The sequence below is a fragment of the Neltuma alba genome, unplaced genomic scaffold (assembly GCF_004799145.2).
Source record: "Neltuma alba isolate B1F8T4 unplaced genomic scaffold, ASM479914v2 tig00010270_pilon, whole genome shotgun sequence".
Classification (NCBI taxonomy): Eukaryota; Viridiplantae; Streptophyta; class Magnoliopsida; order Fabales; family Fabaceae; genus Neltuma; species Neltuma alba.
The window spans coordinates 210,968-353,206 of NW_021635195.1; the positions used below are offsets into that span (position 1 = coordinate 210,968).

A 142,239-nucleotide genomic window follows, 5' to 3' on the forward strand; every position below is an offset into this window, starting at 1 on the left:
TGAATGGTAGGTTTTTTTAGACCCTAACTCTTCAAGAGTTAGCCTTTTAGAATCAGGTTGACCCTTATTGACCACTCTAGGGGTGTGGGGTTTTTGAGACACCCTAAAATTTTTGAAGTGCGTATTTGGAATCCAGCTAGCAATTGGCAAAGGATCAAACGTGATTTTGAGTTTTTGACATCATTCGACCATGATTCCAAACATGAGTGTGGGGTCATAACTTCCTCATGCATGCTACATGAGAATAAGAAGCCTCAAAATGTGACGTACAATGCCATTGAAGTGAAGACTCATGAGAAAAGTCCGAGATCTGATTTGCTTTTTTTAAAAAAAAAAATCTAGGCAGGAAATGTCACGACTAAAAAAGTACTTATAGAAATATTACAAGTCATTTACTAACAAGGTTGTCATATCGGTAGCAAAATTTGAACTTACAATTTTGTGAGTTAACTCCTTACCACCTATATCAATATTTGTTTGTTCCATGATCTGATTTTTTTTTTTTAACTAAAGCATAAGTATTCTCTTATTGGAGGCAATCATGATCTGATTTGCTTATAAAGCAGCTTTCATTTTCGTTATTGGGCTCAAGACTTCAACCGTTTGGGCCTAAACTAATATTGGGCCTTCTGACACCCATGGTTTCTCACTCAGGTTACCTCCTTTTTCTTTTTCCCTCCGGAAATTATTATGAGGATAATTAACATATTACTTTCAAATAATTAAACTGAGGTGCAGAATAAAGGATTCCAGGATTGAATGATTAATTTGTCCAAACTTTAAGCGTAAATTACATTTTTTTTTAGTTTGAAAAAATTAAAGAGGATCCTTTTTCTTGATAATATTATTAAAATTTCACCTCATTAAATTACTTCCAAACAATTAAATTAACTCTTTTTACAATGCGTGTTCCTCCAGACGATAAAATTAATTTTTATTTGCGTGATCGTATCTTAAATAACTAATAATTTCAATGCATTTAATACCCGCTTTGTTTAAACTTGATTTAGTCTAGGTTTTAAGCATTGATTGAGAAATTACTACCTCCGGTCCTTAACATAAGACATTGTTTGACTTTTATTTTGGTTCTAAATATAAGACCCTAATCCACTTTATCTCTCATATTTATGCATTTTTTCCCTAAAGTAATCCTTCTAATAATAGTAGTTCTAGCCAATATATTTGATTAGTAAGGATATTTTAGAAAAGACAACATCTATTTGTTACAAATAACTAACTTAACTTCTTTCCTTAATCTTCTCAAATTAATCAACTAACTCTTATAATTAGTACAGGGGGTAAAATTAATTAATGTAAAATATAACTCCACATGGATTAAAATATTCTCACGCAACGAATAGTTTAGAGAAAGAATGTGAGATAATTGTAGGAGGATGAATAAGAGCATAATTGGAAAAAAAATATTAAATGGAGCGTTACAATTCCAAATGATTACACGAACATACCAAAATCCAATTTTTAACAACGGTGTCTAAGTAAATAACAAGAACAAGAAGAAAACGATCGATTAATTACCAAAAGTAAGGAATTATGAATCACAAATTAATCTCCTAATAATCGTTCTACCAACGCGGAATTAATCTCGTAATTAGTAGTATAATTCAACATCTAACAACTCGAACTTATCACATGGGAATCATATGATTCCTCCGATTAGTGGTTCCTTGAAGTTTGAAGTCAAAACCTTGAAAACTCCTTCTTTGAAAGTGCGTATGAAGTCTAAACTATAAGACTTCGTTTTAATTAAAAAGCCATTCAATTAGCATAAAGATGAAAGAGCTTGCCTTAATTGACCCTAGCTAATTGATCATTCCTGCTTTGTCCCAAGTATAAAAATAATCTACAAGAAACACATCTCATCAATCTACTAGATCATTAGTCTTTCCCATTATATAGTTGTTGTTCTTGTTTTTTTTTTAATATAAAGAAACAATTAGCAAGTCAAAAAAAGAATGTGTGAAATCAACAAGTAGGGTATTGTTTTAATTTATTATTCCTCAGTATTAATTTAAAACTGAAACGTGCAATTAAAGAATATAACCTCTCTTTGTCGTTCTTCTTCTGTTGGCTGACAAAGAAGTAGTAACTATTTTTAAAACCTAAGTTTTTCACGTGGATCTTCAAAAACAAAATATTCTTCCCGTTCTTAATATAAGACCCATTTAACTAATTTGATTAGATTAAGAAAGTTAGGTAAGTTAGTTAATTATAAGAAATGTGACACGTTTTTCCTAAAATATCATAATCATCTTTCTTAATACCCCCTCTTTCTCTTCTAAAATATCATAACAAGTAGGATTTTCCCCCTAATAAAACCATTAATTATGGATAAATTAAATCAAGTAGACTATCAAATACTATAATTACTAGTATGTACAATTTTTAGTTCTTAATATAAGAGTTAGTTGGGAGATTAAATTTTGTTCTCAATATAACATATCAATCTACTTTATCTCCCATTCTCCCCAGGATGTCACTATTAATAATGCAAATGATTAAAAATGATAGTTTAAGAAAGCCAAGGCTCATTTGTGACAAATAACTAATTTAACTAATTTTCTTAATATGTTCAAATTAGTTACTCATCTGGTCCTATTTACAAGACAGAGGGTGAAAGTTTTTTTAAGTCCTATTTATAAATCACTTCATCAAATTTTTAGTGTGAATATACTATTTGGTTCTTCATTTATTATAGTGTAGATAGTTATTGTTTTAAAAATGTGTATATATTAAATGGGAAAAAAGTTAAAAAGTTGTTATATTTTAATAGAGAGTTAATCCAGTTTAAGACTTTTAATAATATGTATGAAACATGTTGAAAGTGTCTTATAAATAAAATCAGACGAGTATTTAGCTCTTATATTAATCAATTGATAACACTAATAAAACAATCAGTAATCTCAATAACTAATTACTCTGCAATTAACTGTAATATACTTAGACTAACTACGCGGATACCGGTAATACAGGGGAGAAAACAAAAATGAAAAAAAGAGAAACCAATGCCATATTAAAGTTTTAAAGTGATAATTGTTTTAGGAAATCCTACAACTCTAAAGCACATATATTTTTTTTTCGGTAGAATAAAGCACACTTTTTTTTTTTACCTTAGCACACATATTTTTGGAACATAAACAATTTTACAAACTTAAATCGTATTGGATATTATAATAGAAATAAATGCGGAACTCGCAGAAGTCGAGAAAATTTGTATGGTGGTTATACTACTATTCTTGTTTTCTTTGTACATAACTACATATCCATATGAAACCTCTTTTAATGTAATTTTTTTATTTTTAATTATTTCAATAAAAAATCAAATGCAGCGTGAGAATATTATTCTAATTTAAATTTTAAAAAAAATTAAAAATTCACTTAAAAGCATGTTATAAACCAGCTGTAACTTTGCTGGTAAAAAAAAAAAACCGGCTGTAACTTTTCTAAAAAAATAAGCAAATGATTTTCAGCCGATTGCATTGTAAACTTCACTCCAAAAAGTTTTGGGAAAAAACAAAAAGTGTTTTTAAAAAAAAGGAAAAAGGAAAAATTGGAGCTGGGTGGGAAGCAAGTCAGTTTGTGGAGTTGAGCTAAAAAGGCAGGAGGAGGGTGGCGAAGCTCTTAATTGTCGAGCAGAACGCGCCGCCACATCTGAAGCGAAAACCACGCGCCAAACTCCACGTGGGGTCCACCCCACTCAACAAACTCACCTCCCTTTCCCTTCTGCTTCTCCCGTACAGACACCTCTCTCAAGTCCCCAACCGTCTCCTCCGCTCCCAATTTACCAGAATACCCCTCCTCACTTCCACGTGTCCCTCCCTCACTCCCCACTACCTCCATTACGACGCACCGCATGAAATTTAGAAACCCTATATATACCTCACAATTCAACCTCCCCCTCACCCCTGCCAGCTTCACCAATTCTAACTTCCATTTCTCCTTCTTCTTCTCTCTCATTTCTCTTAGCATAATCCAGATCTTACTGTGTTGCTTGGAGATTTAATTTGTTATGTAATTCATTTCTTGCCCAAGGCCATGAGTCGTACGCCATTTCATCCCAAGAGAGACATCCTGAACCACCCTCACAATCATGCCGTGTGCCCTCCTCCCCTGAAGGTCCATAAGGATTCTCATGCCATCAAGAAGTCATCGCCGCCTCCGCCGTCATTGTTGTCGTCGTCCACGTCAACGTCCTCCTCCGCATCTTCTTCCATCGTCTCCGGTAGCAAGCCTCAGCAGCGGCACCCGGTCATCATCTACACGCACTCTCCCAGAGTTATCCACACTCATCCTAGGGATTTCATGGCATTGGTGCAAAAGCTCACCGGCCTTTCTCGATCTGACAACGACGTCCCCACTGCATTGGATCCGCTGCAGCCGAAACAAGAGCCTGGGATTCCTGCCGCGTCGACGTTAACGGTCGATAAGGACGGCGGGGATCTTAAGAAGGGTTCGGTGAACGAGGACAATGAGACGTCGTCGGTAATTACGGAAGAGAATAACTGCAGTAGCAGCATTGGGGACACGCAGGTGAATTCTTGTTTCATGCCAAATCCACCGATTCTGGATCCCTCGTTGAACCCTTACATGACGAGTCTGCCGGTGTTTACGTCGAATTCCACGGAATTTTTGTGCTCGAATCAGCCGTTTTTGAACTATGACCCATTGTTCTTCTCTCATAACATGAGGAGCTCGATGAATACATCCCCCGCCACTTTGGAGGGAATGAATGATTTTCGTGAGTATTAATTAATAATTAAGGTCCTCTTTTTCTTTATTTTCTCTTCTGCAAATAAAAGTTTTCATTTTCCTAATCATCAGCAGCAGAAAAAAGGTTATAAATTTCCGGGATAGAACTTATTTTGTCCTCCCTCTGGAAACAATCTGTTTTCGAATATTGAAACTTCATAGAAAAATTTATGTATTAGGAATAATAGGAATTCCTATTATATTATTCATAGATTGCATGCTTCCTCTATTGGTTCAGCTCAGAGCGCTTAATAAAGAAAGATATAGCTTCTTATGACTATAGGATATTATCCTCCTTTGTCAGCTTCTTGGTTTTTTCCCAGAACTTCATTTTTTTCCCATCCCGTGTTTTTCAAGGTCGCAATCCATGAACAGACCGCCGGGGACCCTCGCTTCAAGGTGGTCGGTGGACAAATAATATTATTTTGTTTTGCGCCCGTCAAGGGCAAGATTGTCCTAAATAATGCACTCGCAAAGTTTTTCCATTTTTGCATAAAATGTCAAGAGAGAGATGTCCTTCAGTAGATTACATTTCGATAGCTTCATTTCACTTTCATAATAAATTTTCCTTGGTTCTGTCCTTGCCCGATGCATTTTTTAAATACAAATTTCACGCTCTTAGCTTCTTTGCTTAGTTTTTTTTTTTTTTTTGGCCTGAGCTTCTTTGCTTAGTTTAATCCACAGCCTTTGTATTTTTTCTCCTTAAAAAAACACAATCAATCGGATCCTGTATGAGAAAAAAATATAAAATTTGTTCTAGCATAGACAATCAACCTCCATCGGCGTTTCAAAATGCCTCCCACAAGCACTCCGGGCATTTTTAAAAGAAATTTACTTGATTTATATAATGTACAAATCCTTTATAATGTTGGTGTTAAAAGAGTTCATTTTTCAACATATGAATGACAGAACACACTACACACTATTACCAAAAGAGAGAGAGAGAACACACTACACAGACATCGTACATAATTTCACAACAGATTACACCATCACTTTCTCTTCTTTTCCTCCTTATCTTTTTCAAGTACAACTGGAGCAGCAGGTATGCTAAACCACCATTCCCGAAGTCTCCTAGCGCATCTCTCCGTGTTGGCTTTTCTGGGTGGTGAGTTCCTCGTGAATATTTCCAAAAAGACTAGTAGGACTATGTACTTGCCAGGTAAGACAGCCAGAACCAAGGCTGCTGACACAAGAGCAAAGGCAAATTTCTCGGTGGCCTGATCACAAAAAGGAATCAAGTATTACTATCTGTGACGGAAGTTTACTACTAAAGTCGAAAACAGCTCTCAAAAATATAATCTGTCATCAAATGCATCTGGGCTTCTGCATGGACAGCCAGGTAATCACTAATCGGCAACAACTAGATATGAGAGAGAACCTGAGGGAAAATGGACAGTAACAAGCCGCGCAACTTGAGCAGAATGATGTTACCATCCTGTATGATCTGTTCAGCTTGAGTGATAGCATTCTGAACAGCCAGAAGCTGCTCCATTGTATTCATTGGTGGAGGCGCTATTACCTTAACTTCATCAACAGGTCTACCTTGGTTAAAAGATCGAGTAATTAACAGAAAAGCTGAAATGAATAGCAGCACCACCGCCACTGCGTAGCCAATCCATCCCCTGAAATACATATATGAGCTAAGATTACCAAAAGAAGGCAAATCTAGCATTAAGGTGAACCACTAGCCAAAATAATAATAATAATAATAAATTATTCAGCCACTCTCCCTTGTTAATCCTTCCCATGCCCTCTAACGCCCTTTAACTTTGTTTAGCGGCTGTGCTAAAAAAAATACTAGCGTCTATTGATACAGCAAAATTACACTAAAATCATGTTTACTGCATTCAAATATACACATGTACAACACTAGACTGATCACATGCAATCTAATTGTTTGCTGATTATACTTACTATCTAGTTGTCATATTAATAGAGCCAAACATGAATAACTAACTCAATCTTTGACTGGCAGAGTGACCCCTGGTTTTTTGGGGTGCAATCACATCTACAAATCTGTTGTGGCTAACACTGATAGAAAGCCTAGACACCCATCATTGATAACCCAGGGCCAGGTCAGTGCTGTCCGGCCATCAATTCAAGTATCCCAGCACAAGTATTTTTTAACATGTGAAATCTGGTCATAAATCAACATAATAAATGTTACGTGTTGAAAATAATAAGGACAGTATTTAGCTGTTTTTAGTCAGTTAATTGCACCATTGTTCAACGCTGAGTCTGTTGCGTAGCAATAGTCATTTGGTTAAACCAGTAAAAATATGGAACTGGTTTCTTGCTCACTCTCAGCTAGAATAAGGTAGCCAGTGAAATGAGTAAAAAGCATATTGAATCTCGTTTCACTTTATTAATTTGTTAAGATTTTATTTTTCATTAGGATTTTTCTATTATCTTGCATTTTAAATTTTCCTATTAGTTTGCATTTTATTTTTAAATGTGCCTATTGCGCTCCACATAAGGCTCATGTTAGTTAAGGGTAAGCATTTTTTTTAATCATCAAATCACTATTGGATCTCCCTCCTCTGCTACCCTTCCCTTTATTTCTTCTATATCTCGCCCCTTCATGCTGGCTGCTGGTCCTGCGACACTGGGATGATACAGGGGTTGCGTACTGAGACCAGGCAACCTTATGAGTTTCGAGATCTTATCACATTTAGAAAAGAAATTATTTTGTTTACCGAAAGATTATATTTTCTCATCCATAAATTTGGATTAAAAAAATGCTAGCTTGAGTATGACTCAACTAGTTAACTCACAAATCCTTTCGGCCATTTTTTGGGGGGGGGGGGGGGGGAAGCCACATACGGTTACATCTTCCACGCTTGTTCAATTATCATACTTTGTCTCCTTACATTAGTTCCCATTGGTTATATCATCCAGGGTATATTCATTTAACAAAATTTTCAAATTTTTGTAATTTATTCATATAATATAAGGTCATCAGAAGAGTAGTTATTCTAAGTACTACCTTTGGTCCTTAATATAAGATCTACTTAATTAATTTGGGTAGACTAACGAAATTAGTTGTCAACCCTAAAACATCATTCTAAATCATTTGGATTAAAACTACCTTTTGATGCAAAGTCCCTTGACATATACAATCAATAGGGTTAGTTTGGATAAATAAAGGGGACAAAAATGATTGAGGTCTCATATTTAGTACCAAATCCAAACCTCTTATTAGCTCTTATATTAGAGACCAAAGGTAGTATTTATTACCTGTAGATGATATAACTAAAGATCAAACAAAACCCCAGCGACTTCCATGGATCATTCCAACAAGCCAGAGAGTGAAGAGATTTCCAAAGGTCATTTATTGGAAAGAGTAACTCCTGCAAGTAAGGTGGTAAATGTAAGTTGTAGCAGCTGAATTCACTCTGGTAATAAGCAGGGGGAAAACCATATATACGAATTACTCGCTTCAGATTATCCTAAGATTTGGCTTCAGTCTACTTATATTGCTGTTCGAAAAAGGAGAGACCAGGGTTTTATCTTATAACCCGCACAAGCACATGGCCTGCAAAGTAAAAGGGTGTGACAGATGAGGTATGATGATATCCCAGTACCTTCATGACAGCCAAATTAGTGTCCACGCCCTCAACTTTAACTCCATCAACAGTTGCTCGTGCAGATACCACCTTTTTATAGTCGTCCTTAGACTCTTGAACTGCTCTTTCCAATGGAGTCATTTCTCCAACTGATATCTCCCCCACCGAAAGCCTGCTCTCATTAGAGCTGTTTGAACTTGATCCAAATACAAATCCCAAGTTAGAAACCATCTCCAAGGCTGAAACAGAATGCATTCCACTTTCAGCCTTAGAGTGATCGCTGTCACCTGACTCCCTTGAGTTTAACATGCTGGCAATGGTTTCTAATATCAAGTCCCCACCTGGAAGCTGGTCACACAGATTAAACATGAGAAGAGTCTCATGTTGTACAGAAGTTGGAGAACCGATATCTAGAATGGCTTGTAGACGCAAAATTCCTAAGACAGCCTTCCAAAGTGCTTCATCCCGTGAAATCCCTTTAATGTCATACTTTTTAATAAATTTATGGACACAGAGGATTTCCCGTATGATAGCAAGCCAATAATCACGACGAGCATGCCCTTTAAGCTCTGGAAATTCTATCACAACTGGCTCTGGTCTGCAGAAGAAGCATTTCGAAGTAAGTAGCTAGTAAATTTTTCAGCTAATATCCAAAGGACATGAGGCGCATATGTCCTAATACCAAGTAAACAAACAAAAAGGCCCTTCATCAGCTTAATCACTTACAAGGACTCTGAGTTATAGAAGACTGCCTTATCAAAAAGTCTAGTACCCCATGGTCCAGTCAACTCAGGTTTAACAACCTGTTTGAGATCATCAGATAAATCATATCTTTTTGGCTTGTCATATGATACAACACGGTGAGCTTCAAAGTAAAGGGCATGGTCTGTCAGGATCAAACGACCTGTATGCATGTCAGGAATAAGACTTCAAAACATCATGCGTATAAATGTGCATCTTTTAGTTCCATTTGCAACTATATTTATCACTATGTGATTGAATAAACACACATACTTAACAAAGCATTAAAAACATATTTATTAACAAACTTACCAGGCCATGTGGATATCCCAACATGTTCAAGGACTGGTTGTGTGGTGACTGTCCCATCAACCTCCAGAATTTTCTCATCTCTAGATGACCGTATAGCAGAAAGGAGAGATGACTCAGAATTGTTCTTCATTTTTCTGATTGCCCTTCATTAATTCAAAAGAAAACCATAAGAATAGATTTTGTGAACATCATATTGACACATTAAAATGATTAATAAGTAATTAGTTATTACAAACAAAAGCTGGATATCTGATATCATCAGCTAAGAAGCACGAAGCTATACTGAAACAGTAGTATTAAATACCAATCTAATTTAACACAAATTTAAAATTAGAGGCTATTTTGAATAATTGATTAGAAGTAATAAATCTAGATTTTGACCAACAAGCTAAAGCACCAATTGAGAAGCAAACAATAAACCTAAAGTTGACCAAAACAAAAAAATCAATTTACTTTCCCATTTTTCCTGGCAATTAAAATTGCACATAAGTTTAGGTCTACTATGAAATTCTACCTTCATATCCTTGATTTTTTTTAGAAGGTAATTATGTCAATCTCAGACATTTTAAAATCAGAAAACATGATAATACTGCAATTGTTGCAGCAAACAGTTTTTAGATGATTTATCGCAGTTACCTACAAAATATAAAACCAAGCTAAGTGACAAAATCCCTGGAATCCTCCCTCGTACCAAATGAGGCAAAGTAAATTGATATTTGTATACAAGGAAGGCTAGTCTGCAATAAGGGGCAGTGGAGACTAATAAAATAACAAATATAAACATCGGTCAAAATTCTAAAAACAGTTTCATTAGTTACAATGGTTTCTAACATTTCTTACTATTATGTGGCAATAGTAGGAAGAGTCACTAGTCTATTAAGTAGCCGATTAGTTAATAATACAAGGGGGAATGACCACTTCTGTCACATAGCAATCAAGTGGTTAGGTGAGGGATCAATTATAAATACCCCCGATTGTAGTAGCATGAGATGGATTAGTGATTTGAATACAAAGTGTTACTCATTTCTTCCTATCAGAATGCCATTGGTTCCGTCCAGTAGTCATAGAAAGATGGATATAGCATTCACGCATAGAAATAAGTCTACTGTTTTTTTTTTTTTTTGGGGGGGGGGGGGGAATGAATGACAAAAAGGAGATATCATCAAACATAAAGTAAACGCAGGGCACGTAGTTTGCATAAGAAACCTCAAAGTCAAATAAAGGAGGAAGCAACAGTATGCATGAAACTTGAGGTAAAGGCTGTTACCTTTCTAGACCATTTAGGTACTTGTCATAGGTGGAGAATTGAAGACGGCCACCAGTTGCTGAACTCAACACTGCAAAAAGATTTTCCCTTGTGATGATATTGGCTATGATGGGAACTGCAGGAGCTATACGACAGAAAGCTTCCGAACCAACAGATACATTCTCATCAACCTTCTAGAAAATAAGAGGCCCATTATTATTAATAATAACTGGGGTACTAAAGATGATAGGAATACTTATGCCCATCATTTAAAGACATCACAAAGTTACACAAGGTAGCAGAACACGAGGAAGACATATGGCTAAAAAGCATTGCATATGAATTTGATTTTGGTCAAAAGAAATAAACTAGCAAAATATCATGTTCATAAACTGGAAAATAAGGCATTTTAAGTACAATTGACATTCATCATTAGATTGAAATGGAAACATAATTTAAATGTATTCCATTCACTTATCAAGAATGCCTACGCCATGCATTGTAGATTGTTCACAGCAACCTGCAGCATTGGACATAAATATCAAATACCACAAGATTCCGAATTCCTAGGTTTTTTGTGACAATATTTACAAATAATTCTCAATACAGGATTCCAAGAAAAATACCACTTGTATTTAAAATACATACATTAAGCAATGGTTGGCTGGCAGCAGCCGGGGTCTCCCAACCTAGCATCATGTCATATGTCAAGCGTCGAAATTTTTTATCAGAAAGATAATTAGTCACTTGTGTTGATACAGCAAGCGCCCGAAAACAGCAATACTCAAGAAAGTTCCGCGCATATTGTGATGGATGCTTTATAGCATCAGAAGCCTCTTGATTGAAGCACTCCTGAAGCTCACTTGAAGATTTTCCAAGAATTCTGCATTATTAGATTCTCTTTAAGTCAAATTTCCAATTAAAGTTATTGGTCGTTGAGTCACACAGGCAAATGCAAGGGATATAAAAAGGCTATTCACCATTGAAAATAAAGTCATAAAAGCACGAAAGTTCCATTGCTGATACTGTTAGTGAAATTAGAATTAATATGTATATATAAGATCCAAAGAAGCGAAATTACTTTGAACATCTACGAACAACCATGTTGGCAACAGAAGAGAGCTCTGGTATCCAATCCCCCCCGGCAGAAGGTGACGTTTCAATCTCCTCAAAATCTAGATCAAAAGAACTTCGCTTACCAAGCAACCATTTAAATGATCCATCTCTTATCAGGCCTTCTAGCATATTTCTGGCTTTACTTGCTGCAGCCATCTCTTTTGCCTCCCAGATTTTACAGAGTCTTTATTGAGTCGACGAAGAAATATAGTATCCGATTGTTATTACAGTTCTTGCATTTACTGAAATGCAAATATTGCCAAAACAGTCAAGATGAAATCTCAAAACTGACACATCAAGTAGTAAACTACTAATCATAATAGACTCAAACACGCTAAATCCAGCTTTTAATTTCAGAAAAAAGCTACAATTTCGGGAACTTTTGCTTTTAAAAAAAATCGGGAACTTTTACAAGAGCCGTAAAGTATTGCTCGCAAGATAAGATTTAGTTCACCGTTGAGTTGACAAACACTTAAACGTACGAGGAACACATGCAGAGTATAACCACCGGCATTGCTCAGCGTTAAGAATCTTTGCATATTCAAACTCAAGTATGAACTTGCATAAACGCGTTAGATACTCATCGAAATCTCAAAGCAATCAAAATAAAATTTTGAAACAAAGAACCATTACCAGTAAAAGCCTGGCCCCAAAAAGCTGTACCAAGGACAACCAAAACGACTCACCTCAAAACGCAATGTGATGCAGCAACATAAAGAACCTCAGCTTAAGCAAAGAAAACAACTGGCACTCCAGTAAATTTACAAGAAATCGACCATCGATCTTAGAGACGACAAGTAATGCGAACAAATCACCCATTTTGACAAGTTGCGGTATTGTTCATAGGATCACATTCATGAACAAACTTGGGGCAGAAGGAAGCAGAACCTTGGGGGAACTCGGTGCGAGACATGTAAGATTCTATCTTGAATGGGGGTTTGTGGAAACCACAGGGATAAGAATAAAAGGCAAGAAAAATGAGACAAACAGTGATCAACTTCTTTCTCAAGGCTGATGCATTGGCTGGCGCACCAGAACTCCTGAAGGGAGGCAAGCAGGACTCAGGAGCCACCAACGGATTTGTTTATTGGCCGAAACCCCCACCGATTCGATGAAAGGCATCTCAGTGGTTCACGCGTGTAAATGATCCTTTTCTTTTTCTTCTGGTGAAAAAAATGATCCCTTTCTTCACAAATGAGTTACGTTCCCGTCAAATGACTGTGCAAATGTCATCTACTGTGAGGGAAAATGTTGATGCTTCTGTTTATTTTGAAGGAAGTTTTCCGTTGTTATTAAAAGGATAAAAAAAGATTATCCCTCACATGGGCCCTTTGCCCTCAGTGGCCCAAGAATTTGGGCTGACACTGTTGGACCTGCCAAAGCCACCGTTGGGCTCCATAAAATGGCCCAAGTTTTCCTAAGCATTTTCACTTCTATTTCATTTTGTTATTTTTCGTGATTGTATATTTTTCTTCAAATAGAGTTGCCTCCCATTGGAGGCCTAACAAAAAGAAAAGGTCAGAGACGAAAGCAAGAGGGGTAAAACAACCAAACCTACAAAAATCACTTATCATTACTAAAGTTGTTTATTAGGGTTTATAAAATGAAATAGCGGATGAAAGTATGATACGGTGGGAACATGCTCCATAAATAAATACTAATGGTCCATTGAAAAACTAAATATATTCATTCATCATAACATATTGATCGCCAAATTGTCCATTCATCATAACATATTCATTAAGTAAATCCTATAATTTATTAATGATTATACATAAGAATAATGCGTATATTATACCAAAATATAGAAATAATAAATATTTTAAAGATTATTTTTTAACGGAAAATAATTTTCTACTTGTTTTCTTTTTGGCTAGTTCTGTAAAATTCTCAACTGTTTATAACACCAATTCACCTGTTTTGACCGGTTTGGTTGAATTCTCATGTCATCAATATCAGGTCAATTTTATAGAGTCTTTTTTTTTTTGTACTTCTATTGAAGTCTGAGATTCTTTCATGAAAACTTTGTTCGTATATATTTCAAAATTATATGAGAAGTATGTATGTATGTAATGTATAATTTATAGACAATTGCTGTATTTATAAGTTATGAAAAGTATGATTCTTTTTCAAAAACTTTATTTAACAAAGAAGCATGCACTTAGTTTTATCTAAAGTCAAAATTTGCATAATAACCGATGATTATTTAACATGATTTTCAATTCATATCTACCCCAATTTCACTTTCAGATTAAAATTGTTAACTTGGAAGCAATATAATGAGAATTACCATGACTATACAAACCAAATTAAATGGACTAGAGGCAGAAATTACTGTTGTATGAGTTAATTATTAGCCTATATAAATCCAACAAGCAATGGCCAACTCAGAGTCACTCAACTCCAATGTGGACTGCCATCTTTGGTGCAAGAGCTGTTCTGTTAAGTAAACATCAATTGACCACAATAGTGGAAAGTGATCATGCTCCCTTTAAAGAGATAACAACAAAATAAAGCTAGTCTATTAGCCGGCTTTGTTTTGATTTGAATCTCCAAGTCTGAGACCAAACAAGCACATACACATAATTTTGCTCCCGTTTTGGCTGTTTTAGTGGGCATATGATATCAGCTAGCTACCTGAACAGCTAACAACTTCCACTTTCACTTCACAATCTTCATACATGGATATATATATAGTGACCCCTCCTAGGTCCATGAACTTGCCCATCTTTATTACTTCTCTCTCCAATTCCAACTACTTGCTTTTAACACTTGTCCCAACATTTAAATCCATATTCATCTACATACATAAAAGTGTATCTTGCCATATTTATATATCTATTCTTTAGATAATTAAAGGTATACCATCACCGTCTTAATTGGTTCAAGACCCCTTGAATCTGAACTGAATTTTCCATATTATATTGATGTATATGCCCCAATCCTAGTTTATAATGGTCCTCTTTCTTTTCTCTGTTTTTTCCCCCCAAATATGCTATATGTATTTGTTTTTGTAAATATAAAGGATGGATATTGCTTTGAATCGGCATTCTAAGTCACTCCCTCCAGTCCTTTTTGTAATGCCTTGTTAACTACTTTCATGAGTTTAGAAAGTTAGTTAAAATTAGTTAAATGCTAACATTTTAACAACCCAAGAAAATTACCTTTAATTGGTGGTATAGTTAATATAGAGAGAAAGAAGAGTTAAATGCTAACATCTTTACAGACCAAGAAAATTACCTTTAATTGGTGGTATAGTTAGTTGAGAGAGAAAGAAGAGGATGAAAAAACTGTTATTTAAGTCAAGAGTAAAAGAAACAAAGGCGTTTTTCTGAGTCAGTCACAATTCATTAGACTTTGTAAAAGGGTTTTATAAAAAGAACCAATAGGCAGGGTCTGATAAATAGGACTGGAGGGAGCATTGTTCATGCACTTAGGTGAGAGGGGAAGACAAGAGGATGGTCAAAAGTGGGGCAGACAAGAAAGATTGAGAAGGAGAGAGGGCAGCAAAAGTGGGGTAGAAAAGGTTCACAAGAAGTGATCATATATATTTGAGAAGTTGGAGAAGCTACAATGCCCATCCTCTTTTGAGCATGCTGTGGCCCATTCGAGCTGTCCTCTTCTCGTCCCGGTTTCATGGATACAATGAATCTAATCCACCTTCCTTTGTCACTAAAGAAAGACAACATATATGTTATTATGGTATTCCTAATGTTCTCTCTCTCTCTCTCTTTTAATTCTCCTCTTCAATCATTCACTTAATGATGTGGCCACATCCATAAGATTTCATCAGTTCCTTTCTTCAAGTGGATGCCCTAGACTGTTCCTTCATTTGCATCTGCCCAGTTTTCTGATTTCCCTTTCTGCGCTAAAACCTTCTCTTTTAACTCTCAAAAGGGAATGGAATATCTTACCAAAAAAAGGGAATAGAATATATATGCACAGTATAATTATCTGATGTGAAAGTGCCATCAACTAATATAAGTTCAAATGTATAATGTCAGACTCAAATAGGGTAATTGATCCAGTGATTTTTTTTTTTTTTTCATTTTATAAAGTTCAGTCTTTTCACCTCTCTTGTTTGAGGAGTATTGGATCCCATTTACTTAATCCGACCACCGTTGATAGAATACGTGTGTGTGTGTGTGTTTTTTTTTTTTTTTACTGACAAGAGGGATCTTCATGCAACTTGTTGTCGCTTAGGTCCTACAATACATGGACCTCCTGGCTGGTCCATTGGTGGCAGCAGATTAGTGTGGTTACATGTGAAGAACTTGGGGGAACAAAGACAATTACTTTAGAAGGGTTTTCTAGGTAGTTTTCTTTACCAATACTTTTGCAGGCAAACGTTGCTTCAATTTTTATTATATTTAATGGCAAATGAAAATTAGGCATGAGGTAAAAATCGCTAATCTTGTTAAATCCAATCCTCGTTAAAGTGACGTCAAAAGTCAATAATACATGAAGTTCTTGTTGAATTATTTCTTTCAACTCAAATTATAGAATGCGTTCCTTCTTTTCCCATGAAGAATGACCGCATCACGATAGCAGCTGCACTCTCATTGCATAGTTAAACTTTACAACAAAGTGATGAGTTGAAGTCTCCCAAGTAAAATGTGTGATCTTTTAAAATATGAGTTATGTAATGTCCGATCACGGTAGGAATTATAGTCATGTTAGCTTTTTCTTTTTTTCTTTTTTTTAACCTTATTAACAAGAGAACTTGCATATTAATGATCCATATATTTATCCACTTATTTGAAGGATTGTACACAAATACATGAAAATCTAAGCTTTTATATAAGCTTGCGACATTTGAGAGGGACTTTACAAGCAAGAATGTCCACATTCAGCTACAGCATGGTGTGGAAACAAATGGATGCTTTCATTTGAAAAGAAAAGGACAAGTTATGGAGCGTCCTCTTAATCTATTAATAATTTTCCGTGGTTGATGAGACAGAATCATAGAACTCCCCAAAACTGAAACTAGAGAGGCCAAGTTGGATGAAAGCAAGAAACCCCTCCGCCATATCCTTCTTCACTATCATTTCTTGAGGATAATCCTTTTGCCTTGAATGCCCTTGCTCTCTGACCCAAATCAAATCAATAATTCAGTACATGATAATTCTGCTATTATCATCAAATAGTGATACAAGTCTAAAACAAACGTATATATAAATATATATATGTGTGTGTGTGTGTGTATTCCCTTCAGTGAAATTCAAACCTGCATTGCTTCTATAGCGTCTGTCTCTGAATTGAAATCGTAGAAGGTGCTTGCCGCAGTCAGCTTCATAGATAGAAACTGCAGATATAACCAAACTTCAATTTAATGTTCTTGATTTGAAAGATATACTTCTTTTCAACTTTTGATTGCTTACCTCCACCTGATGCTGCAAGGACTGGACATAGTTTATAATCTCGTCCAACATCACCGCCATACCCATGGTCTGAAAAATTTTTATTCATAAATTTTGTATCACGGACGCAAATAAATTGAGCTTACAGAATATGTGTTTGTGTGTGTGTGTGTGTGTTTTTTTCTTTTACCTTGTAGCATCCTGGGACAATGGTCTGCAAGCGTCTTATTTTTTCGTTGATTTTCCCCCTTCTGACCTGAACATATAAAGATTAATGATTACAATATATGAATCAAACTCGCATTCTTTTCAGACTAAGAGGCAAGAAACATATTTTTATAAGTTTAATATAGGAACTATACCCTTTCTGCTAAACTGTGACTGTCTGTAGCTTGACCTCTTCTGGCCCTGACATGAACCACTTCCTTTGGTTTACCTTCTTCTGCTACATTGCTCTTTGTTCTCTTACCTCTTCCAGAACTCTGAAAACATAACCAACAAAAAATCCGTCAGTTTCTGTCTAGCATATAAAGTTGAACAAGAAGATGAACATTAACATACACTAACGACCTTGCTTCCACTCTCAGAAACTGCAGGAGTTGGACTTACAGAACTGGTTTCCGTAACATCCATCGCTTTCCTCTTTTGACTATCCTGGATTTCATTTTCTGCCGGTAAAACGGGGAAATTTTCTGGAAAATCAGGTTCTTGAGAGAAGGGAATCAAGCTCTGGACATTGAGATTAGAGTTGTCCAGGACAAGGGGGCTCATCATGCCTGTGAACTGGTTTATAAGTTCCAAGTTTGGATCAACGTCTAAGAAAGGAAAGGAGGGTCTAAAACTTTGAAAATCTGTTGTGAATTCAGCCATGTGAGTTGAGGTTGCAGTGTTTGTGAGATGCTTAGATGGCAGAGGGTGATGGGAACGAGAGTGGTATTTATATAGCAGGATTGAAGGCACGTTTGATGAATGAAAAGGAGAAGCATGGTGAGGTGGCAAGCTTCTGCATTTGTGTTCCCTGGTTGGGTCCCACTCACAGTACAAAGGGGAATATGTCCAATGACAATAAGGACTTCAGGTTTTGGGAGAAAAAGCACTTATGATTTTCGGACTCTTTCAAATTCTGGGTCCCTTTCGTTACCTTGCGTCTAATATTTCTTTTTTCACTGTATAAAAATACATTTGGTTGAAGGCACAGCCTGGCTGGAAATTCTTGTCAAGTATAAATATTTATGTGTTCTCTTTTCATTTTCATTAAGTTGTGTCATATAAATGAGTATTTAGGAAAGGACCATTAAACTATGTAACTCTTTCTCTTTGTTATGATTATAAATGAGCTATAACTTAGTTTTGCTCTCAACAAAGGTTACTCCATGTCTCTTTTAGTTTTGCTCTCAACAAAGGTTACCCCCTCTCCCTCACAGAGAGAGAGAGAGAGAGAGATGGAGATAATTTTTTAACTGTTTGATCTACGCTTTAACCAAAACGTAAGGCTTGAATCCAAACTAAACAAGATAAGATTTAAGTAATCTAAATAGAATCCAACTAAATGGCCACTCATTATGGGCACCACTAAAAAACATCAGTATACTAGGTTAGGTTCAAGTAATCCAGCCTTTAGGAATTGCGAAAGATTAAGCTGGAAGCGCATAATGATTCTCATTATCATTTAGTGTCCAAATGAAATAATTGGAGGCATTGCTGCAGAAATGAGTCGTACATGAACAGTCATTATTGTCGCAGTGTTGAATATCACAAACCATAAGAAGGCCTACAAGAAAAGGCATTTCAAGTTTGAAAACACAGTTTGAAGAAGAGAGTCAGGAGGAGTTGTTGGGTTAGCAAGTTGGGGGATTTTCAAACTCTACTGTTTGGCCACGCACTTTGACAAGAATTTGTTTGCTGAGTTTGGATTATGATTTGGACTGTTATTTGAGAAAATGAATGCACCAAACTCACATGTGCACTGTGCGTTTGGCATATGACAGTTCATTCACTTTTCTCAAAGCTCTTCATGCCAATTCTGACAATCTATAATACTCTACAGCCAAACACAAACTTACTCCCTTCCCTGTCAAATTTCCTCTCTCCTCTTTATTCTTCACACTAGGCTTCTCCTCCCTTCCCTATAACTCTTCCTTGCACCATTTTTTTTCCTTATAAGAAAATTCACATTTCCCCCCTCTATCCCTTTTAATGTACTCCTCCGATTTTTAATATAAAATCTATTTAACCAATTTGATTAGATTAAGTTAAGTAAGTTAGTTAATTGTAAGAAATATGATATGTTTTTTTTTCTAAAACATCATAATCATCTTTCTTAATATCCTCCCTCCCCTCACTTACTTGATCATAATTGAGAGAGTATCTATAAGGGTAATTTCAAAAAAAAAATGATAAATATGACATATAAGTCTTGTATTTATGACTAAAATTAACTTAACAATTAGGTCATATATTAAGAACCGGAGGAGTAACAGTTATTTAATTAATTTAGATAGATTAAAAAAATAAATTACTTAATTCTAGCAAGTGTGATAGTCTCCTTAAAATATTCTTATGTAACATCTGGTCCTAAATATAGGAATTAGATGAGAGGTTCACTTTGGTTCTAACTATAAAACATCAATCTACCTTGCCTTTCAAATTTATAATTTTTTAACTCAAAGTATCCTAATTGATTACACATAGTAAGAAGTTGATAATGAAAAAGGTAGTTTCAATACATATGATCAAATATACTGACTTAAGAAAACCAAAACATATTTGCTATAAATAACTAACTTAACTGATTTTGTTAATATTTGCAAATGAGTTATCTAACTCTTATATTAAGTATCAAATGTGGTATTATATATCAATTTATGAGTTAGATAAATTAATTTTAAAAAATAAATAAATATAAGAAATATATTTGACTAAAATGTTACACTTATGAGCAAAATCAACTTCCTAACTAACTCTATTCTTAGGATGAGAAAAGTATTTTATCTTCTTTTTCACCTTACCCGATTTCATGATCTCTCTTTTATGTATTCCCTTATCCATTGATCTCACGATTTTCAATGAGAAGAGCAAGCAAAAGGGCAATTTCTCTTGGCGTGTAGGATAGCCCTTGCCCAAAGTGGGTATGATCTACACTTTGTTAGGAGGCATAATATTAATGACGGCTCAATTGGAAATAAAACAGTTAAATTCCGGGGCAAACTTCAAAATATCACTGTGCCAAACAAAAATTTATTCAAAATAGCACTAACTTTCACAAACCCTAGCTAGTAGCTACCTATAATTCCTAATTGTTGACATCTGAATTCCTGCACAATCTTTTTTTGCTTTTTGGCACATACATTTATTTTTCTCATGTTATAAACGTGCGGTAACTCAGAAAATCGCATATCAATTTAGAAATTATACCATTACAAAAACAAATACATGTATTGGAGACCGTGCGTATAAAAGAAAACTTAAATTTTGCATAGTACCTTTTTATATGCACAGATGCCCTCTTTTTAGAGGCAGTTTTGTATGAGGCATTATCAGACGTGATTTAAAACGATTTATTAAAATTAATACATTAAAAATAAAATACAATCAACCTAAAGATGATTATCCGCTAAGCTGTATTTGACTACCCAATAACCAAATCAAGACAGAACAGTTTTATATTTAATTAATGCAGTAATAATTAAACATTGGACTTTTTATGCCCATGTCCTATGAGAGCCGAGCCAAGACCTGCAACTAGGTTTGGTAATTAACTTTAAAAGGGGACAATCGAAGGATAAATAATGATTGTAATAAATGGCATAAAAATAGTATGGCCACAAAACTTTCCTTTTACTTGTTAAATTAAAGTGAGAAAGAAAATTTGAATTTTTCATTTTTTGTAGCTTTATAAATGATAAAAGCCAAAACAGTACCATCATATTGCCTCATATAAGCTATTTACGCGGATACATTGGAATTGCCTTCTCCTAGTCTGAACCTGACACTTATATACACACGTGCAACCTAACTTCATCCACTTAATTCAGTATTACTCAATTTCTTCATCATATGCTGAAAGTTAAAATAAGGGGAAAGATTATTTTATAAATCCCATGTAAGAAATTTGTATAATAAATATATCTGAGTTTCATTCAAAAATAATAAGTGCTTTTTAAACGCAACTCTAAGTAAGCTTTAGGTTATGGAACGGAGAAAGGAAATGACATTTGCAGGCATTAGTGATTGGGCTCGAATACACAGTTGTTGGGCTCAAACTAACAGGCCCAGTCCATTTATTTCGCTGGTTGAAAACTAGGCCAGTTTCGGACTCAGTTTTGTTCCCCAGCTATAAATATGTGAATTCACGCCTGTGATTTCATCATATGCTAATGAAGAGTAATGAAATATAAAATAAAATTAAATAATTTAGAATGTAAAATAATTTTTTATTTTTTTTCTTTAGAAAATTGAATAATAAAATACTGAATAATAATTTTAGTAGTATAGCGGAAGATAGTTTGCTCTATGAAACGAAGTAAATTTTGTACCTTGGAAACGAATTGAGATCGACTACATTTCATTTTGGGCAAATTAATGCGGGCCCTTCCATTTAGTTTGGGTCATTTCATCGGTAGAACAGAACCAAAAAAGGGCAATTTAACCAACTTGAGGGCACGTTTATTAAAAAATAAATAACGACAGAAAAATAAATTTTTATTGTGAGAAATATGATTAAAAATTCTAATTCAAGATGAAAAATTCTAATTCATTCTAATTTTAAAAATATTCTGTTTAAAATATTCTGTAAAGGTAGTGTTTGTGTAATTAGAATTTTTATTCTTATTCTTACAATAAAAATTATTTTTCTGTGAAGAATCAAAGAAATAAACATATTTAATCTTTTACAGAATATTTTTAAAATTAATTCTTTGCCCCCAGATTAAGTTAAATTCATACAGCCGAAATTTTTATTTTCACAGCATAAAAAAAAACATGTTAATTATCTGTTCACAGCGATGGAAGGGAGGGTTCAAATGAACGAAGAATTTAGTAAAGTTCACATTAGAAAGCAGATGCCGTTTTAGTTTGGGAGGGAATGAGTGATTTAGAGGGACAGAGCAGTAGAACAACATAATATATATTCTATCTGATCACAAATATAAAACGCATTTTGTATTTATAATGTAATTTAAATTATAAAATAGATGTTATATTTAAAATCAGAAATGTGCGTGTATACACCCAGGAGAAGAAGAAGAGAGATAAGAGGAGGAGTCACTTTCGAGAATCCATGACAGCTAACAAGATCACGTCTCACACTGTTTTAATCATTTAAGGAAGAAACTCTTGACAAATCAAACCATTAAACCAATATATGAATATCTATATATCTATATATTTCCCCCAACCAACTAAAAACAATATGCAGATATTAACAATACTCACCATATAATAGCCTTATAATCTCCTTGGAACTATACGCGCGCCCAGCTGCAGTTTCGTTGTGTATCTTGACATAGAAGTTGATGGAGTTATCGTTACGTGGATAGTAATCCGTCCACGCATGAGTTGGTGCCGATAATTGCGGCTTCATTTGGTTATCAAACACACACTACCTTTGATTCTTCACATAAGAGCATGAAGCCATGAATTTAATCTTAAATATAAAACTTTAATAATGATTAAAAATACTCCATGATTAAAAAGAATATTTTACAAATTAAATAATTAGCTAGTGGTATATATCTTTTATACTACCTCCGGTCCTAATTATAAGACCCAGTTGACTAATTTGAGGAGATAAAGGAACTTAGTTAAGTTAGTTATTTGTAATAAATAGGTGTTGTTTTTCCTAAAATATCTTTGTTAATGAAGTTTGTTATCCAGAACTACTCCTCCGGTCCTTATTATAAGACCCAATTTGACTTTTTATTTGGTCCTAATTATAAGACCCAATCTATTTTCTCTCTTATATTTGTGCATTTTTTTTCAAGATAATCCTTTTAATAATGATAGTTTTAGCCAATATACTTAATTAGCAAGGATATTTTAGGAATGACAACATTTATTTATTATAAATAACCAACTTAACTTACTTCCTTAATCTTCTCAAATAAGTCAATTGGGTCTTATAATTAGGACCGGAGGAGTATTATTATTAGAAGGATTATCTTGGAAAAAAATGGATAAATATGAGAGATAAAATAGATTAGGATTTTATATTTAAGATCAAAATAAAAGTCAAACAAGGTCTTATATTAAGGACTGAAGGTAATATTAATAACACATATATACACACACTACCTCTGGTCTTTAATGTAAAAACTAGTTAACTAATTTAAATAAATTAAGAAAATTAGTTAAGTTAGTTATTTGTTATAAATAGATTTTTTTTTCTAAAATATCTTTGCTAATTAAGTATCTTGTATAGAACTATCATTATCACAAGAACTATTTTAAAAATAAATAAATAAATATAAGAGAAAAAATGAATTGAGATTTTATATTTAGAATTAAAATAAAAATTAAATAAACTATTATATGAGAGACGGAAATTAGCATATAAAAGAATGTATGGAAATTTTGTGCCGACTTGCGCCATCGTTGTCTCTCTTACAGTGACTTGTGACCACATAGGCCATCATCCCCGTCGGCTTGACTCATCCTTTCTTGTCTTCTTCAACGACTTTTCAGTCGCCATCTTAATTTTCCATCTCACATGCAAATCTCTCTCTTCGAGGATTCCCATTATTTTTCATTTCATGTACTCCTCCAGTTCTTATTATAAGACCCAATTTGACTTTTTATTTGGTCCTAATTATAAGACCCAATCCATTTTGTCTCTTATATTTATGCATTTTTTTCCAAGATAATCCTTCTAATAATGATAGTTTTAGCCAATATACTTAATTAGCAAGGATATTTTAGGAATGACAACACTTATTTATTATAAATAACCAACTTAACTTACTTCCTTAATCTCCTCAAATAAGTCAATTGGGTTTTATAATTAGGACCGGAGGAGTATCAAATATGTACCTCCGTTTAGTTATTTAGGGACTGTTTGGGTAACACCCCAAACCATGGTTTGGGGACCCAAACCATGGTTTGGGGAATAATCAACCCAAACACCCCCTCCAAAAACCAAAACCATGGTTTTGGGTCAAAACCATGGTTTTGACTCCAAAACCATGGTTTTGGAAAAAGCAAAATTTTTTTGCTTTTGGAGAAAAAAGGGAGAGTGTGAGGGCCTATATGATATGTATCTTATTATTTTTTTTATAAACATATTTTTTTATAAATATATTTAATCTTATATTTTATAAATATATATACACATTAATTATTTATTAATTATATTATCTTATGTATTATTAATTATGTTGGTAAAAAACATATTATTAACAATTTTATTCCTTCAAATTAAAATATATCATAAAATCTATTTTTTCTGTAATTATCATATTAACTTATGTCTTTTTGTAGTAATTTGTATATATAAAAAGTGTTTCTGATAACAACTATCCAAACACTCTCACTTCTCAGAATCACTTTTTTACAAAATCTATTCTTCACAGAATCTATTTTCCCCAGAATCTATTCTCCAGAATCACTTTTCCAAACCACGGTTTGGTTTCATCCAAACACACCCTTAAACTATTTGAATCGCATTAATGGGGATCCTAATTAACAAACTTGACTAACACTGTTCTCTAATTACAGTGTTCAGTTTCATCGGATGATTACATACTCCTCCGGTCCTAATTATAAGACCCAATTGACTTATTTGAGGAGATTAAGGAAGTAAGTTAAGTTGGTTATTTATAATAAATAAGTGTTGTCATTCCTAAAATATCCTTGCTAATTAAGTATATTGGCTAAAACTATCATTATTAGAAGGATTATCTTGGAAAAAAATGCATAAATATAAGAGACAAAATGGATTGGAATCTTATAATTAGGACCAAATAAAAAGTCAAATGGGATCTTATAATAAAGACCGGAAGAGTATATATATATAGAGTAGGTACGATTTTCACTTTTCATGTATACGTACGTTAGCTTTTATATATTAAAATGGGTGTGCTTCAGTGCATCGAATAAAAATGATGAATGGTTCTGCTCAGATATTATAAACATTAAAACATGTTATGCTGGTAAAAAAAAAAACATTAAAACATGTTATGATTTTTTACTTTAATTATAATGAGACATAAATAGGGAGTCTTACATTAGGCCTCACCGACAACATTTTCGCCTAAACCAAGAAAAACTTAGACACGTTGCCTTGTATCCATAAAATAAAACAACAACAAAAAATTATGGATATATATTAAAAAAAACTCACCACTGCTTGAAGTTGCAGATGTTAGAAGCAATTATTTGCAATAATTAATTAAAGAATTAATAATGATCACTAGCTAGTTTTCCGGACAATTTTTTAAAAATCATACTCGGAAACTTTCAAGCGACAACCGGAACTAACATGACAGTCCAGATAGATGGAAATCCATGTTTGCTTCCCCTTGAAGCTGAGAGTTTAATAAGTGCATTATTGTCAAACTTACCACTAACTCTCCAAATTTATTGTTTTTACATTCATAATTTACAAGCGTGTGTCAACTTGTAATTAAAGTCGTAATAATTGTAAAATCAGTTGAACTTATAAGTTAACTTTATAAATTTATTATTTTCATATAATTAAGCAAGTCAGTATATATTGAATAGAACTCAATTTATAAAATACATAGGAAGACCTTCTCCAAAAACCCTAAGAACCATAAAGAAGAAAATAATATTAATACAACCTTTGAATTTTATAGAAATTTTCATGTCGAGTATGATGAATATTGATGGATGTGCTCCAAATGATTTGATACTTATTCATAGTATTTCTTTATTTTCAAGAGGGATTATCTCCACAAGACAGCATTCTATCTTTTATTTTATATGACATAATTTCTCTGTATTCCAAAAAAAATTTCAAGGTTTTGAAATTGAAATATATTTAAATCAATTTTTGTGAATTTTTTGTATTTTAATCATATACTTTTAATATTTATTTATTGATAAAAGTAAACCAACACAAGTTTTGCCAACAAGGTGTTGGTTTGACAGTATAAGACCTCGTTAGATCTCTTTAAATTTCGAGTTTAAGTCTCAGAAGAGTCACTTATAAAAAGGAAAAGTTATAAACCCAAAACCAAATCAAGGGGATGATAATATCAAAAAACTAATACGAGTTTACAATTTGAAGTTATTATTTGAGTTTATATCTTTATTATGAGTTCACTTGAATCCGTGAATTTGACAATACTAATTATAACCACAATCCCATAGAAAGGTAAGCTTTTGTGCATAAATGGATATTAAAGTAACAAACTCGAGTGTGTTGACAGAGTAGACCAACCCTTCAAGTAATTAATAATGTTGAATATGAATGAGCAAGTTTATATGAGATAAAATATAATCAACGTTATGACGGCGTGAAATTATGGCCTCTTTGATTTTGAGGGTCAAATTTTCTTACTTCTTGGGGATTCAATTCCTAGCCTCACGTCAAGGCCAAAAGAAATTCATAGCCTCATAGGCTTCCTTTTTTCAGCAAAATACTTGTACAACTTTGTCACTCAACGTGTCTCATCATCTCATGTTGTCTCTTTCACTATCTATATTCAAAAGCCAGCCCTTCCTCACCATTCAATGAGCTCCTCGTCCATCTTCCAGCGCAAGAAAGTTACTTCTAATTTGTCAACAAATTCAAAATGCCAATTTAATTTTGAACCTGTGCATCGTTAACTTGTGCAAACTAAATTTTTATTATGAGTTAATATAATTTTTAGTCTTTCAAGTTTACTCTTATTTTGATCTTAATCCCTCAAATTTTAAACTATAAGTTTTGGTCCTTCAAGGATAAAATGGTCTAAATTTTTATGGGATTATAAAGATCAATGTTTTAACAAAAAAAAAATTTGAGGGACCAAGATTTATAGTTTGAAACTTAAGGGATTAAAACTAAAATGAGGATAAATTTAAAGGACCAAAGTTTATATTAACTCTTTTATTATTTAAGAAATTTGAGGGTTATAATCTTTCTAGTCCAAGCATTCTACGATTTTTATTCTATTTATATGATAGAAGGAGAATTCTTAATATAAATCACCTTATTAAATTTATTATATAAATATATAATTTTATTTCTAATTTATTGTTTTATAAACTGTTATTTTTCTTCAAAAGTATGTAAACTAAATGTGGGTAAAATTAGAAAGTTATTAAATTTAAAAATAAAGCTAACAAGATTTATGGTTTTTTTAATTCCCGTGACATATCTTAGAATTGTTTCATGAATAGGATCAAATGAGTATATTTAAGAAATTAGAAAGCTAACATGAAAATTTAATGTACTTAATAGAGATAAATAGATAATAGTTATCAGTTAACTAGCTTTTAATTTCTTTGTTGATGAGGTATAAAGATCAAGCTTTGGTATATGCAGGCACCAATCATGGTTACTTACCCCCACCTAAATCATCTGTCCCCCCCTCCCCCCAAAAATTTGAAGACTGCAGTAATTAATTGAAACTCTATATTTAATTGAATTTAACCTGGAAAACAAGTTGGATTAGATTTGGTAAACTTGAGGAGAGATTTTTCAAATATTTTGTAGCTCTAAATTTTATATGAAGAAACAATAATAATATAATTTATTATATATTCTTACTTTGACGGTCTGACCAATCATACCGCCATTAATGAGTGGTTGTTGAAGCTCCATCACAGTGTACTTAGAAAGCAGAAAGTGACCCGTCGGGGAGCGAAGTCAAATATGGGAGGAGTTAAAAGTCTGAGAAAGCAGTCTTTTTTCCTCTGAAGAAAAAAAATGCGGAAAGATTTCGTGAGACGTTAATATTGTTGTGGGCGGGGGTGTGCGTGTGTACATGTATGGAGTATTGGTTGGCTCCAACCTAAGCAAGAAGTGAAAAATATTATTCTTTCTGCTTTTAATATAAGATCTATTTAACTAATTTGATTAGATTAAGAAAGTTAGGTAAGTTAGTTAATTATAAAAAATGTGACACGTTTTTCTTAAAATACCATAATCATCTTTCTTAATACTCCATCTTCTTTTTCTACTTGATTATGGTTGAAGGAATATCCATAGAGATAATTTAGAGAAAATTGATAAATAAGAAAAAATAAGTCTTATATTTAGGACCAAAACCAACTTAACAATTGGGTCCTATATTAAAAACCAGAGGAGTATATTGAATAAAAGCAGTGGAACCAATGGGAAAAAAATATGCAAACACAAATATTTTTGGTATGCTTTCTAGAAAGAAATTAATCCCTATGATCTCAGATGCACAAGCTAATTAAGAAATTTATTATGGTGTTGAAGGTAAAACTTAAATACACTTCACCTCTCAAATTTATAATTTTTTTCAAACTATTTTTATTAATTATATATAATAACAAATATTATGTTAAATTTTTTATATCATTATGTCTAATTTTTCAATGTCATGTGGTTATGTGTCTTTTTTTTAGTTTCATGTAGATTTATAATTTAACACTAACTTGACATGATAGATGTAAAGAACTTGATGTTAGTATTCTCCATATATACTAAGGGTTTCATTAATAAATGCATCCAATGTAAATAATTTAAAAGGTATTTTTTAAAATCAACACGCATTTTTTAATCAATGACTAATTTAAAAAAAATCCCCAAAACCTATAATAATTATTTAACTTTTACATTAAGCATATGATGAAGTAACAAGGAAAGTCTACTCTTTCTGTCCTTAATATAGGACCTAATTATCGAATTGATCTTAGTTCAAAATGTAACATCTATTTTTCAAATTTATTAATTTTTTCAAAACTATCCCTATTAATACTCCTTCATTCATAATCAAGCAGGAAAAAGAAGAAGGATATTAAAGAAGATTATTATAATATCTTAGAAAAAAATATTATATTTTTTATAATTAACTAACTTACCTACTTTTTTAATTTAATTAAATTAATTAAATATATCTTAAATTAAGTACATAGGGAATACTATTAAAAATGGAATAACAGCCTGTTAATTTTTAGATATTTATTTCTTTTGGGAGAAGAAATGGGGGGAGTCCAATGGGAGGCGGGCATGATGTAATAAAGGAGCGAGAACCACTAGAAAATAAAACAATGGTCAGGCTCTGAGATTCCTAGCGAACTATAATTAAGGCCGCCCCCGCAATAAGGCTAATTCAGCACGTTTTCTTTAGATTTCCCATTCCCATGCTTACATTTTCCAGTCAAGCACGTTTCTGATCCCTTTGATTTTGAAGCAGCGAGCAAATTGAGATCCTTGCTCCCCCCTTGTTCTTATCGCCCACTTTAATCACCAAAAACCCTTCCTCCCCTCATTTTCAACATTCTGTTTTACTGCTTCCTCTGTTTCATATTCCTTGCTTTGATGTTTTCCACGAGTTACAATTTCTTGACCACTATATCTTATCTTTTTGTAAGTTACACTCTCAACATCTCTAAAATTTTATTTTATTTTTATTCTTATTTAATTACATATCGGTATCATTTTTTTCCAACCCATTTTCTCCCTTTATAAATAAATGTACTTTTTTTACGCATTTATTATTTTTAATTAATTTTAATAATTTTTTTAATTTATGCGATTCATTTATTTATAACTTATAAAAAGGATCACATGGGGATGCAACTTGTAAAATAAATACAGATGGAGATTGAGAAGGACATTCTGGGCCTTCAGAAAAGTCATCAATGGAGAATTATGGATAAATAATACCTCCTCTTAATCTACTTATAAGAAACAAGTGACCGTTAAAAAGCTAAGGTACCATGTTTTTAATAAACATGTTCAAAAGTCATATTTTTAAAGGGTTAGTTATTGACAAAGTATAACGTGTTACATGTCCCATTTATTGGGATGATATTTGTTGTTCTTATGGTTGTTAAAATAAATGAATTCATCATTATAAATAAGTCATGTGAAATGAATTCAATATTTTGTCCAATTCTAAATGCATAAATTAATTAAGGAGCTCATTTTGATTCTCAGAGAAAAACATTAATCTTCTTTATCTATCATATTTATAATTATAATTATAACCTAAAATTACTCATATACTGATTACATGTATTAAGGCGTGTGATTAGTAAAAATAGTTTCTAATGTAAATGATTAAAAGGAGAGGTAGTTTAAACCTACATTTTTTCTAACAAAATAATATTAATTTAATTAATTTCCCTTCATGTGTATGTATTAATTTTCTAGCTTTCACGTTTAAAACCAGAAGGAGCACCACCTTAAGTCATATATTCGAATCTATGAATAGGAAAAATCATGCTAAAAAGGTTTATTTCATGATGCTCAAATCTAACATGGATGCAAAGAAAAGTAAAAAAGACAACTTACTATCTGAAATAAAATAGGGAAGACCTTTCGAGATGTCTTCACATGGAGTACATTTCTTTAGGGTCCATTCCCTGTCGGGCTAATTACCAATTAGAACAGCCAATCTGGCTAGGACTAAAGCAAACTTCCCATTTGCGCAGCCAGTGTACCACATCATCCTTCCTATAAATTAAAATCTGTCGTTTTGTCTACAAGCAGGATTATGGAGATGCCAAACAATGAACCTATCTAGTTCACATCTATCACCCCCTTTAAAAGTTTCCAGTGGCACTGACTACGGAAGATGAATGGAAGCTGTCTTGTGGAATTTATATCACTACTATTTTATTACTTTACTCTATTTTTTATATCACTACTGTTTTATTACTTTATTTTTTTTTTTTCGCCCCTTTAGAAAAGTAATTGAGAGTTCACAGTGTGAAGCCTTAAACTTTAGACCTGCTACTTGTATAACTTGGGCAGACCAATTTGCTTTCGAACTCTATATCTTCTAGACTCTTTCGGCTTCTTCTTCATCTATTACATATATAAAAGCTTAGTGTTTCAGGGTTTCCTCTGTAAAAGCAGTCATGTCTGCTTCCAAGAGCGAGAGCAGTTGTAGTGAAGATGATAATGAACTTAGGAGAGGACCTTGGACTCTTGAAGAAGATACTCTGTTAACAGAGTACGTCTCTGCTCATGGGGAAGGACGATGGAATTTGCTGGCAAAACGTTCAGGTAATGATAAAACTCTGAACAGTAGAGCTCAAAAAGGTGAAGCAATCTCTCTGCTGATTCTGATTTTCGTTTTCTTTTCTTTTTTGTGAGTCAGGGTTGAAGAGAACGGGAAAGAGCTGCAGATTAAGATGGCTTAATTATCTGAACCCACAGGTAAAGCGAGGAAATTTATCCCCAGAAGAGCAGATTTGGATCCTTCAACTCTACTTAGAGTGGGGCAGCAGGTACCTGCTCTGTTCGGTTCTATCCTATGACTAATTCGTAAGTTTTATCAACTTTTATTGTTCATTCAGTATATGGGATTGTTCGTACCAGGTGGTCAAAGATCGCACAGCGACTTCCAGGGAGGACAGACAATGAAATCAAGAACTATTGGAGAACTCGGATTCAGAAACAAGCAAGACACTTGAATATTGACACAAACAGCGCGGAGTTTAAAGAAATCGTGAGGCGAATTTGGATTCCAAGATTGCTGCAGAAAGCGAGAGAAACAGCTTCTCCTCCTCCTCCTCCTCCTCCACCACCACCTGCTCCTGCTATGTTAATCCAAAACCAAAAGATTCCTTTGCCTATTGACAGTGTTTCCCTGTGTTCACAGATAGGGACAGTTCCAACACAGTTTCCTTGGCAGGGACCTTGTGGGATGAATGAAACAGTTCAAAACAGTTCCTGCGTGTCTTCTTCTTCCTCAGAATCATCAAACATCCCAGAAGTGTCTCAGTTTCAGGCTTTAGATGCCAGTGACATGAGCTCCTTTATGTATGATGGACACTATGTTAATAACAATACTTACGACATGGAAACATTCAATCTGGGAACGACAGTGACAGCTGAGGCTACTATGGTAGGAAACTGGATGAACAATGATGTTACATGCAGCATGTGGGGCACGGATGAACTGTGGCAGTTCAAAAACTAGTAAAGAATAAGAATTTAGGGGTTCTGGTTCTTTTTGTCATGAACCAAACACTACATCCCATGATGTTATTTGTTATCTGATATGAAGCAACTGTCAATTAATTAATAGTTTATATGACTACTGGATTTATGTAGAGGGTGCTTGATTTGTTGTACAAGATTAACGTGTTGTTGTGGTTGTTCGGCCCTGCTTTTGCTCTGATGATATAGTTTTTGTGTTGGTCTGACGAGAAGAGTCTGACATTTGCAAGGCCACGGATAATTGGAAAGTGAGGGGAAGAAAGACTAAAAACCCATTAGATTAAAAACTCATTCTTTTCCTCAGTTCTCAGCACAGTGGACAAATCACAGAAAAGTATTCCGAGTAACAGAGGATTGTTGACGGGATGGACTGGGATCGGGACCGGAACAGATCTGTCCCGATAAACAGTAATAGGATAAATTTTCTATCCCGTGTCCCGTTCTGGTGTTGTCCCAGTCCCGGTCTTTTTTTAATAAAATCTGATTTTTTTTTCTAATTGTAGTTTTTTGGGTCTAAGTCTTGTAAAAACATCTTTGTGTTTTCTTTTTTATTTCTTTGGACACCCTTAAACAAAAATCCAAAATATTACATATAATAGTCATTTAAAACTCTAAACAAAAGCTTTTAACATAATAAAAACTTGCTACAAATTCTAATAATCAATAGTCTCAAATTATCAACAAATATAAAAACTCTAAATGAATATATCCATAGTTCCACACAATAGTCTCAAATCTTAAAAAAATAAAAAAATAAAATTATATAAATAGGATGAAAAAATAAAAAAAGGGACCGGGACGGAACAACCTTATCCTGTGTCCTGTCCCGATTTGTCTGGTTTCGAAAAATTTCAAGATGAACCCGTCCCGTCCTAACAAAACTGGGACCGGAACAGGCCGATCAGATGGGCCGGCTTTGAATACCCTTATCGAGTATCAACTTTTTGAAACTTGCAGATCAAGGGTGCTTTCATAGATGGTACATTGCCTCGAGACACACGCGCACGAGTCGTTGGTGGTCCTTTGTCCTTTTGAAAGTGAGGCATGAACCAGGAAAGTAAAACGATATCAAAACATATTTCAGAATCAATTGTAATAGTACCTCCACTCCTTAACAGTAGTACAAGAAGAGCTAGGTCATTAATTTTAAGAAAGTTAATTAAATTATTTATTTGTAATAAATAGATATTGTGTTCACTAAAATACTCTTATTAATTATGTGTATTAAAATTACCTAGAGTAACATATGCAGTCACTATAAATATTACTTGGAACAAAATGGATAAAAATTAGAAACAAATTAAATTGAGGTCTTATATTTAGAACCCAATTAAATTTTTAACTAGATCTTGTATTAAAAATATGGAGTAGTTATTATAATCTATTTAGTGTTCAAATTCATTAAAAGTTCCATGTCTTTTTTCCCCCTCAACGCAACGAGATAAAAGGGAGATTTTCCCCCTTATATTGGGTCATTAGATATCTGTAGATTGGGAATGGCCTACACAATTTGATTGAGTTAGCCGTTTTATTTACTGGGCCAACGGAAATGCAAATTCATTACCTAGAAACATTCAGGTGTACGAAAACCCAACAAACAGAGCCCAAAGCCCAAATCCGACGGAATACCACACCCAAGTGGATTGGTTTAAGAATTGATTATATGTTTGAATCTTTATCAAGGGAGTGTTTGGATACCCTGAAAAGTATTTCTCAGAAGTACTTTTTCGTAAATCGAAATAAATTCATCTACATATTTACCTCGTAGATCGTAAAATCATTTCTAAAACCATGGTTTGATTTCCATCCAAACACTCCCTTAGACAACTCACATTTAGTACTTGACTTTCAAATAAGATTATCTCTAATAAGAGAATATCTGTGCCTGCAAAAAATTTGATTATAAGTTTAAATAAAAAAGACTTGATAATAAGTGATGTGATATAACAAAACAAGTTACATTTTAAAAATGTTCATTGCCATGAGTATGAGGTCTGCTTGCGCTATTTTTTTGGGTGGTCTTTTTTATGGACTTTTTCTTCTTCTTCTTTTTCCTTTGCTAATTGCAAGTTTTAATTTGCTTGTTTGCTATGGACCACCTAAAGTCTTAGTTAACCACGCATAAAATCCCATTCTATTACTTCAATATATGACTTGAAAATCTGCTAATCATTGAAATAACGTGAATTAATGTAAATCACAAAACTTGGGAAAAAACGGAAATATAAATAAACGAAAAATATAAAAAAGTAATTTAATGCATGTGATTGTGAAAAATTAAATGACCTCTTCTGTCTCACTTCTAATATGCTCACAATACTAGATAAATAGATTTGTGTATTGCACAAAATTTAATCAACACAATTTGACATTCTTAATTTTTAAATAATATTGTTTGTTATATATTTTCTCATGTATTGATACATTTAATATTTATATAAAAATTCTTGGCAAAAAAATTGATAAAATGGATATAAAATTTTTATCTTGAAGTTATTCATTTGGCAAAAAAATATATTTGTAATTATTTCTAAATATCAAAATCAACAAAATATAAATTGGCATCCACTCGGACACACTTAGATTATGGCTGTCGTTAAATATCACGCGTCCACGTGCACAAAAACTAATCCTAGGCGTTCATTCCATGTCTATATAACCAAAGGACATCACTCAAACCCTAGGGTTTTCAGTGAACTCGGCGAAGCCTGACCAGAGTCTCTCACCCGAGGCAGCGGATCTGTCCGGTGGCTTGCTCTTTCTGAGGTGAGGATTAAACCAAGAACATGTTTGAACTTCGATTCCTCCTGCAAATTAATTGAGAAAACTCAATGGAGGGTGGGAGATAGGTTCCCTCTTATATGTTTCTGTGGGAATCAACATAGTGCGGCGGCTGGTTTGAATGTTTGATTGATGGTTGTGTTTGCTTTCGTAAATGAATTGTTTTCGCAGAAGCTATAGTCATAGAACATATTTCAGAGAAGTCGTATACTGGACGACGTATTTGTAAACTGTTGTTCTTTGTCCTGATTTCTGTTCTCAATAGCTTTGAAGACCTGAATTGCCTTTTATCTGGAAGGAATTATGAATATGCTATTGCAAAACTTTCTTTGGTTCCTCTGCTCTGTCATGAGAATCGTGAGCCTCAATCCTTGCTCTATGCTGCATTAAAATCCCTTAAAATGAAGTGGTTATGCGACAAGAGAAGAGAACAAATCTCCAGTATGTCTTATTAACCACAGTAATTGTGATAGGGGTTTTAGTGCTCGGAATCTTGAAATGATAATGTTCTTGTAGTTTTTAATTAAACTTATATTTTTCACTCTCAACTTAGTTTCTTTCAATATTTGTTATATTTTAATATATCCAAAGGTAGGTTGTTGATATTATTTCCTCAATGTTCTTTCACCAGAGTAGTGAAGATGTACACGTCAAGGAAGAAAATCCATAAAGACAATAATGCTGAGCCAACTGAGTTTGAAGAGTCGGTTGGGCAGGTTTTGATATTATATAATGCTTCTGTTGCTGCTAACCCATCATTGCCTATATGCTGTTTCCTCTTGTCATCGTATAATTTTGTTTTGGGGTTTAATTCTGTTGTTCCAGGCTTTCTTTGATTTGGAAAATACCAATCAGGAGCTGAAAAGTGATCTGAAAGATCTATACATAAATTCAGCTGTGTAAGTATGTGTATTGCATGTTTGCGTGTTTGAAGTTTTGTAACGTCTACCTGTCTCGTGAATTATGGCTGACATTTGTCTTGATGTGCAGTCAAATTGATGTATCTGGGAACCGCAAGGCTGTGGTTATACATGTTCCCTATAGACTAAGGAAGGCTTTTAGGAAGATTCATGTTAGGCTTGTCAGAGAGCTTGAGAAGAAGTTCAGTGGGAAGGTATGCTGACTTCGATATCTCGTGTATTGGTTGATCGCCATTGACTCATTGACGGTTGATCAGTATCTTGACATTCATTTTTAACAACAATAATATTAATATTAATAGTAATAATAATATTGATATTATTAATGTCGATAATAGTTGAGGGATTAAGACTATTAGTTATACTGGCATCAAAATAGTACGAGAAATCTTTTATATTGGTATTTCAACATTTACTAATAACAAGTCATTTGATTTATGTCTTGCTGATGGACTGGCAAGATGTAAACGTGTAATTCACCAGTTTGCTTCCCTTATTTATTGTTTCCATTGTCCATATGTTGTTGACTGATGTCCATATGTTGCTGACCGATTATTATGGCAAATTTCTGTAATAAACATGTGACCTTCCCCCCCCCCCCCAAAAAAACAAAAAAAAAAAACAACCCAAAAAAAAAAAGAAGAAAAGGGAAAATGGCACTCACAAACAAGTTATCTTTGTTTCGAATGTTTATTGAACGTTTGGATCGTTTCCCCCTTGTACCTTTGGTTATAATTCATGGAGTAGTTCTAGTCACCGGAGAGCAGTTCTGGTTATAATTGCTCACTATGTGTTACCAGTTTCCATTTTGTGTGATATTTTTGTTATATGTCTTGAACTTTTCTTGAACTTGTAGGATGTAGTCTTGATTGCCACCCGGAGGATATTGAGGCCTCCAAAGAAGGGTTCTGCTGTGCAACGTCCACGTAGCCGCACATTGACTGCTGTGCATGAAGCAATGCTGGAAGATGTTGTATTGCCTGCCGAGATTGTTGGGAAGCGCATTAGGTATCGAGTTGACGGATCCAAGATTATGAAGGTAAGATAACATTGCTAATCTTCTTTGATATTATGTTTGTCGGATTAGCTATCAAGATTTGTAGAGGATCCCTAATTAACCAGGCTAATGCGGATGCATATGCATTCTGCTAAATAAGTATCCTACAACTTTGATGTCTTGGAAACTCAATGGCGTACCATCTTTTTTTGGGGTGAATAGAAGCTGCTTCATGTAAACGTTGTCCCACCTAGTTAAGGTGGCAGTGGGTAACAGGGCGAATAGAACTTGTTTATGTTAATGCTAATTTTAATTGCATCTGTCCTCGGCACAGGTTTTCTTGGACCCCAAGGAGCGAAATAACACTGAGTACAAGCTTGAGACTTTTGCTGCAGTATACAGGAAGCTGTCGGGCAAAGATGTGGTCTTTGATTATCCTGGCACAGAGGCTTAGGTTTTCTATAGCTTGAATTTTTTCAAGAGTTGAAATATTGTGGACGTCTCGGCTTTTACTATGGACTTTTTTCGGTGATGTTGAAGAAAGTTTGCCTTACTTTGGCTCTATTTATGTAGGATTTGGTTTTGTAGTTGCCATCATTCTATTTGGAAATCTTAATTACAGCCCGGTTGGATTCCCTTTTCATGTCATTACTCATTATGCGTTTTTAGTATTTACGCATGCGTTTATCTTATTGATTTTTGAAAAAGAAAAAAAGCGCGTAGGCATGATTCTTATATCGTGCAAATCGTTTTAAATTCCAATTTTATTTTATGCTGCGCACTGCAGCTCGTTATGCCTTATTTTGGAGGTGTTTTTGGAGGGTTGGATTAGGGAAAATTACGTACAGGTCCCACAGAATGTAATTTATTACTATGAGGTCTCACGAAATGTCAAAATCACTGACAAGTCCCAAGAGACCTCGGAGTAATATTTTCAATTTGTAAAATAACATTACTGCCCTTTATATTTCAGATTCACATTTGCTTTATCATTACGATTTACAACTTCAGCAGCGACTATTAACAATTTAATGAGAGGGCGTTAACAACCCTAACAGTATTCGTTAACAACTTACTTTATAGAATCATATAACCTCTACATAAGAGTAAATTATAACCAAATAGTATAATACAACAACTTTAACACTAAAATGGGAAGCTTTTTGATATCATTAAGAATTTTAACTAGATCCAATAGGATTATAGTAATATTTTAATGCGAAGATCCATTTACAACCTCAACAGCAACTATTAACAACCAAATGAGAGGGCATTAACAACCTAAGCAGTATCCGTTAACAACTTACTTTATAGAATGATATAACCTCCGCATAAGAGTAAATTATAACCAAATAGTATAATACAACAACTTTAACACTAAAATGGGAAGCTTTTTGATATCATTAAGAATTTTAACTAGATCTAATAGGATTATAGTAATATTTTAATGCGAAGATCAATTTACAACCTCAACAGCGACTATTAACAACCGAATGAGAGGGCATTAACAACCTAAACAGTATCCGTTAACAACTTACTTTATAGAATCATATAACCTCCATATAAGCATAAATTATAATTAAATAGTATAATACAACAACTTTAACACTAAAATGGGAAGCTTTTTTATATCATTAAGAATTTTAACTAAACCCAATAGGATTATAGCAACGTTTTAATGCGAAGATCCATTTAGAATATCAATGGTGAGTATTAATAACCCATAGAGAGCCGTTGACAATCTAGGCAGTATCTGTTAACAACTGACTTTATAGGATAATATAACCTCTAACAACTATATAAGATTAACTTTAAGACTATTTAGTTATAATTTAGTTAGTTATAGTTAGAAGTTATATTATCCGACAAAGTTAGTTGTTAACAGACACTGGTGAGGTTGTTAACAGTTCTCCTTAGGTTATTAATACTTACTATTGAAGTTGTAAATGGATTTTCGCATTAAAATGTTGCTATAATCCTATTGGGTGTAGTTAAAATTCTTAATGATATCAAAAAGCTTCCCATTTTAGTGTTAAAATTGTTGTATTATACTATTTGGTTATAATTTACTCTTATGCGGAGGTTATATAATTTTATAAAGTAAGTTGTTAACGGATACTGCTTAGGTTGTTAATGCCCTCTCATTCGGTTGTTAATAGTCGCTGTTGAGGTTGTAAATTGATCTTCGCATTAAAATATTACTATAATCCTATTGGATCTAGTTAAAATTCTTAATGATATCAAAAAGCTTCCCATTTTAGTGTTAAAGTTGTTGTATTATACTATTTGGTTATAATTTACTCTTATGTGGAGGTTATATGATTCTATAAAGTAAGTTGTTAACGGATACTACTAGGGTTGTTAACGCCCTCTCATTAGGTTGTTAATAGTCGCTGCTGAGGTTGTAAATCGCAATGACAGAGCAAATGTGAATCTGAAATATAAAGGGCAGTAATGTCATTTTACAAATTGAAAATATTACTCCGAGGTCCCTTGGGACTTGTCAGTGATTTTGACATTTCGTGGGACCTCATAGTAATAAATTGCATTCTGTGGGACCTGTACGTAATTTTCCCGTTGGATTACGCTATGCTACTCCCTCGTCCTCTCGATGAGATTCTTTCTCAGGGCTATTGATGTAAAACCATTTGTTTAAAACATTGGTTTTTACCCTAACTATCTTTTGCATTGATATGTTCTAGTCAATTAAATAAACTTCCAACTAACTAAATCTCAGCAGGGATTATCTTCAAATTTGCAGGAATGTGGGAGGATGTTTGAAGATAAACAGAAAAAGGTGGTAGCTGGATTCAGTCGCCATTTTCTGTTTTAATAGGAAGTAACCATGTTTTCGAAATTAGGCCATAGTCGGCTCTAATCCATTGAAGATTTCTTCCAATTTCCCAAACCCCCCCCCCCCCCAAAAAAAAACCAAAAAAAGAGCACCAATTCCAGCTCGGAATAATCCCAATTGGCGATTCTAGCAGCACCATATAGAGAAGATAAGCGCCTTCGGGCTTCTGTTCATTGTATGGTTATAGGGGGGGGGGGTTGACTCTTGCAATCACCGACTTCAAACTAGTGATTCACTGCTTTGCGTCTGGTTGTGATCTTCGGCGTTTGTCATTTATTATCTTCCACATTATTGAGTTATTTCAGTGAGGAAGACCAAATATATGCTGTTTATATATAATTTAAATTAAAAAGGGAAAAACCATTTTAAAATACTTACACTATCATTCAATTTTTAATCTGGTACTTACATATTTTTCTCTTTTAATTAAATTCTTTAATTTTGCTCAATTAGCAGTTAGCACTATTAGCCCTTGCATAGGAGCTAATTGTACAAAGTTATAGGGGTTAACAATGTTAATAAACCAGAGTTGAAGGGTTTTCTGAAGGGAAAAAAAAAGTTTAGAGGCCAAGTTAAACATTGAGAAAAAGCATATATACCTATAAAATGCTTTTCTGTAGCTAGAAATTATTACATAGGCTGGTTAGACTATAAATCATCGTGCATGCACCCCCATTTCTTTCTCTTATTTCAAACTTTAAATTCATAAAGCTGTGTGATATAGTACATGTGAAAAAAATACAAGTGTTGGGGTAAGTTTAGGCCAATGTGAATGAATATGTGACAGAAGAGCCCCTGGAGTTCAGCCCTCGTGGGGGCATTAAATTAATGTCTTATCTATAGCCCCTGGAGCTCCATCACAAAAACAAATAAATTACCTAAAATCGTGAGTTTTGCAGGTTGCTCCATACAACTTTCTATCACATATTATGGAAAGTGATATCTCACGCCAAGTATTTGGCCAACTTTTGTTATCCGGCAAGTCCCGGTGGAGCTGCTAAATGATCCAAAGTTTGCACATCACTGTGAGGTAGCTCGCCATTAAGCCACAGCCCTTAATCTAGCAAGAGAATCAGCTTTACAGAGCAGAACCCTGCTGTTGGATCAATGAGATCCTCAGAGAATTTACCAATATACCTAATCTATCGATATTTCTTCTATTTGCATCTAATAAATGAAGACAGTTCGTCAGGCTTTGGCTAAAAGAGTGAAGAAGAAGTACAAATTACCTTATGACAAGATCACAATACCCAGATAAACGGCTACACAAAGAAAGATGAAAGATATCAGACCCCTGCAAGTGAAATTTTGGAATTCATTAAATGAAACAACACTTGGTGATCAGGTTGCTTTGTCCTGTAAGCACAATAGAGGAAAAATGAAGTCCAATCATTAGTTCCTAATTACATTCCTCACCAAATAACGCCCCATCCGAATCCAGAACAAGGGCACGGACACACTTCTGCAAATTTTTCAGCATCACTGGAGTGAACTCTACGAGAGATCAGGTCGTCATAAATATCTGCATAACCATATTGTAGGGATTTTATCATTTCATAATGGGCAATCTAATACTAGATCAATAGGTTTCAAGTCATACCATATACCGAGAACAGGCTGTTCATTATACCTGCATATTGAAATAAAATAACAGAATATCAAATGAATTTCAATAATGTGGCGCAGGAGTTGGCCAAGGATCCCCTCATGGAGATAAGCCATCATGCTTCAAATATATAAAGTCGACCCTACAAATTATAACCTGGTATAAGGCTCCCAAAGACTTTATTTGGTCCTCTGCACCCATGTAATTCTAGATCCATGACTATAGAATATGTTGCTTACCTATGAACAAGATAATGTACCGTAAAATTCGAACTTTAGTCGTCTCTTGAAGAGCCCATATTATACCAAGGAAAATGATAAACCCTGCGACCTCAATTTAGAAGCATAAACTGAGAAACATGATGCAGCAGGTGTAACTTAGGAATAAATAATCTTTAACCAAGAAAGCACATACCAATACAAAGTCCTCGAAGAGTCCACTGGATAAACACCATCCCCGCATAGGTCACATGTATTCCATACAAAGAAAATACTCACTCAAGAAAAGAAGCAAAGTACTGACACAACGTTGACTCAAACAGCCAGAGATAACAAAACCGGAATCATTGTATTTGTTCATTATGATGGTTCTATGAATATGGAACATGGACATGGCTCTTTCCAGAAATGCTTATGATTCATAGCACACAAATTATTCACTGAAGTTTGTAAACAATAACAAAGATACTTGATTTAAGTAATGTGTCTGTATATTCGTGACTTCATGGATGCTAAGACTTGTACAATCAATTTGTATGGTTTCATAGTTTCAAAATAGAAACAATTGCATCAAATGACATGAGTCACTGATAAAACATTACTTAGTACTTACATTTTTTGCAACAAAGAGGACAACAAGTAGAGCAGCAATAAAACAGCCAGCGGCTATTCTTGCAGTAAGAAGATTTGTTGATGCAAGTATCAAGATCATGCCCCAGAAGGCTGAACCAAGATCTGGATTGCCACCATGACGAGAATAGATTAAAAGCATGAGATCAAATAAATCCAAACATTTACGGATATTCCATAAAGATTGTAAGTATATATAAATTAGCTGCTGCACGTTGAATGGCAGGCACAGAAAATATCACTATCTAGAATGTAATAGACAATACATCCTGCTGGTAAGATCAGCCAATATATGCCTCCACGTGTTTGGGTTGTTCCACCTTCATCTGCATGAACTTGAATTCCTTCTACCTGCAGATAACATAACTTTCAGCATCTGAAGTGGAGATTAAGTATGAAAGTATTCAAGGAATATAAATGCTAAACTAATGCGGCTCTTCTTGGACACAAATATTAAGTCACATTTTTGTAAAAACATGTATTATTCAAAACTTGTATCGACATAATAAATATTAGCATATAACTTGAAGGGATGTGAGAGAAGGACAGAGATGCTCACATGACCGCATGTAAGTTTACAAGCAATTGCGTGGCTTGCCTCGTGAAGAAATACTGTAATAAGCTTAAAAGGTGTGAGTAGAACTGTTCTCCAAAGCTGCAAGGAATCAAAGAGGGATTCACAAGGAAATGATAGATAAATAGAAGATTTTATATCACAAAATACAAGCATACGAGTAACTAACTATCAATATATCAGATTCATTCCGTTCACGGCATAAGTTCAAGTGATCAATTATGAATCCATATAAAGATCATTCATTAATCCAATTAGGATGTTCAGTCCAAAATTTGGATAATTTGCAGAGAATAAGTTTGCAGAATTCAAAGAATAATTTGTTGATAATAACCGCGCTGGTTCTTAATTGACGCAATTTGGGAAAGAATCAGAAGAAACCATCCCTGCATATGATAGGGAAACCAGAACCATTTGCAAAATGTGGCCGGTATTTGATGGGGGCAGCACCATGTCGGAAGTAACTTAAGGAAACGAAGCAGGATTCACATCTTTAGGTCGTATAAGGAAATGGAGTTCATTTAATGGATCCAAGAAAGTTAAGTCGAAGAAGGATATGAAATGGGAAAAGAAAAATGCAAGAAGCAGATAGTCATACCGCGAGAATCACCACAGTGCAGACACTGACAGTGACCAGAAACACCACCTGCTCGTGGTTGCAGCAGTTCTTGAGCTCCCAATTTGGTCTCATTTAGCTCAGTGTTGGAGGGATAAAAGTTGAACCCTTAGTAGTAACTGAGATCCACGAATCATACGGCAGAATGTGGGTGGGAGAGAGAGGGAGGGGAGGAGGGACAAATTCTGATCCTTAGAAATTGGAAATATTGAGATTGGTGAGTAACGATGATGGAAGAAGAAAGTCTGAAATTTTTGAAACCGTGAAGTCTGCGCTGCAGTCTACTTTTTCTTGGACAAGGAGTTCACTTTTCCAGATAACAAAGATGTTAATCATCAGCGCTCCCATCACATGGAACCGCGTCAAATTTTTTTATTTTTTGTTTTTGGTTGCAGTCAACCACTGCGTCAAATTTATGTAGTTAAACAATGCATATGAATCTCAATGACAACACAAAACACTTCCCTCCCCACTTGCCATTTGGGATAGCCGATCAGCGGATGCAGAGAGCCCACAGAGCTGATGACATCATCGGCTAAAGTGGGAAGATTTGTTACTTATTATAGTGTCATTCATGTTATTTTAATTTGCCTGAGCTCAGGCTACTGTTCTTTAGCGGTGAAATATTACCAATTTATGTTCCTCGAAAGAGCAAGGCTGCAAGTTTTGTCCCTTTTTTTTTTTTTTTTTTTTTTAACTGGAAGCTGAAATCCATTACTAGTAGCCTCCGCCTCCTAGGTAAAAATGCAAATAACACTGCACCTTACTTCACTCATTACCCTCCGCCTCCTACGTAAAAAATGAAGTGACGAAGGATACAAAAGTTTTCTGGCAGCAGATGAGAGAGTTTAGCTAATTCATCCGCACAAACAATTGATTCCCCATACACATGACAAAAACTAACCTACCAATCCCTGTGGATTTTGTCAGTTAATACCTCCTGGCCTTACACACTGTTTGATTGGAAAATTTTTGGGAAGAGGGAAGGAGAGGGGAGAAAAAATTATGTTTGGTTTAGAAAAATAGAAAGGAGGAGAGGGAAAAACTTTTGTCTTTTAGTGCTCTCTTCCCCTCTTTCTGCTCCCTTCCAAATTTGAGGTTTTTTGGAGGGGAGAGAAATATTATGTCTAATCTTGACTAAATCACCTATGGTTGTTTTTGAATATTCGAAATTTCTCCTTTTCAATAAAAACTTTTTTTTTTTAACTCTTTGCCTTTTTTTAAACTTTTTTTTAGTCCCTATTATTCTTTTACGGATTTTTTTGTACTCCCCAGAGATTTTTTTTCCTTGCATATTTTCTTTCTTTGATTTCATCATTTCTCACGCTCTTTGCCATTAATCTTCCCCATCTTTTCCTCTTGCCTAATCCCCCACCTCATTCATTTTATCATTATTATCAGTGTTTTTTATTCATTTATTTTGTATAAAACTATTCTTTATTGGTTTATATGAGTTGAAGTCATTGAAATCTATTAAAATGATATTATCAATAATCAAATTCGTTGATATATGTGTCCATATATATATATCTATTTTAATTCAATTTCATTTTTTACACAAAACTTTGTATATTATCTAATTAAGTATGTGAGGTTGTGCATGTTATATAATTAAGGATAGAATAGTTTAAAACTTGTAGCATAAATTTATTTATAATTTATATAATATGCTAAAAATTATAATATATTTTTTTGATTGACATTTATTTTTATGTATGATTATTTATAATCCATTTGTTATGTCTCAAGGTATCTGGTTTTTTTATATTCACAAATTCAAAAATAATAATTATGATATAAATATCGTAATAATATAATAAAGAAGTTTAAATAAAGAGATAAGAATATATTTGTCAATTTATAATTAGTTCCCCTCCTTTCTCCTCCTAAACCAAATAAGAAATCTCCCTTTCACTCTCTTTTCCTCTAACCAAATAAAACTCATAACCTCCCCTCTCCTCCTCTCCCCTCCACTTAATTCACCACACCTCCCCTCCCCTCCATTGAACCAAACAAAGCCTTAATCTTTAATATAAGAGTTGATTGATAGGTTGAATTTGTCCTAAATATAATATTTTAATTTATTTTATCCCTTATATTTTTTCAAAATTTCTAAGTTGATTGTAAAGGGTTCTTATGATGGGATAATTTTGATAATCTAATATATATGATAGAAGATGATAGTTTAAGAAGACCAACACACATTTGTGATAAAAAAATAATTTAGCTAATTTTCTCAATATTTTCAAATTGGTTATCTAACTCTTATATTAAGGATTGGATGTAGTATTATGAGATATAAGTTTTTTTTTTAAAAAAAAATTTAATTGAACAGTACTACCTCCTATTCTTAATATAAGATCTAATTAACTCATATGGGGAGGTTAAAAAAATTAGTTAAGTTAGTTATTTATAATAAATAGATGTTGTCTTTGTTAAAATACCTCATTAATTATGTGTATTAGTTAAAACTATCATTTGATAGAACCTTTAATATGTTCAACTATTACAAAGACTATTTTTAAAAAAATAGATAAATAAAACAAAGTAGATTGAGATCTTATACTTAAGACTAAGTTAAATGTCAAACTAGCTCATGTACTCCTCCGGTCGTTAATATAATATCTATTTAACTAATTTGATTAGATTAAGAAAGTTAGGTAAGTTAGTTAATTATAAGAAATATGACATGTTTTTCCTAGAACACTATAATTATCTTCCTTAATGTCCTCCCTTTCTCTTCTACTTGATTATGGTTGATGGAGTATCCATATGGATAATTTAGAAAAAATTGATAAATATAAAAAATAAGTTTTATATTTAGAACCAAAATCAATTCAATAATTAAGTCCTATATTAAAAACCAGAGGAGTATTAAGGATTGGAGATGGGAGGTAGTATGGATGTTGCAAGCTTATTCACTACTCATTTCAAACATTAATTATTAAATTAAGCAAGCATTTATAAATTCTCATAAAAAATACTACCTCCGGTCCTAATTATAAGAGCTAGTTAACTAATTTGATTAAGAAAAGAAGTCAAAGTTAGTTATTTATAGTTAAATAAGGTTTTATATTAAATACTAGTATTTTATACCGTCCAAACTTTGTTTTGATTAAAATTAAAAAGAAGGCAAAATCATTGCGACGTTCCAGCAGCCAAATATGAAACAGACCCTTAACAGACTTGCGTTGCCAAGTTTGCCCTCATGAGAAAGCACAATGACAAGCCTATTTTCATCGTGACGTATCTATCTCCCCCCTTTGATCTCTGCCGGAGCCGCCGTTGACGATCAATCTTTTTTGTTCCTCGCCGAAAGAAGATTCACAGGGTCAACACTTCCACCAGCAGATGTTGTTTGTTTAGAAAGAAGACGATAAAGTAAAGTCTCGGGGGAAATGAGGTCTTCTTCCGACACAATCAACATCGCTGCTATTGCTCAGAGACTTGATGTCGATAATCGGATTGCCATCCGTTTCTACTATCGGATCGCTGATAATATTCTCAAGCAGGTATTTTCCCTCTATCTTAATGATTACGTTGCTGAGAATTATCTTAGGTGGGATTTTCTTGGCTAAACTTTTGCTGATATTGAATTATTAATTCTGAATCTCCTTTTCGATTTTGAAACTCTGACTTCTTTGGCGGATTCTATATATGTCCTGCCATAGTCTTTGTCGCTCTACGGCTCCAGTCCTATCCCGTTATTGGGCTCCTTGGGTCCGCCCTAGCTCCTCCTCGAGCTGCCATACGTTCTTCTCCCGTTGGTCGATAACCTTAGTTAACGATTGGAAGAAAATTTGAGGTTCAAGATTGCTGAAATTTCACGTTTTAAGGATGAAATAATTGCCTGAGCTGCATTAGTTGTGTGCAATAGTATATGACGACGCTTTACAGAAATGGTGCGCAACTTTGATTCATATGTGAAATGGGTTGTGTTCTGCCAATTGGTCTTAATTCATTGAGTAGTACCCACAATTGATAGATATACTGAATATGGATATCTTTTGCATTACTTTTAGCACTCCTCCGGAGTGTACTGTCTTGCTTTATATTTTAACTTATTAGAAAAATTTATGACAGAAATTTTTCGTTTATTATTCAGTTGGTTTGCATAAACTTTTAGCTCCAGTTGTTTTGACATTACAGGCTGATATCTTTCGGGCAGAGAAGAATATTATTGATCTATATGTTATGCTTCTAAGATTTTCTAGGTAAGAAAAATGTGGCAAGTAGCATTACTTTACTCATGATATTTCTTAAAAGGCATCAGTTGTGTGGAGTTCATTTTGCGGTATGTTTGTCATTAGACGGCATTAAGGTATCTTCCTTTTCGTTGGTTCTAGTTTGGTGTCCGAGACAATACCATGTCACCGAGATTATAAGGCATCTCCACAAAGCAAGAAAGTTGCTTTGAGAAAGGTGGACTTGTTGTATCTCTTCTCTCAAAAAGATTTTGTTTATACAAACTTTTGGATGTGATCTGATTTTTAATTTGTTGCTTTAGAAATTGCTGAATTCTTTGGATGAACTGGAGGAGTTGAAACCGTTGGTCCAACAGAAGGTTAATGAACCTAACAGACCGCGAGCCTCCCTACAAAATGAGTGGGGAAGACCTCATTCAAATAACTTGATTCAGTTTTCTCCAGTCAAGAAGCAAGCTATTGCCTACACCGGTCAAACAAAGGTAGGAATTTGCTCTGAATCTTGTGGGGACAATCTCTCATTTCATTTACATCAATTCTCTCTGTGTGTTTGTCCATTATTATTTTATTGTCTAACCTCCCATTGATATGAAATTTTTAATCCATATGTTATTGGATATCTCATCAGGCCGTGAGACCAGTTGCTGGAGATTTTGTCTACCGAGGATCAAGGGGTCGGCAGTTTTCTTATGCTAGGCCAGTGGAACAGCATTTCCAAAGACTGTAAGTATTGGGATATTTTTGAAGTCACGTGTATTGGGCCTCCCTAAGTTGATAGATATTATCCAATTTTTCACTTTTGCTTCAAATACATGCTTAAAGTAAGGCTCTTGTTCATCTGAATGTTCACTTTTTTCTTTGGTCATATTGTGCATATGAAAGCTTCCCAAGGTTCTCTTGTTTTTCTAGTGTTAATTTTAATGTTAGGTTGTGCCTGTTGATTGTTGTTTGTGACTACTAGTACTAAGCTGACTCTAGCACAATGATTAAAAAGAGTTTTCTGGACATGTTATATAACTACAGCCAGACATTAAGCTTTGGAGTCGTCATGGGATCTGTTAATGGACATTGTGGTCTTAATTTTGATTGCATGGTATCAATTCTCTAGCACTTTTTGTAGTGTGAAATTTCTATTCTTATCATCTGGTTTCCAAAAATAATTATCATTCATTGCTTACTTGCTAGAAGCTATTTTCCCAAACCCATAAATATTAGTATTATAGTATAAATGGATAGATGATGAAACATTTGGTTATAACTTATTTTGACAAATGCTGTTAATTTCTGCATCCTTGATTACCTTTTCAGTTTTGCTTGATTGTTGTAGATCTCTAGCTCTTCCACGCCCAAAGGAGGAAACTCTCTCCAAACATTCTATTCTTGGTCCCAGTGGGCTTATAGGGCAGTGGCAGCCACCTAGAAGTGATAAAGGGGTATGCTAGTACTTACTTTTGCTTTCCTTTTACACAGAGGTAATCCTGACTTTCTTTTTTCTTAATGTAGATCAGGTATCCAATTGACATAGACCTGTCTCCAGTTGAAATACCAAGGTTGTTATCTTTTTTTTTTTTTGGGAGTTTCTTGAAGAAACTTTTTGTTATTGGCCTTAATTACCTTTTGAAGGGGGATGTTGTGGTGTTTGCCTCAATCTGATAAGTGAAACTTTTTAGAAGATGAAAATTGCTCCCAAAAGAAAAATTGTATTTGAATTTGATACACAGGAAGGATCTTTATATTTAAAATATTAATCTGTTAAAACGTTGTGTCATATGCTGTATATGTAAGCTGGTGGCTTTGTTTATTTTGATATAATATCTAAATTGATTGTGTGGGTTCTTTTTCTGTACAAACAGCCTTCGACAGTCTGTGGAAGATGGACCACTGGAGGATAAAAAAGATAATAGCATCTCAGACAACAGTAGGTTGGACCGAGAACCAGTTCTTGCTGTGAGTGAGAATTGCCACGCCCAGCATACGGTGGAGCCTGTTTCTCTTATCTCTTTTGAAACAACTGAAGTCTCTGCTCCAATAGAAGTTATCAGACAGCCGTCACCTCCACCGGTACTTGCTGAAGTACAAGACTTGATCCCTGCGATGTCAGCACAGTTTACAGAGGCAGAAAGTAAGATAGAGGCTCCCGCATCAGATGATATTGTGCGGGCTGAAACTCCTCTGCAACTTCACATTGTGAGAGTCAATAATCTTTCCTTATCACGTCTTCATGTATTATTTTATGTTAGCCTGTCATGGGAAGCATGTATAAGGTTTTTCTGGGCATCTACTTTTTAGCCTGTATTTATCATGTATAAATGTAAAATTATAAATGTTGAAATGTTAATGAAAGGATACACTATGCTCTTATTTCCTGACCGCTGTTTCCATTCTGCAGTCAACTGCTTTGATGGAGAATTTTATGAAGCTTGCCAAGTTAAATACAGACAAAAATCTAGAGACTTGTGGCGTCCTTGCTGGTTTGCTTGTAAGTACTGAAACTTCTTTGTGATAATATGCATGGATAGATCTAAAGGGGGTGAAGCCCCAAGATATTAGAGTGACCTCCTCAGAAGCAAACTTATTGGTGGCCCACCGTTAACATATACATGGAAGGAACTTTGTTTCTTATATTCCAGCTGTTGTTCCTTGGTATTGCTGAAGCATTATTTTGTGCTGCCTCTCTCTGCACTGCATGTATTTCAAGAGCTGCCTCTCTCTGCACTGCATGTTTTTCAAGAGCTGCCTCTCTCTGCACTGCATGTTTTTCAAGAGAACTTGATGCATGCGTTATACATTAAGTTGCAATCATTTCATTGACAATGGGTTCCGCAAGTCTTTGTTCTTGATCTTTTCCTCCAGCTTCTTTACCTTAATTCAGCTAGATTGTGGATCTTATTCCAAATATTCCTGTCTGCAGAAAAACAGAAAATTTTATGTGACAGCTCTTATCATCCCTAAGCAGGAGTCGACATCGGATTCTGTATGAACTCTTTGGGCAATTAGAATTATATTCATATTTTATAGATCTTACATTTAATTTTTCTTGGTAAATTATATATCTTGCATTTATTGGATTTTTTGGACAGTGTCAGACCACAAATGAAGAGGAAATTTTTGATGTACAGGATAAGCTATCTCTTTTCCCCCTTGGTTGGATTCATGTGAGTTCTTCACGTTTTGTGTTGTGTGTGGCCATTGGTCCTAGTATTTTTTCGTTTTTTACTTTCCGAATTCAATTTATCATGATAACTCATCCTCAGCACCAATCATAGAAATGATTCATACATTCTACTCTATTTATTCAAGCTGTCACTTATTGGACTCTAGTTTCATCTAGCATATAAATTCCCGTGCCTTTTAAATTTCCCTTCTTTTTCGCCCGTATAAATTTGCAAGTTTTTGTTGTACTAGTCTTTTGGCAACGCTAATGTTTATTGTGCATATTTCTTGAATTTCCAGACCCATCCTACGCAATCTTGCTTCATGTCATCAATTGATGTGCACACCCATTACTCATATCAGGTGAGTTATGAAGATCCTGTATCTAGTCACCATTTTTATCATCACTATAAATATAAATGTACCAGAAGCTTCAAATGCGAGTCATTTCGGTTTTTTCTGGTATTATTTTTATTATTAGTTTAATCTTTCTCTCCACATTGTGTTAGACTCCATGAAGCTCCTTATTTTGGGCCATGCCATGCATCCCTTTTTTTTAAAATTACATTTCAACATGATTAGATATTAGAAAAATAATTTTTTTAAACAAAATCAAGTTATGATCTATTTCATGCATTACGCCGGGGAAATGGCTTCAGGGTCTTAGATGCTACTTCACCCTAATTTCTTTATGCAACGCTTTCCTTTCCTTCAAAAAGTGATATCCTTCATCGATTTTTGTCTTCATATTTTTTCTCTCTATATCTTACGGACATGCTTCTCCAGATCATGCTGCCAGAATCTGTTGCAATAGTTATGGCCCCAAGGGATAGTTCGAGGTAAGATCACAAGTTAGAAGTTTGTTGATCAAAACATCCTTTTGTCCTTTCCCACTATAACAAAAATGATAGGAATAATATCAGATTACGCTTAAAAAAGCCGGAGAATTTGAGTTAGGGTGCGGGAAAACCCTGTTCAAAAGAGTAACTTTGGATTTACTTGTGTACAGGACCCATGGCATCTTTCGCTTGACAACTCCTGGGGGCATGTCGGTCATAAGACAGTGTCAGCTACGCGGCTTTCATTCCCATAATCCACCTCCAGATGGTGGGCCCATTTACAAAACCTGTACAGATGTTTACATGAACCCAGATTTAAAATTTGATGTCATTGACCTTCGATGATTAGATTTCTTAATGCTTGCATAAATATCCGGTAATCTAATTGTTAATTTTCCAAGTCTTTCCAATCCAATTAAGCCATCAAAGTACTACATTGACATTCGAGTTTGTAAAAAGAATATTTTCTAAAAATTTACATAAATGTGTGTTTGGGATGAAAGGAGCCCCATCCCACATTCCCCTGTACTCCATACCGTCTGATACTTTAGATATTTCTTCTGGATGACGAGCGAATGTATTTCCCATTGATTCATTATAGGGTAAATTGTCATTTTTGGGACAGAGATATTTCCGCGATCAATTTTTAAGCTTTAGAGGTATTTTGTTTTAGCAATTTTAGTATTAGAACTTTAAAATTTTATCGAGACTGAATATTAGAATGGTGGATTTCTAATAATTTGACGACAGATTTTTTACCAGATTCTTTTAGTAACACAATATTGATGTGATTCTTTTAGTAATACAATAGCTTTTCTCATTATTTGAAATGGAATTTTAAGCCAATGGTCTTGTAATTCAGTGTCATGAAAGAGGTGTTTAAGTGAAAACTAAATTATGGTTTTAAAAGTAATTTTACAGCATGTAAAGTGAGTATGTGAGAGAAATTTTATTTTGACTTGCATGATAAAAATGTTTTTGGGAGTATCAAAACACTCCCAAGAACTCCTTTGAAAGTGCTTTTCTCATTTTATTTGAAGGGGGTGTTTAGATAAGAATCAAATTATAGTTTCAGAAGTATTTTTATGGTATACGAAGTAAATATATAAAGGAGTTTGTCTCGATTTATGAAAAAATGTTTTTGAGAAGTGATTATGGGGTGTTTCAAACACCCCTGAAATGAAATTGTAAGCTAATAGCCTTATAATTCAGTGACATCAAAACTCCTCGAAATTGGGAGTTTTGTAACTTCATCGTAGTTGCCTTTTTAATTAAAAAAATGTTTTAATGCCTTTTCTCGTCTGTCAAAAATGGAAAATCCCTCCCTTCAAGTGAAAAAGAACAGGGAATTCCGGTTAGATGCCAAAGGCAAAAACTACGCTCCTGCATTTCCGAAGAAGAGTATCCTTGCTTGTGTCGCATAATCTGCTTCGGTTTACCAATTTATAAAGTGAGTTTTTCATTTCAAAATTAAAAAACATAAAAAAGGAGAGAAGTGCTTTTCTTAAAGTAGAAAAAAAAAAGGTCTTAACTTTTTGACTTTGCAGCACGATCCAACAATCTGCAATAAAATTCTTTCACAGAAAGTTGATGTTCAGAGGCCAGGATGGTCCCCATTCTTTAGTGATCAACTTGGAAATCCATGCTAGAGCTGGTTAAATTCTGAAATTCTGAAAGTAAGAAAATAAAGGTACAATTTTTTTAGTGCCAAAGAGCAAATTCGTTAGACGTCTTGTGTCATCACCATCACCATCTTTGTCATCGTTATTCATTTATCTGGGTTATTTTACGTTTGAACAACTAATTCCTCTTAAACCACAAAGATTATAAAATGATAATGCAATTTAGTTGCGTGTTTGTAGCCAGTTGAGGGAAGTAGGAACAACTAAAATTATAAACGAAATTACGACAGCTTTATCAGAATTAGGAGAACCTGCTCCAACTAAAACGACCTCGAGTTATAGTGCCAACTCGTACAAATTTGAATCTTGCCCATACTCCTTGTGCAAAATTTTCCCCTTTTTAGGGGAAATGGCATCTAGCCAAACAGATAAAATATAGTCAAGTGCTAAGAACATGGTGCTCAATGTACAAATAAGACAACAAAAGATTCATGCAATCTCGGGATTATCAATAGTCCTTAACTCTATCACAAGACTCAGTTTCTAGAAACACACGATGTTAAGTAACAATTCATTCAACATCTTGCTAATATGATTTAGATGGAGAAATTGGTAATGGATGTGAATATAACGTCTCAACGCAGCTTGATTTGCTTGTTTCTATAGCATTGTGATTTGAACAAAGAAATTAAGGTTGTTGTGAAGATAGTTACTGGCTAGCTAGGATGCAGTACAATGATTATATAGAACCTTAGGCTTAGCTCATGAATAGCAACAAGCAAGTGGTGAACAGAGATGACTGTTAAATGCTATGAAGCAGAGGTAATTCGTTGTGAAGGAAAGAAGACACTCCTCTCTAATCTCTAGACTCTATTTCTTCTCTCTTCACTTGTGATTATGAACAAGGCATTTAAAGGAGGGGCTACCACCACCTATATAATTGAATCATTCCAGAACAGTTGTGATATGTGCATACTCTATTATCTTTCTGTTCTGTTGGGGGTCCAATAAAGCAACCAGAAAGGAAGACATCATCAACAATGAAGATAAGTCTCATTCAAAGTGCAATACATTTTGTCAGTGTCCATTGAGGTTATGGTTACATCTTTTCTTGCACCAAGCATTTTGAAAATTTCACAAGAGATGGTGGGTGTGGGTGGGGTCGCATGTTGTGGCAAGTATTGAGCATCAAAAAACAAATTAAATTTCCATCTCATCAAGCATTAAGAAATAGACATAAAGTGTGTGGATCCAATAATTCAAGTTGGTACCATACATTCAATGAAAAAAAATCTCCGTTTCTGTATTTGTATCTTTCTTTAAAAAAGGATAAAGTGTTTTTTTTTAAAACTGAAATTATATCTGTAGGAGCTATGGACATGTTAAAGAAAATTGTGAAATTATATCATACATGATCCTCCAAAATTATTGCAATATTACCATTTTTATTAAGAATAGATGTTAAGTTAATGTTAGGTCAAAACAATTTCTCAACTTATACTAACGAATGACTTCACATTGAATATGAAAAAGAAAGCACTTCACAAGTTCTAGAAGATATTATGTGCTATATTACTGCGCAATTTTTTTACAGTGTTCATAATTTTTCCAGAAATACTTTCAAGATTTTGAGCTTGGACAAAAACACGTAGACCCGATGGCCCCTAAATTCAAATAATTTAGTTACTGTATTTCCAAAGGGGGAAAAAAACAAAAAGATGACTTGGTCCATCCTCATGGTCATGATTATTCAAAATCCAACATGAATTATATATTTGTGTCATAAAAAAATATGACCATGGACAAATCAAAATTAACTTTTTGTGAGGTCATCATCCACAAGAAATGGACCAAATAGAATAGAAAGAAAGGTAGCTGCTTTGAACAAAAAGAGGACGAAAGATCATTATTTGACATTACTTGCCCACCTAATTTGATAAATTATTCCACAGCAAATTGTGATTCCTTGCACAGAGATGAGACAATGTTCCCTTACCTTCAATAAATAAAATAAATAGAATAAATAATTTGATTAAATGATGTGAAAAGCAACAAATGACTTCATTAGTGGTTAAGATAGGAGAAGCCTCAAAAGTCTAACATGTTATCTTGTGGAACAAGTCTTTTTTGGCTGCTTGTTTTCAAGACAAACTCTCCAAATATCATTCCTTCATTTCAGCATAACTTGATTGTGGTTCCTCTTACATTCCTCTAATCATGCCTAACTTTTTCTCATTATTTTGCATTCTATTCTATGCAATCATTCATCATAATCACTATAATATGTTTTTTTTGTTGTTTAAGCACGATACTAATCATGGGTTGATTAGGTTTAAATTTTGAAATTTAAGAGAAGATTATTGGCATCTTTCTAAATTCACAACGGATTAATTTTTACACGTAAATTTTGTGTGCGCCTGTGAAAATGATGCAAAGTTCAATTGATAATTTTGCATAACCTGTACCGGTCAATAATTAAAGTACAAATAGTTTGGCAAAAACATAATAATTAATTAAAGTACAAATGAAATAACCAAATGCGAATTTCATTAGGAACGACATTCCCCATTTCTTCTGTCAAAATTTTCAAGTCCAGCGTTTTTCAAGTGTTTTTTTTTTGAACCGTAATATTGAAATTTTGAGAATTAACATCGTTTATCATTGAACAAGTATAAACAAATTAATTGGAAGTGTCCATTTTTTTTCCTTTTAACAATTTCCATGTCGGCCTAGACAACATGTTCTCTTCCAAAGTGACGTATCCTCTGTCCCACGTTTTGTCACTGCCTCCAAACAATGTTAGGCAAAAAAATCCATCTGCTTCATTTTCAGAGAAGAACAGCCAGTCTCCTTTTCTTCTTCTTCTTCCTCCGCCTCCTCCAATTCTCAGATAAAAGGAAAACATCTGCTCTTCTTTTTTTCCCACCCAGACGCCCAACATAATCCTCTCTTTTCCTCTCTCACTTTTTGACTTTGAAATCAGAAAAAGGCACAATTTTTTCAAACCTCAAACCACCCCCTTTTCAATCATAAAATCTGCGTGTGGTTATGTGCTCTGAGACAAGCCCTCCTCGTCTTTCTTTCTCCAATGACCTGCCAGTTTCGCCTATCAACCACCATGTCGATCCTCCTCGCCGGGACGCCTCGCTGATGACGATGATGGACTCAAATTCTGAGTTGGAGTTCGAGTTCAGCATTACCAGAAACAGCTTTCACTCTGAATCATCCTCTGCAGATGAGCTTTTCTCCAATGGCGTCATCGTTCCGACTCAAATTCAAAACCAACCCACCACAAAAAAACATACTCTTCGTGGTGAACCTCCTTACACTAGACTCCCTCCCCGCCCGTGTTCATCCCCTGTTGAGAAAACCAAGAAACAGAGCACCAGAGAACCTCATTCCAGATCCTTCTGGGGATTTGCCAGGAGCAGAAGTCTCAATTGTGACACAAAGAAAAGCTTGTTCTCCTCGTCGTCTTCTCTGCCACGGAGTAACTCTACTGGTTCAGCGACAAATCCAAAGAGAACGAACTCTAGGGATAATGGGAAGGGTCATGGAGGGTCTTCATCATATCCTGTGCAGAAATCTGGTTCAGGTAAGGCCTATGGAGGATCTTATTATGGCGATGGTCTCCGAGTTAGTCCTGTTCTAAACATTCCAACTCCTTGCATCTCTAAGGGTAGTGCCAGTTTATTTAACTTGGGATCCATTTTACGAGCTAGGAAGGTTAAAAAGACTAAGAACTGAGTCATTTTGTATGTAGTTGTGAATCTAATCATCTGGCTTTCATTACTTCCTGCTTGCCATGGACTCTGTCTTGTTCTTGGATTACCAGAAATATTAACTTGTTTGGATTCCAGCACTCATATAATTTCTCAAATTAAATCTCTCTTTTTTTTTTGGTGAAAAAATCTCTTATTTCATATAACTATACATTCCCTCCAAGCGACGTCTTTCTAAGGATTAATACAAGTCATTTAGAGAATCATTGACACTTTTATGCCAATTTTGCTCTTGTTGCTTATATACATGACTTGTATTTTTCACACCCCTTAAAAATCCTGTTAATAGGTATAAAGTTAAAAAGATTTATTTAATTTAAGACAGACTTAATGAGTTAACTATCTTGTAATAATGAGGGAAGGGAGCATCTAAAAGTATAACTGTTGCCTGAATTTATTATACCTTGATGATAAAAATTGCAAACTGATGATATGAGAAGTGTTGACTTTTTATATTTTATTTTGTTAATGATACAAGAAAGAGAGGGAAAACATGAAATAAATATAGAAAAGAGAATAATTTTACACCAAATCGAAGTGTTAAAATTAATAATCGGAATGAATAAATTGATTTAATATTGCCCATCCAGCACTGCAGAAGACCAAGTTGCTTAGTTTAGCGGAGGGAAAACAGAGGAAGGAATTAGATTTTCCAGGAAGGGAAGAGATTAAAATTAAAACTTACATTCTTAGAGAAAAAGTTAAAAAATTCAGTGATAACTAACATAAAATTTTGCTAACAAAATTATTATGTTAGTTTCTGATAAGGAAAAGAAAGAGACGAATTGAGCATATTACAGAATGAAGCAAATTTAATTGGGTTACAGTAAGAGACAATGATTGGAAGGAGAGATCAGAAACAGATGGTGAGGATATATATACAAGAGCGGAACAAATTCAATTAAATGGATGTGTCTGCTTCATTAATTGATGTTTTTGTCTGAATTATTGAAAATGGGATTACGTGGCAGTTTCAGTGATTAGGAGGGGTTTAGTCAATGATGACCAACATCATTATTATTTAACTAACATTTTTGTCTCTAATAGCAGCAGTTTGCTATCACCTTACTTGACTTGATCATGTGGAGTATGGACTATTCTTTGATTATTATGCATTTCAGTAAAATTTGGAATTATATTTATAGGGTTGGAGTTGATGGGTTTTTTGTTTGAATTCAATGGATCTCTCTGGCTGCACTTGATGATGCAGATTCGTTGCATACTTAAAATACCCTTTTTTTTTCCTACCAGAATACTTAAAATACTTTAGAGTTTTATGCGTTAATAAAATTACAGTGACTAAACAATTACTTTTGCACTTCACAAGGAAAAAAAAATCTCCCAACTAGCTAACATATTCATCTCGTATGATCCAAAAGTGTTTTGTTTTTCAAGCTAAACCAAACAGTTATCAAATATCTCCTAAAGGATAAGCTAGACGGATAATTGGATAGAGGACATAAATAAATTTTGTTATATTTATGAGGTGTGCATATATAATTCATTTATTTTAAATTTTTTTAAAAAATATATTTTCTCCGAATATGTTAATGATAAAAAAAAGAAATAGATCGAAACTAAGCCTCCAATGAAACAACAATATAGAATGACTGCAATGTAAGCAAGCTATTGGTTAACGTGTTGATGGGAATAACAGGACTCTTCCTTGGTATTTGATTACAGATAGATATTGTTGGCAAAAAAAAGAAAAAAAAGATTACAGATAGATATTCATAGATGATTTTCAATCCTCATTTATTTGACGTACAGGTAATAGGAAATATTTAAACGAATTTTATTTAAATTTTTATCATTTGATGAGTTAACTTTAGGTGATTAAAATATTTAATTTTCCCCTGTATAATGAACAATATTTAAAATATTATAATTTAAATTTAAATCAATCTAATTAAAATAAAAGTTTTTTTCAATCTATATTCCAGATAAATAGTCTAATGAATTTTTTAAGAAGCAACATCTAGATCTAAATCTGAAATTATTTATTTTTGAAAGATATTCCGCTATATGATTATTAGGGGGAAAAGAAAATATTCCCTTATAGATTGTTTTTTTTTTTTTTGGATTTTCATTCCAGTTGGTTGTTTTAAGTTGTCATTTAATCGAACAGTTTATTATGTAGATACCACATTCCGTAAGAAATTAACTGCGTAAATTAAAACGACTTCATGAAATAAGATGATGTACTATATAGCTCATAAAATGGAAAGGAAGTCTCGTATCGTACAGAGTTGGAGGTTTTCTTAACGCTATGTTTGGTACGGGGTTTTTGGAGGGGAGGGGAGGGAAGTTGCTCCCCTCCCCTTGTTTGGCTGGTATAATTTTTTAGGAGGGGAGGGGAGCTCCTCCCCTCCCCTCGTTTGGTTAAGATGTTTTTTAAAGAGGGGAGGGGTTTTTCTCCCCTCCCCTTCCCTTCTAGCCTCCCCTCCAAAAGTAGGGTTTTTTGGAGGGGAGACGAGAGATGATATTTTAATTCCTTATATGCCCTTTTGATTTGTTAACTTCTAATCAGTCATAAACATTTCTACATAAGAGAGTTCTTTTGAGCATCTAATAAGAGGTTATTAAGATAATTATCTCCAAAATTAGTAAGCATTTGTAAACTTTTTTTCTCTTCTTCTAATTCTAAGAGGCCGTTGGTATTTTCTTTCACCTTCAAGGTCTTTTCTCTGATTGAAATCTATCACTTGTGAGTTTTTGTCTTGATATTCTATAAGTGTGTGACTGTATCTTGTAAATCAAAATTAGTGAATTGTATTATATATATAGTTATATCTTAACAAAATAAAAAGTGAGAAAATTCATTTAAATTTTATGAGGCTAAAGTAGTCAATTTTTTATTAGAACAAAATAAGGTATTATTAAAATTGCTCCCTCCCCTCCCCTCCAATCAATCCAAACAGGAGATCATTAAAATCCCTCCCTCCCTCCCCCCTCCCCTCCCCTTTGTAGCTACCCTCCCCTCCCCTTCCCTTGATTAAAATCCCTCCCCTCCCTTCCCTCCGTCGAGCCAAACATAGCGTAAAAGTGAGACTGTAAATTGAATTCTTTTTTGAAGTGTTGTAATGAGTGCGCAAGTTATGAAATATATATATATATATATATATATATGTATATAACAAAAAGAAGAAGAACAACAATGATAATTCAATCACCAAGATATATTGTGCGAAGAAAGAACATGACAAATTTGATCCCCAACAAATGTGAAACAGCCCAGGTTTTCTAAATAGATGTTTAGGCATCTGCAACTACGGCAGCTGACAAATATCCCTCAAGATTTTTCGTTTCAACAATAAAGTCTCCCTTTACTCTACTGCCTAGCTTGGCATCAATGGCGTCCCCGCCAAGAAAATGAGTCAGATGCTATGGTTAGTGAACATGTAACAGTTGGAAAAACCAACAACATGTATTAGAGAACATCAAACACTCAACTTCACCTCATGATTATGGAGCAATCTCGACCTTCGTATGATTCCATCAATGATCTCTTCTATTTCAAATGCTGGTGTAATACGCTGTAAAAGTTAAACAAGAATGATAAAGTTAGAACAAAAATCAAGTACTTTAATACTGATCAAGTAGGGTTTTCGTATTTTGTCCTTCAAAGAACAGAAAAAGAAGACAAGCAGAGTCAATAAATTTGAACTCAAGAATGAATGTACGGTCTTACATCTATCGCCTTCTGCACATTGCGGGGCCTCCGCTTAGGCCTTCCGGAGGGCTTTTTCCCAGTAAAGGCCAAGAAATCTTCTTCTTTCTTCTTGTTCGATACAGTAATCGAAAAATTGACTATTATTTGGTTCTTCACTTCGTCTGAATTCTCCTTATCTGCTTCACTCAACTTCATCGGCGGCTGCGACGAACACGTAGGTTTTTTATTCCTCGACCTCAAGTTCCAAGGCTTAACAGTCGCATTGGCTGCCGTTTCGTCAGCAAACGAAACTTTCCGCTTCTTCGCCGCCGCTTCTTCGTCTTCCTCGTCGTCGTCGGTCGTGGGCTTCTCGCGAATAGCGTCGACGATGACATTTTCTGCATCTTTCTCGGAATCGAATTTCTGTTCTGGATCGTCGAATGATGTTTGCGTTGGAGGACTACTAACTCTGTTAGTGTTCCTCGGAGGCATTCCTCTCTTAAAGGTCAATAAATCACCTTCCATCTCCTTGTTCAATCTCGATAAAATAATAATCGGAAACATGGCTCTTTCCTTGTTACACAAACAAGACTTTACGCTCTCAACGACCGCCGTTTCTTCAGCAAACGGAACCTCCAGCTTCTTTGCCGCCACTACGTCGCCGTCGATCGTAGGCTTCTCCGGAATCACCTCGATGGGTTTCTCAGCATCTTTCTGGGTATCCAAGTTCTGATATGAATCCTCGAATGAGGCTTGCGTCGGAGGATTGAAAACTGGAGTAGAATGATTGTTCCTCAATCGGAACAGCAATTGATTGTTACGCGGTGGCCGTGGTGATGTTTCAGGCTCCATATCTAAGGGTTTCATGCTTCCCACGGAAAGAGAAAAAGAATCAGAAACTTCCTTTTCTATTCAAAGCGCCAGCTCTCAAGTATATATAAGAGAGGAACGAGATCATCATCAAAGTGGTGAGTACTAATAATTAAATCTGAACCATTCATTCAAATATAAAAGGTTCAGATTTAATTTTTTTTGGTAAGACTAGAGAAGTGATCTCACTTGGAGGATATTTTCGTGCCATTAAAGCCAGACTCTCGCCGCGGAAGCCACATGAGCAAATATTAATAAATTAGATTTAGAAATGTTTACTCAGGGATGAATAATTTATTTTTTTCGTATATTTAAACTTAAAAGCTGTTGACATGTGCAAACCATATTGAAAAGAATTCGAAAAGGATTTTTAAGGCAAGTAGGATCAAAATTTGAAAGAGATGAGCATTCTTTCATTAGTAGGTGATAAAACGAGCACCCACCACTATTCAAGTTACTTTGAATTTGAGATTAATTTTTTTCAAGGCTTACAATGCAAAGATTTTTATCTTTTTTAAAAAAATGTAGTACTTCCAGCTTTTAATATAAGGGATAGTTGATTAATTTGAGTAGATTAAGGAAGTTTATTAAGTTAGTTATTTGTAATATATAAGTGTTATTTTTTTTCTAAAATACTCTTACTAATCATGTGTATTAGCTGGAATTACTATTTAATAAAACTTGTAACACGCGTATCTATTACAAGAACTAGTTTAGAAAAAACGGATAAATATGATAAATAAAATAGATTAGAATATTATATTTATGATCAAATTAAAAGTCAAACTGACTCTTATATTAAGAATTAGAAGTGGTAATTTTTTGAAATTTGAATTTGTGTTCTTCTCTTTATAAAAGTGATGCTGCTTACCACTTCAACCAATAGTTTGTTAACAAGCTAATAAATTTTCAAGACTAGTAAATAAAATAATATTAATATTTTAATTAGGCTTGTAAATGGACAAACCTGGACATGACATAACTCCCACCTAATGCTCAACCTGAAAGATAAATGGATTGTATTTTGCAACCCGCTACCTGCCCATGCTTGTGAGAAACTAGAGTTATTTTGGGTTTAGTAAAGACGAACTGGGCAAGATAGGCTTTTGTGTTCAAATAGAGACATCTTGCCTATAATTTATATACGAATAAAATTCAGTCAATACCTAACCAATACTACCTCCGGTCCTAATTATAAGACTTTATTTATAGATTATCAATAAGGTTTTATAATTAGGATTAAAGGTAATAATATTTTAAACATCAAATATATTCCACAATCCACAATTTGTAATACACCAAAAGAATAAATATAAATGTCGGTAGTCCACATAATTCCACCTCAATTCCGTAATTAAACACAATGCAATAGGTGTTAACCTATTATCCTTACTTGAACAAAAAGAAAATAAATGAAATCTAATCATCTATGATCCATTAAAAATAAGGAACCAAAAAAAGTATAGCATGACAATATCTGTGTATTATATTCGTATATAAAATTATATATATATATATATATATATATATCTTTGCAAATGAGCAGCACGGCATACTGTGTTCAATGTCTGATCTTGCTCAACAAGTAGTTCTGCCAAAAAATTGCTCAATATTCTTTTAAGCCATTTTTTTGGGCATGGCTAAGTATTTTTCTATCGGACTTTGTGTGGGTATAGCGGCTAGCGAGCCACATTAATGCCTCTATTTTAATATTGAAATTAAAAATTCAATAATAAGACAAGCTCACCCAAGGTAATGATGGTCCGATCAAGTTCCTTGGCAATAGCAGTTCAGCGCTGGTGATGTGCTCGACCGCCACATCCATTTTGGACATGTCCCATACGTTGGTAATGATCTTAAGCCCCTTTGAATGGGAACAAAAAAAAAAAAAAAAGCGGCGGGGCGTGTTGGGGAGATTAAACTTGCATCCAACTCTTCAAAACATTTTTTCAACATATCTAGCATCATAAAATATTTTATAATGTATCTAATATTTTAAAGTATATTTTTCCCCACTAGTACTAGATGCCGCAAAAAATATTTTAAGATGCAAGATGCACCTTGAACAAATAATTTAGAAATTAATGCACTAAAAAATATTTCACGGCACTAAATGTACTTAAAAAGACAGTTTATGATACTAGATATATCATAAAATACAGTGAGGTATTAAATACACCTAAACAAATAATTCAGATGTTAGATGCATCTTAACCAAAAATAAAAGCCACAAAAATAGCAAAATTCTAAGTATTTAAGGTAGTTGTGTATCCAAACATCAAATTCAATATCATTGATTAAGCTAGCATATCTTTCTACCAGCTGAACTATATGCTCATTGCTAAAACTATCTAACCATAACTCACCCACCCAGTACTCTATTTTAACCATAACTCATGCACTCGTATACTTTTTATAGAGGGTTCAAACTCTCAAACTCGCATTTAAAAAAATTTTAGGCACTAGTTGTCATTTAAGCTATAAGGCTCCAAGCCTCCAACCATGCTCATTGCCAAATGAGAGCATACGTTATTAAAATATTAATAGCAGCTTATGCTCCTTGGTCCTGAGCATCATGTATTAATACATCTCTTTGAAACAAATGCAATGTATTATGTCACACCTTAACAAGCTTTAATTATTGATCTGAAGAATAAAGAGAAAAAGGAGATAGAAGGGAGATGCAAAAATACATATTGAATAAAGGAAAGTACTCAAGATAGCCTGTACATGACAATAGACAGCTATAAAATTGATTTCGCGCATCTATCTTCGGCTCACGAGAAGATTACTCATTAAAGGCCTCTACACTCACTCCATTGCGTATAACATAAAAGGAGGACCACGTTACTAATTGAGGGAAAATTGAATAGGCTATACAACTATTTACAGACCGTGTCAAGCGCCTTTTGTCACAAGTGAGACTAAGAGCAACGGGAATTTGATGGCTCCGTCTTGATCACACGGGTATTGTAAGAGCCACAAAATTCACATTTGTGATACAGCCAGTGGAAGGGAGAACACCCCTTTCGTTCGCAGTCATTGCAAAGTATGTCCTGCATTGCAATTACAACCAAAACAAATTATTATACCATTAAGAATGACCAATCTTGTGTATTTTATTTCACCCCATTCATATAGTTGAAACCTCCTCTGGTACGGTGATATTGGAGGCAGAGTTAAAAAAAATTTGTACAAGTATTGCAAAAAATGATTAGAATGAAGCATTTCAGCAGATGATTCTAGTGAAATTTACACGTCTCAAAAACTACCAAAAAAATCACAGCCTAAGAGAGAAATATGTCATTTCATTAGTCATTTCGATTCTACTGGTTGTCAAAATCTAACAATTTACACCAAGTGACGAAACCAAGTATATGAATCTGACCTGAATTAGACACGGTCCTAAACTATGAATTTAGAAATCCCGAATTGTGAAAGTTGGCCAGCATTGCAACTCAATCCAACCTGAATGTTAATAGTCTCCAAAGTTTCTCTCTCAGCTTTTCCGGAACTAGAAACCCAATGTAACACACGAGAAGCTCTTTAGCACTCTCTCTTGTCCGCCTCCCTCCCTCACACATATAAGCTAGAGACTCTAACCGCAACAGTGACCAGGATTCCTCCTCCACTGGCCCTGCACCCAGAACACAGGGCTCCCTTTGTGACTCAAATGCCCTCTCTAAGCAAGTTAAACTTCTTTACACAGGAGCAAATGAGTGCCTCTGCCTTTTACCATTGTAGATCGGTTTCCTACTTGATATAGATTGATCTTTCTGGAAGAATGAGTTGGTATGGCAGCCTGGCAGGTTTGTATAATAGTTGAGGATGGACTGTGTCTCTTATAAAGAAAACAGAGGAATGTTTACTCGGGGCCATTTCAAGAATTGATTGATTACACATTTATCTCTGATGAGCTAATAAACTGATAAAATACTTTTCTTAACTCAAATTCACCTTATGTTATGCAATTTCTAAGACATACATATATTTTATACGGTAAGCTATTTTTTAACTTGTTACTTTATCTTCTGTTACAAGAATTTAAAACATTCTAACCAATTTGAAACGCATGTTGTGATTTGATAACCATAATTCAACATTCTTAATTCATTTGTCTTTTGATAAACGCATAAATTTTAGCAAGGAAAAAAGCTCCCCAGCAGCTGTGCAAGAGAAGCAAAAGTAGATGTAGATACAGTGTACAACAACGTTGGCAAAAAATAAAATAAAATAAAATAAAATACAGTATACAACAAACCTGATAACGGCCCCTGTACTCTTCTGGGAGCTCCTCAGCAGCCAATAAAGCATCAAGCATGCCAAAGTAAACCTGGGTAGAAGGAGAAACAACTAATTATGGTGTGTTTTACTAAGCGGGGTGAGTTGCCTCCCCCCCCCCCCCAAAAAAAAAAGTTTGTTTTCTTGTGCCCGTCCACCATCATGATTGATTCTTCATTAAAAAAAAAATTAATAAAAATTTGAAAGCATATAATGCATAAGATCAAACTTGACAGTGATGATCTACAAAGGAAGTCTTTTTAGTTCTCACCGCCATGTCACCCAATGATTTGCTGCAGATTGGACACGTGTAGTGACTACAAGTGTAAGCCTACATTGTTGGGAAAGTATAAGTATGAATCTGTGAACCTCAAACCTCTTAGAATTCTTCTTATTAAAAGTTAAAAAAATAATAATAGAAGACGAATATCTTGCTTTAAGGGAAGGTTTAAAACCTAAAATGGGCCAGAAACAGACCTGAAAGCAAGCTGAATGCATATAATGACCACAAGGTAGAGCTCTGACTGTAGCACTTGATGTAAATAAGAAGTCACAGCAAATAGGGCAATTCATTTCTAACCCTTTCTCCAGGCACTTGTGAGATGCCGATTTCATCCCCAGGCAGCAGTTGCATTTCATACAATGAAAATAATCAATCCCAAGCCCCCTCCCCACACGGCACAAATTGCAAAATGGGCAGTGATATACATTCCTGAAAAAGAATGACATGACTTTAACTAAAAAACAAAATTCAAAAGACAAAAAGGTTGACAAGGTAAAGCACACTCTCATGACTTGTATCATACTCTTGCTACCACAACTATATTGCATCGAGAAGAACAGCAAAATATTTTTAGTGAAGAAAAAATTCGTGGATATAAAATAAGAGTGCGTGTGTGTGGATGTATGAATGTATGTATGAACATCAATATGAAATTTGAGCCTTTTATGCTCCTCTAGATTTTATCCTTCATTTTCAGTAGAAAGAGATGATTCGATCCCTTGCAAAGGATTAAACTTTGTGCAACGGAATATTTAGTTTTCGTCATCATAAAAAAGGAGATATAGCTTTCATCCTAAAAATCCTGACTTTTAAAGGAAGAACTCAGCACTAAGAAAACTACCTTTCATCATCAAAAAATTTGCATATGTTGCAATAGTATTTGGCCATTGAAAATCCATTACATGAAGGTGTCATGCATATTGGCCCAACTGGCTGTATAGTCAAGCAACGCATACACATCATTTCTGAAGTTGCTTTTCTGCAATTGATCAAAGAAATAGTTAGTGGAATAAAATGTTGTACAAAGAAACAAAAGGGCACCATAAAATATTTACCTATCCATTGAGTGATCGCTCACATTGTCATGGCAAAATCTACATGCAAACAACTTGCCACAGCATGCAGCTCTAAGTTTGCAGTTTCTTTTATAGTGTTCACATCCGAATATTTGTTTCTCCTGGTCCTGAAATGATGCTGAGCGTCCTTCAATTCTTTCCCCATCAGCAGAATCCCCAGCTTTAGCTTTAGGTAACTTTTGTTGTGCAGCTATCCATCGACTGCAATACACATATAACTGGTCAACAATTGCGGATTCAAGACAATACAATAAGGTTCTAAGAGATGAACGTGCAGTTAGCCAGTTAACAGTCTTAATTATACATAGCAAGTTATGGTCAGTGTATAAACCTAGTCATTAGATTCTGCACAAGATATGCTTTTCTTCTTGGATCAAGAGTTGAATCTTGATAAACCTTCCGGATCTCTGACTCAAGCTCATTCTGATTCATCCGGAATATGTCTTTCCAACCTGGCTTGAACATCTGATCATTCAGGTCCATGCTTTCCTGATGTTCAGTACCTAGACAGAAGTAAAACATTAGGTATTAATCATGCATATCGCAACTTCAACTAAACACGAAAGACATAAAGGGTATCAGAAACCTTTTAGAGAAGCAGTTTGCTCTGGTGTTTCTCTCTGCAATATAGCCGATGGACTTTCTTTCCAGCAGTCATTAAGCCATTCATTGAACATAGTATTTTTTGTTGCCTGCTTCCATGTATCCATCATTTTGTTCTGTTCATCCTCAGTAAGTGCAGAAGTTACCCACGGTAGCATAGATTGTAGAACTTCTGCACCTGTAGTCCCAATTATCCGCCCCACTATCTTGTCTTGTTCTTCAACAGTAAAATGTCTCCCAAACAATGGCCAGAGCTCAAGCTCTTCCCTAAAAATATGCTGATCCAGTGTCACTCTTATGGATTTGCACATCCCTTGAAGTTTAGTTGCTAGCTCATTGTACTTTCTGTTATTATCTCTAAAACTGACATCAGAAGTTGCGGTAGACACACTGGTCATCTGAAAGTCTTCATGAAGGACAGAGAGCTCAGAAAGAACATGGGAAATATCTTCAAATAATTTTTCTTCCTGCTTATGGTCCAGCATGTATGAATGACTCACATTATGAAGTGATTCTTTGGATTCCAGAGCTGAAAATACGATATCATCTTCAGCATTACTGTGAGCTCTATATAGACCCCATAAAAGACGAAATCTTCCAGTAAACTGCCGAAGAATTGTCTCATCACCATGACTAAGTTTTCCAGACTCAATATCTAAATACTCCAAATCTTTGCGTATAGCTTTGTGAAATTTAAATATAGTATCAATGGGTCTTTCTGCAGAGTTATCACACGAGTTATTATCTGTTTCCCATATGAAAAGACTGGAATTTATAGATGGAGCAGAAGAGTTGAAAGACAGGGAGCGCAAGGACTTGACAGTAGAAAGAGAGCTTTGCCCCAAATTATTACTGCTTACTCCTAAACCTGGTACGCAACAAGACCTCGCACTACAACATTGTTTCTCAATACTTTCAGACTCTGAAGTTTCAGAGAAATCTCCATTCTTGCATAATTCCAATATGCTCCGCTTAACTGGTCTTTTGTTCTCATCTAGTTCACCTAGCAATGAGTAATCCCTAACCGATAATGCTGAAGTGCCACAAGGACAGGATGACTGGACAAAATTTTCTTCAATGTCAGCAAGTCTTTGAGCAGGACAGCAACCCAATGCACTTGAAGACAAACACAAGCCCTCATTACGAGCCTTGCAAGCCCAACCACAGAAGAGTGTGACTAGAGCAGAATCTGTTGCTGGAGCTGAATGATTGACAATCAGTCAGAGGTAATAAAACAAATCAATTTATTGTCTCTTTTAGCGTTTGGAAAAAAAATAAGATAAACATAGAACCTGCCAATTGCATATTTCTTAAAAATGCCTTCACTTGATCTTCGGTTAATGATCCTACCAGCCATGGCAGGACGCGTTCAATCAATTTCAAAGGCATCATGCACAAACTTTGGTATAGAAGTTCACGTTGCCTTCCAAAGCTAAAGTGCTTCCGAGCAAGTGGAAGAACCTTCAGATGAGTAAAACCAATACATAAATAATTATATTAAATGGTAATTTCAATATTGCAACTTTCTTGTCAAGACTTAGTGATTAATCAGTTATGCACCCAGTTTTAAAGAACTCCCATCACATATTTCTACAAATAAATACCAGAATTTATCCATATTAATCAAACCCATGACAAGATGTAAGGTAATTCCCAAGCATACATGACACTCGAGTTCAACCATCAAGTCAATCTTCATATCACAGAGTACAACAGCAATTATCAAACACATTCACATTTCACGCCAGCCACAAGAAAAATGTATCGTACAGAAACTGAAGGTGAATATAAACTCACTTGAACTTCTTCATTATGAAAATGTCTTTGTATAGTTTCCATTATCTGATCAGCTTGTGAGCATAACTTGGAATAAAATTCAACGTCTGAACTAGATGTTGCTTCTTCATTCTGAATAGCTTCAATCAAACTCCGAAAGTCATTAAATTGGCTTTCCTCTTCGGCATGCTCTTGAGAGAAAGAAAATTCACCATCTACAGCTGGAAATATAACCTTGTCCTCAGCAATACTGCATTCACAGAATTTATCAAATTTTCATATTATAAATGTAGATATTTGCCATCGAAATAAAATAGTTCTTCATAATAACTCGTTGCATATTTCTAGTGCACTTTAATTTTGTTCGACAACGATGCTGTCACTCTTTATCTAATAAGATGTAAAAATAGAAAAATCCTCCATTTAGGCATCTTCCACAATAACATCCATCGGAATTTCCTCTTTTATCCTTATAGATAGAATTGCCATACTTTTCTGTATCATCTCAATATATATCCTTTGAATATTTTACAAATAAGTTGGATAAAGTGAGCAGAACAAGAGAATATGGCTTTTTACAGGGATCTCTTCTCTATTCCCTATTTTCTTAAATCTGTGTGCCAGTCCCTTCGATAAATCAAAAGCAGGGACAAATATTCTTGCATATGCATCTATGATAAAGAAAAAGTGGAAAGCTGAAAAGATGGACAATAACAAAATAATTAGATTGAGAAACAAATGAAAGTAAGAAGTGATAATTTTTTTTTTAAAAAAAAAAGGTTATGTTTGTCAATCAAGGAAGCATGATAAGAAGCTTCAAGGAAACTAAAAATTGATAAAACAAGGTTAAGATTAATACCTGTGAAATATGCAAACTTCAGAGATAAATTGCAATCTTTCATTAAAAGCTGATAGAATAGTAAAATCTCCACAAAGCTGTATCTTCCTGGTCTCCACCACTATCTCACTTAACTCTTTTTTATTGCATCATGCCACAGCAATATTTCATCTATAGGATGTGTTCCACCAATATCAGAAACATCTAGACCAGATTCAGAATATTTCCTTTTCCCAGTTGTTGTGAACTCACACGCACACTCTACTGTCTCAATCTGGTGGGTTAGTGGGCAACAAGAACCTCGAAACTGAGAATGATCAACACAATTTTCAACTGCAAGAGCACCACTTCTCCCTTCCATCCAAGTGAAAATAACCTTGAACAACCACAAAAAGCGATAAGATACATCATCATATATGATATTAAGTGCAGTCAAGCAGCAGCTGGATAAAATCCCCAACTCCGACTGAGTATTGGTCAAGGGGTAACAACAATCAAAACAACAGAAAGAGAGAGAAAACAGTGCACTAAAACAGCAGCTAAAAGCCATACCTTCTGAAGAAGCTTTTCCTGTGGCACTATTTTGCCTAAGCACTTCCGCAGATCCTGAGATTCATCAGGTGATATAGATGTTGAAAGCCATGGAAGAAAAACTGCCATCATATTCACAGGAATACTGCATAGAAACTGCCAAACCAAAGATGCCTGTTCTTCAAGAGAGAACTTTTCAATGAGCAGAGGAAACACCTGACAGCAACAACCAGACGGGGGTGACAAAAAGAAAGTCAGATACCCAAAAAGAAGAGAGGCATTGATTACTTTCAAAATCCATGACTATGAATAAACGTTAGCAATAAATCCTTTAGAAACAACAAAATGGAAACTCCAGTCACAAGCAATCTTCAGTATTTTCCCAAAATTAATCATAAGCATTGTTTTCATCCTAGTTAGATTTTTGTCAATTAACGAATGAATAAAATTTAGTCCGCCAAATAGTCCTGAGCAATTCAAACTTCTAATAATAAAATCCCAATGTTGGAGTTCAAATGAAGGTCAAAATATGTGGAAGGAGAAAGTTCTAAGATATTGGAGTCGTATAGAAAGTTTGAAAAACTTTGCAAGCAAGCAAGCAAGCTTGAATCAACGAATCCAGCATATAGGATCCAACTGAAATTTTGCCTTCATGATCCCGATTATTTTTGGAGAAATAATGCACCATCCTCCTTTTTTTTTTTCCTTCCTTTTTGGTTCTTTTCACTTTTCCTTCTACTCTCAATGATCCAGGTCTTGCTTATAATTGACTCCATGGTCCAGATCTTATCAGATAAATTCTGTTTTCTTTTTAAGAGGAACCTGGGGGATCTCTGCATATCCCTAAAGAGAGTAGGTAGAATTTATGTTATAACATAAACCACTCTTTCTTCTTAAACCATTACAAAAGTGTCTAAAATCAAAAGCCAATCTTTCATAAATAAATTCCTTCAAAAACTCAGCAGCCATTGTTCTATTCCTTGTTACTTCCTTCAAGAGCTCTCGTAAAACATAAGTCAACAACTCTAATCATCTGCTAGGGAATGGCCTTACTACTTAAAAACGGCACAGGGGTCATGAGCCAGCCATCTGCCAATGATAACAACCATTGGGTTGCTGTCAAAAAATACTGTTATCTAGTGTGGCACACACTATGTCATGCTAATAATAACTACCTATAATTCTTCCATTTGATTCTTTTTAGCAGTTATTGGATAAAACTTTCTTCCTGGCATATTTATGGAGGTCAGAGAATAGCCTCCCTAGGGGGTCCAGTTTGTCTTGTGATCAGCAGGTTTATTGGCAGCATTGTTTTTCTTTCCATGGGTGTAAGAAGTTTTTTTGGGGGAGGATTCCTTGTCCTGTATTAGAATAATTTCTCCTTATATGAATTACAACCATCTATATGCGTGTCTTTAATCTTCATTGAAATACATAAACACACGCTTGTCTTCACTCTTAGGAATCAAGAAAACTGTTAACATGTGATAAGGTCTGAAAATTTATTTGATAAATTATCAACATCCAATGGGTCTTTCATCCTTACTTCCTTTGACCAATTCAAGATAGCATTTCCGATATTACAGTTGATGATTTTACAATGCTTGAGCGAGGGGGCAGAGCAGAGTAAAAATAAAAAAAATGCAGGCTCCTTGAGAGTTCTGTAGAGCAGGCTTTCATCACACAGAAAGACAACAAATACTATCTTGCATACTTCATAGTTAACCAGAAGTTTAAGACTTCATTAAAAAGATAAATTTTAACATATAACTTTGGAAGAACTGACTTTATAGTACAGCCTCGCAATGTACCTCCTCCAGTCTTATTTATAGGGCATTTCCAACATTTGTCACTGGAATCAAGAGAAACCTTAAAACTCACTAACTCTCTAAAAATTAAATAAGCTTCCTACTTTGCCCATAATAAATACATCTTTAAAAAAGTTGCATGCTTTCCTACATCAATGTTGAATAGGGGTAAAGAGGGGAAGTTGTGATAAATAATCAATATGATACCTTTTAAAAAAAAAAAAAAAAGGACCACAAAACCTCTCCTGTACGTGCCTTATAAATAGTACTGGAGGGAATATACTATATAGGTACGGTTGCTGTTAGGGAAAAATTCTCAAGGACGGGTCCAAGACAACATTCTCAACAAGAATGTTTTAATTTTCTCAGAATAAAAATCAATGTGTAAATAAAAAATTTCTGACTTTTCTTAAGGTACAACATCAGTTAAGTTGGTGCCAAGTCTACCACATTCTATTACCATATCCTTTTCCTCTAGCATTTAGGGGAAAAAACATATTCTGTCTTTTGCTTATCTCAATTTGTAGTCATCACATTAAGAATCCAAATGAAAGGAAAGAACTAACAAGTACATACCTGCTGCTCTTCCTTAGCCATGTGTTGACTCACTGATGTCTGTAGGGCTCCCGTGCAGAATGCTAACTCTCTCAGGAAACTTTCATTATTATGGGTGGTAGAATTTAACAGCTCAAATAGATGATCAAAAAGATTACTTTCACCCTTGTGTTCGAGGGAATATGTCTGTGCCACATTTTTCACACGTATATCAAGGGCTGGAAAAATCACCTACATTTCCATTCAGCCACATATTTTATGTCAGAACTTTTTAACATAACAGAAAAGTGTGAGCAATATTACCAAATTAATTCAACAACATTCAGAAAGGTAGGAAAGAACCAGAGGGGCTCCTCCCCCACCCAACAACCCCCCCCCCCAAAATCTCACCTAAAAAAAAAAAAAAAATCCGGGCGCTCTAGTAGTTGATTGAAAGATATAAGCGTACCGGCTTAACAACCTAAGTAAGCTGCCAGTGGGATATATCAAGATAGCAATAGAAAACTTTATTGAAGACAAATCAGTTACAAGTGAAAATTATACTAATTAAAGCTTTAAGTTTTTTTTTAAAAAAAGTTCAAAATTTTAATTGTTTTTTTTAAAATGCATTGAAAGATGAGAAAGAGATGTGTTATGTGCCAGTCGCTGTTCCTTAACTTCCCTAAGATAGATTGGAAAATCTCATTTTAGCCATAAATCAGCATTCAATCAGTTTAATAGTAACTACCAAGTGACAAAAACAGCGAACAGTTATTTTAACCCGAGAAGAGCCAACGACAATCGCTAAAATGTATGTGCCAGGTTTCCTCATTTGTGATTCATGATTTAATGGGCACAGCTTCAAGGAAGCTGTATTTACTTAGGAGTTGAATCACGATAGGGAAAAGAAATTAGGAAAGTAATCACGGTAGGACTTTTTTACTTGACACATAACGAGAATACGAGAACAAGAAACCGAACTGCTTAAATAGGAGACAACACTATGATTAAGGAAGTCATATCCAACGCCTCAATCACGAAATATTTTTCCGTTTCAAACTTAACTGGCTCCCCGTAGTAATTGCCCAAGACAATACAAAATGTTTTTCCATTTCCATCCCTCGCGTTTGGTGAGTAACTATTTCTATCAAAAGATAAACTAAAATGTCAAAAGGAAATAGTAGATTAAGAAACACGAAAAACCTAAATCTATCAACATTTGAACGTGATATATAACTTCAAAAGAGAAGCAAAATATCCCGTTTGTCTATCATAATTCCTAACTCTTGAAAAAATGGAGCCATGTTAATGCTACTTGCCATCGAACTGCAACCTAGATACATCAATAGAAAATAGGCAAGAACCTCAAGCAACCGGTCCTCATGTGGCCGGAAAATGCTCATTTGTAAATCATTTCCCTCGGGATAAAAATCGATTATACAATTCAATAAGAAATAGAATCCAAAATTTTGAGCTCACGGATGTAAAATGAATATGGATTCTGAAGACCACACCTCATCTTCGGCATTGGAATGGTGCCTGTAAATTGATCTCAGGAAATGATAGCGTTCGAACAGCGGCTGAATATCAGAGCGATTGTCGGTGGCAAATGCCATTGCCAATCGGTGAAGGGCATCGAGCTCATTCCGAATCGCTTTGTGGAAGAATAAGAAAATTAGAATTGGCGACTCCAATTCGGAGCACTTCAAGGCACCATTGGATGTGGAGGAGGAAGAATCGGCCTTGTTCACAGAACTGGAGAGCACGGCCACTCCTCCACCTCCGTCCAAGTGTTGCAGTCCAGCCAACGGCGTCGCCATACTCTTCCGTCTCTTCTGACTTTTTCGCACCCTTATTTCGGGGGAAGTTTCTCTGTCGCTGCACTTTATCCCTCCTATTCACACAGCGAAGAACATTTCAGAAAGAGATTATCATGCTCAAAATATGGAAGAAGCGAGATTAGTCTCGCAGTTTCTCTCTCTAATGTGTTTTTTTTTCTGTTAGCTCTATCTGTTTGTTGAGGCTTGGAGTGAAAATGAAAAGAGGCGGTATTTGTAATTGTCACCCTCAATATGGGGGCCTCGTCGTCCTTATATAGTTGGGTCTGCCACGTTGATCCAACGTTCCAAGTAGGACGATGATATCATATCTGGCCGTAGCCCAGGGCACGTGACGGTCGTGTTTACCGTCATGCCAGCCGCACGTATATTCTCGCCTTTTCACTTTAAATTTAATTCAGGATGAATGCCGTTCCGTAGAAGCATGGTATTTATTAAAAAAAAATTCAATAAAATGATCATTAAATTTGTAAAACCTTAAATAGTCATTTAAACTTGTAAAATTCTAATTTAATCATAATGACTAAATTAGAATTTTAAAATGTTAGAAAGAGGCTCAAGCCACCCTTACTAGCCAACTGGCCACTTGACCTTCGGCACTGGCTGCCACCGCCAGAGTTCAGGTAGCCACCGGTCACAGAGCTACGACAGCCAGCCGATAACCGGTCGTTGGAGTTTTAGTGGCCAATAACTTTTTTTTTTTTGAAAATTTTTACATTTTTAATAATGGGGTTAACAAATTCTTTAACGTTATTAACAAGTTCGTTATAGCAGTTAACAACAAATTTTTAAAAAAATTTAAAAAGTATTTTTACAACTTTAGTAATGCAATTAACAAATTCTTTAACATTACTAACAAGTTCAGTATAACAATTAACAATAAGTGTTTTTAGAAAATTTAAAAAGTGGCATATCTAAAATTTTAGTAACGCAAGTAACAAGTTTTACAATACTATTAACAAGTTTAATATAGCAGTTAACAACAAGATTTTTAAAAAATTCAAAAAGTGACATTTGTACAATTTCAGTAACGTGGTTAACAAGTCATGTAATGATATTGACAACTTTTATAACTCTATTAACAAAATTTTTCTATGAAGGTTGATTTTTTAATATTAGCTCCCTGTACATCAAATTTTTTTCATTTATTAGGTAGTCACTATGATTATAAGAGTTGTTAATATCATTACATAACTTGTTATTAGAATTGTTAACTGCTATACTGAACTGGTTAATAGCGTTACAAAACTTGTTAACCGCGTTACTGAAGTTGTAAATATGTCACTTTTTTAGTTTCCTGAAAAACCTGTTATTAACTACTATACCAAACTTGTTAATCGCATTAAAAAACTTGTTAACTGCATTATTTAAGTTGTAAAAATATCATTTTTTGAATTTTCTGAAAAATTTGTTATTAACTTCTATACCGAACTTGTTAATAGTATTAAAAAACTTGTTAACTATATTATTAAAGTTGACAAAATTCAAAAAAAAAATAGTTTCCGACCGCTGGAGCTTGGATGACCAGTCATCGACCAACCACCGGAGCTCCGGCGATCGATGGCCACCTGAACTCTGGAGACGACCACCAGTGTTGGAGGTCCAATGGTTGACCGGGCAAAGAGGGTGGCTTGAGCCTCTTACCAAAAAAAAAAAAAGAGCTAAAAGTCAATAATGTAAATTTCCCAACATTTCAAAATCCTATGACTAAATTAGAATTTTACAAGTTTAAATGACCATTTAGAGTTTTGCAAATTTAATAATCATTTTATTGGAATTTTTCCTATTAAAAGCCCTACTCAACTTGATTGATTCAAGAATTTTCAATTTTGAACTGATTCATCAAGTTAAGTTTTATCTGTCTTCACCCCCAACCCTCCTTGATTAAAAAAAAAAAAAATCAAATTTTATGTTTCCCTTCCTTTAATGGAGATAAGGGATTGTCGGTGTAGGTTCTGAATTTGCAATTTAAGCTTGGCCGAGATCACTCCGATATTTTCCGTGACTTGTTTCTTGAGTGGCTGGATTGAGATTCGTCCATTAGGTTGGTGCAGCGCAAACCGAGTCGTTCATTCGCGATGCGCATGCCATGGTTTTTCCTGGTCATGATTTGGTGCAATAGGATTAGAGTGATGGAACTTTCATAGAGCAGTCAAGAAACAGAGGTTGGTGATAAGGGAGATAATGATTTGACAGTCACATAAGTGCTTATTAATTTACATAAAGGATGGCTATTTATGAGTTCGACTAATAAAAATTATTTCCTAAAAACTATAAAAGGATAAAGACTAAGTTTTAATTTAGTAAAAAATTTAAAGACTAAGTTATACCAAGTTATATTTGAAAAATTAAGTTTATAAGTGAATTAAAAATTGAAAGACTAAAAAATTATTTTTTTTCTATTTTAAATCAATCTCTCGCATTTGAAATGATTTTGTTCAAAGTCAACGTTTAACATTCATTGTTAATGAGATTTTCATTTTCCTTTTAGCGGTAATCACTCGCGTTTCCCTTTTTTTTTCCGCCTTTGTTGCGTTACCTCAAATTAAACGTTCTCCTTTTACAGTTGCCCAGTTGTTTATTTGTTATTCTACTCAATATAAAATCTAATTAACTAATTTAAGTAGATTAAGAGTATTAATTAAATTAATTATTATGATATGTTTTTTTAAAACTCTCTAAGTATTTTTCTTAATTATTTCTCTTATTCTCCTACTTGATTATTGTTGAGAGAGCATCAATAGGTTTAATTTGAAAAATATTGATAAACATGTGAAATAAATTTTATATATAGAACAAATATTAACTCTCAAATTAAATTTTATATTAAACACTGGAGTACTATTTGGTATCATTGGCCGAAAGAATCTTCCCAAACATCAATATAAAATACATCCGATTTATATTTTCTACAGAGTTGTAATGGACGAATGCATATCTCTTTCTTCCTTTAATCTTTTGCAGTGAAATTGATCGATGTGGAAAAAAAATATTACTTCCTGTTCTAATTATAAGACCTTAAAAGATCTTATAATTAGAATCGGGATAATATATAATACTCTTCCAGTACTAAATATAAGACCATTATATACACTATATAAGGTCTTATATTTAAAACCGGAGAAGTATAAAAATTATTTAAAGAAAAGCCCTATGTATTCACGACCCTTAAACCCTAGCTAATGGGAATACTTCAAATAACAGTACTTGGTATAAACATTTATCCCTGAAGAAGAAAAATATATAGTAAAAATGATAATAAAATAATCTTTAAAATCATTTTTGAAAAATATACTGTGTAATGACCAAATCATCCGTGAATGGCAAATGCTAATGCTAAAAATAATAAAATTTAGTAAGAAGTTTGAAAATATTGATGAACAATTAATACTTTGAGGGGAAAACTATAAATCTGTAAAGAAACAAAGTAAATTAAAGTATTACATTTAAAATAAAAATGAGTCTTTTAATTAGGTTTTATATTTAAAATTAGAAGAGTATTAAAGAAATAGAGATGGTGAGAGGCAGAGTCTATATATATATGTAGATAATAAAATGGGTTCAAAGGCAATGGCCAAAACAAAATTATGTATATATGGTGGTATTTTGTTGATAACTCGTTTTCGTCTTCCTATCTGAAACTCGTTGGGTCACGGATGAAATTAAACATGAGGGTGGCACTTTGAAAACTAGCAGACAAATATGAACGCAGGAAGGTGCCATTACGTGGCGCTCCTACATTTTTCTCTCCCCAAACCCCACGTCGACGTCTTAGAATATTCTCCAGACAAATATAAGGGTTTCTTCAACTACCATCTACATAAATTACTTTATTTATAGAATCATTTTTATTTATGTGTCCATGGTTATCCCATAATAAGTAGAATTAATTACTGCGTGCTCATCGGGGAGGAAATATATGGCAAAGACATGTTGCAAAAGGGATGAAGATGGGAGTCGGTCCTCTTCTTTAGTCAAATGTATAGAAAATCTCAATCCAAAAATGTTGATTTTTGAGCAGAAAAATAAAAATAGAATATTATGTGGAGAGGAACAATCGTTAAGGTGGTACACGTAACTTGTAATTAAAGGCTTTGCTGTGATCAGGATGATGATAAGGATATAAAGTTTATCGTTTTGCTTCGCACAATCCAGCGGATGAGAACGTCAGTTTTGAATTTGCTTTTTCTGCTGCGATGTGGCCGCGCTCCGAATATTTAATTTAGAAAGCAAAACTCAACTCTTCTAAAGGGGTCTAAAGTTTATCGTCTTCCTTCCCCTCATCCAGCGGATGAGAACGTCAGTTTTGAATTTCCTTATATTTAAAGATGAAGATATATCTAGTGCTCTATCATTTAATATCGTAAAATATCTTATAGTATATTTAATATTTTTTGAAGTATATCCAACATCGTGAAGCATTTTTTAGTATATTCGGCATCCTAAAATATTTTTTAAGATGTGTCTAACACCAAAAAATATTTTTTTGATACATGTAGTGTCAAAGCGAAAAAAATACTTCATACTGCTAAACTTACCTAAAAAATATTTTAGAATACTAAATGCATCATAAAATACTTTAGAATGTTGAATGTACCTAAGAAAATGTTTTAGGGTGTTAGATATATCTTAACACTATATTTAATTTAAAAAGCGAAATTCAACTCCCTTCCTCAAATGTCGTTTCATGGTATCAAATAATACAACGTAGCAGTAGTTCACTGAAATGGATTCAATTTTCCTTAAGCAAATTCGAGGGCTGATCGAATGAAATATTTAGGGCAGAAAAATATCACGTTAGGATAATTATTTTCACTTCTTAATTAGCATATATTGAGCAATTTGCACAAAATAGTCACCCCATGTGGTAGTAGTCGTCCTTTAATTTGAATTGGGTATTTGTTATTAGTTTCTTTTCTAATTAGATCAATGGGCATTCTCGACCTACCCGCCCCATTATAACGGCATGACTTGACGGGGATTAGATTGAAGAAGTGGATAGATAGCTGGTCAAAAAAGGAAAAAGATTGAATAAGTAGGCAAGACCAGAAAAGATGACAAAACTCTCCGCTCATATAATATCTAATGCGGCTGGATTTATAATTTCGTGCTACTTAAGCCAATGTAATACAATTGAATCAAAAACTTGATATGATAATTAGTGCTTTGTTATCATCTTTAACGTGTTGGCAGCTAGCATACTGTGTGTACTCTCTTTGATTCTAAATATAAAGTCATGTTAATTAATTTGTAAAATTTAGCCAAAAAAATGTAAGTTGATTATTTATAATTATTAATTAATATATAAATATTTTATGATTTTTTAAGAAAATTAAATACTCTACCATTTGATGATAAAAATTTAACGTGCAAATATAACAATGTTTCAACCAATAGAGATATTAATTGTGAGAAAGAAAATTTTAATATGGAAGACAAGAGATTAGACCATGAAATCCTGTCCCCTTATGATCTTTAATATAAAGACAATATGCATAACTAATTTGAGTATATTAAGAAAACTACATAAATAATTTAATTATAATATATTAAGAAAACTACATAAATAATTTAATTATAATAAATATGATATAATTTTTTTATAATACTCTTATGTAACATAACGTTGGATTATATATATATATATATATATAGTTTATAAGTCAGATAAAATGAATGATGGTCTTACATTTATAATTAAAATTAACTCATTAACTAAATTTTATATTTACAAGGGAGGAGTATTTTCTCTTCCGTGATAAAAATCTTACATTCCAATCCAAATCAAACCAAAAAACCCTTAAATGGAAAATGAAGAGAGAGAGAGTGTGTAGAGAGAGAGGGATGATTTGAGAGAGAGATGGGATGAGACGAAAAGTGATAGTTTGAAAATGAAGGGAAAAGAATAGACGGGGAGGCAGGAATATTGTTGAGAGTTGAAAAGTAACGAAGCGGGGGAGGCAGGCACAAGGGGGGCACGAAGAAGAGTGTGTCGAGGCTATGTTGGCATCTGACTCTCCCATTCCACGCCCGTGCAAGCTTAGGCCTCTCCTCCCCGTTGAAAACCCATGTCTGTCTTCATTCTTCACCTACTTACTACCAACCAATTAATATTATATCTTCCCCTTTCACCCTCCTTCCCGCCTTGTTTATTCCTTCCCCCATTTGCCTTCTTGTCTTCCTGCCTTTTTTTTTTTTAATAATATTTAATATAAGAGTTAAATAATTAATTAATTCATAATATTAAAAAAATTAATTAAATTAATTATTTATAATAATATATGATATTTTTTAAATACTCTTATTAATAATGTGCAGCGAAATTACCTATTGATAAAGACTCCTTAACCATGCAATCACTATGGAATTATTTAGGTGGGCAAAATAGACAAATACTAGAGGCAGAATGGATTAAAATTTTATATCTATAACCAAATTAAATTTTCAACTAGCTCTTATATTAACGACTGGAAGTGGTATTTCAACTTTTTAATTAATTATACTCCATTGAGTTATTAATGTAAGAATTAAATAATTAATTTATAAATACTGAAAAAATTAGTTAAAATTAATTGTTTATAATAAACATGTGTTGGTTTTCTCATAACACTCTTTATAACCAAGTGCATTATATTAAAAATATTATAAATTTGATAAAAAACATGAATTGATATTTTATATTTAAAATCAAAATAAATCCCTTCTCATACTTTTGTATTTCGGACTGAGGTTAGTATTCAACTCCACATTCTTATAAACAATGAAAATCAATATTGGACCGTTTCCCTACTTCCAAAGAAACCTTTGTTTCCCTCCTGTGGCATTAAAATATCCTTATTTATAATAAAACTACCATTTTCTATGTGCTAGGCATTGAGTCTAAGATAAGCCTATTATTATTTTTATATATTGAGGTCAAATGGTTTTAATTTTTTTGTTTCCAAACCAGTAGCTTTGACGAGACTGTATATGTACACGTAGATATAGATTAATGTATAAATGATTCAGTATATTCAATTATTATAGCAACAATATTCATAAGCTATATATACATACACGCTTTACATACAGTCATTTAGTTTTTAATGTAGAACCTAATTTGAGAGTTAATATTAATTTTATATGTGAAATCTATTTTACATGTTTATCAATTTTTTTCAAATTAATCATATTGATACTTTCTATCAAGAAAAAAATTAGATTATTTTAGAAAAAAAAATCATATTAATTAATTTAAGTAATATCATTAATATACTCAAATTAATTAATTATAGGTTTTACATTAACCATCATAAGCAGAGAAGTATAATACATGACAAATAGTTGCAAGGCAAGTTATGTTTCGAAACCCTTGGCCTTTGAATTAAACAACTCAGTTGTGAAGCCAGCTCTTCAAAATTCAATGTACCGACCTCCTGATAATCAGGCATCTCTGCTGAATCAAATCTCTAGGGAATTGGGATTCCCTTTTTCCCTGTTTGGTATGAAAAAGGCCATGCACGCAGATTCCTTGCTCCATGCCTACAGCTTGATCTTTCTCTGTTTTCGTAACCTCAAGCATGGTGCTTGCCTCTTCTGTGAAAAAAAAACATACTATAACTGTAACAGGACAAATACTGCTTAATCATATTTAATATTTTATTTATTTTTATGTAGATTTATTATTTTTATTTTTATTTTCAGTATAAAAAATGCTTATTAAAGACTGTTTTTTATATTTTATTTGCTTCTTCTTTATTTCACTGTACTCTACACTCTGAGCGACTTGCACGTCGTGTAAGACCCTCCCCCACTCAATGTGTTCTCCCCTCCAAACCTTCTTGTGTTATCTAGGGAAGGTATGTGTGTGTATTTACCTTAAAAAAATTTGTCAAAATTATCTGTTTAAAAATTTTTATTTGTCAAACATACAGAATGCAACTCATTTTTAACTGGCGCAACCAATTTTCAACTATATTCAATTTTTTTATACAAGAATTATTTACACGTGTAATTAAAAATATATTACATATGATTGAAAAAAAATGTTGCAATCGTTAAAATTCAGGTTTCTATGGCTCTTAAAATTTCCAAACAATTACTCTTAAACAATTTCCCAATTATATGCAATAAATCAGTTGATCATGAAATAAAATCACACATCTATAAAACTTTCAAAATCAACTAAAATATATATAGCTCAATATTTACCTCTTGCGTCGCTTTAAGGAGTACTCGATATTTAATGACCTCCCATTACTCTTTTAGTCTTTTTTTTTTCCTTATTAGTTGTGATAAACAACATGCCAGTTGCCAGATGACAATAAATATAATGAGAGTGATTATAGTTAGATACGAAGTGATATAACACGTACTTTTGAGAATTAGTATTTGTTTAATTAATTAAAATGACACGTAGGATGGACTAAAAACTTTATTATCATGCATCCTTGTCCATGTGCTCTTTTTTCTTTTTCTTTTTCTTTTTTCCCCCCAGTGGCTTCGTGCTCATTGCAATATAATCGCAGTCATAGCATTAAAATATTTGCCTGTCCTTTTGACTGAAATAATTTCACTATGCATGTAAGGATTCATTCCCATATTTTTATTTTTCCACTTTTAATAAAAAAATAGTAATAATCACAGGGCGGGGGAATTCCTTGTCCATTAATTATTTACCTTCCAATTTAAAATTATCATAAGTAGCTTTAACTAGCATTTATGAACTTACATATATACTCCGTCCATTTTTTTTTATAAACGACATCTATCATCACTTTCTTATCTCTAAATATAAGTAATATTTATAAGTTGTTTTAAATTTTTGTATCAAATTTTCTATTTTGCTCCCATTAATTACTTATTTTAATACCCAGTACATTTATTATCTCACTTTCCAAACCATCATCTTTCTCCATTCGCATTCTCTCTCTTTCATAATTCTCTTTATTATAATAATTTTGTTATTCTCTTTTTTATACTCTCCTTCTCCCTTATAAATAAGGATATTTTGAAAAAAAAAAAAAATTTCAATTTATAAGTCTTTAACTATTATCTAGTCCAAAGTTGTTTTAAAAAAGATGGAGGGATTATAATAAACAGTTTGAGCACTTTTCACTTTTGTTTTGGACAAAGACTTTTATTTTAACTTTTCCGGCTTTATTAGCATAGTATATCGCAACTATAGGATTTGTTATTATTAATTTTTTGGCAATCTTGTTAATACTCCTCCTCCGTTCCTTATTATAAGACTCAATTTGCTTTTTATATTTGTCCTAATTATAAGATCCAATCCATTTTCTCTCTTATATTTATGCATTTTTTTCCAAGATAATCCTTCTAATAATGATAGTTTTAGCCAATATACTTAATTAGCAAGGATATTTTAGGAATAACAACACTTATTTATTATAATAACCAACTAACTTACTACTTCTTAATCTCCTCAAATAAGTCAATTGGGTCTTATATTAGGACCGGAGGAGTATTAATTTTTATACTTTAAAGCCCTCAAGATCAAATGACACGTCGCGCAATTGGACAATCGTCTCATGATTGATTAATGTTTTGAACAAGCTTTAGTGATCTTCTTCTTCTTTTTTTTTTTTACCAGAGAGCTTTAGTGATCTTCTTAAAGTTTAGTTGAACCACTTTTGATGATTAATCTTGTTTTATTTTTTTTAAAAAATCTTCTTAAATTTTATACTTTTGATGTTTTGAAATCGTAATATTTTCTGCGGAAAGCAAAAGATCTGACGAAAATAAATTAGAAAACGATGTTTTCCAGTAATAAACATCTTGTCGGATTGGGAGGTTAACGTGCCTTACAAGAATATGGCTTCAATTTCCGCTACTGATATAAATGTATTATTATGAGAGTAATGTATAAATATCTCTATAAATAATTGGAACTTATAGTCTAACTGACACCATATACTTCCCTTAAAGTTTTATTTTTCAAGTTATGAGTTTTTAGTAAAAAATATAATAAGCGTATGAGTTTTTACAAAATTTGACGTAGTAATGATTATTGCACTTTTTGATTTTATGATCTTTTCAAATCGTCTTTCAATTAATGTACAAAGATATGACTTCTTGATGAAGATAACTTATAATGTTATTGTAACTTTTTACGTAATCTTTCATTAAAATGCGTCTATTTATAAAGAGACGACTTTTCAAGACACACCATCTGTTCATTTGTAGAATATTCAAAGCCAATAAATTCTCATTTGCTAAAGATGTGACTTCTTGATAGCATGCCAGAATTCACTGTTCAGGTAATAGTACTTTCTCTGTAACGTGACCAAAATGGCCAATGTACAAGTTAAATATTACTGTGAATAAAAATTTGAGAAATGAAGCGGAGGTGGTGCATGTTAATTAAATAGTCTTTCAAAATTACACTAGAGTTTAATTAGGGCCTGTTTAGAATTATAAGTAATTTTTTAATTGTGATTTATGAGATATGAGAAAAATATATAAAAATTTTTGTTTTGATTGTGTAAAATATTTTTGTAAATATTTTAAACGTTTTGACAAACGGGTCCTTGGTAGGGCAAGTTTCAGTGCGATTTAACTCCACTTCATGCATCGAAGAGCAATTACGTCTTGTCAACTTGGTTGAGACAAAATCATAGTTGGGTAGGCTACACCTGCGAAAAGGCTCTATGATAATGTGCAAGAATAGATCTCCAATTCCCTAATTTTAGACATGATTGTGAGTTTTGAATAAACTGATCAAGTTAGACTTTATAGGCCTCTTTGCAGCATTTGAAATGACATTGCTTTGAATTTTTTTTCAAAGAAATAACAATTTATCATATTTGTTTTTTATTAACTTTGATTTATTAGATAATGCCTGTTTTATACATGAATATTTAATTTATTTGTGAAATAATACCTTATTCAACTACAAGTATAGTAGATCACTAGAAAATAAATGATCTTTAACTTACTTTCTTAATCGGTTTGACAACTAGCCTAGCTTTTTTTCCAGTGCTTTGGGTGATATGGCTAAGAAAGTGGGGAAAAAGATCTATGGCTTAATGGCCAGTTCCTTTTTGTTTTTGGGAGTGAGCTAATGACCAAATCATTGCTTGGTTGTTTTCACGAGTTACACTTATAACAACGGGAGCCTTTTTTTTCCCCTGTTTTTTTTTACCATCACTTGCATAACAGGGGGACTTCGATTAGGCCATGGTAATATGCGCTGAGTTAAAATGCCACGTGTCTATAGACTTTAGTAACATTCTCTCTCTGGTCTTAATTATAAGAATTTGTTTGTAATCTATAAATGAGGTTTTATAATTAAAACAAGAGGTAGTATAGTAAAAAGATTCCTCACAACATCACAAACTAATGAAATTAAATCGCTGAGTGAGCATGAGGATATATACCTATGCTTTCTCAATAAAGTGAATGCGCATCTGGTATCATCAACTATTTTTTTAGATGTATCTATTACTTAAATATTTTATGATACATCTAACGCTTTAAATATTTTTCAGGTATGATTAACATTCCAAAATACTTTTTTAATGTAATTTTACATTCAGCATTTTAGGAATTGAGTTCACTAAAAAATAATTTAATTTGTTGAATGTACTTGAAAATATACTTCAAGATGATAAATGCCCCAAAATATAATTTAAGATGTTGAACATCCCTTAAAAGAATACTTCAGGATGTGAGACGTATCACAAAATATTTTAATACACTAAATGCATTTGGAAAGGGTCCTTGATTCGCCTTAGTCCTTTTCAAAATTTTGTTAGTGAAATTAATTATGCATCATATCTTGATGGTTGGTTTGATAATTATACATTAATTAAATAAATTTATTCCAACAATTTAACATGATTTGTTGCGTTGCCTGCAATAAGCGTAAAATTAACTTTCGCTGTATTATTTATATAAGGATATATACTTATATGCATACATTATTTTTTCAATGTGACGTACCCATGAAATTTTCAAAGCATATCAACTTTGTTTTCGTGTTTTTCGCACTACCCTTGAAAACGACGTTGTAAATTGGGATGTGTTTTCCATTTCAATTTGTCTTGATTGTTCTGGAGATAGAAAAGTTGGAACCCCCTCAGTGGTGCACACCAAGCTTTGTCCAAGAGCGGTAACACCAAAAAGAACAACACTGTGCATACACTTGTCATGCTGATAAGCTTGGCACCAATAATTGCAGGCCACGGCCTATGAAATTATCACATTCATCTTGTGGAGAGGGAGACGAAACAATTTATATAATACATTAAAGGCCTCTATCTCTCCCTCAAACTCTAACTTATAATAAAGTTGACAAGTTGTTTCTGTCATGACTTGATCGAGTGCTCAGATCGTACGTTTATCTCTCTGCTACTGAATGTTGAAGATAAGTATTGAAGACTGTGGGATGGAGACGGGAGGGGGGAAATAAAGGTGGTATTCTCTCCAGATATATAAATGGAAGATGAATTCGTTTTACACTTTGGTTTTATCTTTTTTGACCATTATATATAAAGTATAAAGCAAACCCCACTTGAAGCTGCTTCCGATACGTGCCCAACAATGCCAACCTCATCCCTGAGCCTTTATTTATGCATCCACTATCTCGTTTTCACATCTCTTGAGAGAGTGATGATTCTGATAAGATCAAATAGGGACTTCCCTCATCATTGTCTCATGCAGCATCTCCTCTTCTTCGCGTTTTCATTCCACTCATCGCCCACTTTGTTGTAGGAATGGGAGAATTATAGCAGAGAAAAAGTATGAGCACTAACGTGGTATATATCACAACTTATGATAGAAAGGAGGTTAAAACTTTAAACACATATTTGGTTGAAAATAACCCCGAAACATTAACTATTTTCGTAATACTACTTCCGGACATTCATACAAGACTTAGTTTGATATTTAATTTGACCCTAAATATAAGACTCCAAATCCAATTTGTTTTTCATATTTATTTATTTATTTCTAAGATAGTCTCAGCAAAAACTGCACATGTTAAAAATTTCATCAAATGGTAGTTCTGGCTAATACACATGAGTAGCAAGAATGTTTTAAAGAAGACAATATCTATTTATTACAAATAACTAACCTAATTAATTTTCTTAATTTATTCAAATTAGTCAACTAACTCTTATATTAAGGATTGATAATAGTACTACGAAATTCACTAAATGTGGGTTCATGGGTAGATCTAACATAATAGCAATTAAATTTTGCAGCGCTGTGAGAGTCAGTCACCCGTGGTGGTGGGAACTAAGTAAGCCCCATGGAACGCACGTGATTCCTTCAGCACCATTAGGTTCATGTCTGTTTGGTATTATAGCTCTCGTGAAGCCTGTAAACTTTGGTCCTTAATTATCTCACCACAGGTCATGTGACAATATATGTGAAATGAACTCCATGATAAAAGTAAATGTATGTAAGCCAGAAATATAAGATTAGAATACAAACAGTACTTAAAAAAAAAAAAACAAACAGTGATTGAAGGATTTTCTGGTTGGAAGTCATGGCTGAGTGCATTGGAGTGACCTTTCTTAGGAGTCTCGGATAAGTTAGTTAAAAGAAATAAGGTATATATGAACTCGTTCGTCGATCCACTAAGAATCGAGCGGTAGTCATTAAATTGGGTCATGGATGTTTTTGAGAGGTCGCGAGTCAGATCCAATATATAAAATTTATCAGTCAAGTTAGCAATTAACTAAGAAAAAATTACAAATAAATACCCTTAAATATATAAAATTATGATTGAGGACTCTGAATTTGAAAAATAACAAATAAGAATCCCGTTCTACTTTTGCAAATATAAAATATAGGTGAAATGTCTTAAATGCCTTTCAGTTAAATTGTAATTTGGTTTACTGAAATTGTCATTCGTTGAAGTAAACTTGTTATTTCCCATAGTTGACTCGTTATTTGGCATACCCTCGATTAAGTTGTGATTTGATCTACTGAAGTTGTCATTCGTCAAGGTAAAATTATCATTTTTCATAGTCAACTTGTCATTTGGCTGAGAGGCATTTCAGGCATTCCAAAACATTTTATATTTGCAAAAGTGAGACCGGGTCTTTATTTGCTATTTTCTAAATTCAAGGTCCCAGATTGCAATTTTATATATTTGGGGCTCTTCATTTGTAATTTTTCCATTAACTAATTCTATCCCCACCATATATATGGTGGGGACCAAGTAAGCCCACGACCTCATGGTACACAATTCTATCCCCACCATTTGGTTCAAGTCTGTTGTGTATGGCACCTCGTGAGGCCAATAAATTCACGATGATAAACGTCAATGTTGTAAGCTTGAAGCAGATATGGGGCAGTATTCATCCCTTTGCGCAACAAACTCTAATTGTTTTAAGTCAATAAAGGGCTCCAGATCATGGTTGACAAATAATGATTGCTGATAATAATAAGGCGATCAAATGAAATGGAAGAGTTAAACTTGACTAACAAAATAGGCTCTACTTGAGTAGCATTTCGTTACTCCGTCATCAACAATGAATTTTGTAGTGAGTTCACAGTGAATCCAAATGCCCACCTTGCTTTCTTCATCATATTTGATCAAATGAAAAAAGCCAGACGTTGGTGGGGTTTGGTCGAGAATTTAGAGAGCTCGGATTTAAAAATCTTTAATGCGGGGGAAGGCTCCTTCCCGGGTTCACTGCGAAAGATCCAAGATCATTTACTTCCCTATGCCCCTGAGTTTTATAGAATTTTCTTAATTCCAGAGACAGCCGGGTTCTGTTTCAGACGCTAAAAAATGTTTCCCAGGGTGACACCTTTAGAACCCGAGTTGGCGAATATATGATGAACGTATATATATATATATGATGAAAACGCTTTGCCACTGACTGTATATATTGCTTATCAGAAATCTCAATACATCCAAATGGAAATATTGCAGAATGTAACAGAACGGTACAGCAAAATGTAATGAAATAGCAGAAAGGAAGGGAAGCAGCAAGGAAGGTACAGAAGATAGCAGAGGGAATCTATCCAGGAAGGAAATCGTTCCAAAATCCAGCACACCACTCCCCAACGGCCTTTGGCCTATTATATTGAGCTGTCACCGTCTAATTCTCGAAGTTTCCATGATTTCTTCCTGATCCGTTGGCTTCTACGTGGCCCAACATGGTCATTGGGGCTTCTATCTGTCGCTGAAACCGAGTGCTCCTGGCCCATTTGGTTTTGGATCATAACACCCGAGTTGGCGAAGGATTGTTGAATCTACTTGTGTACATGTCAGAAGAAGTTTCTGAGATCAGGGAGCTGTTTACTGACAAGGATCTTGACGAGGATCTGAATATTCCAAGCGCTTGCAACAGAGCACTTGCGGGCAGTCTTGGAAGTCTAGTTATTTCAGTGAAGAGGATGCAGACGTTCCTTTTATAATTTCTTGTTACCGTTTATTGGATGACTGCAAGAAGTGAATATAAAATTTTGTCCTATGCATTCCTGAAATGGTTTCAACTCTTGTTACCGTTTGTGGCAGTGTATTGGAGATCCGACACATCAGGTAATGCAGTCCATAAAGAGAAAAGAAGTTAAAAAAAATCGATTCATGGACGTCCCTTGCTGAGATGAATCAATGTTCATGTTGTGAGCTCCATGCTTTTTGTCTCTCGCATTTGACCTTACACAGATGTTGTAGCCAAGCATGCCGCGCTGCAGCGAATTTCTCAGGAAATCTTCCTAGATTTTTGCTTACATTCTGAAGGAGAAAGTCACACACACACACATATAGTTTTCGCTTGCTTTGCTACTGAGAAATACTATATACTTGTATTACTTTTTATACGAAAGCACATGCTGTTTGGGTGGTGGGATAGGCTGAAGTTTGAGTTAAAAGTCACTAGTTTAACAGGCCGTTCATGATACTAGAATTCAAGCATGGTTGATCGATAAATAATGCCACTGGAAATAGAGGCCAATAAACTAGCACAGTTGCATGCAAACGTTGGCCCTCATGAATTAGATGGTGCTTATTGTTAGTCGGCTTTTTGATGGATTAGTGTTTTGCACATTTGAGAGCAAAAATCCGACAGGCTGTTGAACAGGCTAATATCCCTATCTGAAATTTATATACAGCACAGATTTGGAGTCTTGTCTTGAAAATCTAGTCATTGGAATAGAAATAGACGTAACCTGTTTACCAAATGACCAAGGTCCAGAAAACTACAGAAAACAGAAGCAGACGAGCTACATCAGTTAGGAGAGCTAGGGTTTGGCCTCCAAAGGTCTCTGCTATTTTTTCATCCAACGCACTACACTCTTCTAAGCCGTCTTTTCTTATTCTCCTCCCCCGTCAATTACACTTGGGCAATTTCTGGAGAGAGTATGGGCCTAGAGTCAAGTACAGTAATCATCAAATCGTTGAAAGATCAAAAAAGTCGCCAAAGTATAGAGAAGGTACTACAATCCAGGGTCAACTTGCCACTAGTCTATTTGTTAGGCTCCTATTTCTGAGTTCCAACTCATAAGGTTATTTTTTTCCTAGTATACTCGTACACGTGTATCCTTTAGGAGGAAGCAAGATGTGCTTTGCTTCCTAACTTCCCTCTAATCACGCCTGATTATTGTTTTGCATTCCCCTTAAAATCATTCTATTGGTGTGGAAGAGTAAAATGGAAGAGTCAACGAGAGAGGCCTGATTCCTGTTGACCCAGTGGCACAAGTAATTTCGTTGGCAGATTACCATCTTCATGCACACTTCATCTTTCAGTTAATTGTTCATAATTTATGATAAAACAAGTATTATTACACCTGCACATGGAACAAGACGTCAATATTGACTTAGATTAACAGAGGATTTAGCTTTAACTATGCTAATAATGAGAGGGCGAAGGATTTGACCAGCATCTAGAGTTTCCGTGATGCTCAAGAGACTCTGACGGGACTCAAATTTTCCCAGTTGAACACATGCATGCTCTCTCAATTTCCGCTGTGAGTCTCTCTTTCCATCCAAAGCGAAATTGGTGGTTTTAAATCCTAATACAAATAAGCCATTTTGTCCCATCTTGTTTAAACGCCTTCTGGTTCTTCCTATCACTCCTTTCATGATGGGAAATGAACTGAAGAACCCTCCATTAGTCGCCCAGCTTTTAGGCTCCAAGTTAACGTTTATCCATCTTCTTCGTTTTTTTTTCTTTGTAATAGGATTGTCATTAGGTGTCACAGTCAGTGTTTACTACAAAAGCTTCTCATTCAACCTACAAGAACTTTGCCTTTCGTCACCACCAAGGCTGCTGGAACCGCCACCGCCGCAGCCGTGGATTCAGCCAAGTGTGAGTGGATCTGCATTATATACCCAGCAGCCTCTCATGCACAGTATGGATGATGAAGAGTTGTTCTGGCGATCTCTAATGGTCCTAGAAGGAAGAAATTCCAGGGTGAGCATGCTCCTAAGATTGCTTTCATGTTCCTGACCAAGGGACCTCTTCATCTTTCCCCCTTGTGGGAGACGTTCTTCCAAGGACACCAAGGGCTCTACACCATATATGTTCATACTCATCCTCTGTTCAATTGGACAGTGCCTGTGGATTCTGTCTTCTACAGAACAAGAATTCCAAGCAAGGCAAGTTCCAACTCTTGCTCTTCACCTAGACAAAACATCTCCTTAAATATAAATTATGAAGACATAGCCAGAACCTACTTCAAACTTGTTCCTAATATTTCTTTTCGCGTTGATTACAGACAGTAAAATGGGGACAAGCTTCGATGATAGATGCAGAGAGACGCCTCTTAGCCAACGCTCTTCTTGACTTCTACAACGAGAGATTTGTGTTACTTTCAGAGACCTGCATTCCTCTATTCAACTTCACCACAATATACAACTTCTTAGTTAACGCGAATCAGGGCTTTGTAGCCTCGTATGATGATCCAAGAACAACTGGGCGAGGCAGATACAATCCCAAGATGGCACCCACAATAACAATTTCTGATTGGCGTAAAGGGTCCCAGTGGTTCGAGATGAATAGAAAAATGGCCATTGAGACTGTATCTGACACCAGCTACTATCCCATTTTCAATGAGCTGTGTCGTCCTCCGTGTTATTCTGATGAGCATTATATCCCTACGTTGATCAGTAAGTGTTGCTCACTTGAGAACTCGAACAGATCCATCACTTGGGTCGATTGGTCCAAGGCTGGGCCACACCCTGGGAGATTTGGAAGAGCCTCGATCTCACTTGAGTTCCTGAACGATATAAGGTTTAACTGCACTGCTCCTCATAGACTCAATTCCAGTAATGCTTCTTCCACCTCTATGTGCTTTCTTTTTGGTAGGAAGTTTATGTCAGATGCTCTTCGTCCTTTGCTGCAGATTGCACCTATTCTTCTAGGCCTCAATTCTTCACAATTCTGAACATGGTTGGTATGAGTGATCCATGTTATTAATTGAGTTTGCAGGTTGTACTTGTTGCCCCTGTGCTCTGAGATTGATTAAGATTTATTTGTATATTTGAGAGAATAAGATCAACACTGTCATTTAATGCAAATTGAACAAGATTTTGCAAATTCGTTTGTGTTTTGTTTGGCTCAGGTTCCTCAAATTGGCATGATCATTTTGTACATCATTGGCCTTTGTGTCGTTCACTCGTTGTGATTTTTGGCCCTTTGACACCATTTGATGTGATAGGCTGCCCCTTTTTCAGACTGTCCCGTAGAATCTTGGAACATGGCATAACGATGATTTTCATATGATTTTTAAAATTAAATGTTGGGACCTTTTTCTTGACAATCAAATTACCCATACGAAAACAATTATGTAAACCAAGTTGATGAATGAACAAATTAAAGTCTAATTTTGCCTCGGGACCCTTTTTTTCCTTTCAAAAGACACACTGGGCACCCTAAAGTTAAAAGAGGGTACAACGTTGCCTCTCATGTAGTCAAATAGTTAGTTAATTGAGAAAATTACAAATCCTGGCCCATAGTTTACAAGTCAACTTTTGAGATTTACGACAAGTTTGCCAAAAGTAACAGACATGGTTAAAACTATTAATTCCTCCCCCTCATACTCTTTCTTACAGCGGGAAGAAAACCCAGTGAAGGGGGATTTGGATTTGAATGTGAGGATTGGCGTGATGATAAGGTGTTAGTGAATTGGGTTTTGGTTTTGATGACCATGGTCCAGGCATGAATAATTCATGCTATGGTTAAGAAGGGGAATGATAACAACTGCCACCTTCAATTATTAATATAAAACCCATTTGAATTTTATTTTTTGTTAAAGACCCAGTTGACTAATTTAAAAAGATTAAAAAAATTACTAAATTACTTAATTAGAGTATATATTACATGATCACTCTAAAATATTTATATGTATCAATAGATTATATATTAATTTATGAGTGAAGCAAATTAGTTTGGATAAAAATGATAAATATAAATATTTTAAAATAATTTAATAACTTTATTAATCTCTCCAAATTAGTCAATATAATGCTATATTAAAAATAGAAGGTAGTATAATATAATTAACAACATTATTGAATCGATCACAGCATCTGTGTGTCTCTACTGTCTCCTATGTTTCTGCTTCACGTAACCTTTCTTTCTCTTTCCTCCCCCTGTGCTCTAATTCATTATTCCCTTCTGCTTTATAAATAAATTAACATTATGTTCTCGATTTAGATTTGACTAAGCATAATTAAGTCTCTGTTGGCAAAATAAAAAAAGAGTCTCAGACAATAAACCGTGTTATTCATCATTTATATCTAATAAATAGATTTTATTAACATTAGATATAGTGGTGTTGATACTATTCCTTTGCAGAAAACTACCTATCCTATCCGGTCAAAAAAAAAAAAAAAACTACCTATCCTACACCAAATGTCAAATAATTTACTCAAATCTTTGGTTCTCTATGATAACAGCGCTGTCATTTTTCCTCCACTGTAAAAAAAAACATGGTTAAATTGATAAACAATAAATTAAATTAAGTGCTTTCTGAACCGACTAATTTACTTAAAAGCACATTTATTACCGTGTTGGCAGAAATATTGCACATTTATTACATTTTTAGCAAATAAGTAAATAATTAAAAGAAAAGGAGGGGGGTGAAAATCTCAAAATGCATATATGATTATATTCCTTGTTCCAGTTCTTCCTAGATAAAATATATTTTTTGCTTCTCAATTTGGGAAATGTCAAATTCAATTTTTTTTCATGATACATGCATGTTAATTGTTTACCTCTTAACCCTTTAAAATATTAACTTTAGTGGACTACTAATTTTTTAAATGACTTCTCATTGCATTATTAGTACATGTTTCAAAGACTAGTAAATAAAAAATTAAAAAAAAAAATAGTGCATTAAAATTAGAACTCTTTTATACCAAAAGAAATTAGAATAGGAAAAATATGATAAGGCTATTAGGCTAGCCCATTTAGGGAGGCCCATACCCATAAAATCATGGTCTACTGGGAAACAAGCCAGCCGACTCATCTCGTGCTTTTTCTTGGCGCGTGATGATCCAAGCCGTTTGCTCCGGATGGACTCCCCTGCGGCCAAGATGATTACTGTCAGTTCTTATTATGGCAATCAAATAACTCATTTATAAACCAATAAATATTGATCCAAGTAAAAAGAACACATGCATCTTAAAAATTATGTCTTTGGTTCAATTTTTGGAGCATTGTGTATGAAAAAAAATACTGTTGGTACGAGTCGCCGCTACGGCCTTTGACAGTATCCCGAAAAATTAGTCTCTTACTATTCGAATGGGAGAATACTCTAGGCAACAAAAAATCATTTATAAATAATAAATAATTATTTAAAATTAGTTAAAATAATAAATAGATTAGAAATATACTTTTATTTGCAAATATCCCTTACAATAAATGAGAAAAATAAAAAAGAATATGTGAGAAAATGTGATAGGAGAAAAATAATTAAAGGACAATATTGATAAAAATATATTATATGTTAAGATAAATTCAAATTGAAGCTTATAAAACGAATCATATATCTTTTTAAATTTAAAACTTATAAATAAGACCAGTATGTGATTTTATGATCGAACTTTATCCATATTTTCTTAGTTAAAATTTTGTGTCCATGAAAAGTTGCGCCTCATGTGGGAGCACTTGACGAGTAGATCCCACGTCTTGTTTTTTATTATTCCGTGGGGAGTTGCTTTATGTATTGCCTGACATAAAATGTGTCACGCTTGGATGAAGTCTTAGGTTTGAATATGGTGATAAAAAGAAAAATTAATTTAATTTTTTCAAGTCAATACCTTCATTTAAAATATTTCAAATACATACTATTTCCGGTTGTAATTATAAGAGCCAGTTGACTAATTTGAGGAGATTAAGAAAGTAAGTTGAGTTAGTTATTTGTCATAAATAGGTGTTGTTTTTCCTAAAATATCCTTACTAATTAAGTGTATTGACTAGAACTATCATTGTTAGAAGGGTTACTTTGAAAAAAATGTATAAATATGAGAGACAAAATGAATTGGGGTCTTATATTTAGAACCAAAATAAAAGTCAGACATGGTCTTATATTAAGGACCGGATGTAGTATAACTTATGCTAGAACTTATTTATAGGGTGGTATATTCTAATCTTAATTAAAATATTATTATAATCTTAATGATAAAATAAACTTCATTAAACGTTCAAATTAAAAGACATATCTAAATAAAAAGGTAAATCTGAATAACATAAAAATTAAAATTCTTTCTCAAAATTCCAATTTAAAATCTTAAAGTAAATGAATTCTCAACAAAAAAAAAAAGATATCGTGCTCTAAATAAAATACAGAACTCTAATTATACTAGGATGATCATAATAATGACTTAATTATTGTTGTTTATATAACGCCATCCCACGCAAGCACAACACATACCAATCGTCGTCCTTTGGCCTCCCTTCGCGTCTCTGCAAGTTCTTGTCTTTCTTCTCCTTCTGCCTGTTCCGATGAAGCCTGAGCGTTTCTCTGCATCATCATTTCTGAAAGTTATCAATATTCTTCACTTGCATTATCTCCTTACTCTTTTCTCTCTCTTTCTCGTCGTTGCCGCTGGTTTACTCATCGGAATCGCTCTCTCTTTGCACCTCAAAGACCTCTCTCTCAACTTTCAAATCCAACAGTTCTTTACCCCATCCATTGGATTAAAACAATTGTCACCGTACTCGCCTCCAAATCCAACAGTCTTGACCATCATTAATATTTCTTCCTCAAATCGGACAAAGACAGAACCTTTGACGACGTCGTTAGATGTTCATGATCGTCAGAATCAGACAAAAACAGTAACCTTAACCCGAAAAGGTCTGAAAGATTTCTTGAAACCTCCGGAGGCAATGCATGGTATGAGCGAAGAAGAGCTGTTTTGGAGAGCTTCTGTGGCTCCAATGGTTGAGGAAGCTCCATTCGATCAGACACCAAAAGTTGCATTCATGTTTCTGACGAAAGGTCCTCTTCCGATGGCTCCTATTTGGGAGAAATTCTTCAAAGGAGTCGATAAAGACTTGTATTCTATATATGTACATTACCCTCCATCTTTCAATCAAACACTTCCAGAAACTTCAGTCTTCCATGGCCGGGCAATACCAAGCAAGGTAATTAGTATGTTTAATTTATATTTATTTGATTGGCATATATATACATTTCCTGTGTACTGTTTTTGTTTTTCTTTTTTGCGTTCATTGAATGTCCGCAACTGTGGGCTTTTTTTTTTTGTTTTATAAAAAAAAGTAAGAAATTAAGCTCCAGTGCTAAGTCGTTAATTAGGTTGTAATATTGGATCGCAAGCATCATAATTCATAACATAGGACTAGCTTTTCTTTTCTGATGTTATACTCAAAGTGTGATAATTATTAAGTGATTATATTCTCCAAACAAAGAGATTTTGAGGAGGGATATTTTTGGGATGTTACCATTAATTTGTCAATGTGATCGACGTTCGTTAACTTTAGGGGGTAATTCAGAGCGCATTAGACAGTGTTCACAAATTAAAGAAACAGATTGATTTTTAGATCGATCTATCTGTATCTGTCAAAAACATGTTACGCCGCATGATGAAACGCCTAGTTTAACATATGTAGAATAGAAATGGGCTTTGACAAAGGTCGATTTTGTGTGATTTGGCTGACCATGTCGTGTAGGTTTCAAAGAGCTAGTACGCGCTATTATTAGTATGGACGTGAGCAGCTGATTCTAGCTATATTCCCAAATTATAATTTGTACACAATGTAAAGACAATACCGCCGCTACAACAAATATTGATATTACAAGTGCATATCAATGGTTGTCTTTTAGGATTTGTCCCTTTTCATGCATCTCTGATCTGATTCTATTATAACGAATTTGCTTTGACTTTCCATTTAAGATTGATCATCACCGACTATTTTATATATATTCGTTATTCACATGCTTCTCTCCTCTTGTATGGTCTTTTCTGGAATTCTGCTTATGAAATATATATATATATGTGTGTGTGTGTGCTTATATATTAATTAAACATTATATTTCGCTTCCAGCTCTTGTTAATTACCCAAAAAAGGGGAAAAAGTTTGCCGAGTCGGTTAAGCTCTGTCTGTATAAACCTGTCTGGAATAGAGAATTGCTTGTGAAATAGGGTTTTGATGTGTGCACACTTATATAAATGTTATATTGCCAAAGCCTGCAATATAATTGAGCATTTCTAATATATAAATATATATATGTATAATTATTTTTAATATTAATCTTATTTGTCTATATGTTATATGCATAGGTTAAGGTCAAATTTCTCAGCTTGTTAACATGAGCACCATATTTGAAAGTAATTAATTGGTTAATAACATGGAGATCAAAAGCAATAGTTCATTTAATATGTATGCTTGTCAAGGGGTGCTTGAAAAAGGGTTAAAATGGAACTGTACTATTCATCCAACCTAATACGTATGGAATGTTCGCAACCAAACATAAATTATCGTATTTTCGTGTCTTGTAATTTAAGGTTGCCTGGCAATCAATATATTTCGGTTGCATACTTTTCTTTGATTCCACTCCTTTTCCAAGCCCAAGACAGAATCCGGTTCCTTCCCCTTCCAAAGCCTACTTTTCCACATTCTCTCCTTCAACTATTTCTCAATTCCTTCCTTTCCTCCGACATTGTCTCTAACATGCATCAACCAATCTATGTTAAACAAAAACATATATATTTTCTTTTTTTTGACCCTTGCATTTTTGGGTTCTGAACATGCAGATAGTGAGGTGGGGCGATATGAACATGATAGAGGCAGAGAGACGCCTACTGGCCAATGCACTGCTGGACTTCTCAAACCAAAGATTCGTTCTCCTCTCAGAATCATGCATTCCTCTGTTCAACTTCTCCACCATCTACAACTACCTTGTCAACTCCTCAAAAAACTTCGTGGAAGCCTACGACATGCCAGGTCCTGTCGGCCGTGGACGCTACCGTCCCAAAATGAAGCCGCACATCAAGTTAAGCCAATGGAGGAAGGGCTCTCAGTGGTTCCAAATAGATCGAGCCCTGGCCCTCGAGATAGTCTCAGACGAGACATACTTCCCAGTGTTCAAGAAGTACTGTAAGGGCTCGTGTTATGGTGATGAACACTACTTGCCTACGTTGGTGAGCATCATGTTCTGGGAGAACAACTCCAACAGGACACTGACCTGGGTTGACTGGTCAAAGGGTGGGCCCCACCCTGCGAGGTTTACGAGGATGGATATAACAAACGAGTTCTTGGAGAGGATGAGACATGGGAGTGTTTGTGAGTATAATGGGAAGAAGACGGACGTGTGTCATTTGTTTGCGAGGAAATTTACGCCTCACGCTTTGGATAGATTACTTAGGTTTGCTCCCAAGTTGATGCAATTCGCTTGACTTTTTTTTTTTTTGGTTAGCCTCTAATGTATAATTCTCTTTTTGATTTGTCAGTCATTTATCCTGTGATAATGTATAAAAACTCCGAGCCACACATTTTGTTACAGAAATTAATTAATTTTAGAGTAATTTTTTTGTTTGTTGATATTTTTTTTAAGTAATCAAACGTTGAGCACCAGAAGCCCAGAAAAACGAAGCCCAATATGATTTGTTTTTTAACTTATTTGGATAGCATAAAAATTGGTTTTTAAAAACACTTTTCTGTAAATTGAAATAAATTATTTTATATATTTACTTTGTATATAGTAAAATTATTTTTAAAACTATGATTTGGTTTCATCTAAGTACTACTCTTTGAAAGGTTTCTGGGCACAGAGCCCTCCCACCGACAGAAATGAACGAGCTTGCTTGGGGCTGTTACTTAAAAAATGGAACTGATCGGTTTGTCTTTTTATGGGCCTGACATTAGTTGGGCTTGTTGACTCTATTTCCCCCCAATTCTATCGCAATGAGCCCCAAAAAGTGAATTTATAATGCAGATAAATTTGATTGATCATCAACTTCAAAACATGAATTTATAATAAATGACAATTACAACATACGTAATTCATCAAAAACAATATCAATATGTACTAGAAAACCTATTATAAAAATTCTTAAGCCATAAATAATGGGGTAAATCTTTAACTCCATGTAAAATTCGGTACCCCACAATGTAAGTCGATTATATAGAGACGCGCACACAAATATATAACTTTTACATAAAATTACATTATTATAATTTATATAATAATATTCATAACCATTTTCTTTAGGGAAAAAATGACCAATGATCTAGCTCGTGGCTCCGCCACTAAAGACCTGTTTGGGTGACCCTCAAAATCATGGTTTGGGAGGCAAAATCATGGTTTTGGTGAGATATCATCCAAACAGCATCAATTTTAGGTCAATAATCTGAAACCATGGTTTGGGTCAAAACCATGGTTTTAGGAGAAGTGAATTCATTCTGCTTATGGCTCAAATTAGAGAGATGATTGTGCCTGTCAGAGTAGATCTCAACAATAATATAACTTTAACATTTCTCAATTATTTTTTTATAAACATATTTAACATCATATCTTATAAACATATATACACATATTAATTATTTATTAATTACATTATCTTATGTATTATTAATTGTGTTGGTAAAAATATATTATTAACAATTTTATTCCTTCAAATTAAAATATATCATAAAATTTATCTTTTATATAATTATCATATTAACTTATGTTTTTTTTTTAGTAATTTGTATATATAAAAAGTACTTCTGATAATAACTGTCCAAACACTCTCACTTCTCAAAATCACCTTTTTATAAAATCTATTTTTCACAGACTCTATTCTTCCCAGAATCTATTCTCCAAAAGCTATTCTCCAAACCATAGTTTGGTTTTATCCAAACACACCCTAAGTAATACTCTAATAGTATGCTTTTTGATTGAGTATGGAGTGTTCTCTGGAACCGTCTGTTGCATCATAAAACTATACTATCTATAAACATGCATGATGAAGCTTATTTTAAGATAATTTATTGAACAAATATATATCTTGAAGGCTTGAATGAAATAATAATAAAAATAATTGTCAATGCATGAAATTATTAAGACATTGAAAATTGACCAGCGGTAGGACTACCTAGAAAAATGTTTCGTGTTCTAGAAAATGAATCACAATGATGTGCCCATTAATTCAATAAAACCTTCTAAAGGCCTTCGATGTCAAGAAACATATTAAAATGTAAAACGCTGCCAAGCCACTTTCAATCAACATCTAAAATAATTTATCATCGCGACAGCTCAGGTTTGTGTTATTGTCAATGACGTTGCCGGTTTCACTGACTAGGAATTCCACATAATGAAAATTGAATTCTGTATGAGACTCAGATTTTCAATCTAACTTTCCCCGGCCGGAATCAATTTATCTTTGAATGTTCGACATTGAGAATGTTATCTTGAAAGAGGGGCTTTATAAGATTTTGAATTTTTTATTTCCGATAACTAGCTCTTGAGATATGATTCTTCTGACAACCTGTACTTGTTACAATGATGTTTTCATTGAGATTTAACCAATCAAAATAGGAAAAATTACTGTAGATTCCCACAGAAGAGAATTTACTACTGAAAGGTCTCATGAAATCATAAAATGTATATGAGGTCCCAAGGGACTTTACAGCAAAAAATTTCAAACGTGCAATTACTTTCTTGCCCTTCTGCTTAAAGAAAGAAACTGAAGCACACGATTGAGAGAAAAACTCCTATAAGTTGTCATTTTCATGAAATCCGCCGCCGTCTCGTTCATGTCCATCCTTGTGTGCTCCGACAGCTTCAATCTCCGGCGAGGTCTGTCAGTGTCTGCTCGGTACATTGTCGCTCGCTGCTCCGCACTCCGTCGGTCTCTGGTCCGCACTCAGTCGGTCTCTAGTTGGACGCCTCCAATCTCGTGCACGGTCTGTCGGTCGCTGGTTCGCACCCCACTACCACGAGCCTCGTGGGTTCCATCGTCGATGACCTTCGCACCCCACTGCCGGCGAGCCTCTCTCTCTTGGTATATCATATTGATATTATTTATTACTGGTATATTTAGGTGAGACGCTTCTCAGTTTCAGAGCAACAGTTGGCTATTGTGTAAGTTGTATTATTTAAATTTCGAAGTAATGTTGGCTATTGTCAATTGTTGTGCATAAGTTGTTATTACAGTGATCGAAGGTTGTCATTAACGACCCCATGACCTATCCTGTTATGTAGGATGGAAGACTTGTGTAAGTTGTATTATTTAAATTTCGAAGTAATGTTGGCTATTGTCAATTATTATGCATAAGTTGTTATTACAGTGATCGAAGGTTGTCATTAACGACTCTATGACCTGTCCTGTTATGTAGGATGGAAGACTTGTGTAAGTTGTATAATTTAAATTTCGAAGTAATGTTGGCTATTGTCAATTGTTGTGCATAAGTTGTTATTACAGTGATCGAAGGTTGTCATTAACGACCCCATGACCTGTCCTGTTATGTAGGATGGAAGATTTTTGTAAGTTGTATTATTTAAATTTTGAAGTAATGTTAGTTATTATCAATTGCTGTGCATAAGTTGCAATTACCTAAGTGGAGCGATTCCAAATGAACTAGGAAACCTATCACAGCTCAGAAGTTCGTGAGTGCAGTATTTTAATGTAGTTTCTGGTTCATTTCATCCAATTTATGTTGTTATAAGGATGGACAAATCTCATTCATTCATTCATCATATTCCTGTATTTTCTAGGGTTATATCAAGTAACTCCCTCAGTGGGAATATACTATTCTTTATATGTTGTAATTGGTTGCTCTATATGTTGTCATTTACTATCCTGTATGTTGTCATTTACTACTCTATGTTATCATTCACTAGTATGTACGCTGTCAACTGCTTATTTGTATGTTGTGATTGGTTGGTGTGAAGGTTGTTATTATCTTGTGTGCAGGTTGTCATTAGCCTCTGTTAGTTTGTCGCTTGCTTATGTATAAGTTGTAATTTCCTGCTGTTATTGTTGTCATTCGGTTTAGCGTGGATTGTCATTGGCTGTTGTGTATGTTGTGAATGGCACAAATGTAGGTTGTGATTGTCTGATGTGTAGGTTGTGACTGTATGCTGTGCATGTTGGATGCTTGTAATCCCCTCAAGAAATCCATGACTTGAAGGTTGGATGCTTGTGGTGGCTTGTAACTTATCAGAACAACCTGCATGGTGATCAAGTGCTGTCTTTGCTACGAGGAAACTCCCAAAGCAAGAAGAAGAAATAAACAATGAGCATAGATTGTATTTAGTTTTTTTTTATTTGACAGCTAAATGTAAAGTTCAGATTTTGTTTCTTTATTTGACCATGTAGTGATAGCTAGATGTTAAGATATGTTAATGTGTATTGACATCATTTACTGATTATGAAGTTTTTGTAATGACATTTATGTGTTTTGACAAAACAGGAAATTCTTCATTCCATACACGGATTATGTCCACAAATGCAGACTAAATAAAACCGGATAAACAAATGGTAACCATGATGACATGATAGGCATATATCACAATCATCTCTGCCACATCCATTTACAACCTCAACGGGGGTTGCTGACAACCCGAAAACAAGTGGTTAACAACTTGGGCAGTGTCCCTGACAAATCACTCTGTGGGATGCCACAGCTTCTAAATAGATTGTATTATCAGCATATATAACGACCTTAAAAAAAATTAAGAGCATTTTAAAGTTATTAACAGCTTTAATTGAACCCAATAGGATTACAGTAGATTTTTACTACAGCAATTCATTTACAACCTCAACAGTGGGTGTTGACAACCCGAAGAGAAATGGTTAACAACCTTCGCAATGGGCCAAACAAATTTGTATGAAAACTTATCAGCAATGCTGTACCTATATAGTGCTTGTCTAAGGGCTACTGCATTAGGAAAAATTTATCCTTCTCCAATAACCAGACCCTTTCACTTTGTTGAATTCCTTTCCGAAATTGGGGTTGACATCATTTCTGAACCACATGGCAATGATAGTGGGTCTTCATTAAACACATTGGGTGGAGACATGGATAATGCATCTGAACCTTCGAACAAGTCTTCCATCCTACATAACAGGACAGGTCATGGGGTCGTTAATGACAACCTTCGATCACTGTAATAACAACTTATGCACAACAATTGATAATAGCCAACATTACTTCGAAATTTAAATAATACAACTTACACAAGTCTTCCATCCTACATAACAGGACAGGTCATGGGATCATTAATGACAACCTTCGATCACTATAATAACAACTTATGCACAACAATTGACAATAGCCAACATTACTTCGAAATTTAAATAATACAACTTACACAATAGCCAACTGTTGCTCTGAAACTGAGAAGCGTCTCACCTAAATATACCAGTAATAAATAATATCAATATGATATACCAAGAGAGAGAGGCTCGCCGGCAGTGGGGTGCGAAGGTCATCGACGATGGAACCCACGAGGCTCGCTGGTAGTGGGGTGCGAACCAGCGACCGACAGACCGTGCACGAGATTGGAGGCGTCCAACTAGAGACCGACTGAGTGCGGACCAGAGACCGACGGAGTGCGGAGCAGCGAGCGACAATGTACCGAGCAGACACTGACAGACCTCACCGGAGATTGAAGCTGTCGGAGCACACAAGGATGGACATGAACGAGACGGCGGCGGATTTCATGAAGATGACAACCGATAGAAGTTTTTCTCTCAATCGTGTGCTTCAGTTTCTTTCTTTAATCAGAAGGGCAACAAAGTAATTGCACGTTTGAAATTTTTTGCCATAAAGTCCCTTGGGACCTCATATACATTTTATGATTTCATGGGACCTTTCAGTAGTAAATTCTCTTCTGTGGGACTCTACAATAATTTTCCCATCAAAATACTATAATAGATCTCGTCCTGCTCTTTGGAGTATATCATGAATACCAGTAGACATTACTACTGTTGCAAACTTTATTAAAAAAAAAAAACTAGACATCTAAAAATACCTTTTATTCAGTATTAACCCCAATTAAGTCAGAATTAATGAAGGGTATTTTTGAAACAAGATTATTGATAAATTATTGTTTTCTCCAAAATATTTTATGCTATAAAATATGAAATCACTGCAGAAACGTTTTGTAAATGAAAATAAAAAAAATATTTAGTTTTTTCATTTCCCACTGTCCTGTTATCTTAGGTATTATGGTTAATCAATTTAGAATTTCCAGCTTTTATCATTGTAACACATGAAGTGGATGCTTACATAATACAATCTATCTATGATGGTGTAAGCTAGGATTATTAGTTGGCAAAAAAAAGTAAGGTACAATTATTAAATATAATTTTGATTTGTTAGGGGTTTAATTTTAAGAATCAAAACTCCGTTGAGTTTTCGGTTTTCATTGTTTTACATAATAATCATTTCAAAATGGATTTTTTTTCTCAGAAATCTGTAGTCAAATTGGAAGTGCTTTATTTATTTATTTTTGCCAGAGTGCTTTCTTCGTTATTTGCAAACAATAAAGGAAAAAAGAGGATAAAATATCCTAGAAATTATTAAAGAATAAATCAGTGCATGTGAATTTCAAAATTCTAATTCAGATCCCGTACCATTTTTAGAATTTTCAAATCTTGTAAAATCATATAAATGCCTTTTACTATTTTTTTTCTTTTTTTTTTAATTTTAAATATTACCACCTCAGCACTTTTGGCAGCTGGAACTCCTATGCCGGCGACCCTGACGACAGCTAGCTGCTAAAACTCTAGCCGCATGTCACCAAAACTTCGGTGACTAGTCACTAGAGCTCCGATGACTACTATTTCTTATGTATTGACTACTTTTTTTAGCTATTGACTACTCTAGTATGATAATTGACTACTTTCATTTTTAAAATTTTGATGATTACTTTTGTTTAAGTATTAGATACTTTAGTTTTGCTATTGACTACTTTTGATTTAAAAATTCAAAAATATATTAATGTTGTTGGAGATCTAGTGACTACTTTTGTTTGGTTATTTACTATTCTCATGTAATCAATAGCTATATAAAAATAGTTATCAGAACTTCGAAAACAAAAGTAATCAATAATTAAACTAGAATAATTAATAGTTATATAAAAGCAATCACTGAGAATAAAGATATTGTTTTCATTTCACAAAATTTTAAAATTTCAAAATAGTACAAAAAGTTTGATTTAAAATTTTAAAATTTACTTACCCTAATTTGCTCTTCAACATTTTTAAAAGTATTTTAGTGTCTTTTTCCCAACAATAAATGCACCATCACAGTTTTAAAATTTGCCTTTATGTTGTTTTATCACTTCTTTTTTGCGTATCGGGTCAGGGAGTAAAAAGAAAACTTGTTTATTACGCGCGTTTAAATGGACCCAAGAAGTGCAAGTAAGCCGTGCAAAAAATATTAATTAATTGGAATAATTCAACCAAGACTAAGTCTAAATTAGAGCTTTGAAGCCTTACGTGTTAGAATAAAGATCTTTCCATGTATGGCAATTGAACAAGTTTTCCATTCTCCGAAAGTTTACATTTCAATCTCTTTAATCTTCAATCCAAACTCCAACCAACACCCTTCATTTTCCCTCCCTCTCCACCCCAATGAAGCAGCAAGACCGTATTTACACAGTCCCATATCTCCATCTCTTCAATCCTCAATCTCCATATCTTCTTCACTGCTTCTCTGTTTTTCTGCTCTTTGGCTCTGTTTTGCTCATCGGGATCACTCTCTTTATCAATGACTTCTTCCTCAACTTCCACATCCAGCAATTCCTTGGCTTCACTTCACCTCCACCGCCTTCAACAACCAATGTTTCTTCATTAAATCAGACCACAGAAACAAAACCCTGGTCAATAAGTATTCAGAATCAGACCACGGAGACAAAACCCTGGTCAGTAAGTATTCAGAGTCAGACAGAACCTACCTTAACACAACATGGAGGATTGAATGATTCCTTGAACGTTCCTCCGAAGGTGATGCATCATATGAGTGATCAAGAGTTGCTACGGCCAGCTTCGAGGGTTCCTAGGATTCAGAAAGTTCATTTCAGGCACACCCCTAAAGTTGCATTCATGTTTCTGACGAAAGGTCCTCTTCCATTGGCTCCTCTGTGGCAGAGATTCTTCCAAGGAATCGATCCTGGATTGTATTCTATCTATGTTCATTCCCATCCTTCTTTCAATCAAACACTCCCCAGAACATCTGTCTTCTATGGCCGCTCAATCCCAAGTAAGGTCAGTTCATCTTGCCATGAATCCACTTCGTTTACATTTGATTAATTAGCATGCACTAATCCTGTTTTCTTTTTGTTTCAATTCAAATTAGGACTATTAGAACCCCATTAATAATGTGTGTGTCCCAATCGCGAACTGTTTGAGTAAAACCGAAAAAGTTTCCCTAAGAGTTAAGATTAATGCATAAATAATATATACACACTAACTTCTTGTTTTCTTCCAATACACTTAAAGTGTAATAGGAATTAATCGGGTCTCCTGATCCCCAGAAGAGCTCATATTATTTGAAGTATTTTTGGGGAGAAGCACCCAATCTCAATTTCATTTAAGCTTTTAGGGATTTCATAGCTTAAATGAGAATGCAAAAGGAAACTACTAATATTTTCATGTTTTGAAAAATGAAACTGAGCCTCATTCTACGCCTATTTTAGTGGACATTACTCACAAAACGTATTACAAGGGTAGCATGTGAGGTGTGTGATTTGCTTGAACATGGCGATCAACATTTTTTCGGTTTTTGGCTTAAAGAGACTTCTTCTTTTTTTTAATTAAAAAAAGTCTTTTTCATTGATATTAAATAATAGTTAAATTGCTTTCAAATTTCAACATCCATTATATATTTATCATTCACGTTCTTCTTTCCTTCTCTGTATACTAACTTAAGTAATTAGTAGACAACTACTTGTGCATTTTCTTTTCTTGGGAATCTAAGCATATCATTCTTCAATAAAATATTTTGAACCCAGATCCTGCATGTTATAAAAAACCAAATTCTGAGTTGCACCTGTCCGCACGAACCTCAACATAAACTTTTTCATGTGCAAGTTTCTTGCACATGAACTAGTGAAGGGTTTGACATTCTATTAAGAATTTTATGGAACATCCTAATTATGAGGTCATCACATATTCATGATTGGTATTTAATTCAGATAATTGTACTTTGGATATATTTTACAGAACCTTATTTGGGGTCGCCCTTTGGAAGGGCAATTTATGTCTCTACATGAGCATATATTTTTCCATGAACTCTAAAAACTATTAAAAAAAAAAAAGCCAGTTTCTTTCTGATTGTTATTGGCCCAACGAACTAGGAAAGAGGGTTTGAATTCCCCATTACTTTTGAGATAAAATTACAACAAAATTGATTAACTAAATCTGCATGCAATATTTCCAACATAGAATATTTCTTTTTTTTAAAGTGTGCTTTTTTTTTGTGCGCCCATATGCTTTTAGGTGTCAGTGGAAGCGATAATTTCTAAGGGAAAAGTAACTTTCGCATTAATATCAATTATTATATTAGAAAGGGAAAATTTACATATATCACGATGTTAAAACGCACGTACACAGAAAGTATTTCACTATAATCATTTGCACAGAAATTCAATGCAACGAACAAAAAAGAATCAAAGCAATGCATTTTTTACACGAAAAATTATGACGTTTAAAACTAAAAATCCATCTCTAACTTATCAACAAGTTGGTTATGGAAGCAATTCGTTCCACATTTTCCTTCGATTCCACTCCTTTTCCAGCTCCTAGGGAATTCCACACTTCCATATTCCAACTTTTCCTAATTCCTTGCTGCCTACTTTATTGCTCTCTAGAAACAATAATTCTAGATAGAAACAACAAAGAATAAGAATAGCACATGGCAATCTTAAAGAATATACTAAAATGTATTCATGCGGCCCAATTATGGATAGGCCTCTCTTTTCCTTCTTGGAATTGAACCATGTTTTGTTAATTTCAATCCACATTCAGGAGGTAAGATGGGGGAATATTGACATGATAGAGGCAGAGATACGGCTATTAGCTAATGCCTTGCTTGATTTCTCCAACCAACGTTTTGTTCTGCTCTCAGAGTCATGCATTCCTCTCTTCAACTTCTCCACTATCTACAACTATCTCATGAACTCAACCCAAAACTATGTGCAAGCCTACAATTTGCCAGGCGTAGAGGGAGGACGAGGACGTTACAGTTCCCAGATGAAGCCACTCATTAAGCTTAACCAGTGGCGAAAGGGCTCACAGTGGTTTCAAATCAACAGAGCCCTAGCAATTGACGTAGTCTCCGACAAACAATATTTTCCAGTGTTCAAGCGCCATTGTAAGGCTTTTTGTTGTGGGGATGAGCACTATTTGCCCACTTTTGTTAGCATCAAGTTTTGGAAGACCAACTCGAACAGGACTTTGACTTGGGTTGACTGGTCAAAAGGTGGAATCCACCCATCAAGGTTTGTGAGAATGCATATAAGTTATGATTTCTTGGAGAGGCTAAGGCATGGAAGCACATGTGAGTACAACGGAAAGGCCACTAATATTTGCTATTTGTTTGCAAGGAAATTCATGCCTGACTCTTTGAATAGGCTTCTACGGTTTGCTCCCAAGATAATGCGATTCAATTGATTATTTATTTGAACATACAATACCCTTTTGGATTCAACTTGTTCATTCATATACATACAATGGCTGGGTATATAGTTTGGCGCCTCAGATAGGGCCAGAGAATATTTCTAAAGGGCATGATAGTACAAAATTTTGTACTATTAATGCTTCTTGTGATGTACCACAGAATAAGATTAAGAATTATCACACAGGATCCTCTCATCTTCTCCTCCTCCAATTTCCTGTCAATTTGGAGAGAGAAAGGGAGAGAAGGAATGTGTCCGATCCATTCTTTGTTACTATCTCCATCGCCTTGGAATTAGCTAGATAGAATAGCCCGATCAGATACTTGGTATTTAATGTTATATACATGAACAACCAGTCAACTGAAGTTTAAATGTCATTTTGATTAGTATAACGTTAGATTGTACATAACAATCAAATCAGGACATATCTAGTTCTTTGTTTAATACCATCTATATCAATGTGAATGATAGGATGCCAAAATGTTTTTTCTTATCTTTCTCGCTCATTGTTATTCATACAAGGGGAAAAGAACACTAATTGGAGACAAAAAGCACCCAGAAAAACTGAACGAGTAAACAAAGCAAAGCAGGTCAAACATTATGCAGCAGAACTGGCAACAAAATCACAGTAAAATGAAGACAAAAACACCCCAAAAAATGTGGAGGAGAAATCAAAAAAAAAAAAAAAAAAGAGCAAAAAACACTAGAAATTTGTGCGGGTAGAATGTGACACCAAAAAGCAATATAATGGAGACAGAAAAAAATATAGACAAGACGAAGAGGACAAAGCAAAACGGATCAGGCATTATGCAGCCAAACTAGACAGACATCAGCAAGACTAACAAGATAGGAGGACCAGAACCAAAAGGAGGCATTGCCTCGAATATCTCATCTCTGTTGTTATCTTCTTCCACTAAGAGGGTGTTTGGGAATATCCCGAAATACTTTTGAAAAATATCTTTTCACATGTTGAGGTAAACTCCACTGAATATTTATCTACTTCCACGTATTTATTTATTTTGTATATCATAAAATTACTTTTAAAAAACACCCCCTTAAAATTAGTCAAGAACGATGGGGACAAACCTTTCTCCTCCACGTATGTTCAGTTTCGCCTCCTTGAGGTGCGGCAGTGCAGTGAACTTCAGGGCTGGAAAGAAGGCAAATTCCCCAAACTCCTGAGCCTATGGCTCTATTGAACGGTGAGTTTCACTTCTCCAGAACCTGTGAGTCTGATACTGTTGCAGAAGCAGACGATTTGGATTTGCAGAGGAAATGGCGACTCATGCGAATGAGGAAGAAGCCAGCACTGGGATTAGGAGAGAGAGGGAATCTAGGAATTGATTTCATGAGTGGAAGCGGAGCCCGGGGCGCTTCAACTTCTGTTCACTTCCCCTCCCGCCCTCTCCTGGATTTCTCGTTTAGCCCGTTGGAGTGGACTGCGGAATGGAGGCAATGTCACTTTCGTACTTAGGCTTACGGGTCAAGCACATGGACTCGGGCCCTTAAATGGGCCCTTAAATTTCCGGAACCCATTACATTAATGTGCGTGCCGAATTCCCTGGCCAACGTTTTGCTAAAAGTGCTTAAGTAAACATTAAATCACTTTTTAAAAATGATTTTATGAAATTTGAGATAAATATATGAGAAGAATTTTATTTCAGTTTACGTAAAACGTATTTTTTTAAAAATGTTTTTTAAACATCCCAAACACCCTTTTAAATTAATGCATTCTTTTGTTTTACTTCTATACATGCATGTTAGAGCTGAAGTGTTAAAATTAGAAAGAATTATAAGGGATTGTTTGTATGAGACCCAAATCATAATTTAAAAATAATAAATAAGCATATGAAAAAAATTTTATCTCAATTTATATGAAAATATTTTTTAAAAATATTTTTTAGTTCACCTAAAGACGCGGTTAGTATCATATTCAAAATTCGTTGACTTGGTCTTGAGACTTGGTCTTTTAAATGGGCCCTTAAATTTCCTTCACAGGAACTCATTACGTTAATGCACTTGCTGAATGCTCTAGCCAACGTTTTGTTCTTGACTTAATGCATTCTTTTGTTTTACTTCTACATATTCTGTTAGAGTTGAAGTGTTAAAATTAGAAAGAATTATTAGAGTGTTTGGATAAAACCAGATTATGGTTTTAAAAATGATTTTACAGAATACAAAATAAATATGTTAGAGGAGTTTTGTTTTGATTGGTATGAAAGTATTTTTTAAAAGTGTTTTTTAATTCGGCCAAACACCCATCTTTTTCAAAATTTGTTAAAAAGTGTTTTTTAGTTCAGCCAATCACCCTTCTTTTTCAAAATTCGTTGACTTGGTCTTGAGACTTATTGACATGCCAACAAACTCACTGGTCACCAACCTATTGATGTAACTCTTACTCCTAAAATGTGTGTGCATGACACGAAGCCTCTATTAGTTAATTTGTTATCATTGTTATTGACGCTACCGATCACTATTAATAAATTGCCAAGAGCTAATTGCACAAAAGACCATGTAATTATTAATAGAGCTGCTAGTCTAAGTGAAATTTCCTGGAACCTTGTACATGTTAAAACCAAAATTACAGATCATACCTCAGTAATATTATATTCTTTTTCATAGTTCAATTATATGCCAAATCTGATGGCAACAAAAAAAAAAAGGTATATGCCAAATCACATATACTGGCACCCAAGAATATTTTCTTCCAAATATACATGTTCATCATATATTCCTATATTGCGTCAAATTTGTTACAACGTTGCTCAGTGTTACTCATTGTTATTTCATTCTTATTGTCCAGAGTCCAGACTATTTCAACCTCCTTTTGCACTCATCGTTTCATCACGTTTGCAGAAATCCAAACAGTCTTGTGTGTTGAAAAGATTATTCTTTTTCAGTGAAAAGGAATATTCTTTTTTTTTAAAAAAAAAAACTTAGAGTATCCTCAAGCAATTTTGAATTTGAGATTAATATCTGTTGTACAGTGAGCATTAGCATTAAAATCCCCCCAACAAGTATACTTTTTGAAATTTAGGCTTGTGTTTTCCTCTTCACATAAATAATATCACTTACCATCTCAATCAATAATTTGTTGCTACAAAAATGCTGTGCAAAGACAGGACTAATTTAATAATATTAAAAAGAACCAGCTCGTGATAAAAAATAGAAAGAGAAAGAGCATCTTTTAGATCAACACATCAACGGAAATTGCATAGGAAGAGTTGGTTTAGATTTTTCATTGACTTATTTATTAACTAAACTTGTCATTATTGCCGGTGCATTTTAGTGCACACATAAAATTTCTGTCTTCCTCACGAGCCTTGCGTATATACGAATATAATCAATTAATCATGACTATACTACATAGTTCTACTGACCAATAACGAAATTTTCGTATTATATACGTACGACAATGTCTGGGCATTATATTGGCCTCTGAATTTGACAAACATATATAACAAACGGTTGCTTAACCATCGGCTCCTTTTTAGATTTTTCTGTGTCTCTTCATTTTGGATGTTTGTTCCCTTACTTCTCCTGAAAAATGATAGCCCAAATAATCGGATCGTATCGAACCATTTGTCACCATTTGCTTAGGCGCTTTCAATACACATTTCACAAAACAGTGTTTATAACGAGCAAGAAACAGCGTTTAACTTTTTTGGTCGTCTCAAAATTTGTTTTATTTTAATCTGCTTTTTTTTTTGGTCGTTGAATCATTATCTTTCAATTTGTGTCATATTGTTGGTCCTCTGGTCTAACTTTGTTTTATTTCAAACCAATACCGTTAACTTTCTCAATATTAGAAAATAACACTGAATATTCCCCAGAGACAACCATAGAATTAGCTATGATCAGTATTTATTATTTACTAATAATTTATTTTGTTTGCATGTTGGTCTCTAGTTCCTGTCAAGAACAATAAGACCAAGTTATTATTAATAGATCACAGTCAAGCGTGAAAATTTCTAAGAACTTGATCACAAAGCACAAAGTTACAGATCAGATTCGAGTAATATTCTATTGTCAGTTAAAGTGTGTGTATACACGCTATCTCTGTTAATTAGTAATCCGCTTGTAGTTCTAGATATAAGATCCTTTTTGTAGTGTAAATTATACTATAAAAGAGGTTTTATATTTAGGATCGGAGGAATATAAGACTAAAATATACATTTAGTCATTTAATTTTATACAAGGTTGCAGTTGGTCTCTTAACTTTAAAAAGTATACTTTTGGTCTTTTAACTCCAAAATTGATGGTTTTAAATGATAATTTTTTATAACAATCATAGTTCTTTTGAATATTAAACTTAATATGTTATCATTTCATAATGTTTTATTAGCATCTAAGAGCTCAATATTATTATTTTTTGTTAACAATTTTAGGGTTAAAGGACTAAAATTTTACTTTTTAAAATTAAAGGATTAAAATAAAACCTTGTGTAAAATTAAAGGACTAAAAATATACTTCAGCCTTAATACAAAAGCTTATTAACTAATTTAAGTAGATTAAAAAAATTAAGTAAGTTAGTTGTTTGTAATAAATATGTATTTTTTTCTAAAATACCCTTGCTAATAATGTATTTTTTTTCTAAAATACCCTTGCTAATAATGTATATTAGCTACGAAAACTACTACAGAAAAAATAGATAAATATAAAAAACAAAATAAATTAAAATCTTATATTTAAGATTAATTTAAAAGTCAAACTAACTAATAAGTGTATTAAATTAAAATCAAACGTACAGGAGAATAAGAGAGTGAGAATTCGAGTATAGTAAACATTACGAAGAAACTGCTTGGGGGTTTCACGTGAGCTTCATAAATGGCTTTAATAAACCTGAGCATTGAGTGTAGAAAACTCCACATTGTTGAGCAGGGACTTATGGGTAGGTGGGATCTTCCATTTTCGGGGAAACTACTTTAACTTTAATTGTGTGCCACACAAAACGACATTATAATATTATTACGTCCAAAAAGAGACGAACCAGATAGCAAAAACAAACACGACATTATAATATTATTTCTACCTCCGGTCTTTAATATAAGGTCCTATTTAATTTTTATATTGGTTCTAAATATAAGATCTCAATTCACTTTGTCTCTCATATTTATATATATTTTTTTCAAAGTAGTTCTTATAATAATGATAGTTCTAGTCAATACACTTGATTAGTAAAAATATTTTAGGACAGATAATACCTATTTAGAACAAATAACTAACTTAATTTACTTCTTTAATATTCTCAAATTAGTTAATTGGTTCTTATAATAAGAGAAGTAGTATGTCCAAAAAGAGACGACCCAGATAGCAAATACAAACACGGGACGTGTTAATCACCGCGTCCTCCCTGTTCTCAGTCTTTCCCATTATTCAATAACTCCAACTTCGCAGTCAAGATTACTAAAACGAAGCCTATTCAATATAATTAATACTATAAATCACCCTTAGCATGGCATAACTAAGAAAAGTTTTTTTAAGTCTTAATAATTCCATTTTAAAATTTAATAATTTTCAAACCATACAATTTACTGAACAATAAATAAAAGTCTAATTAACATTATAACTTATAAATAGGACAAAACATCTTTTTTTCTGACTTCTAAATAGTAAATCGGATGATAGGAGTAATCCTTCTGGCCATTTCAAAATGTAAGAGATAATCAAAATATTTATTTTGTTCTTAATATAAGATTTCAATATATTTTGTTTATCAAATTTATAAATTTTTTCCCAAATTATCTCTATTAATTACATATATTAAAAGGGTTTTCATCATCAACGAATTTCTTTAATATTTATAAATTAATTATCTGATTTTTATATTGGATTAATGTGTAAATTTGTTCTAAAAGTTTTTTATTCAGGAACGTTAGGTATTTAAAAGTTTTTTTGGTTGTCCTAGGAGTTTTAAATCTTAGCAATATTGTCTCATACAGTTAAAAATATTAATGGATAATATTAGTTTTTTTATAATAAGGGATAATATTACTATAATTTTAAACTTTTAAGAAAAATTTACTCCCTAAAAACACTTTCAGATACTTAAAAAGCTTTTTTGAGTGAAATTTTTTAAAATCAACTTGCACCTGGTCTTTTTTATATTTATAAAACCGCATGACAAGTCTCATCCCTTCCCCTTGTTTGTTGGCCGGGTTTTAAAAGCGCATGTTGGCCGGCTTTAGACGCGTGCCACGTGGATCTGTTTGGGAGTTGAAGCTGGGAGTGTGCCACGCAGTGTTATTGTCAGGGACATAGGAAATATCTCCCAAGCTTCCATTTTCAATTGGCTTTTATCGGACATATTGCCTGTTTTTGGACCATATTCTCCCCCACAACATTGGCTTAGTAGGCTTTACTTTTCCCCTTTGTTGCTATTCCTCCGGTCCTAAATGTAAGACCCTTATACTAATATTTAGTATAAGGGTTTTACATTTAAGACTAGAGTATTATAAAAAACACGGCCATTTGGATGAGAAGAGCCATTGTATGCCCAATTGATCATTAATTGACAATTATCTTAGCCAGATAAGCATGATTTTATTTGTGCTGACCATGCCTTTTTCTCTCTCGAAATAGTATCATCTCTGGATGTGTTTTATTTTTAGTTATTTAACTATAAATATCTGATATTAAAAGTTATTGGAGAAATAGGAGAGGGTGTGATAAAGGAAGAAAGTCCCCATCAATTATCAAATATAGCGCCCCTTAACTTGGTAATATATATTGTAAGCAGACAAGGCTTTACCTTTTTCTAAGTTGAAAAGAGCATTTGAAGATATTAAAGACCAATAATTTAATAAAAATAGCAAGAGGTAATTCTAGTTGAGTATCTTGTTTGCCATTGTACTACATCACTTTCAGCTCCAATAATTAAATTACATAAATGAATAAATAAATTAAATACATGACTTTGAAGCGCCAAACACGGACTCGATCCTTCCTGGAAGCACATGACTTGACCAAAATCTATATGACGAGAGAGCATCCAACCGCGTACATTTGATAAAATTAAAACGGTGAACAAGTAAAATTATGAACTTCCACATTAATCATACCATTAGCTAGGGATGACTTTTGGCCATAAAATAATTTTTTTTTAATTTACTCAATTTATCATTTTTTTAAATTAATTTATCTATTTTGTAAAGCTTGATAAATAATCTAATGTCATAATTAAGTAATTTATTTAGTTTTTTAATCTAAATTAGATAAATAGCTTTTTTTTCCAACGGGAGGAATATCTGATCTGTTAAATACATAATCACGTGCATTCCTTTTTCGCTTCGATCATTATATTCATCAAATCTGACTCCAACGTTTGGATTCTTTGTTTGATTTGGTTCTGGTGGGAATGAAGCTGTTCGTACGATTCAACACTCTGGTTTGAATTTCAAAGGAACCAAAGGTTTGATATATTCAAGCAAACTTAGACTCGATATTGAACCGTTGGATTTTCTTCTGTGTTGGGCCAAAATTTCAACCATCAGATTAGATTGAAGCCACCAAATAATTATCACGTGTCGCATCTTTGCAACACTTGTTTGGCCATTGCAACTCGCAGGTAATAGTTTTTCAGATTGCCCTTAAATTATATATGCCCCATTAAACCTGAATCTTATTTTTTGTGGCCCCCGGAGCTTGTAGGTCCTACCGGCTCCAGATCAGCAAGCCAAATGTGTGAAAAGTGTAAACAATAAGAGAGAGAGAGAGAGGAGGCGGAGGGTTGACTTTGAGGGGCTTTTGACGTCAAAGTCTTTACATCATACAAACGCATCTTCGCCACAACGCTGCCTCTGCAATCTGCCTGGTGGTTTCCACCAACATTCCAAGAAGCTTCTGATCATTTTTCTTTTTCTGATATCTTAAATATTTAATTTAATTTCTACAGTGATCCAGTAGCGTATATATAAAAGCAACAAACCCTCCTCTTGAGAGCAACCTTGCACCATCCCCTCCTTTTCTCTCTGACTATACTGAATCTCTTCCTCCTGAATCATTCCCGAAAATGGCCGCCAAAAGGTTTTTCGATGATTCTGGTCCAGACCCAGACAACCGAAGCGATAAACGCATGAGACCCACTCGACCTTCTTTTGCTTCGTATGTGCACCGCCCCTTCGATCGTCTCCGTTCAATTTAGTTTCAAAGCCTATCTGGTTCTGAATTCTGATGATTAATTCTATATATTTGACAGGATCATAGGAGAAGTGGTTATGGTGAAGAACATGCACAACCTTTTCTCTGCCTTGGAGCCTTTGCTCAGAAGAGTCGTAAGTCATCAACCATTCATCTTCCATTCAAGAGCTTACTTATCAGAGTCGGATGATTTGGCATTCAAGTTAATTACAATTATTATTTTTGTTAATTAATTAGGTTACTGAAGAGGTTGAAAGAGCGATGAGGCATTGTTGCCCACGTTCGTTGACTCGGTCTCCTTCTCTGCGAATCGAAGCATTTGAACAGCCACAAGCATCAGGCTATCAACTAATGTTCAGCAACAGGCTTTCTCTTCCAATATTCACGGGAACCAGGATTCTGGACATTGATGGCCAAAATATCCAAGTGATGCTTGTTCAGAAGAACGGTGACCAAATGGTTCGGACCAGTCTTCCCCAACCTATTAAGCTGGAACTTGTGGTTCTCGACGGAGATTTCCCCGCAGCCGACAAGGAGGCATGGACCACCGAGGAGTTCGATAAGAACATACTGAAGGAGAGAACCGGGAAACGGCCTTTGCTCACCGGAGAATTGAACCTCACCATGAGGGACGGGATTGCACCCACCTGTGATATTGAGTTCACCGATAATTCTAGCTGGATCAGAAGCCGCAAGTTCCGGGTCGCCGTCAGAGTTGCTCCGGGGAGTAACCCCGGTGTTCGGATTCGTGAAGGCATGACGGAGGCCTTTGTTGTGAAGGATCATCGTGGAGAACGTAAGTATTATTTTTTCTTACTTCAATCAAATTGATAATTAACTACGTGCGATTTTTCTTAACACAGTTTTGATTTGCTATCTGCAAGCCAAAGCCATAACTTAGCGGGTTTCCAATTTAAGCATCTTGGTCTTGCATATATATTTACGTTGTCATATATTTCGTGCTCAAGCCTGATTAAGCTTTGACCTGTTAGCATCGTTAACAAGAATATTTTTATATCAGTCATTTGGTTCACAAGTGTCATTTGTTTATAATTTAATTTAGGTTGTTGATAATCATATATAGGGGAAGAAATACATAGGCCAGTTCTTGAATCAACCTCTTGTTTTATATATACTATTATACATAGAGCTGGTCAAGAGGAAATTTCATTAGATATTTCACACACACCCACAAAATTTTCTGACTGACCCACATATCACTCGAGTTGCACGCGTGAGAAAAGCAGACAATGATAAAGAGAATGAAAGGACGTGGAACTTTACTGGAATTTGGCATGATTTGAACATAATCTCTGTATAGGTCAGGCTATAGATACACAGACATATATTCGACTTTAACAAGAACAATATTCTAATAAAATACTATTTATACTATCTTACAAAAACAAAATACCTAGTTTGGCATAGTTTTGGGAGAAGCTCGATTTATATATATATATATATATATATAGATAATATTTCATATTCTTATACAATAATAAATAAATTCTTACAAAAAAATATATTGAGGGACAGGGTTTAAATTCAAAGATTCAAATTATATATATTTATTTGTAAAATAATCTCCCTCGCTCTCTCTCTCTCTCTCTATATATATATATATTTATATCCACTACGTCGTAGAGAGGGAGAGAGCACTGGATAAGTCCAGATTGTATATTATACTGGACATCCCTACCTTTCATCCTTTCCAGCAAGGTAGATGGTTGTCTGCATTTTGGCTTTTCTTTCTTTATATTTTTCCTCTTAATATATTCCGAATTATCCTTTAAAGAAAAAACTAGATGGCTAGGAAACAAGAAAGCGACTGTTAATCTGCTGGTCAAAAAGAAAAACACAGCTCATTAAGCTTATTAATTAGGAGCTTACTGCCGGCGACACTGCATATGCTCATGGTCCCACCAGAGCAACCTTTTTTTCACACACACACACACACACGCATATGTATTTACAGTTACGGAAAACCATGAACTTTATATTCAGCGATAGATTGATTAATGATACAATGATGAAATTAACGTAAGTTGAATATGAATGTGAAGTGTACAAGAAACATCACCCACCAATGTTGAACGATGAAGTGTGGCGTCTGGAGAAGATCGGTAAAGACGGAGCTTTTCACAAGAAGTTGTCGTCGGAGAGTGTTAACACCGTCCAGGACTTCCTCAAGCTCTTCATCGTCGATCCTCACAAACTCAGAAAGGTAAGAATAATTCCCAATTAATCATCTTGATTTATTATATAAATAAATAAATATTTGTAGGGGCATCATGGGAATTTACTTATTTCTCATTCCTGTGGAATAATTGCAGATTCTAGGGATAGGGATGTCCGAGAAGATGTGGGAAGTGACTGTGAAGCACGCCAAGACATGTGTAATGGGGACCAAAGTCTACATGTACCGTGGGTCCCACTTCGCCCTCTATCTGAATCCCATCTGCCAGCTCATTAAAGCTGAAATGAACGGCCACACTTTCTACGGCAAGGACATCAGCACCAACATTAACAGGGTATGCTCCATATCCATCCACCCACCCGTCCTAATTAATTTCTGGTGGAGCCCCGGGGGGACCAAAAAGAAAAAAAAAATCCATTATTTTTTGAATTTTTTTTTCTGGATCATTCGATCTATTAATTACTCATGAGAATAATGTCACGAATTTGCAGACCTACATAGAGAAATTGGTGAAGGAGGCATATGCGAGGTGGAATTGCTTGGAAGAAATTGACCAACTTATGGGGACTAACATGGCTCTACTAACCCAAGGTTGGTTATTAAGTTGGTTTTAATTATTAATTGCTGATTTCTCTAATGCATTGCAAAAAGGGAGTCTGACCAGCAATTTACTGCTATGTGAGTACAGGGGACAGCATGGAGCAAATGCCGAACAACAGCAACGGCAACAATGAAGCAATATCATTTGGTAATGAGATGGATTTCTTGGGAGATAGCTACGCAACAAACAATGTGGAAATTGGAGGAAGTGGTGAGTGGGGACTGAATAATCCAGTATTCTCAGCAGCATCGTACGTAAATGCCATGACTTATAACTTCTCCGAGACACAATCAGATGGGAATATAACGCCCTCTGCTTCTCTCATGGACGGTTCTGCAACTTCCAGATGGCCTTGACCATTATTCTGTACATATATAGGACTCTATAACTTACAGCATCAGGTAAATTAGGTTTTAGTGCAGTGCCAAGTCTTTCAGCCCTACAAAATGTGTTTGCTAAGCATCACGGTGCTTAGATTGGGCTTTGTTATGTTAGTCTGTAGGGAGTAGTTGTTAGGTAGGTGGAGGCAGGCCCATTTTTAAGAAGGTGTTGTGGATGATGGGCAGGGCCTCTCCTTCCCAATGGTCAACCTTGCCCTTAATGGGTCAGTGTTGCTGTGTTTATTCAATGTTTCCCAAGTCACAGACTTCTGCAACGTGATGTTTCATTTCTTCTTGTATTCGTTTTGGGCGTGGTTTCCCGTGATATTGATCTCCGTTCAGTTCGAGTTTCGACTTTATACTGCTATTACCAAAATCTAACCAAGTAACCGTGGATTGTTTAGTACAAAAATTGATGTCAAGTTCACAAAAAGGTAAGTTAGATGAAGAGGTCCCCCCAAAAAGGGATTCGGTTCGTCTAAAAGTTGTTAAAATAGAGCTTCTTTAATGTGTCGAGAGTTAAATCTAAATCCTCAGCTTCATAGACGTAATAGAAAAGCTTTGCATTGACATGTTATTTAATATGAAACCAAACATGCTTACAATCCTAAAACTGATCGTAGTAGAAATCGATAACCAAGGTATTATACTGGAAAAAAAATGCAATTCTCAGCTCTCACACAACTTCATGCAACGTTACAAATGGAGCCTCTCCAAAACAGTGATCGTAAATTAAATGGACATGATTTTCAACGGTTATATGGTTCAATTCACATAGGAATCTGAGTCATAAAGCTCAGTACATAAAGAAGTTGCCCAGCAAAGGAAATGGTGAATGACAGAAGGACGAACAAGCAAAAGAGAAGCAGAGGAGGTCGACTCAGATGGCAGATATCTTAATCATTTCACACCTCTCAACCTAAGATGAGTACATCATCATTTGTTCTACCATTTCTGGAACGTATGGACATCAAGACTTGAGATAAATGAAGAAATTTTGAGGATTTTGCCTCCATTACAATATCATTCCGCAAAGTTCCTTGTCCCTCAGCCAGGGGGACTTAATTTGGCCACAAGTCTATCTTGTCTCTTCAATAGCATGAATTATCATAAGCATTTCACAAGACTCATATTTGCCATCTTCTTGCCAACAACAAGAGAAACGTTTCCTCATGCCGACACTCGCAAGCTTTCTTCTTCCTCTGTTTTCCTTCTTCATCCATACTGCCTCTGCTAGCAATTCCACTTCATCCTTCACAGTCTGTCCCGCCTACAGCTTTGCCCATCGGATCCAAGCCGGATACCCTTTTTGGCTATCACATGGTTCCATTCCTGACCAGTATTGTGGTTACCAAGAATTCGGCCACATCTGCGATGATGGCTATCCCGTCTACTCTTCACTTATCGTTTCACGAACATAGACTGTGATAATCATTCCCTTCACCTCATTGATTTTGATACCTTCTACCAAGCATGTCTGGGGGCAGTTCACAAAGTTCTGTTGGGCAACTTACTCCATCCTCACTTCCGTTTGTATTTGAAACTTAGGTCTTGTTACAATTCCAGTTCTCACCTCTCTTATGCGTCGCCCATAACGGGCTTTTCATCTGTGGTAGGGACCGAGAGTGGGGGTTTTGATGGTCTAGGAATTCTAAAGAGAGCGTTACGGAGATAAATTTGAAGGGCCATGTTACAAGTGAAGGATTGACGAATGAGCATAAAGAAGAGGCCATGAATGAATGTTTTGTGCTTAACCGGCAAAGCGTTTATGATGAGTGCGAGGATTCTGAAGGGTTGCGTGGCTACAATAATGCTGAAAATGAGCTCATGTGTTTCTGCAAGGATGGCAGCGGACAAAGCAATGGCTGCTCAGGTATGTTAGCAATAAGCGGGATCATATATTCATTGAAAAGGTGCGGCCGCAATCTCTTGCAACAGAACATGTGGCTCTTTCGTTCTTGATGGCAATCTGAAGCATACTACCTAGTTGGTGGAATGCATACATTGCGAGAAACCTGTACATAAAAAAATGGACTGCAATGGTTTGACCCTATATATTTATTAATTAGATGTATGGAAAGATATTAATAAAACATGCTTCATTACTCTTTACATTATCCCTCCATTTGTCAGTAACTACGTGTTGACTTTTTAGGTCTCTAATCCTTGTAATTCACACGATTTCACTCATTCGTGTTTTGTTAATGAAATATATGCTTTTCTTTGTTTATGACAGGGAGATGCATGTGAATATCGTCAACATCATTGGTTTTTGTCTTGAAGGCAGCAAAAAAGCAGTCGCGTATGAACTTATGCCCAATGGTTCACTTGAAAAGTTCATATGCAAGAGGGATTTAGAGGCAAGTGATCCATCCTTAAGTTAGGAAAGATTACTCCAAATTGCCAAAAAGATAGCTGACTTGAGTATTTGCATAGTGGTTGCAACACTCGGTTCTGCATTTTTATTTTGACATAGAACCTAACAATATCCTTTTGGATAAAAACTTTTGCCCAAAGATCTCAGATTTTGAGCTAGCTAAATTTTGTTCTAGAACACATAGTACCATCTCAATGCTTGGTGCAAGGGGTACTGCTGAGTATATGGCTCTAGAAATATGGAATAGGAACTTTGGAGGAGTCTCCCACAAGTAAGACATGTATAGCTATGGAATGTTGACTTTAAAAATGGTTGGAAGAAGACAAGATATAAATGGAGAAGCGAGTGATTCAAGTGATCGATATTTTCCTCATTTGGTATACAAGCAAATTGCATCAGACAAGAATATTGCAGAACATGATTATATGACTCGAGAGGAAAGTGAAAAAGAAGATGATGGTGGTGGGATTATGGTGCGTACAGGCAATGCCATCAGATAGAACTTCCATGAATAGAGTGATTGCTCTCAATTCCACCAAAGCCTTCCATATTTTCTCCTGTAGCAGCAAGAAATGAAGGGAAAAATTGTGCTTCATATTATTCTGTTTATGTTTGATTAGTTGCTCTGTAGATGGTTGCAGATAGTTGTATTATAGACATCTTAGCTTGCTAATCTCTGTATATATAGTGATGAATAATGTGCCAGTCCTTTTTCCCAGTTTTGCGTCTCTGTACCACGTTAATGCAAATGTACAGCGACTAAGAATACTTCATGTCATCTGAATAAATGATGAAATAATTTAAAATCAAATTATTTGATTAAGTATCAACACTTCAACAGGTGTTTTTCTTTCTTGTTTTTTTTTGGTTGGCGTGGCTTCCTTTCATAATGATGTTCGTTCTGTTTGATTTTCAACTTTAAACTGCTATTAGTAAAATCCAGCCCAGTAATTGCGGATTGTTCAGGACACAAATCGATGCGAAATTCACTGAAACGTAGAGTGAAAAAAACATTAACACCCACAACTTGAATTTAATAAAAATAAAACTTTTACTGACAGAAATAATAATTGAGGTGTGAAAGGGTTTCGTTGAATTTCATATTATTTTTTAAATCGTAAATGTGACTTTTCGGTGGTGGTGTTTCTTTTAGTAAAACAAAATTGATTTTATAAAAACATTTTTGGATGAAAAAGGGTAGCGTTATCTTTTGCCCGTGAGATTGACCGAAAAGAATTGGGGGGGAAAAAAACCCTTTCAACGATCATTGATATTGAAAGTAGCTTGATCAAGAAGTTTGAACAACAAAAATAAATTAATAGGTGAGTGTACTATAGGGGTCCTTGCATGGCAGGTTGTTTAAATAGAAACCAAACTATAATTTTAAAAGTATTTTTTACAATTTACGAAATATATATATTGAGGAGTTTGTCTCATTTTGTAAAAATAATGCTTTTTAGAAACACTTTTAAGGGTTGCCAAATACTCTTAATTGTAACACGTTGATGGTTTTGCTTGAAAAGTTGCTGCCATTACTAAAACTACATCAATGCTATGGCTTTGGATAATTATCTTATAGGAGCGAAATTTTAAAAATACCTTAATTTACTAGGCCCGACTCTTAAGGAGACAGGCTCAAGGCTAGCTTGTGGGTTTTTGGCCGTTTAAAAAAAATCTATTTTTTTATATTTTTCACATGTTTTATGAAAAAATAAAAATAAACCAATAAAATTACTAGTAAAAGATATTAATATGAATAAAATTAAGTCACAAATACAAAAGATCATTATACATAAATGTCCATCAACATACAAAAAATTTAAAACATCCATTAGACATAACAAGTCAATAACATTAAGTATTAACATCTAAAAGTTTCATTGAAAGTAGATAAATATTTTCACTAAAAAAAGTGGATAAATACTATCATTGCTGTCTTCAATCGTAAGAATATTTGATTGTGCTTTACTAGTAATAGAGTCTTTTTAACTTCTAAAAATATCAATGATTTCTTCTCAATATTATTTAGCTATTTTGGAGTCTAATATGTCTTCTTCCGTCTTTTTGAATTGAATTTTTTGCTCACCAGTAAGTTTATTTAAAAATATCAATGTTAAGTTTGTTTTAGAGGTTTCAACTTAGCAACTACTGGAAATTGATTCTGTGTTTGTAATCTACAAACAAGGTCTTATAATTAAGACTGAAGGTAGTACTTTTTTTCTTAGACTTTAAATGTGAAAATTACTTTGCTGCGCAGTCTCGTAAGAAGTATAAAATATCTTAGCACTTTGGATTGATCCATAGTATGCTTTTAATGAACTAACTATATCATCTTTTTTTGGCTTTTGCTTAGGATGGTCTTTTTTTGTTTTATCTAACTCACTTGTCTAACTTTATTTAAATATAGAGTAAAAATTTTGATATAGTCACTATAGAAAAAGTGTTAACTTATTTATTAAAATTTTATAACACATACAAATTGAAGCGAATATGTTGGTTTAATCATTAAAATTTTGTTTTGATACGGGGAATATATTTTGTTATTTTAATATATAACTGTTGGTCCAAATAAACACAAATTTGAAATATGATTTAGGATATGGAGAATATATTTTTATTTATTTTAATATCATTAAAGACTGAGGTGTGAGCTGAGAGTGAGTGAAAGACTGAAAGTAAAACTTAGAGAAAGAAAATGTGTAAAACATTAGGGACTTAGGTTAGGGTTAAGAAAAAAATGTAAACTAAGAAAAAAAAATTATTGTTGGCGGGTTTAAACGGGTTGACTCGTTTATTTTTCAGCTCTATAAGATTGGCCGTTTTAAGTCAAAGTTCCCTTTGAAAACTCTAAATTACAAACCTGGCCTTCAACTTAAATGAATTTAAAGGGACCAGTCCAACGGGTTCGACTCATTTTTCCGGTTCTAGATCCAACCTTATAAAAGCCACACTCTTGTTGCAGACCACAAGATGAGCCTGTAATATCTAATGGCGCCTCTCTAATGTGTCCGCATTAAATTTGACTCCTCATGAGACACACGCCTTGTAAAACTATTCAATATGAAACCAGACATATCTTAAAAGGAAAATTATAATTACGTCCTAAAAAAATACTCCTCCGGTCCTTAATATAAGACCCATTTAACTAGTTTGATTAGATTAAGAAAGTTAGGTAAGTTAGTTAATTATAAGAAAGGTAACACATTTTTCCTAAAACACCATAATCATCTTTCTTAATACCCCCTCTCCCTCTTCTATTTGATTATGATTGAGGGAGTATCTATAGGGGTAATTTAGAGAAAATTGATAAATATAAAAAATGGGTCTTATATTTAGGACCAAAACCAACTCAAGAATTGGGTCCTATATTAAGGACCGGAGGAGTATTTAATTATTCTAAAGTCTATTGATATTTGAGAAGTGTAACAAGTTTTAGTATAAAAAATGATAACTTGTTTATGCTTTTCATTTGTACTTTTTAGTAATTAAATTCTTTCAGGAGCTTCCTAATTAAAATCCTAAATCTACTCGTAGAACAAGTCAATTACGAAGTTATACTCCAAAACAAGTCAATTTTGGCACATCGTTATCTTCCCCATCGTACAACGGTTTGACCCTTCATAGTTGTACTTTGGCACAAAGTGTTCACATTTCAAATTCCAACTTATTATTTACTTTCTGAAAAAAACCTTGCCGAAAGGGTTCTTCAAAGAAACTAGACTTAAACTATATAGGATAGTAGCCTAATTTGGGTCGATTCACAAAGGAGCTTAAATGATGTTAAAGTCCCTTAGCTAAACCACTAATTAACAAATTAACAAATTAAAGATGCAGACAATTGAACAATGGATCATTCATTTCAGGTCTCATAAATGCAGAATATAAATCTTTGTAAATTTCGGATTTATCTCAGCAAGATGGTGAGAGGTTAAAATGTGATAAAATATCAAATGTGAAAGAGTGTTCTCCTGGAGATGTGCTTTGCCTTCCTAGTCTGATTAAGATATTGGAGTGAGACCGAATTGAAAAGATTGAACTAACAACTCGTTAATTCCCTTGCCAATTAGATTCCGCAACTGCGGTAATCTAAGGATAGGTATAGACTCATTCGGTTAAGAATCAGAAGCACAACAAATCAAACTTCTCCATGACAATCATAACTATACACTGTTTTGAACATTAATCAAATCGATTATAAGGTCTGAAACAACTTGAATAGAAACTATAATCTGATTTTACTCAATAACAGAGAAGGCACTTTCAACTCGAATGTGCGATAGATTCATTGCTCTACTAATTCTCGAACAGATTCAAAAGTTCTAGTGAAATATAATTCGTAATCAATCATGAAATAATAATATCAAATGAGCAACTCGTCTAATCCACATTATAATCTCAGACCAAAACTGAAGAAACGAGAAACTCCCTGTTAAAACTAAGACTCAGGCATCGGTTCCATCTCCAGGCAGAACACAGACGCTTAGCTGCTCATGCTTTGGTTTTGTTCCGCATCGTTGAAGATTGCGATAGCCATGGCAGAAATGGTATGGGTCGGATAGGAGAGAATGTGAGAGGAATAGTGACGGTGGGATCCAGATGAAGCTCTCGAGAATGAGTGAGGTCTCCTCTGCATCTGAGATATTCAATCTGGAGTAAAGATGATGATGAGCTATCCTTCTCAAATCTCCCCTGCATCTGATCCGTTAAAACTACTTTTCCCTCCAACGGTCCATAACAGAATCCTCCGCTGTCTCTCCCTTGAAATGCTGCGCTTCACCAATCAGCAATTCCTCTCCTCTGGGTTGGGCTCGAGCTTCTTTCACTGTTCCTGGCCCAAAATCGTCTAGCCAATTTTGCAGATCCAAAATGTGCTCTCTTTCCTATTTTGCACTTGTAATTAATTCAAATGTAACACAGAAAATAATTCCCAAACTGAAAATTCATTCAAAATACTAATAAAGTATCATGTTAGACCAGATTCTCGGACCATGTGCATTTAACATATTATTTAAACAATAGTGCAATTATTATCTAATCAATTTCCTAAAATAGCCCAAAATGCACATTTTAAACATATTGAAAATATGGTCTATCACTTTCCAACATCTTCTGGGTTATATTATTTCTCATTATTAATATAAGAGTTACTCCTATAGTCTTATTTATAGAAGAAAGAAAGAAGATATTTTTTCGTCTTATTTATGGGGTACTGAGAGAAATTTTTTGTATGGATGTATAATTTTAGCCCTTATTTATTATTGTGTTGACTTTGTTTACAAAATGTATAATGTAAATTAAATAGAGATAAAGTTGAAAAGTTATTAAATTTTAAATAAGAGTTAATGAAGTTTAATATTTATTTGGTCTGTGTGAAACATATTGAAAATGCCTTATAAATAGGACCAAAGAAGTATTCTTCTAGTTAAATTTACAAGGTAGAGAGAAGACATTTTTTTTGTTCCTATTTATAGGACACTCAGAGAATTTTTTTTAATGGATGCATAATTTAATTCTTTATTTATTATTGTGTTAACTTTGTTTATATGAGGTATAATTTATATTAAATAGGGATAAAATTGAAAAGTTGTTAAATTTTAAATAAGAGCTAATAAAGTTTAAGGTTTTTCTTGATTTGTGTAAAACATGTTGAAAGTGACTTATAAATAAAACTAAAGGAGTAGTTTGACATTCAATTTAGTCCTAAATATAAGATCCAAATTCACTTTATTTTTTATATTTATTTTTTTCCCCAAAACAGTAATTGTAGTAGTTGTATATGTCAAAGTAGTTTTTACTAGTATATATGATTAGCAATGGTATTTTGGAGAAGATAGTATATATTTATTACAAATAATTAACTTAACTAATTTTTTTAATATATTCGAATTAGTTAAATTCTCTTATATCAACCACGGGAAGTAATATATGATCTATTGTGGAAAAATTTTCAAGTTTTACACTTGCAAATATGCCCAGAATATTTGAGAATATATATGACCCCTAACAAACTACGCATTCTTGATGAGCCCCAGTTTTCGTGTCAATATCGTTTGGGTTCGCATAATTCCAATAAACAAATACATAGAGCATTTTAAAAAAAAAAAATTCAGATGCACAATGCTGCTGACAAAGCGAGTGAACGGAAAAGCATGCACGTCAACCTGGTGCGGTAGTTACTTTCACAAGTACTTCAACTTCCACTCGATTGAAAAATCGGAATTCAGAGCATCTTCCCATCATCTATTACACGCCAATATATTTGATCTCAACCTAATATCAGTATATCGTCACTTGTTCAGCCATTTCTGTAGCGTGTGAACATCAAGACTAGAAATAAACGAAGAAATTTGAAGGCTTTTTCCTCCTTTTCGAGATCATAAAGTCCAGTGTCCCTCCACCAGGAAACACATTTTCTTCAATATCGCATAAAATATCAAAACCATTTCACAAGACTCGAATTCGCCATCTTTTTGCCAAACTCAGAATCATCCTGATATCATTCCAACAAGAGGAACATTTCCTGATGCTGAAGCTCATCCCGTGCTTTTTTCTTCCTCTGTTTTCCTTCTTCATCCATAATGCCTCTGCCAGTAATTCCATTTCGTCTTCCACAGTCTGTCCCCCCTCCAGCTGTGCCGACGGTTTGCAAATCAGATACCCTTTCTGGCTATCAGATTCACATGGTTCCCCTCCTAACCACTACTGTGGTTATGAGGAATTTGGGCTCATCTGCTCTCATCAAGGTGGCTACCCCATCTGGTCTCCACCACCTGGGTTACGTTATCGTGTCGCGCACGTAGACTATGATAATCATACCATTCACCTTATTGACGTTGACACTTTCAACCGAACATGTCCAAGGGCACTTCACAAGGTTCCCCTGGGAAATTTGCCCCTTTCTCATTCCCCTTTGAATTTGAACCTTAGCTTTCACTACAATTGCAATTCTCACCCATCTAATGCGTCGCCCATAAGGTGTTTGACGTCTGGTGTGAAGCAGTCCTTTGTGTTTGTGATGGGGAACGAGAGTAATGAGGGTTTTGATTGGTCCAAGACTTGTGAAGAGAGTGTTGTGGTGCCAGTGATGAAGGATCGGGTTACAAGTAAAGGGTTGATGAATGAGTATAAAGAGGCTATGAACGAAGGGTTTCTTCTTAATTGGCAGACTGCCCAGAGTTGTGAAGAGTGTGAAGCTTCTGACGGGATTTGTGGCTACATTGATACCAGAAAAGAGTCGTTGTGCTTCTGCAAGGATGGCAACGTGCAAAGCAATAGCTGCTCAGGTATATTAGACCGCTGGATCATTTACTGATAGAATTGTTGCCGTTGCAATTTATTGCAACAGAGCCTGTTGCTCTTTCTTTCTTGATTCCAATTTGAAATATCTAACAACTAGTTGGTGGCATACATACATCGCAAGAAACCTATATAACAAATTGCAATTATAAATACTTTGACTATATATATATATTTTATTAGATGTATAGATAGATATTAATAATAACATGCTTTATTACTCTTTACATTATGCCTACATTAGTCAGTAAGTACATGTTGAATTTAGATCTCTAATCCTTCTGAATGATAAGATTTCGTTGATTCGTGTTTCGCTAATAAAATATATGCTTTGTTTGGTGACAGGAAGATGCAGAGTCCATTTGTCAAAGCTAATTATTGGTAAGATATCTCTCCACACACACACACACACGTCCTTTCCTGCCATTTCTTTTTTCTTATGACAGTAAAAGAAGGGTCTTGTAATGAGATATATGTATGTACGTACGTATTTAAAAAAACATGCTAAGGATCAGGAAATGCTTGTATATAGCTAGCCACTGAAAGCAGAATATAGCGGCCATTTGAGAATGAGGCTTGTTAAGTAGAAATTTAAATATTGCTCCTCAACATCTTTTTGTCCATAAAGATTAATGGAAGTTTAAACAACATAAACTATCATTGTACAATTTGATCTGAAGTGCAAGCCTAATGTACGGAGTACAGCAATACTTCATTAGAACATGTCCTTTCCTATTTATAGCGTGTGAAGTCCTAATGCTCCGGTCTCTTTCATAATGGGCTTCAGGATATGTTCTCCATCACCTGAATTCTCTTTTATTTCTGCCGATAGGTTTAATAGCTGCAGGAGTGGGAGCTCTGCTGATATGCATCATTTTCTTCTTCTCAAGACGAAAAATATCAGTAATGATCGCAGTATATTTTCAGAAGATGAAAAAGAACGATGAAGCCATTGAGTCCTTCATCAGAAATAATGGGCCTCTAACTATAACAAGGTACACATTTTCAGAAATCAAGAAAATGACCAACTCTTTTGAAGTCAAATTGGGAGAAGGAGGTTATGGCACTGTATTCAAAGGAAGCACACTACACAGCTGTCCTGTGGCTGTGAAGGTGTTGAATGCATCCAAAGGGAACGGTGAAGAGTTTATCAATGAGGTTGTGAGCATTAGTAGGACTTCACATGTAAATATTGTCACCCTCCTTGGTTTTTGTGTTGAAGGCAGCAAAAAAGCACTTGTATACGAACTTCTGCCCAATGGTTCACTTGAGAAGTTCATATGCAAGAGGGATTTAGAGCCAAATGATCCACCCTTGAGCTGGGAAAAATTACTTCAAATTGCAGAAGGGATAGCCAAAGGACTCGAGTATTTGCATAGGGGTTGCAACACTCGAATCTTGCATTTTGATATAAAACCTAACAATATCCTTTTGGATAAAAACTTGTGTCCAAAGATCTCAGATTTTGGGCTGGCTAAACTCTGTTCTAAAACACGTAGTATTGTCTCAATGCTTGATGCAAGAGGAACTGCCGGGTATATTGCACCAGAAGTATGGAATAGAAACTTTGGAGGAGTCTCTCATAAGTCAGATGTGTATAGTTATGGAATGTTGATTTTGGAAATGGTTGGAGGAAGACAAAATATCAACAGAGACATAAATGATTCAAGTGATGCATGTTTTCCTTATTTGGTATACAAGCAAATTGAGATGGACAAGAATATAACAGAACATGATGGCATGACCAGAGAGGAAAGTGAAATTGCAAAGAAGATGGTCATGGTGGGATTATGGTGCGTCCAGACAATGCCATCAGAAAGGCCTCCCATGAATAGAGTGATTGAGATGTTGGAAGGGAGCTTGGATCAGCTCTCAACGCCACCAAAGCCTTTCATGTTTGCCCCTATAATTCCAGCAACCGGAGAGGGAAATTGCGCTACAAATGGTGTTCTTTCCTTTTCGGTGGATTATCAATGGGGTAGATAGAATTCCCCTTTCGCAAAGTTAAATCCTTGTATACTTGTAAATGCATCATCGATACGAAATCAGTAGCTTCTTTTTTCTACCTTATGCGAATTTTTCAGTTTGAATTTCGAGAACTAAGTGCCGCCATCAAGTGAAAAGTATATGTAGCACATGTCATTACTAAGATGTTATATACTAGCTTCTTCCATGGATAATTTGTCAAATTTATTCAAAATACGAAAGGGTTGAAAATATTATAGATAAGCACCAAAATGATAATAAAAAAAATTGGGTCTAGTAGAAAAAAATTAATTCATCATAATATGATAAATTAAAGTTTGAATCCTTATTGGAGTGCCTGATAATGCCTCAAAATTATTTACAAAATTTATACAGTTATTTTGTCGGACCAAAGTCTTCCTCTAGGAAAAAAAAATAAATGTCATGAATAAAATGGTCGTGGAGCAAATAATTTACATAATTTAATAATCATTCCTATGGGAAAAAATAGTACTAAGATGGCTGAAATTTAATACTCTTCTTGTCCTTAATATATGAGCTAATTAGGAAGTTAATGTTGATCCTTTATATAAGACTTATTTCACATGTTTATTGATTTTTTTTTCAAATTAACTTTATTAATATTTTCCTAACAATAATTAAGTAAGAGAAAGAGAGAGGGAATTAAGTAAGATACTTATGGTGTTCTAAAAAAACATATCATATTAACTAATTTAACTAATATCTTTAATTTACTTAAATTAGTTAATTAGGTTGTATATTAAGAACAGGAGGAATAGTATTTAAATTTCATATATATATATATGTGACTATTAAATTACCTTTATCTTTGTATTAAATTTCATGATTACTCAGTGCTAAAAAAAAAAAAAAATTTCATGATTACTAGTTTTTTCTTTTTAAAGAGGTAAAGAATGCCAAAAGCCAAAATTAACACGAAATTTTCCTATGTGTGATAAAAAAATTTCTTTATCTAATTACTAAATTTCTTTTCTTCGGCTTCTAAATCAATTGTTTTTAAAAATGTGATAAAAATGGTTGAACACCTGAAATTGATGGCTAAATTTGAATCTTCTGCAATTCTTTTTTTCTTTGTTTGACTTTTAAATATATTTTTAAAAAAACTTGTACACCATTTCATCCCTTTTGGAAAAAAGTCGTCAGCGACGACAGCTCCACCACCAGGGAAGTTCGCCGGCTGTGCCATTGCCAACTACGAAAGTAAAGGGAGGAGGAAGGAATTACACACACACGCACACACGATTGTTTTGTGGGCATTTTGGTCAAGACACTTTTTTTCTAGGGAAAATGACGCACAGGTCCCAAGAAGCAGACTTTATTCATCTAAGATCCTACAAAATGTTAAAATTACTAGCAGGTCTCAGGAATCTTAGAGTATTATATGCTAATTGTAAAATGTAAAATGACATGACTACTTTTTAGATTTCTAATTTACGTTTGCTTTGTCATTGCGATTGACAGTCTTAGTAGTGACTATTAACAACCCGATAAAAAGCTGTTGATAATCTCAGCAGTATCCATTGACAACTTACTTTATAAGATTATGTAACCTCCACATAAGAATAAATTATAATCAAATAGTATAATACAACAATTTTAACACTAAAATGACAAGTTTTTCAAAGGCGTTAAGAAATTGGTGAAGGAGGCAAATGTGAAGTGGAATTGCCTCGAAGAAATTGACCAACTTATGGGGACTAACATGGCTCTCCTAACCCAAGGTTGGTTGTTAACTTGGTTTTAATTATTAATTGCTGATTTCTCTAATGAATTGCAAAAGGGAGTCTGACCAGCAATTTGCTAATTTGTGAGTACAGGGGAGAACATGGAGCAAATGCCAAACAATAGTGGTAGCAACGATGAAGCAATATCGTTTGGTAATGAGATGGATTTCCTGGGAGATAGCTATGCAACAAACAACATGGAAATTGGAGAAAGCGGTGAATGGGGACTAAATAATCCAATATTCTCAGCAACATCGTACGTAAATGCCATGTCTTATTTATAACTTCTCCGACACACAATCAGATGGGAATATAACGCCCTCTGCTTCTCTCATGGACGGTTTTGCAACTCCCAGATGGCCTTGACTATTATTCTGTACATATATAGGACTCTATAACTTACAGCATCAGCTAAATTAGGTTTTAGTGCAGCGCCAAGTGTTTCAGCCCTCCAAAATGTGTTTCCTAAGCATCACGGTGCTTACATTGGGCTTCGTTATGTTTTTGTTTTTGGTACAAGAGAGGGCCTAGCCCAAAACGAAAAACACTAAATTAAGTGGGATTAGATCCCAAGCACTCCTTGTTCACCAGGTTCCTCAGATCCAACGGACAAGTATCAAAATAGGAGGAGGTGGATATCCCCTTTTTAGCCAACGCATCAGCAACCTTATTTGCATCTCTATCAACGTACCGGAGTCTAATTTCCCAATTAAATTCAAGCATCTCCTGTATCTGAACTATCATCAGACTGTAGCTTCGACTCACTTTCATATGTGCCAAATAGTCTATTAGATTTTTTGCATCAGATTCAAGCACCACCTGCTTAAACCCGAAATCCCAGGCTAATTTCAGGCCCTTGAAAATACCCCAAGTTTCAGCCTCCATAACACTACAAGAACCAATCTGGAAGGAAAATCCTACTATCCAATTTCCATGATTATCTCTTATCACTCCACCGCAACCAGCATTTCTGGAAATTTTGGAGACTGCCCCATCCACGTTCAGTTTAACCCAACCTTCAGGAGGAAGGCACCAATTATTTGCACGGACTTCAGTCTGGCCTTCCTTTTCCCGTCTCATTGGTTCATTGAAAGGAACAAAGTTCTGCCAACTATAATTAATTACAGTAACAGGGTCAGGGGGTTTAACAAAATTTTCATCAAATAAAGCAGCATTCCTCCAGAGCCAAAGCTTCCAAACAGCTACTCCCCATAACAAACTCCAGTCATCATAAACTCTAGCGCCTATATTGTTCTGTAAATTAAGAGCAATCCACTCTTTTAAAGGAGCTGTGAAAAATCTGACCAAATTCCTTTGATCTACAAAAGAGTACCATGCTGATTTAGCATAGTCACAATCCCTAAGCACATGTAGAATAGATTCCACCTCATTAAGACAAAACGAGCACATGGGTGAACATTGTGACCACTTGCTCCTCCAGAGATTTGTAGGTAGCCTTTCATGAAAGATTCTCCATAAAAAGACCCGAATCCTTTCAACTCCTCTCCATTTCCAAATAGTCTTATAAATAGGACTATATAAGGAGCAAGGATTTTCTTCAAGAATAAAGTAGGCACTCTTGACACTGAAAGAGCCAAAAATATAGTCTTTCCAAATCAATAAATTCTCCCCAGCCGAATCAAACGGAGGTATGGTGCTAGTGAGACGAGATATCACCTGCGGTTGGATCACAGTGGCCAATCTATGTAAGTCCCACATACCATTAGTAACCCAATCCGCCACCACACTACCACGTTCCTCCTCAGATAAATTCTTGATACAAAGATCTTCAATTTTCCTCTTTGGTAATAACCACAAATCAGTAAAAAACCTAATGGTCCTTCCATTTCTAAGCTGCCACTTAGAGCCTTTCTCGATTATCTCTTTCTATTTACATATAAATTTCCAGATGCTAGAATCTCCTGGAAGAGTTGTCAGAAGGTTCTCTTCATTATGTAACATATACTTTTGGTTTAAAACATCAGTCCAAAGACCTTTTTCACCTAAAATCAATCTCCAGGCCAATTTTGCCCCGAAGGCTGCATTAACAGAAGATAGTTTTTTAAAACCAAGTCCTCCGTACTCCTTGGGTTTGGTTACATACTGCCATCCTATTGGATGATAGCCTTGCTTCTCTTTATTATGACCCCATATGAAATTCATTTGCAGTCTTTCTACTTCATCACATATCTTCTTAGGTATTTGGGAGACCTGCATAGGATATAGTGGAATGGAGCTCAACACAGATTTGGCCAGAGTAATTCGACCTGCAGTAGAGAGACATTCAGCTTTCCAGCTTGCCAATTTAGATCTTACTCGATCAACAATAAATTGAAACTTTTCTATGGATTTTCTATTCCTTGATAAAGGGAAGCCAAGGTACCTCCCTATTTCTGGAGAAACTTTCATTTGGGTTAGATCTTTAATTTTCCTGATCATATTCGATCCAACTCTAGGAGAGAAATAAAGAGAGGACTTGCTCCTATTAACTCTCTCCCTTGAAATTTTAGAAAAAAGATCAAGAACATCCATCATACAAGACACCTACTCTTCAGTAGCCACTCCAAATAAAAGCAAATCATCAGCAAACATAAGATGAGAGATAGCAGGCCCATTTCTAGAAACTGCAATAGGCTTCCATTTTCCCCCATTTACAGCATCACTAATAAGATGAGACAATCTGTCCATACATAAAACAAACAAAAGAGGAGAGATGGGGTTACCTTGTCTTAAACCTCTTTGAGGAGCAAAATACTCAGTCATTGAACCATTCCACAAAACATTGTATGTGACCGAGGTGACACAAGACATAACTAGATTCACAAACTTATCATCCATTCCAGCATCATAAAGGACCATGTGAATAAAACTCCAGTTAAGCCTATCAAAGGCTTTTCAAGATCAATCTTTAAAGCCACAAACTAGTCTTCCCTTTTGCCTTGCTCATCACATGCAGAAGTTCTTGCCCAATAATGATATTATCTTGAATATGCCTTCTTTTAATAAAGCTGGCTTGATAAGGGGACACCAAATCATCCATCACAACTTTAAGACGATTAGCAATAATTTTAGTAATGCATTTATAGTGAACTGAACACAGAGAGATCTGTCTAAAATGAGTGATCACTTCAGGATTTTCCCTTTTCGGTATAAGAGAAATCAATGTCTTATTAGAATCATCAAGTCTCAGATTGCCTTGAAAAACCCCTTTAACAAATTTACAGACAAATGGACCCACTGTTTCCCAATTATATTGAAAGAAAATAGGGGAAAACCCATCAAATCCTGGTGCTTTATAAGGACCCATATCAAATATTGCATCTTTAATTTCCTTATCATTCGGCATAAAACCCATAGAATCTAACAATTCCTTTTCTACTCTGGGGAAATTGATAACAGTTTGCACATTTGAATTGCCAATATCATCCACAGAATACAACTTTTTAAAATAACTCACAACCAGAGATTTGAGATCAGCATTGTCATGTATCCAAACACCCTGGTCATTTTTCAGAGAAACAATTCTATTCCACTTCCTTCTTCTATGGGTCTTAAGGTGATAATAACGGGTGTTCCTATCTCGTTTAGTTATCCAATTTGACCGGGCTTTTTGAAACCATTTGACTTCCTCTAATTTCAAAATAAATTCCAATTCAGCTTGGAGTTCTAGCTCGAGTTTAGATAGAAAGCTGGAAAACGGATAAGCTTGGGATTGCTGAATACCTTTAAGTCTATTAAGGATGTTTCTCTTTTTCTTTTCCACAAGGCCAAAAACTTCCCTGTTCTAAACTATAATTGAGTCTCTAAAGCTAGATAAACTTGCGTTAATATCATCATTTTCTATCCAAGACTTTTCAACGAACTCCAGGAAATTTCCATGTTCAATCCACATTGCTTCAAACCTAAAAGGTTTAATACCTCTGAAAGCCATACTAGCAGCATCTAAAAATAGAGACAATGGATTATGGTCAGAGAAAGCAGTCTGAGAGCATACCTTGACCAAATAATTATTGAAAGAATCCATGAATTGAGCATTCCCTAAGGCCCGATCAAGACGTTCAAACATCCTTGCACAGCCCGCCATCTTTCGTCCTTTCCAAGTAAACTTAGGACCCTTAAAATTCAAATCGTTCAAACAGCAATCAATTATCCGATCATTGAACCACTTGATTCTGTTTTGACTTGCAATACGACCACCCACCCTTTCAGAAGCATCAGCGATATCATTAAAATCTCCATAAACAACCCATGGTTCAGAGATATCAGTAGATAAAACTTTCAAATCATTCCAGAGGGCCTGCCGTAAATTTGAGTGGGGGATCACATAAACTGCAGTCAAAAGAAAACTGGGAAATCCTTCAAAATCACAACGAGCATGAATAAAGTGTTTGTTGCTAGACAGCACAGAGATTCGAACACGATCACTCCTCCAAGCCATGACCAAGCCACCAGAACACCCATTGCTAGCGATCGTGTACATATTGTCAAAGCCCAGGGAGAGAAGACATCGCAACTTTGATTCACTATCACATTTTGTTTATGATAGAACAAGGATTGAAGGAGTTGGCCCACCAAAAATAGCCTTTAAGTTTTTATTAAGGCTTTTACCACAAGCCCCTCTAATATTCCAATATATAATTTGATCCATAAGGAAAGGCTTAGCAGAGTTAGAACGAGGCCCAATTAACACTGAGGGGAAAGCTGTGTTTCGGGCACCACAGATTTCTCACTTGGAGTGATATTCTCAAGACCCACTGGAATTGGGCTAACCACACTCGGCCCAGCTTTCTCAACTCATTGCTCCTTATCCATCTCCAAGTCTTCGCCTGGGTCATGGGGGAAAGGAGAATCATTGACATTACAGTCCACAGCTTTTCCTCCCACTTCCTCGGAGGGAAAACTATTATTCTCATCAAGACTATTCCTTTGGATCGAGTTCCCTTCTTCGTTGTCTTCTAGTGTCAACATCCAAATCTCGTTTGATCTCCTATGGTTCACAAACATCTCGCGAGACCGTTTTTCTCTTTTCCCCTGTTCTACTCGTTCAATAGCATGTTCAGCAGCCTTCTCTGGGACCACCTCCGTAGTACCACCATTGTGCCTTGCTCTCCTTCTACTTTGAGTAGACTTTTTCCCACCCACAAAGTGTACAGATGTAGTGGTGGGATGAGCAAATTGTACATTTGATAAATTCCAATTTTAATATACTATTTGATATCTTTTTGGGGATATTTATCAATTAAAATGAGATAATTTGTATTGATTGCGGATATTTTGAATTAAATACTAGTGGCATAAAATTAAAAATTTAATAGGAAATCTTATCATATTTTTATCTTCATTTAAATAATTAATTTTGGGCTTTATGATAGTATCTTAATTTATCTTTTACAGGTCTCAGAAAAGGAAATAAATATAAAAGGAAAGCTGAAGGGAAAAAAAAGAAAAGAATTTAAAAAGAAAAAAAAAGGAATTAAGTGATGGAAGCCACAGATTTGCATTAGGTTATTATATTAACCTAATCATCAATTGCCATAGGAGGAGGCTATATATACAATAACGCCGCATGCACACGAGGACGGCCAAGTGTGACAACCGCTCTTTCAAAACTATTTTAGATTAAATCTAACAATTTATTTGAATGATTAACCATGATAGAAAAGAAGAAACCTTAAAATTTTAAAATCGCTATCATGGTTAAAAAAAAATAAACTTATAATAAGAGTAACATCGATCGTTACCTTGGGCCTTGGACTTCCAAAGTCCAAAAATATCATTCAACCATTAGCCCAAACCAAATTTATATTTTCAACCATACGAACTGATAAATCGGTTTAATATAAACTATAGAGCTCATTAGTCAAAAGTCAACACTTTCAAAGGAGCGTTACATGCAGAGTCTAAGATGTCTCGGCCCTCCTCGCGGCCCTGTCATACCAGACAGTAGTATTTAAAAGTATTATTTTACATCATGATAGTAGATGAGCCCTATGTGGCAATATATAACAAGTCAACACATAGAATAAAGGCAGGGAGGCTATACAGGCTATAACAGCACACTATGCCTCCGGAGCCTTCCCTGATGGGCCACCACCGGAACTATCGCCTGAAAATGTTAAACCACGGGATGAGACAAATGCCTCAGTAACCAACTTTCCAACTCATCATACATACTAACACGTGCTCGTGAGGTGTCAAGTGGGACAGTTATAAATTCTCAAGAACTATAGATATATCCATAGAAATATAATTTCAATCATCCAAACCCTCACTATGGGGGTCAACACACAAGCAACATAAGTCTATCCCTCACTCTGGGGGATCAATCAAACATATGGGCCTATCCCTCACTCTGGGGGACGAATAAGAAGCCACAAAGGCCTATCCCTCACTATGGGGGACGAAAGAAGAAGCCAACCAATGTGCACCAATGGTGGCCTTACCACGTGGTAGGATAGGACTCAATCCAAAATCCAAATAACAACCAACCATTCACAATATAATAAAAAATGTCTCAATCTTTTCTTAGTATAATCCATAAGATATAAATTATATATCTTTTCCAAACTTCTCGATCACAATTCCAAAAATCCCACAAGACAATTTTCATAGCTCAAAAGATATAACATATATACTCGAGTTCCAAATATCAAATATTATTCTAAAAATAGCAAAATACTCACAAACAACATATTAGCACATATAACAAGTGAAAAGTGGTTACCTTTCGCCAAAGTAATACTAAGGATTACCACAAGGTCAATCCTTTGCTCAACCAAAAATTAATCTACACAATTAATATAACCACATATTAATATAAATTAATTAAACTTCTCTAGATTAGTTAAATTTCTACTTTAATTAAATTTTTATTCTAAATTCCCGTAACTCTCATAACCCAAAAATTATTAAGTATTTTAGCAACAACTTAAAATTTCTAACAAGCCAAAATATTTATTTACCACCTCCAAATTATTTATCTTAATAAAAAGGATTTTCAACAATTTCCAAATATAAAATTATTATGTTATAAATTCTAAAAACTCTCTTTTAAGTTTAAACCTCAAAATCAAACTATCAAAAATTCAATAATACTTCAAATATTTATAACTAAATAATATAATCAAAACTTTAATGGTATAACTACCATATATATATATTTTTCCATAAATAATAGACTTTTTAGCTACAATAATTATTTTAAAACCTCCAGTCATCCAATAAATAAAACTAAATCGATTAAAATCTTAATAATATATCAAACAATCTAAATAAATTATTTGACTTAAATTTCATCGGTAAAAATATGGTATATCCCATAAATAACAGATTTTTAACTAAATAAATTAATTTAAATACTAAAACTAACAAATAGAGAAATCTAAACCGATT

At 34.4% G+C, this 142,239-nt stretch overlaps 15 protein-coding genes and 1 pseudogene across 21 annotated transcripts; 10 read left to right on the forward strand and 6 right to left on the reverse strand.

Annotated features, from left to right (window-relative positions):
- The first annotated feature begins 4,053 nt into the window (after positions 1-4,053).
- Positions 4,054-4,823, forward strand: LOC114755458 (VQ motif-containing protein 20). The gene is made up of 2 exons (XM_028944340.1): positions 4,054-4,202; positions 4,245-4,823. The coding sequence occupies exons 1-2, from the start codon at positions 4,054-4,056 to the stop codon at positions 4,765-4,767; spliced, it is 672 nt and encodes a 223-aa protein (XP_028800173.1). The 3' UTR covers positions 4,768-4,823.
- A 734-nt stretch (positions 4,824-5,557) lies between these two features.
- Positions 5,558-12,920, reverse strand: LOC114755447 (uncharacterized). Of its 4 annotated transcripts, none has more exons than XM_028944327.1 (10): positions 12,438-12,920; positions 11,717-11,993; positions 11,284-11,518; positions 10,657-10,829; positions 9,390-9,532; positions 9,063-9,240; positions 8,355-8,934; positions 8,008-8,120; positions 6,149-6,392; positions 5,558-5,987 (listed from the first exon to the last, which is right to left on the reverse strand). In XM_028944327.1, exons 2-10 carry the CDS (start codon positions 11,905-11,907, stop codon positions 5,760-5,762), a joined length of 2,085 nt encoding a protein of 694 aa, XP_028800160.1. In that variant the 5' UTR covers positions 11,908-11,993; positions 12,438-12,920; the 3' UTR covers positions 5,558-5,759. The 4 variants fall into 4 exon arrangements, with proteins under 4 accessions (XP_028800160.1, XP_028800162.1, XP_028800163.1 ...); XM_028944328.1 differs by having other exon boundaries at positions 5,760-5,987; positions 10,657-10,826; XM_028944329.1 differs by lacking the exon at positions 11,717-11,993 and having other exon boundaries at positions 5,585-5,987; positions 12,438-12,918.
- Positions 12,921-16,487: 3,567 nt separating this feature from the next.
- LOC114755449 (transcription factor BEE 3) lies at positions 16,488-17,984 on the reverse strand. Of its 3 annotated transcripts, none has more exons than XM_028944333.1 (6): positions 17,721-17,984; positions 17,474-17,593; positions 17,302-17,367; positions 17,133-17,201; positions 16,979-17,056; positions 16,488-16,839 (listed from the first exon to the last, which is right to left on the reverse strand). In XM_028944333.1, the coding sequence occupies exons 1-6, from the start codon at positions 17,979-17,981 to the stop codon at positions 16,738-16,740; spliced, it is 696 nt and encodes a 231-aa protein (XP_028800166.1). In that variant the 5' UTR covers positions 17,982-17,984; the 3' UTR covers positions 16,488-16,737. The 3 variants fall into 3 exon arrangements, with proteins under 3 accessions (XP_028800166.1, XP_028800165.1, XP_028800164.1); XM_028944332.1 differs by having other exon boundaries at positions 17,682-17,984; XM_028944331.1 differs by having other exon boundaries at positions 17,673-17,984.
- A 12,988-nt stretch (positions 17,985-30,972) lies between these two features.
- On the forward strand, positions 30,973-32,364 carry LOC114755443 (transcription factor MYB62-like). Its single transcript, XM_028944323.1, has 3 exons — positions 30,973-31,260; positions 31,355-31,484; positions 31,576-32,364. The coding sequence occupies exons 1-3, from the start codon at positions 31,113-31,115 to the stop codon at positions 32,177-32,179; spliced, it is 882 nt and encodes a 293-aa protein (XP_028800156.1). The 5' UTR covers positions 30,973-31,112; the 3' UTR covers positions 32,180-32,364.
- A 2,513-nt stretch (positions 32,365-34,877) lies between these two features.
- LOC114755442 (40S ribosomal protein S7) lies at positions 34,878-37,548 on the forward strand. Its single transcript, XM_028944322.1, has 6 exons — positions 34,878-34,965; positions 35,612-35,696; positions 35,806-35,879; positions 35,971-36,094; positions 36,757-36,939; positions 37,232-37,548. Exons 2-6 carry the CDS (start codon positions 35,622-35,624, stop codon positions 37,349-37,351), a joined length of 576 nt encoding a protein of 191 aa, XP_028800155.1. The 5' UTR covers positions 34,878-34,965; positions 35,612-35,621; the 3' UTR covers positions 37,352-37,548.
- A 3,155-nt stretch (positions 37,549-40,703) lies between these two features.
- Positions 40,704-43,724, reverse strand: LOC114755450 (uncharacterized). Of its 2 annotated transcripts, none has more exons than XM_028944336.1 (10): positions 43,378-43,724; positions 42,765-42,860; positions 42,472-42,556; positions 42,189-42,310; positions 41,772-41,796; positions 41,597-41,680; positions 41,352-41,381; positions 41,168-41,273; positions 40,981-41,045; positions 40,704-40,844 (listed from the first exon to the last, which is right to left on the reverse strand). In XM_028944336.1, exons 1-9 carry the CDS (start codon positions 43,468-43,470, stop codon positions 40,982-40,984), a joined length of 705 nt encoding a protein of 234 aa, XP_028800169.1. In that variant the 5' UTR covers positions 43,471-43,724; the 3' UTR covers positions 40,704-40,844; position 40,981. The 2 variants fall into 2 exon arrangements, with proteins under 2 accessions (XP_028800169.1, XP_028800167.1); XM_028944334.1 differs by having other exon boundaries at positions 40,704-40,847.
- Positions 43,725-46,633: 2,909 nt separating this feature from the next.
- On the forward strand, positions 46,634-52,120 carry LOC114755428 (AMSH-like ubiquitin thioesterase 1). The gene is made up of 14 exons (XM_028944304.1): positions 46,634-46,907; positions 47,545-47,609; positions 47,742-47,817; positions 47,903-48,082; positions 48,229-48,323; positions 48,928-49,033; positions 49,104-49,150; positions 49,454-49,787; positions 49,990-50,079; positions 50,512-50,574; positions 50,681-50,755; positions 51,054-51,116; positions 51,540-51,592; positions 51,763-52,120. Exons 1-14 carry the CDS (start codon positions 46,794-46,796, stop codon positions 51,935-51,937), a joined length of 1,536 nt encoding a protein of 511 aa, XP_028800137.1. The 5' UTR covers positions 46,634-46,793; the 3' UTR covers positions 51,938-52,120.
- A 3,811-nt stretch (positions 52,121-55,931) lies between these two features.
- On the forward strand, positions 55,932-57,212 carry LOC114755445 (uncharacterized). The gene has a single exon (XM_028944325.1). The coding sequence runs from the start codon at positions 56,263-56,265 to the stop codon at positions 56,959-56,961; it is 699 nt and encodes a 232-aa protein (XP_028800158.1). The 5' UTR covers positions 55,932-56,262; the 3' UTR covers positions 56,962-57,212.
- Positions 57,213-60,196: 2,984 nt separating this feature from the next.
- LOC114755459 (uncharacterized) lies at positions 60,197-61,500 on the reverse strand. Its single transcript, XM_028944342.1, has 3 exons — positions 60,688-61,500; positions 60,455-60,532; positions 60,197-60,334 (listed from the first exon to the last, which is right to left on the reverse strand). The coding sequence occupies exons 1-3, from the start codon at positions 61,498-61,500 to the stop codon at positions 60,323-60,325; spliced, it is 903 nt and encodes a 300-aa protein (XP_028800175.1). The 3' UTR covers positions 60,197-60,322.
- A 2,527-nt stretch (positions 61,501-64,027) lies between these two features.
- On the reverse strand, positions 64,028-75,259 carry LOC114755435 (zinc finger protein BRUTUS-like; annotated as a pseudogene).
- Positions 75,260-90,311: 15,052 nt separating this feature from the next.
- On the forward strand, positions 90,312-93,530 carry LOC114755460 (glycosyltransferase BC10-like). Its single transcript, XM_028944343.1, has 4 exons — positions 90,312-90,451; positions 92,229-92,354; positions 92,445-92,646; positions 92,766-93,530. Exons 1-4 carry the CDS (start codon positions 90,312-90,314, stop codon positions 93,432-93,434), a joined length of 1,137 nt encoding a protein of 378 aa, XP_028800176.1. The 3' UTR covers positions 93,435-93,530.
- A 3,467-nt stretch (positions 93,531-96,997) lies between these two features.
- On the forward strand, positions 96,998-99,912 carry LOC114755461 (glycosyltransferase BC10-like). Its single transcript, XM_028944344.1, has 2 exons — positions 96,998-97,639; positions 99,271-99,912. The coding sequence occupies exons 1-2, from the start codon at positions 96,998-97,000 to the stop codon at positions 99,910-99,912; spliced, it is 1,284 nt and encodes a 427-aa protein (XP_028800177.1).
- Positions 99,913-107,082: 7,170 nt separating this feature from the next.
- Positions 107,083-110,570, forward strand: LOC114755462 (glycosyltransferase BC10). The gene is made up of 2 exons (XM_028944345.1): positions 107,083-107,715; positions 109,477-110,570. Exons 1-2 carry the CDS (start codon positions 107,083-107,085, stop codon positions 110,119-110,121), a joined length of 1,278 nt encoding a protein of 425 aa, XP_028800178.1. The 3' UTR covers positions 110,122-110,570.
- A 7,497-nt stretch (positions 110,571-118,067) lies between these two features.
- On the forward strand, positions 118,068-121,790 carry LOC114755439 (protein SAR DEFICIENT 1). The gene is made up of 7 exons (XM_028944317.1): positions 118,068-118,229; positions 118,324-118,399; positions 118,503-119,061; positions 120,329-120,489; positions 120,599-120,796; positions 120,954-121,053; positions 121,151-121,790. The coding sequence occupies exons 1-7, from the start codon at positions 118,138-118,140 to the stop codon at positions 121,417-121,419; spliced, it is 1,455 nt and encodes a 484-aa protein (XP_028800150.1). The 5' UTR covers positions 118,068-118,137; the 3' UTR covers positions 121,420-121,790.
- Positions 121,791-123,174: 1,384 nt separating this feature from the next.
- Positions 123,175-133,102, forward strand: LOC114755463 (LEAF RUST 10 DISEASE-RESISTANCE LOCUS RECEPTOR-LIKE PROTEIN KINASE-like 2.1). Its single transcript, XM_028944346.1, has 3 exons — positions 123,175-123,316; positions 130,435-131,103; positions 131,949-133,102. Exons 1-3 carry the CDS (start codon positions 123,175-123,177, stop codon positions 133,100-133,102), a joined length of 1,965 nt encoding a protein of 654 aa, XP_028800179.1.
- A 4,653-nt stretch (positions 133,103-137,755) lies between these two features.
- On the reverse strand, positions 137,756-139,327 carry LOC114755464 (uncharacterized). The gene is made up of 2 exons (XM_028944347.1): positions 138,711-139,327; positions 137,756-138,626 (listed from the first exon to the last, which is right to left on the reverse strand). Exons 1-2 carry the CDS (start codon positions 139,325-139,327, stop codon positions 137,756-137,758), a joined length of 1,488 nt encoding a protein of 495 aa, XP_028800180.1.
- Between the last annotated feature and the right edge of the window lie 2,912 nt (positions 139,328-142,239).

What these genes read in the sequence shown, in the direction of transcription:
- LOC114755439 (XM_028944317.1), top strand. Translation starts at nt 118,138, where the DNA reads ATGGCCGCCAAAAGGTTTTTCGATGATTCTGGTCCAGACCCAGACAAC. An exon ending in TCAGCACCAACATTAACAGG is followed by an intron (nt 120,797 to 120,953) that starts GTATGCTCCATA and finishes ACGAATTTGCAG; the next exon opens with ACCTACATAGAGAAATTGGT. An exon ending in CATGGCTCTACTAACCCAAG is followed by an intron (nt 121,054 to 121,150) that starts GTTGGTTATTAA and finishes ATGTGAGTACAG; the next exon opens with GGGACAGCATGGAGCAAATG.
- LOC114755445 (XM_028944325.1), top strand. Translation starts at nt 56,263, where the DNA reads ATGTGCTCTGAGACAAGCCCTCCTCGTCTTTCTTTCTCCAATGACCTG.
- LOC114755428 (XM_028944304.1), top strand. Translation starts at nt 46,794, where the DNA reads ATGAGGTCTTCTTCCGACACAATCAACATCGCTGCTATTGCTCAGAGA. An exon ending in TCTCCAGTTGAAATACCAAG is followed by an intron (nt 49,151 to 49,453) that starts GTTGTTATCTTT and finishes CTGTACAAACAG; the next exon opens with CCTTCGACAGTCTGTGGAAG. An exon ending in GCGTCCTTGCTGGTTTGCTT is followed by an intron (nt 50,080 to 50,511) that starts GTAAGTACTGAA and finishes TCCTGTCTGCAG; the next exon opens with AAAAACAGAAAATTTTATGT.
- LOC114755459 (XM_028944342.1), bottom strand. Translation starts at nt 61,500, where the DNA reads ATGGAGCCTGAAACATCACCACGGCCACCGCGTAACAATCAATTGCTG. An exon ending in ATGTGCAGAAGGCGATAGAT is followed by an intron (nt 60,533 to 60,687) that starts GTAAGACCGTAC and finishes TAACTTTTACAG; the next exon opens with CGTATTACACCAGCATTTGA.
- LOC114755462 (XM_028944345.1), top strand. Translation starts at nt 107,083, where the DNA reads ATGAAGCAGCAAGACCGTATTTACACAGTCCCATATCTCCATCTCTTC. An exon ending in GCCGCTCAATCCCAAGTAAG is followed by an intron (nt 107,716 to 109,476) that starts GTCAGTTCATCT and finishes ATCCACATTCAG; the next exon opens with GAGGTAAGATGGGGGAATAT.
- LOC114755458 (XM_028944340.1), top strand. Translation starts at nt 4,054, where the DNA reads ATGAGTCGTACGCCATTTCATCCCAAGAGAGACATCCTGAACCACCCT. An exon ending in TCATTGTTGTCGTCGTCCAC is followed by an intron (nt 4,203 to 4,244) that starts GTCAACGTCCTC and finishes CGTCTCCGGTAG; the next exon opens with CAAGCCTCAGCAGCGGCACC.
- LOC114755449 (XM_028944331.1), bottom strand. Translation starts at nt 17,981, where the DNA reads ATGGCTGAATTCACAACAGATTTTCAAAGTTTTAGACCCTCCTTTCCT. An exon ending in CCTTGCAGCATCAGGTGGAG is followed by an intron (nt 17,057 to 17,132) that starts GTAAGCAATCAA and finishes TTATATCTGCAG; the next exon opens with TTTCTATCTATGAAGCTGAC. An exon ending in ACGCTATAGAAGCAATGCAG is followed by an intron (nt 16,840 to 16,978) that starts GTTTGAATTTCA and finishes GATTTGGGTCAG; the next exon opens with AGAGCAAGGGCATTCAAGGC.
- LOC114755463 (XM_028944346.1), top strand. Translation starts at nt 123,175, where the DNA reads ATGAATGAATGTTTTGTGCTTAACCGGCAAAGCGTTTATGATGAGTGC. An exon ending in ACAAAGCAATGGCTGCTCAG is followed by an intron (nt 123,317 to 130,434) that starts GTATGTTAGCAA and finishes CGTCTTCCACAG; the next exon opens with TCTGTCCCCCCTCCAGCTGT. An exon ending in GCAAAGCAATAGCTGCTCAG is followed by an intron (nt 131,104 to 131,948) that starts GTATATTAGACC and finishes TTCTGCCGATAG; the next exon opens with GTTTAATAGCTGCAGGAGTG.
- LOC114755450 (XM_028944336.1), bottom strand. Translation starts at nt 43,470, where the DNA reads ATGAGACCAAATTGGGAGCTCAAGAACTGCTGCAACCACGAGCAGGTG. An exon ending in TCCTCTTTGTTGCAAAAAAT is followed by an intron (nt 41,797 to 42,188) that starts GTAAGTACTAAG and finishes GTGTTTATCCAG; the next exon opens with TGGACTCTTCGAGGACTTTG. An exon ending in TCTTCGAGGACTTTGTATTG is followed by an intron (nt 41,681 to 41,771) that starts GTATGTGCTTTC and finishes TTGAGGTCGCAG; the next exon opens with GGTTTATCATTTTCCTTGGT.
- LOC114755442 (XM_028944322.1), top strand. Translation starts at nt 35,622, where the DNA reads ATGTACACGTCAAGGAAGAAAATCCATAAAGACAATAATGCTGAGCCA. An exon ending in TTGAAGAGTCGGTTGGGCAG is followed by an intron (nt 35,697 to 35,805) that starts GTTTTGATATTA and finishes CTGTTGTTCCAG; the next exon opens with GCTTTCTTTGATTTGGAAAA. An exon ending in CTATACATAAATTCAGCTGT is followed by an intron (nt 35,880 to 35,970) that starts GTAAGTATGTGT and finishes CTTGATGTGCAG; the next exon opens with TCAAATTGATGTATCTGGGA.
- LOC114755460 (XM_028944343.1), top strand. Translation starts at nt 90,312, where the DNA reads ATGTCAGAAGAAGTTTCTGAGATCAGGGAGCTGTTTACTGACAAGGAT. An exon ending in TCAGTGAAGAGGATGCAGAC is followed by an intron (nt 90,452 to 92,228) that starts GTTCCTTTTATA and finishes TCTTTGTAATAG; the next exon opens with GATTGTCATTAGGTGTCACA. An exon ending in GCAGCCGTGGATTCAGCCAA is followed by an intron (nt 92,355 to 92,444) that starts GTGTGAGTGGAT and finishes TAATGGTCCTAG; the next exon opens with AAGGAAGAAATTCCAGGGTG.
- LOC114755443 (XM_028944323.1), top strand. Translation starts at nt 31,113, where the DNA reads ATGTCTGCTTCCAAGAGCGAGAGCAGTTGTAGTGAAGATGATAATGAA. An exon ending in TTTGCTGGCAAAACGTTCAG is followed by an intron (nt 31,261 to 31,354) that starts GTAATGATAAAA and finishes TTTGTGAGTCAG; the next exon opens with GGTTGAAGAGAACGGGAAAG. An exon ending in TACTTAGAGTGGGGCAGCAG is followed by an intron (nt 31,485 to 31,575) that starts GTACCTGCTCTG and finishes TGTTCGTACCAG; the next exon opens with GTGGTCAAAGATCGCACAGC.
- LOC114755464 (XM_028944347.1), bottom strand. Translation starts at nt 139,327, where the DNA reads ATGTACACGATCGCTAGCAATGGGTGTTCTGGTGGCTTGGTCATGGCT. An exon ending in GAACATGGAAATTTCCTGGA is followed by an intron (nt 138,627 to 138,710) that starts GTTCGTTGAAAA and finishes AGTTTAGAACAG; the next exon opens with GGAAGTTTTTGGCCTTGTGG.
- LOC114755461 (XM_028944344.1), top strand. Translation starts at nt 96,998, where the DNA reads ATGAAGCCTGAGCGTTTCTCTGCATCATCATTTCTGAAAGTTATCAAT. An exon ending in GCCGGGCAATACCAAGCAAG is followed by an intron (nt 97,640 to 99,270) that starts GTAATTAGTATG and finishes CTGAACATGCAG; the next exon opens with ATAGTGAGGTGGGGCGATAT.
- LOC114755447 (XM_028944327.1), bottom strand. Translation starts at nt 11,907, where the DNA reads ATGGCTGCAGCAAGTAAAGCCAGAAATATGCTAGAAGGCCTGATAAGA. An exon ending in CCAGCCAACCATTGCTTAAT is followed by an intron (nt 10,830 to 11,283) that starts GTATGTATTTTA and finishes CTTATTTTCTAG; the next exon opens with AAGGTTGATGAGAATGTATC. An exon ending in TTTAGTTATATCATCTACAG is followed by an intron (nt 6,393 to 8,007) that starts GTAATAAATACT and finishes TATGTATTTCAG; the next exon opens with GGGATGGATTGGCTACGCAG.